This window comes from Zalophus californianus, chromosome 6 (genome assembly GCF_009762305.2).
Source record: "Zalophus californianus isolate mZalCal1 chromosome 6, mZalCal1.pri.v2, whole genome shotgun sequence".
Classification (NCBI taxonomy): Eukaryota; Metazoa; Chordata; class Mammalia; order Carnivora; family Otariidae; genus Zalophus; species Zalophus californianus.
Window position 1 is genome coordinate 45,506,964 of NC_045600.1, and position 122,583 is coordinate 45,629,546.

The 122,583-nt window shown below is 37.9% G+C and overlaps 1 protein-coding gene across 5 annotated transcripts; it reads left to right on the top strand.

Annotated features, from left to right (window-relative positions):
- Positions 1-9,303: 9,303 nt before the first annotated feature.
- Positions 9,304-104,515, top strand: DDHD1 (DDHD domain containing 1). Of its 5 annotated transcripts, XM_027570090.2 has the most exons (15): positions 9,304-10,322; positions 49,088-49,261; positions 49,892-49,912; positions 55,917-56,018; positions 57,900-58,028; positions 59,096-59,243; positions 69,314-69,420; positions 75,505-75,611; positions 83,316-83,578; positions 84,967-85,042; positions 90,437-90,586; positions 92,534-92,786; positions 93,799-93,990; positions 96,478-96,561; positions 101,869-104,515. In XM_027570090.2, the coding sequence occupies exons 1-15, from the start codon at positions 9,494-9,496 to the stop codon at positions 102,048-102,050; spliced, it is 2,817 nt and encodes a 938-aa protein (XP_027425891.1). In that variant the 5' UTR covers positions 9,304-9,493; the 3' UTR covers positions 102,051-104,515. The 5 variants fall into 5 exon arrangements, with proteins under 5 accessions (XP_027425891.1, XP_027425893.1, XP_027425892.1 ...); XM_027570092.2 differs by lacking the exon at positions 96,478-96,561 and having other exon boundaries at positions 9,305-10,322; XM_027570091.2 differs by lacking the exon at positions 49,892-49,912 and having other exon boundaries at positions 9,305-10,322.
- Positions 104,516-122,583: the final 18,068 nt, after the last annotated feature.

Genomic DNA, 122,583 nt, shown 5'->3' on the forward strand with positions numbered 1-122,583 from the left:
GCATCACCACGTCTTTGGTGAGCAATAAGGGACAGGCTTAACACAGTAAGTAAACAAGAAATCTGGGCAGGAAAAATGGGGTTTTGCTCAATGTTATCGCCAATTAAACAGAATTGTTATTTCTTTGAAAGAAGGAAACAATGTTTATGTTCATGTAGGCCATCTTCTAAGAAGGTTGCAATATTTTTTTCAATATGTATCAGAAAACTCTTTGTCCTTGGAGTAAAGCCAAACTTAAGGAAGCCTCATTACCACAGGATATCTTTGTAATTAAGGAGGACCATTAAAAATGAATGGCATAGTTATTTTTTAAGTTTTTATTTATTTATTTATTTATTAGAGAGAGAATGAGATAGAGAGCACGAGAGGGAAGAGGGTCAGAGGGAGAAGCAGACTCCCTGCTGAGCAGGGAGCCCGATGCGGGACTCGATCCTGGGACTCTAGGATCATGACATGAGCCGAAGGCAGTCGCTTAACCAGCTAAGCCACCCAGGTGCCCTGGCATAGTCATTTTAAGGAGGCTGAGAAATTGTTCATGTATCATGGACATTGAGAGGAAAAAAAACACAACAGCACTTTCTGAAAATGGAAATCCCCCAACTCCTGATGCTGATGCTTCCAAATTTTTGTGGAAAGACAAAATTTCTTTAAAAGGACACTTCTGTTCAGTTTGAAAAATGAGTTCTGGGCTGTTCTTATGTGTTATCAGTTTATACAGAGTCTCATTTATCAGGCAACTAGGTCTACTGAGAGACAGTATAATGGATGGAGGAAGTCAGTACATTATTCAGTCCTTTCTCGTGGGTTTTTCCAAAGCTAGATATCTAACGACATGCCTGTATAGACCATTTCTGAAACTGTTCCCTCATCTTTACAATAATGGTAGGCACCATGATCTTCTTTAATCCATCCTAAACCCAATTGACTAATTAATCTTCCCTTTTAAAAAAGAGAGGGGGCTGAGAGGATGTTATTCTCTTACCAGAAATCTATCCATGTCTTCCTATCATGTACAGAATAAATTCTAGCCTCGTGAACATGGCATTCAGGGTCCTCTGTGATCTGGCACAAATTTTGCTTGGCACAAAGTGGCATGCAATTATAGCTTTACTCTCTATTTTTGTTGTTGTTGTTAATATGCCAGATGGACCTTTAATCCTATTCTTTTAGCTATTTTTTAAATCTTCATTTCCTCATTTGGCAATTTTCTATTTATAACTTTTGGTGGAGGTATATTAGTTTTTCCAATACATAACTAGGAACTCTCTACTAATTAAGGTTTGTAATCTTATATCAGGAATGTTTTATGACATCTTTTTCAGAGTTGTTGATGATATTGACTTATGGGTAAATTTAGAAAGTCAAAACACTTATAGCTTAACTGGTAGGGCCAGAGTTTGTTTTCCAGGCAATTCATGTTTAGAATTTCTTTCTGGATACTTTCCTTCCCACCCTCTGCCCTTGCTGTTTTCTACTAGATTCATATAGAACTACCCGGAGTTTTCTGGTTCCAGATATTTCATACATTGACAATGACCGGTCTTAAGACTTCTGACCCCTTGTGCCTTTACCAATCTGATAAACTATTGAGAATTATTGTGTTAATTAAAAAAAAAAAAAAAAAGCTGTCTTTTTCCTTCTGGGTGGCAGAACTTCCTTTAAGCATCTCTTTTTCTGGGAGGCTTCTATGACTGTCTCCATCCTTGCTCTCACAGGTGGGTTGGGCAACCCTCTGAGTGCTGCAACAGCACCCTTCAAGGTCTTTCTCATGGCTCCTTTCAACTTTACATCTGCCTATTTGTCCATTTTCCCACTGGGCAATGAGTTCTGTCCCTAACACTGTGCTTGGCTCATACTTAATAGGAATGCAGTATATATGTGTTCATTTCAGTTGATCTGTTGTCAGTTTCCCCTAACAACTATTGCCCCTTGAGAGAGAGGTCATATCAATTGTCCTTTATCTTACAAGTAGGAAAATATTGCCTGACCATTATTTATAGGAGCTGAAAGATGCCACTGAAAATAAAATTCCATTTGCATCCTTTTCCTCCCTAAGAATTATAATAATGAATTCCATGTTTCACCTCTGACTCAGACTACTAAGTCTTCAAATCAAACAACTCCAAGAGAGTTTCTCTCAACTCCAAAAATAAACAAAATCTTATATAAAAAAAAAAAGCCTCCAAGAAAGTTTCACTTACCTTAAAATTCATTTGGTGCTAATGGGGCTCTCATAGTTTTCATGATCTTTGAAGGAGATCAGAAATGTGTAGATATCGAAGAATCTCGGAGGTCCCTGGACTCCTCGAAAGAAGATTTCTTTTATTTTTAATTTAGAAGTAATTTTTTTTAAGATTATTTATTTATTTATTTGACAGAGAGAGACACAGTGAGAGAGGGAACACAAGGAGGGGAAGTAGCAGAGGGAGAAACAGGCTTCCTGCAGAGCAGGGAGCCCAATGCAGGGCTCCATCCCAGGACCCCGGGATCATGACCTGAACCAAAAGCAGACACTTTACGACTGAGCCACCCAGGCGCCCCTCAAAAGAAGACTTCAAAGTGCATGGAAGAGTACTTGAATTTTCGTTTTTAGCCCCGCAGGCTGTGCCACTGTTAGTAAGAAGGCCAGCTGTGTTAAAGAGGAGAGGGGCAGCGCTGCAACTAGGACTTTGTGTTACCTAAAATTCAGGTCTATGTCCTCTCCTAGGAGCTGCACCAAGGTAGAGAAGCCAGAAAAGGTTTGAGATCAGCTCCAGAGAAGAGGATACAAGTAATTACAGGTCATCTAAGGACTCAGAAGTCCAGTTCCCTTTTCCCGACCTTGTTCTGAGAGGAACAAGTTTAAGTAACTGAGGAATCACAGGGATAACTGAAATGTAAATAAATAAGGTGCTTTAGATGCTGAATACCACTAATTCTACTTCATAAAATGTAGAGATAAAAAGAAAGCCAGAGGGGAAAAGGAGGAAACAAAAAAAAAAAATGAAACCTTTGGAAATACCAGAAGGTGTTCTGTTACACAATGTGTTTGCACCAGCGGTGCAGGTGATGGCTGTGGGAGGCTCCACAAGGACTTCCATACACATTATCCTCTATTTTCTTAAAGTGAGGCAAGTATCGTCATTATTCCCACACAATGATGATGAATTTGAGCTAAAAGCTCACATAGCTCGTCTTTGACACGACTGAGAGCTGAACCTAGGTCTGTCTGCAACCTATGTGGGATTTCTATGACCCCTGTAGAAAGTGATTTTATTCAAATCGGGGAGTCAGCAAGATTGGTGTGGTCATACAAGGAGAAGGCTACTTGGAATAGAGGAACCACTAAGACAGTGGGAGTGGTCAGCACCATATTATTCTCCATTTGATTTTACTTTTTAAATAATTATACAAGTAACATATAAATGTATGTTCATCATATAAAGTTCAAATAATATAGAACTTAAGGTCTAACTTCATTTCCTCACCACATTCCAGGACTAGCTATGTGGGTAATTTGTTGCTTATTCTTTCAGATTTTTACTGATGATTTACATACATATAGGGGAATATATATATATGGATACATATGCACATATGTATATTGTACATGTATAGTGTGGGTTTCTGGGGTTTTTAAAGATGTATTTATTTCTTTGAGCGAGAGAGAGCATGAGCAAGAGTGAGCGTGGGGGTCTGGGACAGAGGGGCAGGGAGAGAGAGAATCCCCAGCCAACTCCCCACTGAGTAAGAAGCCCCGTGGGCCTCGATCCCATGACCCCTGAGATCATGACTTGAGCTGATATCAAGAGTCCGACAGACAGTCAACCAGCTGAGCCACCCGGGCACCACTGGATTTGTGTTTTTAATGTAAAAATATCAAACCACAGGGTGCCTGTGTGGCTCAGTCGGTTAAGCATCTGCCTTCTGCTCAAGCTATGATCCCAGGGTCCTGGGATTGAGCCCTGGTCAGGCTCCCTGCTCAGTGGGGAGCCTGCTTCTCCTTCTCCCTGCCCCCCACTTGTGCTCTCTCTCACTATCTCTCTCTCTCAAATAAATAAATAAAATCATTAAAAGAAAGTTCTCCAGGGCGCCTGGGTGGCTCAGTTGGTTGGGCAACTGCCTTCGGCTCAGGTCATGATCCTGGAGTCCCAGGATCGAGTCCCGCATCGGGCTCCCTGCTCAGCGGGGAGTCTGCTTCTCCCTCTGACCCTCTCCCCTCTCATGCTCTCTCTCTATCTCATTCTCTCTCTCAAATAAATAAATAAAATCTTTAAAAAAAAAAAAGAAAGTTCTCCAGTAAAAATTAATCTAGCCATTGTCTACATATTTCACAAAGTTGTTTAAACACTTGTGCCTGCATATTCACACTGACTGTTTATAGTGGATTGAATAGTGTGCCTCCAAAATTCTTGTTCATCTGGAACCTCAAGATGTAGCCTTTCTTGGAAATACAGTCTTTGCAGATGTAATTCGCTAAGATGAGGTCATACTGGGGGCTCCTGGGTGGCTCAGTCAGTTAGGTGTCTGACTCTTAATCTCAGCTCAGGTCTCATCTCACAGTTGTGAGTTTAGGCCCCGCGTTGGGCTCCATGCTGGGTGTGAAGCCTACTTAAAAAAAAAAAAAAAAAAAAAAAAAAAGGTCATACTGGATTAGAGTGAGCCCTAAATCCAATGACTGGTATCCTTATAAGAAAAGGAGAGGTCAGACATACAGACACTCAAGGAAGAAGGCCACGTGATGACAGAGGCAGAGATTGGCATAATGCAGCTACAGACCAGGAAACACTGCAGACTGCCAGCAACCATCAGAAGCTGGAAGAGAGGTATGGAACAGTTCCTTCCTCAGAGCCTTCAGAAGGAACCAACTTCAACAACACCTTGATTTTGGACTTCCAGCATTCAAAACTGTGAAAGAATGAAATTCTTTTGTTTTAAGCCATGCAATTTGTGGAAATGTAGTTACGGCAGTTCTAGGAAACTATAATACACTGTCCCTCTCTGTCTTCATTAAAATTATCTCCAAGGCACTTCTCAAGAGCATCTCAAGAGATATATAGTTTCTAACCTGAAAGTATGGTAAGATGAGTGATCAAGGTTTATAATTTCTAACTTGAGAAGTATAATAATATGAATAATCAGATGAAGGAATGTGAGCTTTCATTGATGATTAAGAATTAGTTTGAAGTTCTAAACTGAAGAAATAAAGAAAGAATGAGTTATAATGCAAGGCGGTTGTTACTCATTCATATTTAAAATACAGGTTATTTAATCTTAAAGAAGATTAAATTTCTGAAGACCTTTGCTTTCCCACCATCCCATTTTAATTTGTTATGATATTACCCTAATGGCTATCTAGTATGGTTCCAAAGGCAATGGGAAAGCTGTGAAAGGGGTTTGTGGGCTTGTGAGTCTATAATCATATACTGATTGACATTTGAAATGCTGACTTATGATGTAAGGATAAACACACTGTCTTAAGCGGCAGTTACAAAAACAATGAATTGATTCTGCCACTCAGTCCTTTAAAAACTCAGCAAATTATTCAGAGTTGCACTAGTGGAAATCCCTACTGAAACATAGCTTCTTTTTCTTTTCTTTCTCACTTCTTATATGAAAATCAGAATAAACTACACATATACAATATGCTACATCTAAGTCTTAGCAAAACTTAAGATGATCAATTACTTATTGTTGAAGGCAACTGATATGAATTATATACTATATATGTACTATGTATGAATTATATACTATATAGTTTGTGAATAAATAAATAGGTACTTTTGGTTTACCTCTGGTGTGAGAAAGGAAAAAATCCTGGAGCATAAGTCATCAAATGCATCTACAGTGGATGCAAATGTGGATCTCACAATAGTCTATGGTTATAGTCTAACTCACTTTTCTATAATGAAAGGACAGGGATATAGCCAAAAGACAGGGATAAGTCAAATCTTCTCTTTCAGATATAAACAAGCGAATGAGGATTTTGTGGCTGCCTCCATGAAGAATGCATCAGTATTGTATTGATCTGCAATCTGTTTCATTTGAATATATACCTTCAATGCCATTGACCTTTATTTCCAAAAGGAATATAAAAAAAATTGTATGGGGTTTTGATAGGTACAACTTTGAGGGCAGACCTCTTACAAATCTTTAAGTAAATGCATTTGATAATTCTACATTTTAAGTGTGACTTCAATTAACATAAAAACAAAAACAAACCATCAGCAAAATAGCAGTAGACAATAAATATTTGTTGAATGAATAAATAGAAGGATGAATGACTTGATTCATTATGTATTCCTATGTTATTTCTGCTCATGTAGCTACATTTTTATTGTAATTTGGCTTCCTCTATTGATCTGTCTTTAGGGAAAGAATGACTCCTGCGGTCATTCTGGCATCACAATTATATTCCTCAGAGGAACTAAAAAATTGGCATTCTGGGTTTATTTAAAGATACCTTTAGACTGTGAATGCTTCACTGTAGGGCCTAGCTAGTGCCTAGAACTTAGCAAACATCTAATATATGTTCAGTGAAAGTTCTCTGCTTTAGTCTGGGTTATCATTCCTTTTAATCTGTTCACCCAAAAAAAGACACTCTCTGCCATGGTCCGAATGTTTGTGTACCCCCCAGAAGTCATATGTTGAAATCCTAATCCCCAAGGTGATGGGCTTAGGAGGTGGACCCTTATAAAAGAAGCCTCACAGAGCTCCCTAGCCCCTTCTGACATGTGAAGACCCAACGAAAAGATGACCATCTATGAGCCAGCAAGATCTCACCAAACACCAAATCTTCCAGCACCATGATCTGGAACTTCCCAGCCTCTAGAACTGTGAGAAATAAATGTTTGTTGTTTATAAGCTATCCAGCTTATGGTATTTTGTTATAGTAGCATGAACAGCTAAGACATTCTCATTTTAAGAAACTAGATAGTGATCCTAAAAATAAAACGTACAATAAAAATTTAAATCTAGTGGGTGGTTTATCAAACAGGAGATAGAGCAAACAGGGGTATGGTTATACGACCACCCTCTTTCTCCATTCTAAATTTCTATCAATATACAGTGGACAAAGCCATGTCAGGTGTGGGTGTGGGTTATTGGTTCAGAATAAATTACATGGCATAAGGCCTAATGGCCCAATATTTTTATACAGGTGAAAATGGATTAAAATGAACAATAGGGAAACCTTAAAACGAGAAGAAAAGGGAAAGGTGGCATAAAATTCACCATGTAACTCTTGAGAGATGGGGAGGGAAAGATGGTCATTGTTGTTAGATAGCCCGTCATGTCTAATGGGGAAGGGAGGATAGCAGGACGTGCAGATGATGTGCTTCAGTCTTTAATAGTACAAACCACCTGGCTTTGCCTTTTTTTTCTTTCCCACACCGACCAGAACTTCCTCAGGCTTGGTTCCACAGCCCACTGGTTATTGCAGCAGCCTGGATCCACAAATGCCAGAAGTCTGAATCAATCAGACTTTGGCTTATGGGAAGGAGGCTTGGTCTTGTGTAATGATTAAAATACAACATAATGCTTTATATATAACCATGAATGTTCAGATATTGTGGTGTCAATTGCATACAATCGTATCAGAAGCTATACAGGTAGACTATGTTCCATCAAGAAATAGAGATATTTTAAATGTTATGATATCCCTTATTTTGAATCCCCTTTATGGTACTTACTCTACTATAAGGCATCTGTGTACTTGTCTGTATCCCCCACTAGAGCGTAAGGTCCTTAAAGAAGGAACTGAGTCTCTCCCATTCCCCTTTGTATTGACATCCAGAACAAAAGTGCCTGGCACATATATTAAAGCACTGTAGAATAAATGCTTTCATGGGTAGTAAATAGAACAAAGCTCATAACCAAACTTCATATTCTGCATGTTGTCATAGAAAGACTGGAGAAGAAACTGAAAAGCAAGTATTCAGAAAACAGTATAAATGGAGATGAGGGCTCTGATCTTAGATGCTTTGAGTCAGGGCTGCCGTATCCAGTTGGGCATGTTGTTCACCACATAAAATTATCATCTGGGCAATGGCACAAATTGGAGCAAAAATCCAGCCCATGCTCTGCTTTCTAAGCCATGAACTTCAGCACTATTCCATATCTTGTTTGCACACAGGAAGCAATGCCCTTTCTTTCAAATTCATACGGCACTGCACAAGCTAGAGACAGCCATGCTTTAAATTATGACTTAATCTCTAACAGGTTAGGTCACAGGGCAAGAAAAACTGCCCCACCGATCTGATTCTCCACAAAAGGAGTAAAAGAAACAGTGTAGACTGTCTGGTCATGAATTGAGAACACTGAGTTTGGAGATTGTTTTTCTCTGGATTCTCAACATAGGATAGGGTGTTGCACTTCTAAAATTAAACTTTTTTTGTAATATAAAAGAACTACATAGTGGAGGCTCAGCATTCAACCTGATCCCAGAAAGTGAGCTACAGAATCAGAGAGGCATAAAGAACAGGAAGAAACCGTGAAGATCATAGAATTCCACTGCTGGAAGACACTTTAGAGATCATCTGGTCCAATAATCACCTCATTTTACAGATGAGGAAACCAAAAAGATCAAGATGAAGTGACTTGCCTGTGGTTAGTAAAACGAAGTCTAGTATCTGGCATTTTCTGGCTTTCAATATAATAACCAAATCACAACTGGCTGCACTCGCCATCAATTATAATCAACATTGATTGTGCACCCGCTGTGTAGGAGAGGTTGAGACATACGGACTCGGTCTCCAAAGGCCTTACAGTGAGGTTGCGAAAGCTGGAAGTAAGTATTTAAAATTACACAATAGGAGGTGGCCTATGAAGGAAGGTTTAGACTCAGGCTTCTTAGAGGGGTTGGTGATGTCAACATTAGGATCACTGGCATGCGGTGGAATGCCTTTGTGTGGGCCGACAGTTCTGGAGGGACGAGAGCTAGGTGACTGAGAAGTTCCCAGATGAGGATCTAAGGTCACAAAAGCAATGTCAGGAGAACCCAACTTCCTGGGGTCCTCTCCTGTAGCTTAAGCCCTCGGGCTCATGACCCAGAATAAAGACTCTCCTCATCTGGGCTCTGACTCCTAGAAAGGCGGGGGCCGAGCCAGGTGTGCAGGGAGAGGAGAGTGGAGGCGGAAGACAATTGAGGGATCTGAGGAGTTGCGGACGCGGTAAGCTGACCCACCACCAGAGGCCAGAGAAAAGACCCAAGCCGTTCGCACGAGGCCCGAGCAGATAAGAAGCTTCCGGGGCGGCGCGCGCGGCCGGCGGGGCGGGGCCGGGGCCAAGCACCGCCCACGTCGGGCTGCGTGACAATGGGGCGGGCGGTGGAACGCGGCTGCGGCTACCGCGGGCCTCGGGGGGGCGGAGCTACCGCCGCTGCCTCCGCAGCCCCGGTTGGGATTTGAAAGATTAAAAACTACCGGTGGAGAGGGCGACTGCGTTGAATGTGCGGCGGAAGCGCTGGGGGCCAGGGCTCGGCGCAGGGCCGGGCAGCCGGCGGCGTCTCCACACCATGAATTACCCGGGCCGCGGGTCCCCGCGGAGCCCTGAACATAACGGCCGGGGCGGCGGCGGCGCAGCCTGGGAGCTGGGCTCGGATGCGGAGCCGGCCTTCGGCGGCGGCGTCTGCTGCTTCGACCACCTGCCCAGCGGGGACCTGGGCGACGGCGAGGTGCCCCTGGCCCTGCTGCGCGGGGAGCCCGGGCTGCACTTGGCGCCGGGCGCGGAGGACCACAACCACCACCTGGCGCTGGACTCCTGCCTCAGTGACGAGAACTATGACTTCAGCTCCGCGGAGTCGGGCTCCTCGCTGCGTTACTACAGCGAGGGCGACAGTGTCGGCGGCGGCAGCTCCTCATCGCTGCACCCGCCGCCGCAGCCGCCGCTGGTCCCGTCGAGCGCGGGGGGCAGCGGGGCGGCGGGAGGAGGGCTTGGGGAGAGGAAGCGCACCCGGTCTGGCGGAACGGCCGCCAGGCACCGCTACGAGGTGGTGACGGAGCTGGGCCCCGAGGAGGTTCGCTGGTTCTATAAGGAGGACAAGAAGACTTGGAAGCCCTTCATCGGCTATGACTCGCTCCGCATTGAGCTCGCCTTCCGAACGCTGCTGCAGGCCACGGGTGGCCGGCCCCGGGCCGAGAACCCGGACGGCGACCGTGTGTGCGGCCGGGCCTCCAGCTCTGGGGAGGACGAGGACGAGGACCGCGTCTGCGGCTTCTGCCCGCGCGCTGCGGGGCACGAGCCCGAGATGGAGGAGCTGGTGAACATCGAGCGGGTGTGTGTGCGGGGCGGCCTCTACGAGGTGGATGTGACCCAAGGAGAGTGCTACCCGGTGTACTGGAACCGTGAGTAGCCGGCCTGGGGGAGGGAGCGGGACGGGCTGCTTCTAGGGCGGACGAGACCCCGGGTGGGTTTGGGACTTGACCGCTGCGGAGAGCGAGGCGCTTGAGGCCTGGCGTTTGGTGGGAGCAGGGTGGAGATTAGACCCGCAGAGCCGGCAGGTGAAGGGTAAACGAGCGGATGGCAAAATCCAAGCCCCCTGGGGTTCAGGAGATTTCTGCCACGGTAGCGCTTCCTGGGTGAGCTGGGTGCTGCTGCCATCCCCTGGAGGTGATCCAGGAACGGATGCGCAGCCCAAAGGTTTAATTTCGCGATCCTGCCTAAGCTTTGTCCACCTGGGGATCTGATTCGGTCTCATTTACCTTGAACTGCCTATGATTTAAAGAGCAGTCTGTCCTCTGAAGTGGGAATGTTTGAGATGATGTGCACGAGAATCAACAGTTCAGTTATGGACTCAGGAAAAAAAAAACATTAATTCCCGGCGGGAAAGGAAAGGAGATAGGTTGTTTCCACCGGGTGCGTTCGGGAGAAGTGGAAAGCACTGCGTGAAGCATTGCTGGCAAATGGGTCCGCTGACTCTCTGTGGAATATTCGTTTTTGTCTCTTACGTTCTTGTTTACATAGTCTCAGTTTGCTTTTTTTAATTTTATTATGTTGCTTCTTAACGTTGAAAAATTACTGAGGCCTATGCCTTGGGTTTCCTCATCTATAAAATAGAGATAATTGTATCTATCTTGTGGAGTTGTGGAGATTAAATGGAATGTACCTAACTGGCTTGAAACTGTGCTTGGCACAAGTGTGATTTATAAGTGTTAACAGTAGGTTCTTATTCAGTTAGACAGCAACACAATTTTTGTAATTTCGGTTAAAAGCAAATGTTACATGTGTCATATATAATAGATATTCTACTGTGACAGAAACTATTGGCGACCAGTAATTTGTAATATATAGTTTTAGTTTTTATGGACCTAGTGCTCTAACTCAGATATCTGTCTTCACTGGTGTCACTAGCCTTAGGTCTTCCATACATTTTACAGTATTCTGTCTTATACTAACATATATCGATGACTTAGCTTCCTTTCTATATGTCTAGCAATCTATGGGCAGAGCCCACCTTTATCTTCATACTCTCATTGGGCCTAGTGCAGTAGATATTTAATAGGTATTGAACTGCACGAGTGATTCTGATAATGTTAAAACATGTGAAGCATAAGTCACTAAGATAGCAATTATAGTGTGTGTCAAATCAAATAAAATAAGCATAGCAGAAAATTTAATTTCTTTTTTTTTTAAGATTTTATTTATTTGGCAGAGACAGAGATAGCGAGAGCAGGAACACAAGCAGGGGGAGTGGGAGAGGGAGAAGCAGGCTTCCTGCTGAGCAGGGAGCCTGACGCGGGGCTCGATCCTAGGGCCCTGGGATCATCACCTGAGCCGAAGGCAGACGCTTAACGACTGAGCCACCCAGGCGCCCAGAAAATTTAATTTCTTACTACACTTATGGATGACATTGAAGGCATTCGTTAACATTTTCACAAGACCAGATTCATATGGGATTTGGCACATCACTCCTTTTGATTACAAGCTCACTAAGGATAGAGTATGCTTGTATTCACTTATTCATTTATTCATTCATTCAGCTTTTTCATTTTTGCCAAGTATTTGTATGTGCACAATATAGTAGTTTCATGAAGGCATTAGGAAAGGTGGAAAAGACTATCCTTACCCTTCAGGATTTTCCCATTTAGTCTTCAAATGTCCTAGACATCACTCTAGATTTTTTTTTCCTTTGAATATAGAAAAACAAGGACTTGGTGGAGCAGGAAAGTTGGATAAAATGCAGGGCATCCTTGGAGAGGAGTCTGGAGACCAAAGGATGAATCCAGCCTTAAATCGACTAAAATATATTCACCTAGAATATTGTGTATTCTTTTGGTTTATGGTAAAATTGTGTTTTTGTTAAAGATTTTATTTGAGAGAGCATGAGAGAGAGATCTTGAGCAGGGTAGGGGGTAGGGTAGAGGGAGAAGCAGACTCCCTGCTGAGCAGGGGAGTCTGTATGAGGATCCCAAGACCCTGGGATCATGACCTGAGCCAAAGGCAGATGTTTAACCCACTGAGCCACTCAGGAGCCCTATGGTAAAATTGTTAATGCTTGCGTAGTGCTTTACTGTTTATAAAGTGATTTTTCACATTATTTCATAGTGATATCGAATTAACGCTAACATTCTATTCATGAAGAAATAGGCTCAGTAAAATTAATGAACTTGTCCAAGGTTATTCAGCTAGAAAGTGGTGAAGCATTTTTTTAAAGATTTTATTTATTTATTTGAGAGAGAGAATGAGAGAGAGAGAGAGAGAGCATGAGAGGGGGGAGGGTCAGAGGGAGAAGCAGACTCCCCACTGAGCAGGGAGTCCGATGTGGGACTCGATCCCGGGGCTCCAGGATCATGACCTGAGCCGAAGGCAGTCGCTTAACCAACTGAGCCACCCAGGTGCCCGTGGTGAAGCATTTTAGAGTCTACTGGGGGAACAAGTGTGGTGTCCAAAGAGCATCTGACACACCACCCAAGGGTGAGAGTATCAAGAAAGCGTTCCAGATAATGTAGGACTGAATCCTAAAGGATGAATTTAATCAAGCAAAAAAAAAGGGGGGGGGAGATGCAGGGAAAGGCGTTCCAGCCAGATGGGGTAATGTATACAAAGACACAGAAGCATGAAAATGCACGGCATTTTGAGGAAATTAAGGCTGCACCTGCAGGGGCCAAGACACACCGGATAGGCTTGGGATTTGACCACCACAGAGACAGAGGTGTTTGGTCAAGGACAGGAGGGGATTGTGAAGGGTACCTGCTATGAATGGTGCATTTGGAGGGTAGTTAGGAAAGGAAGAAGGGTAGATACGCAGTGCTAAGGACTTTGGACTATATCCTGTGAGTATTAAGAAACCAAACAATTGAAGGTCCTCTGTTACTTAGGTTATTAGTGACAACACAAAATTGAATTGCAGAGTTGCGGTATATCATTAGAATGGTAGTGTCCTAAATCAAGAGAGAAACCGTCTACAGAAGTTAACCTGAAAGGAAATATGGACTTAGTCTTCTCAAATCTTCTTTTCAAAAGCAGATAGCCAATTATAACTTATAAATTTTTGTTAACTCGCATAACAGCAACACCTATTTTCACTCCATTTTAGAATACTCTCAGGCCTTCATATGAACTACAATGAAAACAAAATGGTACTTGTTGTCCCTGATTGAGCACGTCTCACAAAATCCCATGTCAACTTGCTCTAATTGGTTCTTCAGGTCTGTCTGTATTATATAAGTTTTCATACCTTCTCATGGGGGTTCAATCCCAGTATGATCTCTTCAGCTTTTGCAGCTTTTGACTTCCTTCTTATTTTACTTTACTTTTTAAATTTCTCTGGAAGCTTTCTGAAAAATGAAATGAAAGTTAAAAAAAAAAAAAAAATTCAAAAAGTTCCTAGAGAGTGGTGGTATAGGATTCCAGTGGTGGTTTAGGCTTTTGTGACCTATTTGAACCCACTGCATCTGGGTGTCATGGACAATAAGTTAGCTATGCCTAGTCTAGAAGAAAGGTATAATTTATATTTGCTCTTCCTTTTGAACTTTTTTTTTTTTTTTGACAGAGAGAGGGAGAGCACAGGCAGGGGGAGTGGCAGGCGGAGAGGGGGAAGCAGGCACACTGAGGAGCAGTGAGCGACCTGAGCCCAAGGCAGTCACTTAACCAACTGAACCACCCAGGCGCCCCTTCCTTTTGAACTCTTACTAGCAGACAAAATTTGAACTAATTTGGGGTATATGAATCAGAAGGGGAATAGAATTTGTCTTCTATAGATAGGAAGCCCATTTTATTACATGTGAAAAAAGAATTATCATTTTATTGTCTGTTTAGATATTTTTCTTACTGCATGTAGACATTTTAGGTAAAAATTGGTTCTTGCTGAGTAATGACTCAGTGAATTCCCTTGCTCCCCCTCTTATTCCTAAGCTACTTGTAGCCATCTCATAGGCTTGTTTTGAGAATTGTTGTATATAACATGCCTAGTGGCACAAAATACTAGGCATTAACTATATCTATGTGGATCTCAGAAAACAATAATCCTTACTTGTAGAAACTCACGTGAAGGTTCATAAGGCTGACCAGTGCAAAACTGTCAAGTACAGGGTTTGTTGTTACTGGCCTGTACCTCACCATAGGTGAAAGAATGTTTGTAAAGAATATTAGCAGGAAAGCGGCCCTATTTAGTAACAGTAACAGTAATAGTAACAGTGGTAGAAAGGCATAGGGAACATAGAGATACTTGATGAATAGTCTCAGAACAGTTCTTTCGGCAGTGATGTGTGCATTGCACACTAGGGAGTATGTAATGTCCATTTATTGACTAAAGTTATTTGACCAAATATTTGTATGAATGTGTAGTTTCTTCCCCCTCCCCCCTTTCTCATATGCTTGCATTATTATCATTCTAAACCGTTTTCAGACACCTTAGAAATTAACCACTCTTCATGATATGTTGAAGAAAAACTAATATTCCCACCAAAATGAGGTAGAAAAATAAGGGCTTTTCCTGCAAGGACTCAAATCAAATGGTGTCTGTTAACTTGGCATACCTGTAACCATCTCTTCGGTCTTTTTCATTTAAGGGTTAATAACCTTTAATAATTAATAATCCTTTATGAGGCACCGGGCATCGTGGGAAAGTAATGGAGTCCAAGCTGGGAGAAGTCCCTCTTTCTTGATCAGTTTCTGCCTCCAGTAAAGCAGAACTATAGGGAATGGAGACCAGGGATTGACATGCCTGACTCTGAAAAAGTGTTAGAGTCTTTTCTATCTCTTTTTAACTGCATTGTCTCCCACTGGCCTGGACTGGAAAGCAGTCTTGGGCTGCATCGGAGCCCTGGCTGCTCGGGTTTGCAGAATCCTGGCAGAAGTCTTCTGAGAACCCTGTTCTAGATCAAGCCTGCTTTAGACTGCATTTTTCAGCAATCTACTGAAAGAGCACAAAGATGTCAATGACACTGAGTGATACGTATGGAGGGCAGGACTTGGCACAATCTCATCAAGGCATTCAGGACTTTTCTTCCCCTTTACATTGGACCATTACTTTAAAACTGATTTCATATCAGTTATTGATCCACCTTGTTTGTATGTGGCTCAAATGTCATAGTGCATGTTGTACAAGTGCTCTATATAAATGTTCAGACTAATTGGTATGTCTTTCTTTACTCCATCTGTCACCCCCTTTTTTTTTCTTCTTTTACTATTTTTTCATAAGAGAGAGCTTTTGTACTGTTCCTTCTTCCAAATCTTATTTCCTGAGTCTTTTTATCTCCACATCACCCTCTGAAGTTTCTGCTTTGTCAAGATCTGACGTCTGGAACCCTAGAGGTGATCCTTTTCCGATCCGGGGTGGGGAAGGAAAGCTGGATGTTCTGGTCATGGAATCCTCTGAGATTATAGACACTGAGTGAGGACAGTAGGGGGATGGAAAGGAGAGAAGGAAATGGGGAATATACTCACACGAAACCTAAAATGATTATTGGCGGAAGAGGTGAGGAGGTAGACAGTTCTAGAATCCCTGATTGTCGGGCAATCTAAGTCCTTTATATTTTCACGAGCGTGATAAAATTTAAACTGCACGTGTTATCAAGAAAAACTTCAACACCGATAAAGGGTATAGACACCAGTTTCTTCTTTTTTGCCACAATACACTTCTAAAAGCTCAGTTAAAAAGTAGAACAAGGGGGCGCCTGGGTGGCTCAGTTGGTTAAGCAACTGCCTTCGGCTCCCCCATCAGGCTCCCTGCTCGGCAGGGAGTCCGCTTCTCCCTCTGACCCTCCCCCCTCTCATGTGCTCTCTGTCTCTCTCTCTCTCTCTCTCTCTCTCATTCTCATTCTCTCTGTCTCAAATAAATAAATAAAGTCTTTAAAAAAAAAAGTAGAACAAGGAAAAACATCATTTTTTAGAGCCAGTAGATATAACTTAAAATTCTACTCTTTTGAGTCTGCTTTGGTAAAGGGAAATTATGCCCACAAAAAGATTTGAATCACTGACAAATGAGTTGGGTTAATGGGATGAAAAGCATGATAAAGATACTTTTTGATACCCCCGGAGTAGGGGACAGGTAAAATTTAAGATGGTGAGAAGAGTACGGGACAAGTAACATTCAAGATGGTAAAAACTGCTACCCATGGTTTACTGTCAGGATTGCCTGTGCCAGAGAACTAAAGCAAAACGGTGCAAGTGTTGATATGATCCTGTAAAAGTAATTCTGTTTTAGGTACTGCTTTCTAACTTTGCCAGATTGCCGTTACAAGAATAAGTTATATACTCATTAGTATTTGTTGTAATGTGTTATTACGTTAAGCTGTGTCTAGATAATCTTTATAATCATTGCTCTTGTATGTTTAAATAAAATCTGTTGGATGCCTTTTGGGGCCAGGCCAGCCTTTGGAAATTACATTGTTATTGGTACTTCTGTACCCCAAGACCTCAGGTAGCTAGAAATCTTAAGAGAAATGTAAATTCTGTCTGAATGGGTATCTTTTCCAAATTAGTTGAGAGTTAAGCTTTTATTTGGTAAAGGGTAATTTTAACTATGTGAATGGAAATCTCTCTAACGTTACTATTTCTCCTTTTGGACACTTCTCAGTGAACCGTCGTTGTGAAAATTGACGCAGGATAGTCCTTGAGACACATGATATGGGACAAAGAGCTGGATTAACTGTGCCAAAAGATAAATCTTCTAGATCATATGCCATAGAATGTGCTGCTCAGTAACTTGAGCTGATGCACAGGGCGCCTAATTAGAATTACTTCTGAGCCTTCCTGTAGATAGAGTTAAGCGTAGTTCCACCTTTACTTTACTATTTATTACAGATGATCAACTTTCAGTTAGCATTTTATTGGCTGAATTCATTTTTTCTTCTCATTCTATAGAACTGCTTCTAGGTGGGCCCAGGGTATCGCCTGTCCACCTGATTCACCCACCTAGACCTTCAGTAAAGCTTGCATTTTAACATCTGATATGTTTTAACATTAAGTACCCCCAGGTTTGTTTATGCTTTAGAAAACAAAGTCTTTGCTGTGAATCAAAAGACAGTCATTGGAGAGAGAGAGTCTACTTGAAAGAAATGGTTGAGGACCGCTCAAACTGAGGAGAGCACAGTATGACTGTTGAAGCACTTCTAACGGCACTCACTCTACCATGCTGGCTGTCCACTGCCAAAATGAAGCCTTTCCGTATGGTTAGCGCTAGATGAGGCCGGTATGCATGTCTGTAAGGTTCATGAACAGATGCTTGCCTTTGCTTGGCATTTTCATTGTATAGCTAACCAGTCTTACTCTTACTTAAGATTAGCCCCACTACCCATAGTTCTCCTCTTTTGTCTTTCACTAGAAATCACTTATATTTTAGAATATCTTTTTGGATATAGCTTATTTTTATTTTTAACCTATTTACTATTTAGCCTGTTATTTTGTGTAAGCCACATTATATAGAACACTTTTTTTGGTGGGCAAGAAAGGTGTTACTGTAGTTCACATATAACGAATGTTCCTAATCCTGGAATACTGGTCTGAATCGTTTGGAATTCTGATTGCCTGACAAGATTCTGTCTCTCATGGGCAGATCTATAACCCATCAAAGTATGTGGGAGATCACACATAAAGGGTAGACCTGGCTTACTTCATGTGTTTTCAGATCAACTCTTACCCCACCTCAGGTCATCGGTTTTTCTCTCTTCCACTCCCAGTTCAGTTCTTACTGGTTTTTCTAGAGAGGCAGCCCTGTGTCGTGTTTATGAATGTAAATGATCACTGGTGGCCACTGTGTGGGCGAGAATCCCAGCTCTGCCATATACTGTCTGTGCAACTTAAATTCTCTGTGCCTCGTTTCTTCTATAAAATGTGCTTAATAGCACCTACCTCTTAGGATTGAAGTAAATGTGTCCTAATACTCAGAGATCTCGAAACCTCTCACGATGTTCTAAATGTAAGTTCTAAATAACAGCTGTTAATTACTTCTCCATTCTCCTGCCTCTTCTGTCCTTCCAAATTTACAACAACCCACTTGACATTCTTGGCTTTCAACTCTCCCATTTCAGTTTGCAGTCTCTTCCTGACCTAGCCTTTTCTTTGGCAATCGACTCTCGATTAGGCACAGTCCTAGAACCTCTTGTGAACTGTTGCCTGCCCCTGTGAGAAACTGTCACTGATTTTTGCCCCAGAAAGAGCTGTACTATCTTGAGTTTTCCTGGTTTGTGCACCAGAGGTGTGTCCCATTCTCTTGGAGATCTACTGCCTGTGGGAAAGGAGGAATTCTTTCTCCGTGAACGTATTCTGAGTTCTTGAGCATCTACTTTTTTTGGTATGCAGATCCTGTCACCAGCTGTGGGAGGTCCTGACTTCATCCCCAAAGCTCATTTAGAACATCTCTACCAGCTACCAGGACTTTTGATACAATAGAGAATTCTCAGCTTTCGAAAGGCTGCTCAGTTTTCAGTTGAGGCAGAGCCAGCAGTGTTCTTGGTCCTTTGCCATGTTGGCAAGAAAGAAATGGCCCATAATTCCTTTTACAGTGGAGACCTCAACGTGAAAACTTGGAAGGGATCGATTCCTCTTAGTTGACCTGCGGTTGAACCAGTAGCGGTGGGAGTGGCAGCTAGGTTCTGGCACCTAGTGCAAAATCTAGCTTCAAATCAGAAGCTACCTTTTAGTCCAGGGATTTGAAGCAGCCATCCCTTACCAGCATCGGCAGGAAAAGCTGAGTGGGCTCAGAAAACAGATCTTTGTTGTCAAATTCCCTTAGTTTGAATCCTTGATTTATCATGGCCGTATGACTTTAGGCAAGTTATAATCTCTTGATGGTCCAGTTTCAACTTTGTAAAGTGGGGATAATAATTCCTGCTTCACAAGGTTATTGTAAAGATTCTGTTAAAATACACACAGAGTACTTAGCATGGTTCAATAAGTGTTAGCCATTATATTTAAGCCAGGCTGGTATATTGACTGTTCAACTAGAAGCCTAGCTTCTGGAAATTAAAAAGTGTGTGGTTGACCTGTTTTATTTGTGAGAAAGAAGACTGTGAATCTACGGCTCGACCAAAATTACTTCACCCCGTATTTGATGACCAAATACACACATAACATAGATACACACATAGTCCCTCATTCTTCCTTTCCGCTTCTCCGTCACCCTTTTCTGTATATACATCTATGTGTTCAACGTAAAGCTGCTTAATCTTACCCCCACCAATCCCTCCAGGAGTTCTGGGAATCACAATGAAGTATCACATTGCAGGCGCCTTAATTCCCCTTGTAGACTCTGGCACTGAGCAAAGTGAAGACCTTTCCGTATGGTGAGGACAGTGAAATACATTTGAGCCTTTGAATTGCCTCTATTGGGTTCTGTCGCCTAAGGAATGGCATCCTATCTTAGACCAGTAGTTTGCAGATTTCATTGAGCTGGGAAGATTGTTAAAACTGTCGATTTTTAGGTAATCCTTGGAGATTAGATGCAACAGAGCTGGGCCTGGGGCCTGAGAATCTTCCTCCTTAATAGGTAGCTCAAGTAATTCTGATAGGGGGGCAATATAGACCTCAACATTGATAACTGTGTTAATTAAGTAACCCCTCCAGTCTAAATGGCTCACAAATGCCTCATCCTAGATTGTCTTCATTTTCAATCAGAGATTACCAATTCAGCCAGTCCGAGGCTGTATTTCATGCAGTTTGAGAGGAAGCAGCCTTCCACCCACAAATTGGTTTATCTTTATTTCATCTTTGTTTTTCTTTTACCTGTTTCTGCTCTGCGCTTCCAATTTAAAATTTCTGTATTTATAGCGATTTTCTGTAAACTCATTCTGTCAGTTATTGAGGAGCGTGACACACCCAAGTATAATTGTGGATTTGTTTATTTTTCTGGTTCTGTTGGTTTTGGTTTCATGGATTTTGAAGCTCTATTATTAGGTGCATACACATTTAGGATTATTATATCCTTGCGATGAAATAAAGCCTTCGTCATTTTTAAAAGGCCCCCTTTATCTCTGGTTTATTTCTTATATTGATGTCTACTTTGATAGTAGTTTAGACACTCCCAACCTTCTTTTGATTTACTATTTGCATAATATGTGTTATTTTACTTTTAAACCCCTATGTGTCTTTCCTGTCTGAAACATTGCTCGGTAAATTCCATTCTGAGAAGCGCTGACTTTTATTTGGTGTTTTAGGCCATTTATATATTTAATATGATTAATGCTAAATTTGAGTTTCAGTTGACCATCTTGCTAGTTGTTTTGTGTTTGTCTCATTCTTTTTTTTTTTTTAAGATTTATTTGTTTATTTGAGAGAGAGAGGGGTGGGGGGAGGGGCAGAGGGAGAGAAACTTCAAGCAGGCCCCCCCTCCCTGCCCCCGCACTTAGCTGGGAGCCCGATTTGGGTCTCAATCCCAGGAGTCATGAGATCATGACCTGAGCCAAAACCAAGAGCCAGACACCTAACCGACTTGGCCGCCCAGGCGCCCTGGTCCTATTTATTCTCTGTGGCTTTTTTCCTTCTCTTGCCTTCCTTTGGATTGAGTTTTTGTTACGATTCTCTTTTATTTCCAGTACTAGCTTTTAGAGATACCTTTTTCATATTTATCCTGGTTGGTGTTCTCTGAGCTTTCTGGATTACAGTTACACATGATTTAGATGGTTCGTTATCGTCTCCCAGCTCTTGGATGTTCTATTCTGTTTTTTAATTCTTCCACCACTTTTGTGTGTATGTGCTTCAGTTTGGGTAATTTCTGTTGACTTCTAAGTTCGCCGATTCTTTCCTCAGCTGTGTTGAGTCCGCTGATGAATCCATTAAAAGTCTTCTTTATCTCTCTTCCTGTGTTTTTAATTTCTAGCATTTTTTGTTCGTTCTTGTAGTTTCCAGCTCTGTGCTGAAATTAGCCTTCTGATTATACATGTTGCCCACCTTTTCTACTCCAGCCTTTAGCGTATTAATCATAGTTATTTTAAATTCTCCAATAATTCCAACGTCTGGGACATCTCGGATCTAATTCTGTTGTTTTGTCTATTCCTGGTATATTTTCTTTCTTTTTCATATGTCTCAACTTTTTATTGAAAGCTGGATGTCTTCTGCAGGACAGTAGAGAATTAGTCTAGAAATAGACACACCTTATCTTTTGCTCAGCCTTTAGTATGGGAGGTTGATCAGTCAGCCTATCTGGGAGTTGAGCTGGGTTTGGATTTTGTCACTATAGTTGTTATCATCAGTGCCCCACAGGCTTCAAAGTCGCCTGGCATTACTTTGTATTTAGGGTGGGGACTGGTTTGCCAGAGGGTTTTTCTCTATGCTGTTACCCTCCCTCAGCAGTTGATTAAATGCTTGCTCTATTGGTGATGGTGGTCAGAGAGTGGAGAGAGTACATTCTCTGTTGTTGTGATTCAGCCTCATTCTTAGGTACAGTGTCTCTGAGTCTTGAGAGTGGGTCCTTTTCAGTGAGTCTGCCTCTACCCCAGCTATAGGATACCTCATTGTCTAGGGGCGCCTGGGTGGCTCAGTCGGTTAAGCGTCTGCCTTTGGCTCAGGTCACGATTCTGGGGTCCTGGGATCGAGCCCCGTGTTGGGCTCCCTGCTCAGCGGGGAGCCTGCTTCCCCCTCTCCTCCCTGCTCGTGTTTTCTCTCGCTATCTCTGTCTCTCTCTCAAATAAGGAAATAAAATCTTACCAAAAAAAAAAAAAAGGAACCCTCATTGTGTAGACCCAAGACAGTGTCTTGCCCCTACACCAAGGGTAGGTTTTCTTTTTCTAGTGCCTTTTCCCAGCTGCTGTGAGTCTTCATCTATGCCCTAAAAGCAACAGTGTTTTTTGCCCTTCTAATAATAGCTTAAGGCTTTTGTTCCATGGGCGAAGTAGGAAGGATCCAGGCAAGGCGTCACACTTTTCTCATAGCTGCTGCTGTTCCCTCCCCCCAGGCCTGCACCATGCACCTTTTTCAGGTTTCTCATCCTCATGCCAATCTTTCTTAGAACTCCTGGTAAAATCTTTGAAGAAAAATGTACGAGGGGGTGCAGTTACTCTGTGTCTGAAGCCCCAGGGATTCTATACTCTCACTAGCCTACCTTACCTTTTTTAACAATTTGTTTAAAAATTTAACTGAAATCTTTTTAGTCACTTTTATGACATCTGGTATCTCCCCCCCCCCCCCCCCCAGTAAGCAAGTGCTCCTATCTAGTTCCTCCCTGTCTTAGATATCGTAGCAGTTAGTTGCTGTGTGACTTCAGGTCTCTGAAGGATTTGAGGAAAATTACAATTTTGGAAATTAAATTGTCTTTTGTTTGTTTTAAGGGTAAGGAAAATAAATGCTCTTTTAGCTTTTTACATTCTAAGCAAAGGCTGAAATTCAGTTATACTTCATTGTTTTTATTTTTGTAGTGGTTCCTCTAGGATTTTCAGTGTGCAGCTTTCACAGCCAAACTCTAGAAATTACGTTGTCACTTCATGTAGACTGAAAGAACCTTATCAGTGTATGTTCATTTAGCCCTCATTACGTTTTGCTACTGGTATACATTTTGCTTGTACATATGTTATAAACCCCCAAATATTTTTGCTTTAAGAGTTCAATTTTTAAGAAATATTTTTCAATGAGAGACAAAAGGGGCACCTGGGTGGCTCTGTCGTTGAGTGTCTGCCTTTGGCTCAGGTCATGATCCCAGGATCTTGGGATCAAGCCCTGCATCGGGATCCCTGCTCGGGGCGGGGCGGGGGGGGGGGTGGGAAGCCTGCTTCTCCCTCTCCCACTCCCCCTGCTTGTGTTCTCTCTCTTGGTGTGTCTCTCTCTGTCAAATACATAAATAAAATCTTTTAAAATAAATAAATAAGAAACAAAAGTCTTTTATTACCACATATTTATCATTTCTGTTCTTCATTCCTCTATGGAAATTCTGCTTGAAGACCTTCCTTTACTGTTTCTCATAGTGTAGATCTGCTGATGATAAATTCTCTTGGGCTTTTGTCTTTAAAAGTAGTTCTCCCTCATTTTTATTTTTTTTATTTTTTATTTATTTTTAAAGATTTTACTTATTTATTTGAGAGAGAATGAGAGACAGAGAACGTGAGAGGGAAGAGGGTGAGAGGGAGAAGCAGACCCCCCGCTGAGCTGGGAGCCCAAGGATCGTGACCTGAGCCAAAGGCAGTCCCTTAACCAACTGAGCCACCCAGGCGCCCTCTCCCTCATTTTTTAAAAGATATTTTTGCTGGGTATAGCAAAATCCTAGCTTGACATTCTTTTCCCTTCAGAACTTACACATGTCACTCCATTGTCTTTTCATTTGTGTAACTTCTGATGGGAAACTGCTGTTACTTGTTCTTCTAGATGTCATGTTTTTTTTCTGGCAGCTTTTCCACCCCCAGTTTGATTATGATCTTGGTATGATCTTGGTGTGGCTTTCTTCATATTTCTTCTGCATAGGACTTGTTGAGATTCTAGGAACTGTGGGCTTATGGTTTTCATCAAATTTGGAAAATATTTGGCTATTAGTTCTCTGAATTTTTTTTTCTGTTTACCCTACCCCTTTTCTGGGAATCCTGCTACTTGGATGTTAGCCTGCTTGATATTGTCCTGCAGCTTTGCATTTTCTTTTCACCATTTTTTTTACTCTCTATTTCATTATGGATGGTTTCTATCGTTATGTTTTTGAATATGTATTTTGCTTTGATATAAAATTCAAGTTCACTGATCTTTTCATCTGCAGTGTCTAACTCAGCAGGTCACATTTCCTTTTTATGTTTTATTACTTTATTACTTTCATTCTACAGATATTCATGTAGTGTCTATTAAGTTACAGAAGAGAGGGATCATCTCTACCTCAGGTTTACAAAAAGCTTTCCAGAGAAATACTTGACTTGGATCTTGAAGGGTGTTATTGGCAGAGGGAATGGCATGGGCTAGAGGCCTGGAATCTTTTTCTTTTTTTTTTTTTAAGATTGATTGATTTATTTTAGAGAGCGTACGTGTTTTTGGACTCGAGAGAAGGGGGTGGGGCAGAGAGGGAGGGAGGAGAGAAAGAATCTTCAAACAGACTCCCTAATGAGGTGGGGACACGGGGCTCAGGCAGGGCTCCATCCCAGGACTCTGAGATCATGACCTGAGCTAAAATCAAGAGCCGACTGAGCCACCCAGGAGCCCCGAGTCCTAGAGTCTTGAAGGACAACTCTTGTGTTCAGAGGACTCAAGAGTTTCTCTTTTGTAGGAGCGCTGGGAATAAGGTAGAAAAGGGTAGAAGAAAGAAACTGGATATAGATAGGCAAGGACTAGATCAGGCCTTTTCATGCTGGAAATTTAAAATTATCCTGTGAGAATGAAACACTGGAAGGTATAAAATGCGGAAATTGCTTGACCAGAATTGCATTTTAAATTATGAGTTTGGCAGCAGTATGGAAGATAAATGGAAATCTGGAAATATGATGTCGTACTCAGGGAGACTAGTAAAGCAGTGTTACGAGGGAAAAACAGGGTCTAGGGCAACACTCTTTGAATGGTTATTGGCAGGTTGGAGGAAGATGTTAAGGAAGTAGAAGGTACACTATCAATGCAATATGAGGAAGAGGGAGGGTAGTCCAGCTTCTCCCTAATGTTTGTAACTTCGGCGGATTATGGAGGAAGAACAGGCTCCCCCCGCCCACCCCAAGTTCACCTTGGGGTCGCAGAAGGAAGCTAAAGAGTAGTTTATTTTGAGTGCATTTAAGGTGCCTATAGCACACTCAGAAGGAAGCATCCCTGGGCAACTGGATATATAGGTCTAGAGTTCAGAAGAAAACGGTGTTGCAATTAAAGATGTAAAGATCCTCATAATTTAAGCCAAGGTCTCTAAAATGGGTATGCCGACAGTCCATTGGGGATATTATAATGAACATGTTTGACTTTATATTTACTTTCTTTTCATCGCTTCAGATTTTCTATTTTTGAATGTTTTCTAATGTATGTAATACATGTAGAACAGTAATACCTATGCATAATTTAGAAATAAGTATGTATGAAAACGTGCTCCAAATATTTCCGGCAATTACTAATTTAAGCTGGTTGCAAACGAGTGGTCACTTCCGAGCATTTTGCTTTACAATAATAACCTGGAGAACTTTTATTTATTTATTTTTTAAAGATTTTATTTATTTATTTGACAGAGAGAGACACAGCGAGAGAGGGAACACAAGCAGGGGGAGTGGGAGAGGGAGAAGCAGGCTTCCCTCTGAGCAGGGAGCCCGATGCGGGGCTCGATCCCAGGAGCCTGGGATCATGACCTGAGCGGAAGGCAGATGCTTAACCGACTGAGCCACCCAGGTGCCCCTAACCTGGAGAAGTTTTAGAAAATACATATTTCTGGACCCTATCTCTAGAAGACTATGATTTTAAGTGTGTAGCAAGGAATGTGAAAAATCCATTTTTCAGTTTAATTCCTCAAGGGAGTCTGATAATGGGACAAGTTTGAGAGAACCAAGGATAAAATTGTAGGAAACCTGTATAATATAGAACAAGATGAGAAGATAAGTTTGAAAGACGCTTCGCTGAATGTAAAAGTTCCAACTTTGTTAATTTCTGTTATTTTGATTTTAATAATCTGATGGAGTGGCTATAGTCAATATTGAATTGATTATCTCCATGAAGCTAAAATTAAGATTACAAATTCCAAAAGTCTGTTTTTTGTTATATGCTTTATTTTTGGTACAGGTGTTCCTCCCATATCCACGCAGGTTATATCAAATATTTTTTAACTAGTCAAGGAACTAGAGAACTTTTTCCTAAGCATGTGAAATTCTGCATTGCCTGGAACCACTTGAATATTAAACTTGGAGAGTTAAGAACAAAAGGGCCAAGGATGAAAAGCTTTTGCTAACAACATCGAAAATATGCCTTCTGTGAATTACAATGTGAGAGAAGGATGAAAATGGAATGAGAAAGCCTGAGAGGATCATGTAATAAAAATTTTTGAGGACTGTTAGGGGCTGCATTTTGTCCTCCCCACAGACTCATATGGCACAGGCCTTCCACCACTAGCTCAGGATGTGACCGTGTGTGGCGATAGGGCCTTGGAAGAGATGATTAAGTTAAAACGAGGCCATTAGAGAAGGCACGGATCCAGTGTGACTGGTGTCATAAGAACCATAAGGATATTTGGACACAAAACGAGACGTGAGGGATGCTTGGGCTCCAGGAAAAGACCATGTGAGGCTGTAGTGAGAAGGTGGCCATCTACAAGCCAAGGAGAGGCCTCAGAGGGAAGCCAAACCTGCCAACAGTCGGTTTAGACTTCTAGCCTCCAGAACTGCGAGAAAAATAAGTTTAATCTTAGACTTCTAGCCTCCAGAGCTGTGAGAAAAATGTTTCTCTCGTTCAAAGCACCCAGAATGTGGTATTTTGTTATGGCAGCCCTAGCAAACTACTACAAGGACAGTAAATGGCTTATTAAACTTGACACTTACACTAATGAAGAAGTAAGAAATAAGCACAGGTTCTAAAACCCATATGGCCTTGTTCCCTGAATCAAAAGAAGCAAACAGTATTTAGGGTATAATTATATTGTGCAGAGTTTCTCACCTCTAAGAAATCAGTTTCGACTTTGGTGAGTGGTACACATTATTCACAGAAACTGTGGCCTAAACATAATTTAGTATTCCTAGTTTAATTTTATTTATTTATTTATTTTTATTTGACAGACAGAGACACAGCGAGAGAGGGAACAGAAGCAGGGTGAGTGGGAGAGGGAGAAGCAGGCTTCCTGCGGAGCAGAGAGCCTGAAGCGGGACTCAATCCCAGGACCCTGGGATCATGACCTGAGCTGAAGGCAGACGCTTAACGACTGAGCCACCCAGGCGCCCCGAATTCCAGGTGTACTTGTTACTTCAAAACGTGAGCCCAGGTATATTTTGAGGTATAGGTATTTCCTTCATAAGATAGAATTTTGTCTTTTGGCTAACTATGGACCCAGTTTTGGAAATTTGACATTGTGGCCAAGCTGAATGATGATTACGTTAATGAGTGTGTCATTATTTTTGTCCTACATTTTTCCTCCAGATTATAGTTTCTTGTGCAGTGAATAAACAAGTATTCAGGTATTCAAGCGGAAGGTAATATTTTGATATCTAGATCCTAATTTACCACTTTTCATTCCATTTACCAATAAAACTTTCTTTTCAGGGGTGCCTGGGTGGGTGAGTGGGTTAAGCGTCTGCCTTCGGCTCAGGTCATTTTCTCAGGGTCCTGGGATCGAGCCCCACGTAGGGCTCCCTGCTCAGCGGGGAGCCTTCTTCTCCCTCTCCCACTCCCCCTGCTTGTGTTCCCTCTCTCGCTGTGTCTGTCTCTCAAATAAATAAATCTTTAAAAAAAAAACCAAACCAAACCAAACTTGCTTTTCATTAATAATGTTATTTTATCACCCACCTTCTAAGAACTGGCAGTTTATAGGTAATTATTGATTTTATTATGAAATGTCTCAAGTATATACAAAGAGCTAGATAACAGAACCAACAGAGTACTCGCCATCACTTAGCTTGACAAATTAAACACGACCCCTCCCAGGCCCGTTTCTTCAATCCAGAAGTAACCATCCTCCTTACTTTGTTATTCATTCCCATACATATTTTAGATTATTATTTCCATAGGCCTTTTTTTTTTTTCTTTTTTGGCTTGCCTTGACTTCATAGAAATGCCATTTCTGTGTGTTTTTTTCTGCAGTTTGCCTTCTGGTTCAGGTTAGGCATTTGAGATTTATCCATGCTGACCCATGTAACTCCCAGCTCTTTGTTTTTACCTTGTGTAGTAGTAGTACGTTGTATGACTATACCACAGTTTGTTTTCCTCTTTGGACACTTAAGTTGTTTGTAATTTTTTGCTATTATAGGCATTGCTGTAATAAACATTTTTATCTGCATCTCTATGCAGATGTGCCAGAATTTCTGTAGAGTATCTACCTAGGAAGGGCAGTGTTTCAGTTGCCATCTCGTTCTCTGTTTACTGGTAAAATCTGAGTGTATTTCATGCTGTATATTTATTGACTATTTGGGGATTTTTTTTTTCCTGGTAAAAGCTTGCTATATCAGTTAGAGTCCAGTCAGGAGACAGAAACCAAACAGTAATTTCACCAGAGAAAGTGTAACAGGATGGATTATTAGAGGAATGAAGTAAGAGGGCCAAGAGAACCCTATGGAGAATACAGACTTAGCAGATGCACATAGCAGCCACCACCCTTATGACTGAGCTAGAGCACCCGAAGAAGAAGCCATTTCCTCTGAGGCCTGAGATTCTGCCCTTACTGGAGAGTGGCAGTGGTCACTGAGGTGCCATCCCAGTGGGACTGCTGGCAGTCTGCCCTCGGGACAGCTGGGCGAGGCCTTCCACAGGGAGGTGCCTAGCCTCAGAACTCACTGCAAGCTGCTGTTGGGGGTTTGGGGCACGTAGCCGGTGATGTTCCAGTCTGAAGCTCCCTGGGGATGGGGGTCCTGCCCATGGGAAGGTGCTACTGCTGTCAGCACACGGGTGCTGCTGAAAAGTAAAATGCGCGCTCTGCAGGAACCCGATGCAGTGAGCCCACTGGAACTAGGGAGAGAAACCCCTTCCTCTTCCATCACAAAGGATGATTTGGAAGAAATAGCTCATCAGTATGTTAGGCACGGAATGGTTTCCATAGGCCTTTGTGGGACTGATCCTAGAACCTTATCTACCATTTACAGCATTAATTCTGTGAGAAGTATATTCAGAGTTCCCAAATCGTAAGTTTACAATAAACCTTAAGAACGCGTGGCAAAGTAGTTTTCTTAATCTTCCACTCTTTCTCTTCCATCCTCCTTCTTTCTCTCCTCCTTCCCTTGTGTCTTTTATTTTCCTTACATCTGATCCTTGCTGATTTCTTCTTTCCCTGAATACCAATGCTCCACTATTCTTATTTTCCCTTATTCTGTGACTTTCTTCCTCTTTAAGTCCTGTGTGGTCAGATTGGCTGTGTAAGTTTTTAGAGCAGTGAATTATAGGCATGCCTTGAACCCTAAGTGCATAAAGCTGCAGGGGCTTAGCTAAGCTGGAGGAAAAGGGTCGAGACTTCCTCGCTCTACATATCCTGTATTGCAGGGTGTAAGACGGGTTGAAATAGTTCTTGAAAACAGTCCTTTAGAAATGTTATAGTGGTTCCCTCTGCCTCCTGGTGTAAGTGTGGCTTTTTACATATACCTATCATTATTGCCAAGTTTCCCCCATCCACCCATAAGAGATCCATTCAGGCTTTTGCTTAAATGAAGAAAGTGTTCATAGTGGAAAACGGACCTTGCAATTGTTTTCTAGTCAACAAGAACCTACATTTTTCTTTCTTTTTAATTTTTATTAAGGTGTAATTGACATATGACATTCTATTACTTTCAGGTATATAACACAGTGATTTAATATTTGTATATATTATAAAGGGGTCACCACAATAAGTCTAATTAACATCCATTACCATACATAGTTAGAAAAAAATTATTTTTTCTTGTGATGAGGACTTTTAAGATCTACTCTCTTAGTAACTTTCAAATACAGGTGGGTTCAGTTCCAGACCACCACAATAAAGCAAATATCACACTAAAGAAAGTCAAATGAATTTTCGGTTTCCCAGTGCATATAAAAGTCGTCTTTATACCATACTCTAGTGTATCAAGTGTGCAATAGCACTCTGTCTAAAAAACAACAACGTACAGACCTTAATTTTAAAATATTTTATTGCTGAAAAATGCTCACCATCACCTGAGCTTTAGTGAATCGTCATCTTTTTGCTAGTGGGGGTGGTGGTGGTCTTGCCTGAATACTGATGGCTGCTGACTGCTCAGGGTGGTGGTTGCTCAAGCTTGGGCTGTCTATGGCAGTTTCTTAAACAACAATGAAGTTTGCCGTATCTGCTTTACTATTCCTTTCACAAACAATTTCTCGGCAGCATGCACCGCTAGCTGATAGCATTTTAACCACAGTAGAACCTCTTTCACGATTGGAGCCCATCCACTCAAACCCTGTCGCTGCTTTATTAAGTAAGCTTATGTCCTATTCTAAATCCTCTGTTGTCATTTCCACGATCTTCACAGCTTCTTCACCGGTAGATTCCATCTCACGAAACCACTTTCTTTGCTCCCCATTGTTCAGGGTTTGTCCCGAGATTGCAGTTCAGTCCCATCTTCAGGTTCCATTTCTAATTCTAGTTCCCTCACTGTTTCCACCACATCTGCCGTTACTTCCTCCACTGAATTCTCGAACCCCTCAAAGTCATCCATGAGGGTTGGAATGCGTGACTTCCAAACTCCTGTTCATGTTGATATTTTGGCTTTTTCCCACAAATCATGATGTTTCTAATGGCACCTAGAATGGTGACTTCTTTCAAGAAGATTTCTATTGCCTTTGCCTGGATCCATCGGAAGAATTACTAACCGTGGCAGCTGTAGCCCTATGCAATGACCTTCTTAAATAATAAGATTTGGAAATTGGGGGTGCCTGGGTGGCTCAGGCGGTTAAGCGTCTGCCTTCGGCTCAGGTCATGATCCCAGGGTCCTGGGATCAAGCCCCACGTCAGGGAGCCCGCTTCTCCCTCTGACTCTGCCTGCCGCTCCCCCTGCTCGTGCTTGTATGCTCGTTCTCTCTGTCAAATAAATAAATAAAATATTTTTAAAAAAATAAGATTTGAGAATTGAAATTATTCTTTGATCCATGGACTGCAGAGTGGATATTGTGTTAGCAGCCATGAAAACAACATTCATTAATCTCGGTGTCCATCTCCATCAGAACTCTTGGGTGACCCGGTGCCTTTTCAGTGAGCAGTAATATTTTAAAAGGAATCTTTTTTTTTTTTCCCCTGAGCAGTAGGTCTCAAAATTGGGCTTAAAATATCCAGTAAACCATGTTGTAAAACAGATGGGCTGTCATCCAGGCTTTGTTGTTCCATTTACAGAGCACAGGCAGAGTAGAGTTAGCATTATTCTTAAGGGCCCTAGGAATCTCAGAACGGTAAATGAGTATTAACTTCAACTTCGAGTCACCAGCTGCATTAGCCCCCTAGCAAGACAGTCAGCCTGTCCTTTCAAGCTTTGAAGCCAGGCGTTGACTTCTCTCTACTTTGAAACATCCAAGGTGGGTCTTCCAATAGAAGACAGTTTCATCTACATTGCAAATCTGTTGTTTAGTGTAGCCGCTTTCATTTATTATCTGAGTTACATCTTCTGGATAACTCTCTGTAGCTTCTACGTCAGCTCTTGCTGCTTGACTTTGTAATTTCATGTTACAGAGATGGCTTCTTTCCTTCCTTAAACCTCATGAACCCAACCTCTGCTGTGCTTCAGACTTCTGCAGCTTCCTCACCTCTCTCAGCCTTCTTAGAATAGCAAAGTTGGGGCCTTGCTCTGGATTAGGCTTTGGCTTCAGTGACTGTTGCAGCTGGTTTGCTCTTCTATCTAGACCACTAAAATTTTGTTCATATCAGCAGTGAGGCTGCTTTGCTTTCTCAACATTCGTATATTCACTGGACTAGCACTTTTAATTTCCTTCTAGAACTTTTGTCTGCATTCACAACTTGGTTAACTGTGGCACGGGAGGCCTAGCTTTTGGCCTGGCTCAGCTTTCAACATGCCTTCCTCACAAAGTTTAATCATTTCTAGCTTTTGATTTAAAATGAGAGACATGCGGTTCTTCCTTTCATTTGAGCACTTAGAAGTCATTGTAGGGCTCTTAATTTCCCTGATTCCAATATTACCGTATGTCAGGGAATAGGGAGACCTGAGGAGAGCACGCGCGAGAGGTAGTCTGTGAAGCAGTCAGAACACCTATTTAAAAATTAAGTTTGCCATCTCGTATGGGTGTAGTTCATGGTGTCCTAAAACAATTACAATGGTAATATGAATGATCACTGGTCACAGATCACCATAACAAATTAAGAATAATGAGAAAGTTTGAAATAGTGCCAGAATCACCCAAGTGTGACACAGAGACACAAAGTGAACAGACACGGTTGGAAAGATAGCACCAATAGACTTGCTGGCATAGGGTTGCCCCAGACTTTCAATTTGTAAAAAACGTAGTATCTGTGAAGCACAATAAAACAAGGTATGAATACCATATTAACTACAGTCACCGTACTGTACGTTACATCCTCATGACTTATTTATTTTTTAACTAGTAGTTTGTACCTTTTGACCCCCTTCATCTGTTTCACCTCCTCCCCACCCCTGGCAGCCACCAGTCTGTTCTCTGTATCTGCGAGCTTATTTTGTTTTTGTTTTAATTCCACATATAAGTGAGATCATATGGTATGTTTTTCTCTGTCTGACTTCTTTCACTTAGCGTAATGCTCTCGAGGTCCATCCATTTTGACCCAAATGGTAAGATTTCATTCTTTTTTATGTTGAATAGTAGTCCACTGTGTGTGTGTGTGCGCACGTACACAGCACATCCTCTATACGCATTTATCCATCGATTGTCACTTAGGTTGTTTCCATATCTTCCATATCTTGGCTATTGTAAATAATGCCGCGATGAACATGATTCCAGTAAAGGCCTCTTTTTTGCCTTAGGGTTATAATTAGGATAATGACTTACTTATTTTCTGATAGGCAGGTAGTAATTATAAGTACTAGTCTTAATTATATTAAGTTTAAAATGGCTTTCAATGAGTGTTGTTATAAATGAAAAAGTAATACTTTGTTAATCTAGTTCCAACATACTCTTTACATGCATTATCCCTGTGAAAAGTTTTTCTCTGGTTCCTAGCTACATAGTCTGTTGTTTAACAGATGTATCCAGATCTCACCACTCTATAACTACAAAGTAAGGTGACATTTTAAATATATATCTATATAAATATATATATCTATATATATAAATATATATGTGTCTGTGCAAGGCCGTATCACTATGAGATTCTGCTATGTGTGATTTTAAAAAGCTAAAGTAACAGTGGCTTAAACACAACAAGGTATATTTCTTTCCACTTACGAGAAGTGTGGATGTCTTAGAGTTCAGGGCTGTGGGGCACTTCCACTGTAACCAGGGACAGAGGCTCTTTGTGTTATTCAGCTTTCTGTCTTATGTAAGTCTTTAGGCTCTTGTAACCAATTCCATGTGCGTGAGTGTGGTACTGTGTGGGACTGCGGTGGCCAAGCAATTCTCTAGGGATAGCAGCTGCAGTTGTTCTGCAGTTAAACTCAGTTCTGACAGTGTCTCCCCAGAGATAGCATCAGATCTCACAGGTTAAGGACTGAGTCCTCCAAGACTGTCCCCCTCACCCCCTACCCTCAGAAGCCAGTCACAAGCCCAGAGTGTTACCTGTACTTCTTACTGACCAGCTATTAATCAGAGGTTTCCACTGCTTGGGTTTGATTACTTTTGTTAGAGCAGCTCCCAAAACTGAGAGAAACATTCTAGTTACTGGATTACTGGTTTAGTACAAACTCTATAACTTAGGAACAACCAAATGGGAAAGATTCATAGGGCCAGTTATGTGGGAAGGGATGCAGAGTTTCCTATGCTCTCTTTTAGTGCTCCATTCTTACTACAGTTCCACGTGTTCACCAATCCGGAAGCTCTCCAGACTCTATCCTTTTGGGCTTTTAGGGAGACTTTTTTATGTAGGTATGGCTGATTAAATCATTGGCCATTGGTGATTGATTCAACCTTGAGCCCCTCTCCTCTCAAAGGAGGTGAGGGAGTGAGACTGAAAATTCCAACCCTCTAATCACATGGTTGGTTCCTCTGGTGACCAGCCCCCATCCTTTGAGCTGGGGCATTCCAGAGGTCGCTTCATTAACATAACAAACAATGCCTTTATCTGTCTCATCTCTTAAGAAATTCCAAGGGTTTTAGGAGCTCTGTGCCAGAAAGAGGACAGAGACCAAAGACGTTTTTCTTCTTATTGTTAAAAAAGCAAAATTCAACCGAGGAAATTTGAAGATATCGTTGGTTTTATTAAGCAGCTCATGAATCAGGCAGCATCCCAGGAGTTGACAAAATGGAAGGTTTTATTGGAAGGAGAGTTTGGGCAAGAAGTTATTAAGAAAAGAAAGAACTGTTTGAGGCATAGTCATCTTCCCTTAGGGGAGAGGGCAAGGGTCTTATTAGGTAAGTGGATTACCTCATCTTCCTTTGGGGGATGGAGAGGACCCAAGTGACAGATTATCTCAGTTTCCTGATGAGGAAATTTGTGACTGACAGGTTAAAACTACGTTTCTGGGGGGAAAAATTGGAACGTCAATTAAGTTAGGTATGAAGCCCCAGTTTGGTGACTTGGTCTGGTGTAAGTGACTCCATCTTCGGCCTATGGTTTTCATTTTAACGTTACAAATCACAACATTATAGTAAGTGACTTGATCCAAGAGATCTTCAGGAGCTCAAGACATAATAGGTGGCAGTAAAGAAAGAGGTAAAAATCAAAGAGCTGTACCACCAGTAATTTGCAGTATCCTGTTACTAAAGTTCAGCCACATGATGGAACCTAGCTGCACAAGGAGAGTAGAAAAAGTCTGTTAACTGCATATTGCTGCCCTGAATAAATTAGTATCCTGTTATAAGGAATAGGGGGAGAGTAGATACAGGGTGGGCATCTAGCAATTTCTTCCAAGATATGTGATCTTTGTTTTTCCTGAATGTATTAGGGTTCTCCAGAGTTGAAGAGATTATAAGGATTTGGCTCCCACAATTAGGGAGGGAGGCTGGCAAGTTGGCAGAGCCAGTGTCCCTGTTCAAAGGCCATCAAGAGGGAAGAGCTTGATGTTTCAGTTTAAAGGCCAGCAGGCGGAATTCCCTCTTATTTGAGGGAGGGTCGGCGTTTTGTTTATTCAGGCCTTCAAATGATTGGATGAGGCCCACCCACATTATGGAGGACAATCTGCTTTACTCAGTGTATTGGTATACATGTTAATCTCTTTCAGAAACACCCAGAATGTTTGACTAAATATCTGGGTACCCTGTGGCCCACTTAACTTGATATATATAAGATTAACCATCATTATAGTCATCATCAACTGAATATAAAACTAAAACATTTATATTGTAAAAACACCAAACAATTATAGACATTTATTATGTAGAAATCAAAATTTCCTTATATTCTTACCTCCCAGAGGTACCTGTTAATAACAGCTTAGTGTATTTTTCTCCACTTATTTGTAGTATATATACTAGGATACATACTAATGTATATATCTTACAAAACCAGGATTACATTACTTATATATATATACATATATATATATGCACACACATATATACATGTACTATGGTTTAATTTTTATATTTTTATTCTAGACCTTATTCCATGTCATTAAATGTAGACCTACTTCTTCTGAACATTATTTCACTATAGATGTATTATCCATTCATTCATATTTTGATTTATTTAATGAATATTTTTCATACCTACTATGTGCCAAGCAACATTTATCTGTCTGATCCTCTGTTGGTAGAAATTTAGGTCATTTTGTTTGTTTTTATTTTGTTTTCTATTATAACAATGTTGAGGTAAGGATCTTTATCTTCAGACATTTTTGCAAGAGTTTATTCTGTAAAGCATATTTCTAGAATTGCTCTGTAAGAAGATACCCATATTTTAGGTTTTAAAAGGTGCTGCTACCAAGAGTTTGTCAACCTCAGCACTGTTGACAGTTTGGGCAGATAGTTTATCGTTCCTGGGCAGGGTGGTGTGATGAGGTCAGGGGAGCTGTTCTGTGCATTGGAAGATGTTTAGCAACATCTTCGGTCTAGATACCAGCAACACTGTCCCACTCCCAAGTTGTGACAATCAAAAATGTCTTCATCCATTGCCAGATGTCAGGACATCTGGGTGGCTCAGTTGTTTAAGGACCTGCCTTGGGCTCAGGTCATGATCCCAGGGTCCTGGGATCTAGTCCTGCATGGGGCTCCTTGCTCAGCAGGGAGCCTGCTTCTCCCTCTGCCTGTCACTCCCCCTGCTTGTGCTCGCTCTCTCTCTCTCTGACAAATAAATAAATAAAATCTTTAAAAAACAAAACATTGCCAAATGTCTCCTAGTGGGGAGATTGTCCCAGGTTGACAACCAGTACACTAGCCCTTCTCTCTTTTCCTGCTCCCGTGCCATACAGACAGCTGGGCTTGGGATGTCAGATCCCAAGTTGAGTGAAGAGATGTCCATATGAGAGGCAGCCTAGCATGGGATATTGGAGGCCAACTGCCCTGAGGAAGGCAGTCACAAGGGATCATGGCTTAATGTGGGATATTAGAGCACAAGCTGGATTAGGAGGGTTTCCAGCCATGAGGGCAGCCTGGCATCGGGTGTTCTGAGCTTCAGGCAGGGTGAAAGTATGTGCATATTAGAGAGGCAGGAATAGTCCTGTCTAGTCCAAAACAGAGAGTTCTTCATTTATATGGCTAAAGGCCTATTTATGATGGTTTCCTTACATTAGAGCTTGCTCCCTATGGAGATCCATTACTGATTTGATGATTTAATATCTTTTAATATAATTAGAAATTTTTTGGCTGATATCTCTGTTCTATTTGGAATTAATTTAATAGTAGGAGAAGCTAGTCCAAGAACATAGCTCACAGCAATGTAAGGCTCACTTGCTATCACCTGACAAGTACTTGAACCATGCAAATAATCCCATCTTTGTGGCTGACACTCAGTAATATAATGCTGAGCCAAAGAAACTAAATAGAAGAGTACATACTACATGATTCTATTATATAAGCTACTAAAACGCAAAAATAATCTGTGGTGCTAGAGGTAACAATTATGTTTACCCTTGGTAAGGGTAGCACTGGAAAGGAGATGCATGAAGGGGCTTCTGAAATGTTGATGTTTTCTTTCTTTTTTTTTTTTAAAGTCTCATGCTTTTCTTTTTTTTTTTTAAAGATTTTATTTATTTATTTGACAGAGATAGAGAGAGAGCACAAGTAGGCAGAGTGGCAGGCAGAGGGAGAGGGAGAAGCAGGCTCTCCGCTGAGCAGGGAGCCAGACGTGGGCCTCGATCCCAGGACCCCAGGATCATGACCCGAGCCAAAGGCAGCCACCCAACGGACTGAGCCACCCAGGTGCCCCTGATGTTTTCTTTCTTGATCTGGGTGGTTAACTCGTAAAAGGCCATTGAGCTGTATGTGTAAGATTAGCACACCTTTCTATATGTGTGTCATTCTTCAACAGAATGTCCACCCCCCAGAAAATAACCTGTTCTTTTACTCTTGGAAAATAGTCAGACTCTTTCTTCTGAATCACATAATTATCAGAAAGTAGAATGTTAATGGCTGACAGAGCACAGCATACACCAACTAAATAGGTTGGCATGTACCACTCAAACTGAGGAAGGTCCAATAAAAGTGCTCAGTCTACCAAATTTGCCAGGTAATAGGATAAGCTGAATAAAATATGTCTTACTCAGCAACATTCAGAATACTTTTATTGAAATCCTACTTTATCATAGGTGTTCTTATTTTTAGGTTTTGGAGGCGCCTGAGGACACAGTACCTACATCCAAGGATCCCATGGAAGTGAGGAAGGCTAAGCAGTTAAAATACAGTAACATAAACACTGATAAATGTGTAGAGTTAATTCACTGAAATCACAGAGAAGGGGAGGTCACCAAAGGATTCCTGAAGGAGAGAAGGATGAAAGTTAGCTAAATGAAGAAAATGGGGAAGAACATCCAGGTAGAAGGAACAGCACGTGCAGGATACAGAGTGTAACTCAGCATCACACGTTCAAGGAACTGTCCTTGTTGACATGGATAGCGCAGGGACCATCAGCATTATCTTATGTATCATCAAGAGCCTACCCCAGAGCCTGATTCATGATAGACATTCAGATATTATTTAGGTGAATAAATACCTAACATAGCATCTGTTATGTGAAGAGGTTGTCAAAGAAAGATCATGAGCTTATAATTAATTCTAAGAAGCTCAGAGTTCATTTAGTAGGCAGTGAGGAGCCATTAAAGAATTTAAGTATTAGAATAACATGATTTGTGGTATTTTAGAAAGGTTCTCTGGGAACTCTGTAAAACAAGGATTGAATCTTTCTCTAGAAAGAGAGTAAGTTAGGGGAATTTGTGTATGTGTATACATGAATGTGTGTACTTACACATGCGTGTGAGTAGGCATTTGGTGAGAGCTGAAGCAATGGATACTACATTTAGATAGGAAGTTCCTAAAATAAAACAGAAATGATAAAGATTGTGAACTTAGAGTGTAGGCCCAGTGAATATGGGATGAATTTGAAGGTGATTTAGGAGATAAAATAAAGAGTGATTAATGTCAGGTTATAAGAAGCATTTGAGGAAGAGGCATCTTGGATGACCCCCCGAGTTCTGTCTTGGGTGACTGGTTGAATACTGCTAGCACACCATTTGCTATGATAGGGAATACAAGTCGAGTAACAGGTTTATGTTCCATTTTGTTTTCCAGGAATCTAGTGTGTTCCATGGCTACTTATGATTCTGGTAATTGTGATCTGTCTACTAGGAGATGTTTAGTTGGCAGTTGAATATTTGGACAAGACAGAGGCCTGAATCAGAAAGATATGGTATTTGATAGCATACTGGTAGAATTTAAAGCTTGGGTAAAACTCCCAAAACATTTGTCAGTAGAATACATGTTTAGATTTATTAGGCTAAAGAGAGAAAAAGAGAAGTGCAGATGTTTGCTATAAACTTGTTTTACTGTTTTTCACTCTGCTTTTTTACTTCTCTGGTTTTTGTGGGGAAGCATGGTTGGCTCTGGTTTGTAAGTCTCATGATAGACTCTCAATATAAAATCTCCCAAATTACTTGTTTTCAAATTACGAACACAACTAAACAGCCCTATATTTCTTGGGGAGAAGGCTAAAGAGGGATTTTTTCTTTTTTGAGAAAGTTGTGTTGTATAGTAGAAAGAGCTTAGCTGAACATTGGCATCAAAGTTTGGTAGGAATCCTGCTTCTCATATTATTTAGCTATGTGCCTTTGGGCAAGTATTTAGTTTCACAAAGACGTAGCTTATTTATTTGTAAAACTGCAGTAATTATAGTTATCTTTTAAGATTATTATAAAAATTAGATGAGCTTTTGGATCTGGAAGATAATGGCAACTGTCCAAATGTAAATCTCTCCACACATCCTCCCCAAAAGCTGTAAGACCAAACAGGACCACACATGTACACACACACACACACACGGCCCATATATAAATCATACCTTCAGCATTACTACAACATAAATAATACCATGAATTTTAAATTGCCTTTATTTAAAGAAACAACAAATTACAACAACTCCTGTTGCTGCTACAAACCCCTGAGTCTGGAAAGTGGGGCAAGGAGAGGCTCAAGAGACAGTGAAGACAGAGGAAAGGAGATCGGAGGTTTACAATGAAGCACAAGCAAAATGACCCTCAGAAAGAAAACATCCCGCACACAACTGGGAAAATACAGACACAGGCCTGAGACTTAGGAATTCATAGCACTAGCTACAGGGAAGGTGTGTGAAAGAGAGGGACCACTAGCAGCATCAGAGATAGAGAAAGGATGGTGCCCCTCAGAGCCATTGCAGGGAGAGGAAAGAAGAAAGTAAGGAGAAAATAAGTGTCTGGAGAAATCAAAGAGAAACAAGGCACATAAGTTCAATACCCACCCACCCACCACCACCCCTACCACCACAACATCATCCATTAAAACAGCTGCTTTTACTAATCTGCAGAAGCAGACAGCCTTCAACTAATAACTCTATCCATAAAGTGCTCAGAAATAGAAAAAAATTAGATGCTATACAAAGCTACTTTAAGAGGAATACACAAAATATGAACCAACATATTTCCACCGATAAAAATTCTTTCACAGAAAGGAAACACAAAACAGAGGGTAACTCTTATTTTTTTAATAACAGTTTAATGTACTGCGTTATATTAGTTTCTGGTACACAATATAATAATTCAACAATTCTGTACATTACCCAGTGCTCATCACACTAAATGTACTCTTTTTTTTTTTTTTTAAGATTTTATTTATTTGTCAGAGAGAGAGCACAAGCAGGGGAAGCGGCAGGCAGAGGGAGAAGCAGGCTCCCCGTGGAGCAAGGAGCCTGTTGCAGAACTTGATCCCAGGACCTCAGGATCATGACCTGAGCCGAAGGCAGTCACTTAACCAACTGAGCCACCCAGGCGTCCCGCACTAAGTGTACTTTTAATCCCCTTCATCTCTTTTACCCATTTCCCACGCACTGCCCCTCTGGTAACCATCAGTTTGTTCTCTGTATTTAAGAGTATTTTTTGGTTTGTCTCTTTTTTTCTTTGTTCCTTTGTTTCTTACATTCCACACATGAGTGAAATCATATGGTATTTGTTTTTCTCTGACGTATTTCACTAACGTTATATCCACCAGATCCATCCATGTTTTTGCAAATGTCAAGATTTCATTCTTTTTTTATGTCTAAGTAATAATATTTGTGTGTGTGTGTGTGTGTGTGTGTGTGTGTGTGTGTGTGTGAGATCTTCTTTATCCATTCCTCTATCAGTGGACGCTTGGATTGCTTCCATAACTTGACTATTGTAAAAAGTGCTGCAATAAACACAGATACGCATATATCTTTTCAAATTAGTGTTTTCCTATTCTTTGGGTAAATACACAGTAATGGGATTAATGGATCCTATGGTAATTATATTTTTTAATTTTTTACCATAGGATCCACTGTTTCCCACAGTGGCTGTACCAGTTTGCATTCCCACCAATAGTGTACAAGGATTCCTTTTTTCTCTGCATCCTCTTCAATGCTTGTTTCTTCCATTTTTGATTTTAGCCATTCTGACAGGTCTGAAGTAATATCTTATTGTGGTTTCAATTGCATTTCCCTGATGCATCTTTTCATGTGTCTGTTGGCCATCTCATCTGTATGTCTTCTTTGGAGAAATGTCTGTTCATGTCTTCTGCTCGTTTTTTAATTGGATTTTTTGGTTTTTTTGGTGTTGAGTTATATAAGTTCTTTATATATTTTGGATACTAACCCTTATTGGATAAATCATTTGCAAATATCTTCTCCCATTCAGTAGGTTGTCTTTTTGCTTTGTTGTTTCCTTTGCTGTGCAGAAGCTTTTTATTTTTATGTAGTCCCAGCAGTTTATTTTTGCTTTTTGTTTCCCTTGCCTTAGGAGACATACATAGAAAAATGTTGCTACCACCGATGTCAGAGAAATTACTACCTTTGCTCTCTGCTGAGATTTCTATGGTTTCAGGTCTTACATTTAGGTCTTTAGTCCATTCTGAGCTTATTGTTGTGTATGCTTTAAGAAAGTGGTCCAGTTTCATTCTTTTGCATGTAGCTGTCCAGTTTTCTCAACACCATTTGTTGAAAAGACTGTCTTTTTCCTGTCGCCTCTTTTGTTGTAGATTAATTGACAGTATGGTCATGGTTTTATTTTTGGACTTTCTCTTCTGTTCCATTGATCTATGTGTGTGTCAGTTTTTGTGCCAGTATCATACTGTTTTGATTACTACAGTTTTGTAGCATATCTTGAAATCTGGGCTTGTGATAACACCAGTTTTGTTCTTCTTTTCAAGATTACTTTGACTATTCAGGGTCTTTTGTGGTTCCATACAAATTTGAGGATTATTTGTTCTAGCCCTGTGAAAAATGCTGTTGGTATTTTGATAGGAATATCCTTAAATCTGTAGATAGCTTTAGGTAGTATGGATATTTTAACAGTATTTTTCCCCCCATTCCATGACCATGGAATCTCTTTCTGTTTCTTTGTGTCATATTTAATTTCTTTCATAGTTTTCAGAGTACAGGTCTTTCACCTCCTTGGTTAAGTTTATTCCTAGTTTTTTATTATTTTTGGAGCAATTGTAAAGAGATTGTTTTATGAATATCTCTTTCTCCTACTTCATTATTAGTGTATAGAAATGCAGTGGATTTCTGTAAATGGATTTTGTATCATGCAACCTTACTGAATTCATTTATCAGTTCTAATAGTTTTTTGGTGGAGTCTTCAGGGTTTTCTATATATAGTATCATGTCATCTGCAAATAGTGAATGTTTTACTTCTTTCTTACCAGTTTGGATGCCTTTTACTTCTTTTTCTTGTCCAATGTCTGTGGCTAGGACTTCTAGTACTATGTTGAATAAAAGTGGGGGAAGTGTACATTCTTGTCTTATTCCTGATCTTAGAGGAAAAGCTCTGTTTTCACCATTAAGTGTGATGTTAGCTGGGGGTTTTTCATATGTGGTCTTTGTTATGTTGAGGTATGTTCCCTCTAAACCTACTTTGTTGAGGGTTTTTATCATGAATGAATGAATGTTGCACTTTGTCAAATGATTTTTCTGAATCTATTGAAATGATCATATGCTTTTTATCTTTTCTCTTACTGATGTGTTGTATCATATTGACTGATTCGTGAATAATTGAACCATCCTTGCATCTCAGGATTGCATCTCAGGAGTAAATCGCACTTGCTCATAGTGAAAGGTTTTTTTAATATATTTTCGGATTCAGTTTATTAATATTTTGCTGAGGATTTTTTCATCTAAGTTCATCAGAGATACTGGCCTACAGTGCTCTTTTTTTGTAGTGTCTTTATGGGTTTTGGTATCAGGGTAATGCTGGCTTTGTAGGATAAATTTGGAAGCTTTCCTTCCTCATGTATTTTTTGGAATAGTTTGAGAGAAATATGTATTAACTCTTCTTTAAATGTTTGGTAAAATTCACCAGTTAAGCCATCTGGTCCTGGACTTTTGTTTGCTGGGAGTTTTTTGAGTACTGATTCAATTTTATTGTTGGTAATTGGTCTGTTCAAATTTTCTATTTCTTCTTGAACCTGTTTTGGGAGGTTATATGCTTCTAGAAATTAAGACATGTTTTCTACATTGCCCAATTTGTTGGCATATAATTTTTCATAACATTCTTTTATAATCTTTAGTATTTCAGTGGTGTTGGTTATTTCTCTTTCATTTCTGATTTTTTTCAGTCTTTTTATGATGAGTCTGGCTAAGAACTTAGCAATTTTTTTTTCTCTTTTCAGAGAACAAGCTTCTGGTTTCATTGATCTGTTGTATTGTTTTTTTAATTTCTATTTTGTTTATTTCTGCTTTAATCCTTTCATTTCCTTCCTTCTGTTTTTAGGTTTTATTTTCCCTTTTCTAGCTCCTCTAGATGAAAGGTTAGGTTGTTAATTTTTCTTGCTTCTTGAGGTAGTCCTATATATTGCTACAAACTGCCCTCTTAAAACAGCTTTTGCTGCATCTCAGAAGTTTTGGATTGTTGTGTCATTTGTCTCCACATATTTTTTTTTAATTTTCTCTTTGGTTTCTTGGTTGAGCTGTTCATTGTTTTAGTAGCATGTTATTTATCCTCCATATATTTGTGTTCTTTCCAGATCCTTTCTTGTGGTTTATTTCTAGTTTCAAGGCATTGTGGTCAGAAAAGATGCATGGTATGGCTTCAGTCTTTTTTAATTTGTTGAGACTTGTTTTGTGTTCTAACATGTGATCTCTTCTGGAGAATGTTCCTAGTTCACTGGAAAAGAATGTGTATTCTGCTGTTTTTTAATGGAATGTTCTGAATGTATCTTGTTAAATCCATCTGGTCCAATGTATCATCCAAAGCCACTGTTTCCTTGTTGCTTTTCTGTTTGGATGATCTATCCATTGATGTAAGTGGGGTGTTAACATCTCCTACTTCTACTGTATTACTATCAATTACTTCCATTATGTTTGTTATTAGCTACTTTAGCTAGCTAGGTGCTCCCATGTTGGGTGCATAAATACTTACAATTGTTACATCTTCTTTTTGGAATATTCCTTTTGTAATTATGTGATGTCCTTCTTAGACTCTTGTTACAGTCTTTGCTTTAAAGTCTATTTTGTGTGATTATAAGTATTGCTACCCAGCTTTCCTTTCACTTCTGTTTGCATGATAAATGCTTTTCCGTCAGGTCAGTTTCAATCTACATGTGTCTTTATATCTGAAATGAGTGTCTTGTAGGCAGCATATAGATGCGTCTTTCTTTTTTATCCATTCCATCATTCTGTATCTTTATCAGAGCATTTAGTCTATTTACTTTTGAAGTAATTGTTGATAGGTGTGTACGTATTGACATTTTGTTACTGGTTTTATGGTTATTTTTATAGTTTTTCTCTGTTCCTTCTCTTGCTCTCTTCTCACGGTTTGCTGGCTTTCTTTGGTGATATATTTGGATTCCTTTCTTTTCTATTTTGCATATCTATTACTGGTTTTTTATTTGTGGTTAGCATTAGGTTTATCTATAACATCTTATGCATATAGCAGTCTATATTAAGCTGATGGCCTCTTAAATTTGAACCCATTCTAAAAGCACTAAATATTTACTCCTCACCCACTCCCACATTTTAAGTATATGATGTCATACTTTACATCCTTTTATTTTGTGAATCTCTTGACTGATTTTTATAGATATACTTAATATTACTGCTTTTATGCTTCCTACTGTTCTTACTCCTGCTTATGGTCTTTCCTTTCCGAAGAGTCCCCTTTAACATTTCTTGTGAGCTTAGCTGGTTTAGTGATGATGAAGTCCTTTAATTCTTGTTTGTCTGGAACAGTCTGTCTCTCCTCTTCTGAATGATAGCCTTGCTGGATAGAATATGCTTGGTTGCAGGGTTTTTTCTTTCAGCACTTTGAATACATCATGCCACTCCCTTCTTGCCTGAAATTTTTTTTCTAAAAAAATCAGCTCATAGCCTTATGGAGTTTCCCTTGTGTTTAAGTGTTTTCTCTTACTGCTTTTAAAATTCTCTCTTTATCACAATACTTTTCCATTTTAATTACTCTGTGTCTTGGTGCGGACCTCCTTGGGTTGATTTTGTTGGGAGTTCTCTGTACTTCCTGGATCTGGGTTTGTTTCCCCAGATTCAGGAAGTTTTCCACTATTATTTCTTCAAATACATTCTCTGCCCCCTTTTCTTTATCTTATCCTTCTGGGATCCCTATAATTTGAATGATTGACACTTGATGGTGTTATTGAATGTCCTTAATCTATTCTCATTTTTTCTTTCTCCTGTTGAGTTTGATTGTTTTTCATTACTCTGTCCTCCAGGTTGCCAATCCATTGTTCTTTCCTTTAGTGTACTGTTTATTCCCTTTAGTGTATTTTTTATTTCAGTTATTGAGTTCATCTCTGACTGATTCTTTTTCAAATGTTTTCTCTTTGTTGATGTTCTCACTGAAGTCCTCCACTCTTTTCTGAAGTCCAGTGAATATCTTTATGACCATTACATTAAATTCTCTAGCAGGCATATTACTTATCTCCATTTCATTTAGCTCTCTTGTTCTATTTTGTCCTCTTCTTTATTTTGGATGTATTTCTGTCTCCTTGTTTTGTCTAATTCTCTGTTTCTATGTGTTAGGTAAATCGGCTACATCTCCTGCTCCTGACAGTAGTGGCCTTAAGATGAAGATTCCTATAGTGCCCTGCAGTGCAGTGTCCCCCCTGTTCACCAGAGCTTGGCACTCCAGGTGTCTCCTATGTGTGTTGCGTGTACCCTACTATTGTGGTGAGCCACATTGCCTTCAGTCCAGTCATCTGCAGTGACTCCACTTGCCTGTTGCAGGCCATGGTCCTTGTGTCATTAATGGGCCAGTCTGGGGCTGCCTTGGGCTTGAGTGGAGTCACACCAGGTGTTTGTCAAAGATACAATATCACTGAACTGCAGGGTACTTTCTCTTTGTTGTCCACTGAGAAGCTTTTGTTGGTAGGTGGGACCTGCAGTCAGACCACATGTCTGGCCTCTGCCTACTTACTGCTGGAGCTGCAGTCAGACTGGTATGTGTGATTGTCTTCCCCTCTCCCCAGGGCAGGAGTCACTTTGGAGCAGTGCTGGCCTCTGTTGGGGCTACTTGCACACTGCCACGCTTGTTGCACTGCTTTGGGTGGACTCCTGCTGAGGGCTTGTTGGAGGAGGCGGGTCCACAGGAAAGAGCTCTGTTAACAAGGTAGGTGGAGAGAGTTCCCAGTGGTTTTCCCAGGTGTCTGTGTATCTCGGCTAGGGGAAGGGGAGGGAAATGGCACCTTCCAGCTCTTTTGTTCTTGGAGAAGTCTCCGAAAAATCCCTGTCTCTCCAGCATACATTCTGAGATTCATAAATGAATCTTCCCCAGGTGTTTTTCAAACTGCTCTTTCTAATCTATATCTCAGTGGCGCTCTTTCTTATACTGTCTCTTTTCAGTCAGAGACTCTCTTTTTTTTAAAGATTTTATTTATTTCACAGAGAGAGACACAGCTAGAGAGGGAACACAAGCAGGGGGAGTGGGAGAGGGAGAAGCAGGTTTCCCGCTAAGCAGGGAGCCCGATGCAGGGCTCGATCCCAGGACCCTGGGATCATGACCTGAGCCGGAGGCAGATGCTTAACGACTGAACCACCCAGGCGCCTCAGGGACTCACTTTCTATCACTCTCTGGCTCTCTCAGAGCCAAGCTCACTGATTTTTTTTAAAGTTCCAGTTTTTAATCCCCACTGATTATAAGAACTCGAGATGTTAAGACCCTCTGGTTTTCGAAGCCATATGTTATGAGGATTCCTTTCCCAGTGCAGGTTCCCCATGCCTGGTGAGGTGTCTGCTCCCCTCTCTTTCTGTGCCTGCAGCATCACTTCCTCCTGCGGACAGTCTCCCAGTCAGTTTGGTTCCCAGCCACGTCTCCACCCTTCCTACCCTCTTTGATGTGACCTCATCTCTACATTTAGTTGTGGAGAGTCTTCAGGTTGTTCTCTGGGTTATTTACACTGATGTAGGTGTTATCTAGTTGCATCTGTGGGGTGAGGTGAGCTTAGGATCCTCCTACTCCACCATCGTACCCAGAAGTTTCAGGAAACTATTAAATACTCCAACCGAATAAAAAATTCTCTTGTGGATATACTAATAAGGGCATTGATGTAAGAGGCATTATAAAAGGAAGGAAAACAAACAAAATAATGGAAAAGATGCAGGAAGAAGTAAAAAGCTTGAGAAAGAAAGTGTGTGAAATGCAATATAGGCAAAGGAAGACCCAACATAACTACAATTAGAATCCCTGAGGGGGAGAAATCAGTGGAACAGAACTAACTACTAAACCATAATCCAAGGGAACTTTTCCGAAACAAGAGAAAAGCTGAAATCTATATATTAAAAGGGCCCACCTGGACAGAATGATCCAGAACAATGAACTCTGAGTCAGAAACTATTAGACTTTAAAGGCAATTTTTTTTCTGTCCTCTGGGGTAAGGAGTGAGCAAGAGATCACTTTACTTAAAAAAAAAAATGAGATTTACATCCGACTTCTCAAGAATAATATACCAAGGAAAGCTACTGTAGAGCAGCATTTTTAAAAGCTCAAGGAAACAAAATTCAGGCTTAAGATGTATTTGCATTTTATACACACACACACACACACACACACACACACTACTGTGTTTTAAGCCAACTTGAAATAATTTTTTCTGCATGCACTTAAATCACCAAATCTCTACATAATTAAGTTCATTTGTTTTGTTGGGTTTTTTTTTTTTTTAAGATTTATTTATTTGACAGAGAGAGACACACACCGAGAGAGGGAATACAAGCAGAGGGAGTGGGAGAGGGAGAAGCAGGCTTCCTGTTGGGCAGGGAGCTCAATGCAGGGATTTATCCCAGGACCCTGGGATCATGACCTGAGCCAAAGGCAGACACTTAAAAGAGACTGAGCCACCCAGGTGCCCCTAAGTTCATTTGTTTTATTTTGCTTTTTATTTTTAGGGTTTGTTATTTCCATTTTATTTTTGCTTTATTTTTTACAAATCTTAAAGTATTCAAAATAACATAACTGACAGTTGTGGTTTATTTTTCAAAATATAAATAGGGGCACCTCGGTGGCTTAGTTAAGTGTCCAACTCTTGATCTCAGCTCAGGTCTTGATCTTGGGGTCCTGAGTTCAAGCCCTGCATTGGGCTCCACACTGGACATGGAGGGAAAGGAAGAAAGGAAGGGGGAGGGATGGAAGGAAGGAAAGTATTAGGCTTATAGGAACAGTATTTAATCAAAGGAATGTTTATAGTTATTGAAATTTTTCTTTTTTTTTTTTAAAGATTTTATTTATTTGAGAGAGAGAATGAGATAGAGCATGAGAGGGGGGAGGGTCAGAGGGAGAAGCAGACTCCCCGCTGAGCAGGGAGCCCGATGTGGGACTCGATCCCGGGACTCCAGGATCATGACCTGAGTCGAAGGCAGTCGCCCAACCAACTGAGCCACCCAGGCGCCCTCAAAATTTTCTACTCAATTTTTTTCTAAAATGGGTAAGGAATTTACTATAATTAAATTTATCAGCTATTCCTGTATTCTAACTGGAAGTCTATACCCTTCAAGGCAACCCTAAAAAGTGTAACACACTACTACCACACACACTATTTCTGAACTACTTCTGGGAGGGTGTATCAGTATTTTCTAAGACATTGGAACTATCACCAGAGTCTTGCATGAACTTGTCTTAACCCCATCACCTACTAATTTGGGTTACTCAGGGCCTCAGTTATAAAGATAACTGCTCATCTACCTTTCTAATACCAAAGTAATTTTTGCCTACTATGCAATAAAAATAAAATGATATACTGTAAAAAATATGCACTGTGGCTTGAAATCTGAAATTTAAAACTTTAAATGATTCTGCTGGGTCATGGAAGTTTTTGCCACAGTTACAGTAATAAAATATTAAAATTATAGTTACTATGTCTCTTTCTGGAGGTTGGATCCTAAAATGTATAATTCTGCATTTTCTCTTTTCAGAGGCAGATAAAATACTAGTAATGCGTGGACAGTGGTTTATTGATGGTACTTGGCAGCCTCTAGAAGAAGAAGAAAGTAATTTAATTGAGCAAGAACATCTCAGCTGTTTTAGAGGTCAGCAGATGCAGGAAAATTTTGATATTGAAGTGTCAAAATCCATAGATGGAAAAGATGGTAAGACCAATTAATACATTTAATATGTTGTAAACCAAGTAAGTTCTTAACGAAGTTTAGAGTAGTTCTTAATTTTGCATAGTAGTTCATGAGTGTTAGAATTTATAAAATTTCTGATTTAAACATTTGATGATTATTTTAGAATTTAATACTGCTATGAATTCCTAAACTGTCTCAATTTTTATTTTACTTAATATATGTGTTCACTGGCATGACACTAACATGACTTACTATTATACAAATTGTTATGTGTTCTGTGAATTAGTCCTTTTCAGTAGTTTGTAATTACCAACAAAAATTGAATCTACAAAAATATGTCATTATATCAAACGGGAGTTTTGTTAATATTTTAATGTTGGTTCTTTTCCTGAAGTTTAAAAAAAGAAAAAAACCTTAATTTCCTTTGTATACGTATCTTTAGGTTGTCTCCATACTGATAACCACATCAACTTTTACTTTGAAACAGTCTTCTCTTTATATTCCCTTACTCAGCATTTGGATTTGTTTGCAATAGCTTAAAATATTTATGTAATAGCCAAGATTGCCATGTTTCATTATGTGTCTGATGTTGAGTAAAATTCAAAATGTGTGGTCAAGTTAAAAATACTTCTATTGTTCCATTTACTGCAGGCAGTGGGATCAGCTATTCTGGTGAGTATAATAATATAGGTAGATTAGAATTTGTAGGTTTCTCTAAATATTTTTTTCTAAAAAGTGTTTCTTCATCTATGCTTGGCCTTTATTTTGGAGGTTTCTTGGCAAGCCCTATTGAAACTAGTGAATTAAAGTATGAATTAAGTGATTTTTTTTTTCCCTTTCTCATAAAACATTTCTAAAGCAGAAAAACTCAGTATTGATCAGGTAATTCACAGAATGCAGCTTGGAAAAATTATGTGGTTATAAGTAATTGTTTACATGACATAATTAATGGCAAAACAATAAGCTTTAAATTGGCTTGGCTTATTTTTTTTCTTACTGTTAGTAACAAACATCCTAAGTCTTTTCTTTCACCTACCCTTTCTCTCTGAAGACACACACACACACACACACACACACACACACACACACACACACACACACACACACACACGTCACAAGCAAGGAAACTATATAGTTTTGTTTATACCAAATTAACATATCTTTTGTGTCTAGTTGGTTAAAATCTACACAACTGAGGAAAGTTGTGGCTCATCACCACTACCAAAATAAGATTGCTATCAGAGAAGGCTGAATTCTAGATTTCTTTCTATTAAGTCTCCTTCAATCCTCCCTCAGAAATGGCAGTTCACCTTAACAAACCCAGTTTAGCCACCCAAATTCCTTACTCTTAGTGTAGGGGGAAGAAAACCCAAGAGCTTGGAGGAGAAAAAGGATGAGTATAAAAAATAAAAATATAAGTAGATTATTCCCCTTTCTTATACTGTATTCAAAACATTCTTTTTCCTCTTGCTAATTCATCTTATAGAAGTTAGTCATCAGCTCTGTTTCATCTCTAGATCACATCTATTTGGAATCTTGTTTTTATTACAATAAAAATTAGAATTTTTGTGTCTTTTTTACTTCTACTGCCTACCAAAATGTTGAGTATAGCAGGATACTTCAGTTTTCTTCACAGTGCCCTAATTTTAATGAGCCAGTCATTTAAATAAGTCTGATAAAAAACATAGTATATTTGTGTGAGTAGATTTTTAGTATGTCTTTGTGTGTGTGTTGATTCTAGAGTATCATGTTAGGGTATTATAGTAATATTTTTTGCTAGCTTTAAAGATATACTTTGGTCATAAAATTTTTAAACTGTTACAACATTTTTGCATTGTAATCTTTCAAAATGATGCTTTTTAAAGGTTCATTAGAAGAAAAATTGGTTTTTTAAAATATACTGTGGCATGTAAGTAAAGCTTCAGCATATTTTATTAACAAAGATTTTAAGTTCAATTTAGTATATATACTGTCATCATAAATTTACAGCCATTTTAGTTGTTACTCAGTTTTATGTAAAACATACATTTCTATGTTAAGATGTGATATTTGACTTTGAAGATTATGGGAAATTTTGTAGTATATTTGAAAATTATCACTGGTCGTGAGTCAAGAACATCTGCTTGTCCAAAAAGCCACCATTGTTAGAAAAATCAAATTTACCACATCTACAAAGATAAAAACATATTATAATCTTTTATTTTGTTTCTTAGCTCTAAGCTTCTGAAATTTCATATTTCATTAATTAATTAATTAGGGTAAAAAATATCTTTTCCACCTAAATTTTCTCATGTACATATGAGAAAGCCTGACTCTTCATATTGTCAGGAGGTTTTAAATGTTTCCATGTGCAGATAGTACTGTGCTAGGCACTCTTGTGAAAGATACAGGGTTTTGACCCTCAAGAAGTTTTGGGGAAGACAAAGCCAAAGATGAGAGTAGTTACAAAGAGTAAGTATAAGATAACACAGTAAACAGTGAATACAGAATTAGATATTCTACAAACAGACTTGGAATACAGAGTTGGAGATCACAGTGCCGTGGAGTTTTTCAAATAAGGCTTTCTGGAAAAATCCCATTTAATAATTAAAAATATTTTAAAATACTCTATCTAGGACTCTTAAGTGTTCTGTGGAATTTTTTTTTCTCTGGAATTTCTAAGAAACTAAACAGAGTTCTTGCCTTGAAGGACATTAAAATAATTCCTTTTCTTTCTGACCTTATCTGTGTTTTGGTTAGGGTAGCTGATGCCACAAATAAATTGGCTTTTTTGATATTTTCTCCTAGTTAATTTTCCTACTAATCTCAAAGTAAGCATTGAAATAGATTGATGAAAGTTTAGCATAACTTTTTTAGCATACAAATAAAGATAATCCATAAAAGCATCATCACTGGGCGCCTGGGTGGCTCAGTCATTAGGCATCTGCCTTCGGCTCAGGTCATGATCCCAGGGTGCTGGGATCTTGCCCCACATTGGGCTCCCTGCTCAGTGGAGAGCCTGCATCTCCCTCTCCCACTCCCCCTGCTTGTGTTCCCTTTCTCGCTGTCTCTCTCTCTGTCAAGAAATAAATAAAAACATTTTAAATAAATAAATTTTGTTTTCTCTTAAGAGTTAAAATAAAAATTGATTCTCTTCCCACCCCACCTTCTAGCAGCCTAACAAATGGAAGTCTAGAGTTTCACTGGGGATGAATTCTACAAATAAAATCAGCCTTTCAAATAAGTAATTTTGAAAATACTTGAACATAGTGCCAGATTAGTGTTTGACTCACTTTATAATTTATCCAAGCAATAATCAGTTTTAAAAAGGTTAAACTAAATGAGTTAGTCCTGTACTTCACCCTGACCAAAAAAATGCATAACATCAATCCAATTATGAGAAAACATCAGATAAACTCAAATTAAGGGACATTCTACAAAATAACTGATCAGAGGTCTTCAGAAATGTTAAGGCATCTAATTAACTAAATAAGGGGAACCCTTTCACAATGTATATCAATTCACTATGAGGTACACATTAAATATCTTATACTTTTATCAATTATACCTCAATAAAGATGATCTTTTTCTTAAGTGTCAAGGTTATGAAAGAAAAGAAATCCAGTAGGGGCATTAAAATAAAATAGTAAAAAATGTTTAATTAACCCAAAAGAGGTTAGGAAAGGAGAAACAAGAAACGAAATACAGATGGAACAAAGAGAAAATAAATGGGAAATGAGAGACCTAAATTCACCCGTGTTAATAATTACAGTAAATATAAGTGAACTAATGCTTCAGTTAAAAGGCAGAGATTACAGATTAAGAACGTGAAAACTATATGCTATCTGTAAGAGTCACACTATCAATATAAAGTCACAGATAGGTTACTGTTCAAGCTATTTTGGGGTACTGTGACATCACAGGTGTTGGTGTATCTTGAAGGACTTAATACATTTAACAATTTGGCATGTAAAGTGTGTATTGCTATCACTGTTGCTGGATAAGAATATCCCAAATTGTGAATATAGAAACTGCAAAAGTCAAAAAGGCGAAAGGAGTTGGAGATTGCTAATCCTTTCTAACCAGCTTTCCTTTTGCTCCCTCTTTGGTGCCTAAGAGGATTCCCGTCTTCTAGCTTTTGGTTATTACTTTTTATAAATTTACCTACTTAATTTCTCTGAGATCCAAGACAGTTGCTGGCAGTTTTCTCATTACAGTTGGTATGTTTGAGATGTGCAAACCTGCTTTCCCTAAAGTTGAGATTATACAGGTTACCAGCTTTTAGATAGGGAAAAGTCATTGAGTTGTTCTGTTCTGGGGATCAGTGTGTCATCAGCAACGCCCTCTTTTGATACTCTGTTGCTTTCAGAATTATATAATGAAGAAAATCCCTTTAAGAGAAGGATCAGTAAGGAAATTTATTAGAAATGCTATAGTATTTTAAATCTTTTTCATTGCTATGTAAGGCTTTAGTATATAAAATAACATTTTAATTAAATGTTAGCCTTTAATAAGTTAACATTTTGAGTTTATGCATATTTTTGCTAACATAAGAATTCCTAACTAAAACTTCATTTTAGGGGAAAAAATTTAGTAATGCTTTCTAGCACTTGAATTTCATTTAATGGTGATCCCTGTTGGATTGATAGTAAATACATTTTGTCTCTACTGTGCTTATGGTAGTACCCCTAATTCTGTCCTTTGGGTTGAAAAAAATTAAGCTTTCTAACTATGCTATGGGAAATTGTGACAAATAGAGCAAATGACTTTCAAGTGAAAATAAGAATTTGATTTGAGAGGAAGGTAAAGAACCATGTCTATTTAATTTTGTGAAAATGTTTTAAATTGTTTCTCTGTTTTTAGTATATTAGGGTATTTGTCTTTTTTAATCCCTAAATTGTTACTGTTCCTTTAGAAAGAAAAGCCTTTCTTTTTTATATCTTGACTAGCTTTCTGAAAGTGTTTGCATAATTTTGAAATGTAGTCAAATGGTCCATATGTATTTCAAGTGGATTTTTAAATAATTGCTTATTTAAAATATAAAGACATTTTATATTGTATATAACCAGCAGTATTTAACATGGAAAATGTTGACTTCAAGGTTATCTGCTGATTTGCCAAATATCAAGTCTATATGTCTGGCTTTATGTTGGCTGTTTCATGCTTACCAAATGTCACAACATACATTTTTACTAATGACTTTTTTAATTATTATTTTAGTTTCCTTTTAGTAAATATGGATTTGGTTCATGTTAGTTTTACTAGTGGATATATAAAATCTAGGTTTTGTTTCTTTGAGTAGTAAAGTCTCAAATTTATGCCTATTTGATCTACTTTGATTTTAGCTTTTTCCTAATGAATTTTTTGTTTAAAAATGTGTCCTGGAAGTGGTACATCTACTACTCAATAACTGACCAGAAGTCACCTTTGAGAAGAAACTTTTTCAATGAAGAAAATGTTTCAGTTGTCATTTTCCACCCCTCTGTAACAAAGAAATGTTTTTATAATCTTAATGTTATAACCCAGCTTTTAATCCTAGTCTGTAGCCATCTAATTACATATAGTTGTAATTAAGTGGCTTGTAAGCATTTCTCAATTACCTTTATTGCACAAATCATTGAATATACTTCATCTGTGCATACAGCAGATTTTTAAAATGTATCTAGTACTGTACAAAAGGAATTAAATATATTCATATTTGAGCAGTATTTAACCTTTGAATGTCACATTATTGTAGAAGGGAGTGAGGATGAAAAAGCAAATGTTTTAGAACATAAATTTGAACTAAGTCATAAAGGTTCTGTGGTTCATTTCCTGAACTGTTAAGAAACTGATTTATTAAAAAAAATGATTTATAAGCTTCAATTTCAAGTGGATTTTTTTTTTAAAATGCTTATTTAAAATGTAAAGAAATTTACTGATCTGTAACTAGCAATGTTCAACAGGGAAAGTATTGACTTTAAGGTTATCTACTGATTTGCCAAATATCAAGTCTATGTCTGGCTTTATGTTGTCTGTCTCATGTTTATAAGATGTCACAGCATGCATTTTTACTAGTGGTTTTTTTTTCATTATTTATTACTAACTTCCATTATTTTATCACTAACCAGTTAAAGAGCTTCCAATTTGATTTATTTTGGCAAAAGTTTCATTTTAAAAGTCTTTTCGCAACTCTGAGTTGTTTTTGTTTCTGTGGGAAGCTTCCATGATATATTTCATTAATAGAAGACATTTAGTGGAATGTATACTGTGATATTTTCTCAGGAAAACTGTATTAAATGTTTAAAATGTTATTTATTGCCTTCTTAATTTGGACATCAGCTGTTGGCTAATTTGGTGAAAGTAAATAACCTTAGTATTGTGAAAATGGGGTTTATAAGTCCCTTATGCATACAAAAATACCATGACCTATTTTTTATTCTGTGTGCAAAGACATTAAATATTATGATCACATAGCTGTCTTTAACTGATAAATTTTAGGTATCATTTGCCTTTTTTTCTTTCAATAAAAGTAGAGCATATATTTGATAAACATTATTAAACTGATGTTTTGCTTTACTGATTTTTAATTAGAAATTAAAGCATTTAGAATAATGTTTGTCAAATACAACTCATTTTTTAAAGTTAATACAGCAAAAAGGCAAAATGGCAAACCATTTAAAATTTACTTTGAAGCTCAGTGTTTTTGCTTTCTTAGTTGTCTACCACCTCCCTCCCTTCTCCCTCCCTTCTCTGTTCAAATGGAGAGGATATAAGGAGAGTACAGATGCGGCAGGTCTTAAACGAAAGCGTTCTCAAGGTACAGTAATTGTAGTTTTATTTCCCCATGTAGTTATTTCTCCCTGGCTTACAGTATTCAGCATTTAAAGCATAGAAATTACTAGTTTTTTAGAAATGTGTCCATTGTGCTATTTTGCTTAGAGTTACTTAATTATAAGCGATACAAACATTTGTAAATAATGTGTGTGATCCAGTAATGGGATGTTCACCAATACTAAGATGTTTTGCTTTAAGGCAGTTTGTGGATGATTTGAAGAGGAACAAACTTTTGTTGGCTTAACACTATTCTCTTAATATCTTAGTCCTGTAGTTTCAATGTTTTAAGCATATGTTGCTCAAAACTTTTAACGAAGATGTAGTTTGGAAGCATTAGATAAAAAGGCATAAAATAGTGGTTTGGATCAGACATAGAAAAGTAAATAATTATTAAACTCTTGCAAAAGATTTTTAAAAGTTCTTTTATAAAAAAAGCTGAGTTTGTACATTGTTATTGTTTGTTTTTTGGATTGAACATTACTAATATTTGTTACATTAATTGCATCTTGGTCTGTGTTCAGTGTCAGTAATGTATCCTGACAGATAAGTGAAATATAAATTGGTTTTTCATAAATTTTTGAAATTACATTTGTAACATAACTAAGAATAATTTCTCTGAAAGGATTTACTTTTCTATGTGTTCTAGTAGGGAATAGTTTTTCATAAAAATGACTTACGATCTTAGTTCTTGACCAGGGCTATATAACCTTTCATATTTAACTTGAGGTTATTTTCAACTCATCTTCAAGTCAGAATAGACTGTGCTGGTAATCAGCTTTGTGGCAAGTCACTTAATCTCTTTGTACCTCTGGGTCTTTATATATAATGGGAGATAATATTTTGCTTAAAAAGGATTTTTTAAAAAATCAGACATAGCAGTTTTAAGGTGCATAGTTTTCTGAAGAGGGATATGTGGATTTTTCTCACCTCTATACCAGAGATATAGAAAGGAAAGTTTAAGGCCTTCAGAATATAAGAATTATCAAGTTATAAATGGATGAATATGTTAATGACAGTTCTCTTAATCCATTGCTTCCACAAACATTACTGAATTTGTGATACATGTCAGGCATTGTGCTAGGACACTGTGTTTGGTGCTAGTGGTACAAAATGATCAAGACATAGTACCTGCCTCAGAGAGTTTATGTATTTCTGGAGCATATAGGTTTGATTTTTTTTTTCTTTAGAGCTTATTTTCACCAGGCATACCTTAGTTACAGAAATGCGATAATCATACTGATTTGAACATCATAGTAGAAAAAATTTCTTTGATTTCTTATTAAAACATCTTTCAACTTTGGATTTCTGTTACGGTGAGCAATATCCAGTGATAATTGGTTTTTATATCTATTTCAAAACTACCATATATTCTCATAGATTAGGTTGTTCTCTTCCCAGTTTAAAGATAAAATTTTTTCCTTTTAGTCTTATTTTGTCTTGCACTGAGTGAAATTTTCACAGATCCAAAAATAAAATCCACAGAAGAAAGGAAACTTAAGTTTCTATGTCAAAGGTATTGAGGACTTTCATGAAGGTATATATTATCCCTTAGACCTAAGAAGTGGTCATTATCACGTGGGAAAGCAGTTCTTTAATAATAATCAGAACATATTAACTACGTGTTAGAGGTTAAATTTATGGTAGTTAACCCTGTTAATTCTGTGTTGTTCTAACAAGTTGACATTCCCTGTAGCATGGTTAATCATTTATAAAATAAAGTCCCTATCCATTACTTGCCTCATATCAATATGTTTCAGCAAAACAATTTTTTATTGAACTGAGTTCAAATATTGATTCAAAAATCTGTGTGTTATAATTCTTCACACAAATGAGCAACCACATTAATTTTTCCTTTTTGCAACAGCTATTCATAGTTTCAAGTTGAGTCGAAATCACGTGGACTGGCACAGTATGGATGAAGTATATCTTTATAGTGATGCAACAACATCTAAAATTGCAAGGACAGTAACCCAAAAACTGGGATTTTCTAAAGGTAATTGTTAAATATTACTATAGTTTGTGAAAATTTTGAGAATCTTTTTCTCTTACATTGAAAGTAGACTGTTCAAGTTCTATTTTTAGTATATTTTAAATATGTATTAAATTTAGTGACAGTTACTGCCCTATTAAATGAAACTTTTATTAAGGTGATTGAGTTCACATGTATTCATCAGTGGTAATCATATATTTAGAATGATCTGACGGGATTAATAAATATCTTTTATACTTCTAGAAACACAACAGCAGTCAAACCTCAGGCAGTCATGTGAAAATAAAACATGGCAATTGAAGGTGAAAACTAAAAATTTCTGTTGGATTTAGTGAAATGGAGGTCATTGGTGACTTGGATAGATTGAGGAGGCAGAAGCCAGATTGGCATGGGTTGAAGTCTATGTAGGTAGGTGAAGAAATGGAGGCAGTGAGAATAGACAACTCTTTCAAGAAGTGTGACTAAAGGGAAGAAAAGAGGAAATGGTACCTGAGGAAGATGTGAGAACATTACTAGTAAATTTCTCAGAAATTTTTGTTAAGTCTGATATTAATTTTTTTTTTTGCTATTCCATCTTTGTTGTGATTTCTTTGATAACATGTGCTTGAATATCTTCTCTGTGTTTACTAGTCATTTGTATTTGTTTTGTGAATTACATTGTACCTTTAGCCCATTTTGCTATTTGAATGGTTGTCTTCTCACCTTTTGTTTAGTAAGCTTTCTTTCATACCTCAGTAATTAACATATTTTGCAAAAACTTTCCCAATTTGTCTTTTAGCTTTGCTTCATGGAATGTTTTTGATCGAGAACTTTTTAAAATTTTTATGTGTTCTGTCCATCCTTCCCTCCTTCCTTTTCTTTTTTCCTCTTGTTTCTGGTTTTGGCATCATGTCCAGTCAAGCACTTTATATCTGAGCCAGTCAAGGTACATCTTCTTACAAGTTTCATCCCCACGCAGCCCAGTGAAATTTTTTCTTAAGATCTCTTTTACTTTATTATTTCTTTCAATATATTGTCAAAATGCTATTTCTGGAATAAGTAGTAAACTTCGAATCATAATTTTTCTACAGCATCAAGTAGTGGGACCAGACTTCATAGAGGTTATGTAGAAGAAGCCACATTAGAAGACAAGCCATCACAGACTACCCATATTGTATTTGTCGTGCATGGCATTGGGCAGAAAATGGACCAAGGAAGAATTATCAAAAATACAGCCATGTGAGTTCTTTGATGAATACATTCTCCATCTAGTCTAGAGTCCAAACTTTGGTCTGGGGTATAACAGAGTTTAATCATTCCACCACGTGTTTCTTCAATGTACTCTAATTAATCTCTTACTTTATAGATGGAATTTCTGGACCAAATTTTGAGAGTGATTATGTCCAGATGATGATGATGATGATGATGATATTTGAGTTTTTTCCCCCCACAGCATGGAGAAGATGAAGTATAAAAACGTAAAACTAGGTTAGGTTGAAAGCAAAGAAAAAGGCTTAATTTTCAGTTTGTATCTTACTGTCTGAACTGCAGACTGCATAAACTGTGAATAATTGCAAAGTTGCATAATCATGAAAAAACCTAAGAATCATTTAAATTGCCAGTCAGCAGTTTAACCTGGCCAGTTAATTACTACCAGGGGAAACCGAACTCTAAATTTTACACAGAGAACAGTGGGTGTTTTAAAAAACAACACACAAGGTATATTATTTACCTCATTAATTTATTTATATTCATCTTTATCCTAAAAAGTCCAACATGTTGGAGGGGTGGAGGATGTTTGTATTTGTGTGTGAGGACTGTGTTGAAGGGAAATGTTAGGGTTAAAGATTCCACCACAAATTTGGCTCTAAACTAGCAGCCAGTATAAAGAAAAACCTAATCAGGGATTCCTGTCTGGCTCAGTCTGTAGGGCATGCAGCTCTTGATCTCAGGGTCATGAGTTCAAGCTCCATGTTGCGTGTGGAGCCTACTTAAAATTAAAAAAAGAAAGAAAGAAAAATCTAATCATATTTGTGATGTGATGAAAACAAACAGTTGTTGGTTCAGAGCACACTTTATCTGGTTCTGAGGCTTCAAGTAAATGCATTTCTTGTGTCCTTTAGAACAAATACTGTGTGATATCAGGAACTTTGTCCTCATCAACATCTCTCTAATAGTGCAGTGCTGAGTTTTGAGTTTTGTTTCACTTTTTATTGTAATACCTCTTAATGCCAACTGATGGATTAAAGTAAAGGTACAGTTCAACTTTTAAAAACTTCGTCAGATACTAATGAGCCATCCTAACTTTTGTCAATCTTCATAGCTTGTATTACAAAAAATCTCTTCCCTCTGATTCTGACTTTATTTTCTGGTGAGTTGCCCATGACTTCTCGAATATTTATGTTTTTATTGTTAAAATGCTGATCTCTTGCTTGGATACCTAGGAACCTGAGACATAGGTTTAATGGCATGTTCTTTCTGGAGCTATTGATAAATGGGAAGGTATCACCTTGCTTATTTTGGGTGTAGGTTGGGGAAAACCTAACCCAAAAAGGCTTAAGCCTAAAAAAGGATTTAGTAATTCATAAAACTGGGAAGTCTAAATCTAAGATTTGCCAGTCATGAGAATCCAGAATTCAGTTTCTATCTACGCTACTTTCCTTCATTTTTGAGCTATTCTCAGACATCTGGTTCCAGATGTGATTTATATTATATTGTGTTCAACTTCAAGAAGAAAGAATAAGCCTTTTTTTCCAGAAGTCCCAGCTAGTCTAGACATTTCAGTGACCAGTGGTGTTGCATCCAACTGCCTGAATCTACACATGCGGCCATGCAGGGTCTGATCTGTTGAACTTGTCATCTTTCCACAGTCAGATGGAAGTTGGCTTCATCATAATCATTGGGAGAGGTAGAGCCACAGATAAAAATCAAGAGCTAGTATTGGAAGTAGGATGAATGAATCCAAAGTGGCTCAGAAAAACCAAGTATCTGCTGGGGCACCTGAGTGGTGCAGTCAGTTGAGTGTCCAACTCGTGGTTTCCACTCGGGTGGTAATTTCAGGGTCATGGGATCGAGCCCCATGTCAGGCTCCACTCTCAGCACTGAGTCTGCTTGGACTCTCTCTCTCTCTCTCTCTCTCTCTCCCTCTCCCTCTCCCTCTCATGTTCATGCTTTCTCTCTCTCAAATAAATAAATCTTTAAAAAAAATAAAAGTATCAGCTACAGAGAAGATTGCCGTCATTCCTTTAGAGACAGGTTAATTTGATGGAAAACCCCCCATATAAATTAGTAATTGATAGAAAATAAACATAAAAGAATTCTGCTTAATAATAAATGGGAAAATCCAGAGGATCTCTTAATCCTTTCCCTGCTTTCTACCATTCCTAAGTTAGTTGTCCAAGACGATAAAAACAGTAAAATTAACTTCATCTTTGTCACTGCCATTCTGAGTCTTGTTTGTATTTGTGAGACTACAGTTGAAATGAACAAAGTAGTATAAAGGGTTACAAGACTCCCCCCCCCCCCCGCCCACCCCCGGCAACCTTTTGTTCTCTGAGGGCCTCTTGAAATCATGTTTCAGAAACCTAGAATTAGAGGATTATCCCTCACCTCATTTTAGTGATTGATGTGGGTTGAGAAGAAAGTTGATAGACAACTTCTAGGAATATCAGAACTGGTTTACTAAAAAGGATGGATGTATTTGAATTGGATTGGATTTACTTTTTGTAGCAATTTATTACAAGGGAAATCTTCACTGAACTTATATACTAATACCATAAATAAGTGATGTTAAAGCTATAATTTTAGAAGAGTATAAAGAAACTTTCCATTAAACATGGTAGATTTAACACTTAAGCTTATCTTATTCCCTCCTGGAACCTCACTGAAAATGAAAGCAAAGGAATTTTTGAAAGAAAAAAGGCGTAAACCTGTAAGCACAGAAAAAAATGGAAGAAGGACAACAGCAAACAAGATTGTCAACAAAACTGATTTTTTAAATAGAAAGTCCATTCACATGGTTGACAAATCAAAGCATAAAAACCTGCAGAGTGAGAAATCTGACTCCTGTTCTTATCTCCATCATCCCCCATTGTCCACTGTCCTTATGTCTTAAAGCAGTGTTAATCATTTATTTTATATTGTTCTAAAGTTTCTTTAGGCAAATCCAGATTTTTTCACACAAAGGTGGCATATACACTTCTGGACCTTGCTTTCTTGTGTAAAGAGTGTACCTTGTTGATTGTTACGATTTTCTGTTTTTCTCCTTTCCTATATATGTCTTAATACCAAATTGTTTTATCAGTTGATTTTTTTTTTTAATTGAGGAGAATTGTAAAGACTTACTCTTTTAGAGCAATTTAGTGATTCTTAATTGGACAGTAATTCTCAGGCACTATTAATCCATTCCTTCCTTTTTCAAAATATCAACTAAATAAGCATTCATTGCCTAGCAGGGGAACATTGAAGTTTAATAAGCTTATATGACAGGACGGAGTTTTGTGCGTGGCCTTACAGATGCACAGTCATGGGTTGTAGCTTGAGCCGTAGCATAATGGTTTTCAAGCATTCCTGTTTTGTTGTCTCCTCTGCCCTCCATCGGTCTCAGTGTTTCTCATGTCGTCAAGACCTATATGTGTAGGAAATGTTTTACCATTTTTAGTAAGGCAAATCTGGGGACATACCCAGTCTCTCTGTCCCTCCCTCCCTCCCTCCCCCTCTCTTCTTCCTCTTCTTTCCTTCTCCTTACCCCCTTCCTTCCTCCATTCCTTACTGTCTTCTTTCATCTTTCCCTTTCTTTCCTTTTTTTGAGTCAGTCCTGTTAATTACAACCAAGTGATTTAGGAGATATACCTGCTTGCCTAATCAGTATCTACATATGTGACCATCTGAGAATTAGGATAGTGATCCTGTGGAGTAGAGGACTGTGTAAGTTTACTGTAGAAGAGGACAATATTTTAGGCTAATGTAGTGTTTTCCTGAGTTTATAATTCAGTCAGGGTTCCTCAGCCCCATCAGTTTTGACATATTTGATCAGATAATGCTAATTATTATATCATAATGAAATACGTAAGAACTATACAGTCATCAAACAAAAATGTGGGTAGAATAGTATTAGAAATCTTAAAATATGGTCTTTCTTATACGTTCTCATACTTGTTAAAACTAAACATTTGAAAAGATGGCAGAGAAACTTAAAAATGTATTTATAACCCTTATTGGAGTATCTGCTGTAAAAAATAAAACAAAAAAAGGAACTTTTAGACTCTGTGGGTAATGAAAGAGATCATGCCTTCAAGTCTGAAGTTTTGGCTATCATTTATTTTCAGGAATGATTATTGGAAGCAGATTTTCCTTTTGGCAACCTAGAATTAATTTAGGCATTTTTAAAGTCAACTTTGAGGATATACAATCAGTAAAATGTAATTATATTGTAAATATTGCCTTTTAAAATATACTAGAAGTGGAGATAGACTTTTTTAACAAATAGTATTGAGATAATTAGATAGCCATAGGAAAAAAGTAAAATTGGGTCCATTTCTCACACTCAGATAAATTTTTATTGAATCACATTTAAATATAAGAAATGAAGCTATACAAATACTATGGATTTAAAAGGTGGAACTGAGGGGAGTTTGAATTCTTCTACACTTTAAGAATAGAGAAAACTGTCCTAACTATGACTTGATCCAGAAACAATAAGGAAAAATATTGATAAATAATTTTCCCAAAAAAAGCTATGTTGACAAAAACATAAAATAAGACAAACTGAGAGAAACCATGTGCAGCTTTTATATCACAGACAAACAATCGCCTTAATATATAGGGAACTTCTAAAAATAAAGAAAAAATATCTGGCTACCTTTTAGAAAAATGGGCTAAAAAGGTGAACGTCTAATTCCCAGAAAAGGAAATGCTCAATCAAATGTAAATTAAAATTGCACTTAAGATGCCATATCTTGACTATGAGATTAGCAAAAAATCCAAAATTTGACAATATACTACTCCTTTAGCCAGACTATAGTTGATAGGCATTCTCATACTGCTAGTAAACTGCAGTGAAGAAGAGAGAATATGGGAATGTGTGTCAAAATTATATATGCATTTATTCTTTGACCCAGCAAACTTAACTTCGGAATCAAGGATAATACCAGCAAAAATATTTTTAAAAAGATATATGCACAAAGCTATTCTTTGCAGCATTACGTGTAATGGGAAATTAACCAAATGCACATCAGTAAGAGACTGGTTGATAAACTATGGCTATTTATATGATGGAAAACTATGTAGTTGTAAAACAATGAGGATGACCTCTATATATTATTGTGGCTCTTTGAAAAGATCGGCAAAACTGAGAAACCTGCAGCTAGACTGACCAAGAGAAAAAAGAGAAGATTCAAATTACTAAAATCAGGAATGAAGGAGGGGACATAATTACTGATCTTACAGAAATCAAAAGGATTATAAGGGAATACTGTGCATAATTCTGTGCCAACAAATTAGATAGCCTAGATGAAATGGACAAATTCCTAGAAAGATACACACTACCAAACTGACTTGATGATCAGTAAGAAGATATAGAAAATCTAAATTGACCATTAACAAAGCGTTTGAATTAATAATCAATAAACTTCCTTCCAAAAAAAAAAAAAGGCTCAGGACCAGATGGCTTCACTGGCAAATTCTGCAAAACAAAAACAAAAAAGAGGAGCACCAATTCTTTACAAACTCTCCAAAAAATGGAAGAGGAGAGAAAACTTCCCAACTCATCCTTTGAGGCCAGTATTGCTGTAATGCCAAAACCAGACAAAGATACCATAAGGGAAAAAAAACCTATAGACCAGAATCTTTTGTGAATACAAATCAATATTTCTTATGGACACAAAAATCCTCAACGAACTGAATCCAGCAGCATGTAAAGATTATACACTATGACCAAGTGGGATTTATCCCAGGAATGCAAGGTTGGTCTGACATATTTTTAAAAGAAATCAATTAAGGTTAATAGAACAAAGGAAAAAAAAAAAAACATACCATGTGGTTTTTGATGCAGAAGAGGCACTGACAAAATTTAACACCCTTTCATAATGAAAACACTCAGGAAACTAGAGAGAGAAGGGAATCTCCTCAATCTGATAAAAGGCATCTACAAGCCCATGACTAAAATTATACTTTAACAATGAAAGACTGAAAACTTTTCCTCAAGATCAAAAACAAAACAGGGATGTCCCCTCCCAATTCTGTTCAACATTGTACCATAGGTATCAGCCAGGGCAATTAGACAAGAAAAAGAAATAAGATAAAAGAGATCCAAATTATAAAGGAAGAAATAAAATGATCTCTGTTTACAGATACCTTGGTCTTATAGAGAGAAAATACTAGGGAATCTATACATACACACAAAAAAACTACTACAGCTAATAAATGAACTCAGCAGAGTTACAGGATACAAGATCAGTATGCAAAAATTAATTGTATTTATACACTAGCAATTAATAATCCAAAAATTAAATTAAGAAAGCATTTCCAGGCACGCCTGGCTGGTTCAGTCAGAAGAGTATATGACTCGATCCCAGGGTTGTGATTTCAAGACCCACGTTGGGGGTAGAGTTTACTTTTAAAAAAGAAAAGAAAAAGCATTTCCATTAATTACAGCATCAAAAAAAATAATCTACTTAGGAATAAGTTTAATAAGAGAAATGTAAGATTTGTACACTGAAAACTACAATACACCTTTGAAAGAAATTAAAGAAGACCAAATAAACAAAACAACAGTTGTGGATTAGAAGGTTTAATGTCGTTAAAATGGCAGTACTTCCCAAATTGATCTACAAACTCAGCAGATCCCTATTAAAGTCCTACCTGTCTTTTATGCAGAAATTGACAAGTTGATCCTAAAATCCATATGGAAATGCAAGGAACCCAGAACAGCCAAAACAATCTTGAAAAAGAACAAAGACAGAAGACTTACACTTCCCAATTTCGTAACTTGCTACAAAGCATGATCAATGGAATAGAATTAAGAGTTCAGTTGATTTTCAGCAAAAGTGCCAAAAGAATTCATTGAGGAAAGAATACTTTTAAGTAGGTTCCATACCCAGCGTGGAACCCAGTGCAGGGCTTGAACTCACATCCCTGAGATCAAGACCTGAGCTGAGATCAAGAGTTGGATGCTTAACTGACTGAGCTACCCAGGTGCCCCAAGTATAGCCCTTTAACAGTTGGTGCTGGGACACCTGGATATCTATCTGCAAAAGAATGAAATTAAACCCCTACCTCACACATACAAAAAATTAATTCAAAATTAAAGGCCAAAATATAAGAGCCAGAACTATAAAACTCTTAAAACATAGGAGTATATGTTTGTGACCTTGGATTAGGCAATGGTTTCTGAGATACAGCATCAAAAGTAGAAGCCACAGAGGGAAAAAGATAAATTGGACTTCAGCAAAAGTTAAAACTTGTTCTTCAAAGGACATCATCAAGAAAGTGAAGACAACCCACAGAATGATTTACAAATCATAATCTGAGAAGGATCTATAGTATCTAGCATGTATAAAGATAAAAAAAGAACTCAATTTTTAAAATAGGTAAAGGATTTGAAAAACATTTGTCCAGTTAAAATATACAAATGGCCCATAAGTACATGAAAAGATGTTCAATATCATTAGGCATTAGGGAGATGCAATTCATAACCACAAAGAGATGCCACTCCACACCCGCTAAGTTGACTCTCATCAAAAAGATGGAAAATAACAAGTGTTAGTGAGGATGTGGAAAAATTAGAACCCTCATGTTGCTGATGGGATTGTGAAATAGTACAACTGCTTTGGAAAAGTTTAGCACTTCTTCAAAATTTTAAACGTAGAGTTAGCATACCAGCCCATAATTCCACTCCTAGGTATATATCCTAGGAGAATTGATAACCTATCTACACAAAAACCTGTTAAAGAATAAAGAATGCCTGGGTGGCTCAGTCTTTAAGCGCCTGCCTTCAGCTCAGGTCAGGGTCCCAGGGTCCTGGGATCGAGCCACACGTTGGGCTCCCTGCTCAGTGGGAAGCCTGCTTCTCCCTCTGCCTGCAGCTCCCCCTGCTTATGCACACACACTCTCTCTCTCTGACAAATAAATAAATAAAATCTTAAAAAAACACAACACTTCAAATAAGTTTTAAGTGTATGAGTTAGTAAAGATGTCAAAAAATATACAAGCTAAGAACTCAGTATTTTGAAAATTGTTAATAAAAGGGAAGAATTAACCATTCATTCTGCCTTTTCTCAGTTCATAACTGTTTGGTTGTACTACAAAGCAGCCAAATATTTGATGCGAGGAAATTTCTCTTTCTAGAAGTATAAGCTTTATAAAGAAATAAGGCATGATGGAACCATAATAAATTAATCAATCTAAGTAATGATCGTCACAACTGCTAGTGTCACCAAAAAAGAGACCACCACATTTGTATGCACCCATGGAGTAGTAGTCTTGCCAAAACAATAAAACTTGAATCTGATCAAGCCCCTATATCTCACTAACAAATTACAGGAAATAGAGAACAAAGAACATGTTAAACAATACCATGGGGTTGCAGTCATTAAAAATCAGACTCTCGGGAACTCTACAGGACAAAAATAAATTACAAAGCAAAACCAAAAAAAAAAGTGAGGGGAACTGATAGATTTAAAAGACACAGGATGCCTGGGTGGCTCAGTTGGTTAAGGCTCAGGTCGTAATCTCAGGGTCCTGGGATCGAGCCCTGCATCGGGCTCCCTGCTCGGCCAGGAGCCTGCTTCTCCCTCTGCCCCTGCCACTCCTCCTGCTTCTTCTCTCTCTCTCTCTGACAAATAAATAAAATCTTTAAAAAATAATGACTTAGACATATCTACCAGCTACAGTGCACGGACTATACAGTCCCCCACCTTATCTGCAGTTTCACTCTTTGTGATGTCAGTTATCTGGTGTCATCTGCATCTGGAAGCAGGTGATCGTAGCCTAACACTACATCACAATGCCTGTGTCACTCCCCTCACTTCGTCTCACCGCACAGGCATTTTATCATTTCATGTCATCACAAGAAGAAGGAGGAGTACAATGCATTAAGATTTTGAGAGAGAGACCACATTCGTACAACTTTCATTACATTATATTATTATAATTATTCTATTTTATTATTATTATTAAGCTCTCACTGTGCCTAATTTATAAATTTAACTTTATCATAGGTGTGTATGTATAGGAAAAAACAGTATATGTAGGGTTCAGTACTGCTGCAGTTTCAAGTATCCACTAGGGGTCTTGGAATGTATCCCCACATATAAAGGGGAGGACTATTGTATTTGGAGCTCAATTCAGACAAGTGTAAAAATATATTTTATGTTAGAAAATAACATTTCTAATCTAACTGGGAAAATGGGACCACTGAACTACATCTTTGCTGAAATTAAAAAATTGTTAAAAGTTTTGGTATGATAATAGTACTGAATAGGTTATGTTTTCCTTATATTTTAGAAATAGCTACTAAACAATTTACAGATGAAATGATGTGATGTCTGGGATTTGCTTTAAAATATTATGGGGGGGCGCCTGGGTGGCTCAGATGGTTAAGCCTTCGGCTCAGGCCATGATCCCAGGGTCCTGGGATCGAGTCCCGCATTGGGCTCCCTGCTCATTGGGAGCCTGCTTCTCCCTCTGCTTCTCCCTCTGCTTTTCTCTCTCTCATGAATAAATAAATAAAATCTTTAAAAAAAAAATAAAATATTATGGGGAAGGGTGTTACTATAAAGTGTTAGTATGAAGGAATTTTGGGGGGATGATAGAACTAGTTTGTATCTTAATTGTGGTGGTGCTAACCACAAATCTCTACAACTGCCACCAAAAGGGAAAAGAAGTCAATTTTACTATATCTTAATTTTAAAAATAAAATTTAAAAATTCATATTATGGAGAGAATGAGTGGAGGAATAGATGAAATAAGGCAGGCCATGACTTGCTAATATTTGGAGCAGAGTGATGGCAGAAGGGGGGGATTTCATTGTCCTACTCTCTCTACTAAAAATTTATACATATAATTATTTAGAATATAATGTGAAAGCTTGTAATATTTGAAATCATAGATGAGAAATTTAGGGAAATAGCTTTGAAATTAAGGTTTCCTAGTATTGTGAACTATTGCATAGTGTAACAATGATTGAAACATTACAGGATGAAGTTAGAAGCAAGTGGAAGTGGTATGATTAAAGACATTTTATACCGTATAAGTACATATGAGAAGTTACTCTGATAATGTTGTTTTTTTTTAATTTTTTTTTTCTTTAGGATGAGAGAAGCTGCAAGAAAAATAGAAGAAAGACATTTTTCCAACCACGCAACACATGTTGAATTTCTCCCTGTTGAGTGGCGGTCAAAACTTACTCTTGATGGAGGTACAGTTTGTTTAAAAATTAAGTGATTTAGTCAGTGGAAACAAGGTGTTGCTTGTTGGGAACAAAGTGTCTTTCATTTAGTTGTCTTGAGGTATAGTCACTCTTCTAGATAATTTAAGAAAATCCACCGATTTTTATTTTTTTATCTCTTTTTATTAACATATAATGTATTATTTGTTTCAGGGGTACAGGTCTGTGATTGATTTTTTAAAAAATTATATTGACATACATTGATTTGGATCACCATATAGATTTCACAGATAGCCCAGTTTTTATGCATGCCTTCTGTGGATTAGGGGGTGGGGCAGGGGGAATGGGGAGCATGTGGAGGGAACAAAATATTGTCTTAAGTTTTTGAAAGAAAGTGATTTGTTGATAACTTTAAAAATATTTGTTGTCCACAATTCCATATGAGCTTACATTTTCTTTCTAATAATTTTCTTTTCCTATATTTGGAAGACAAAATCTCAGGTTTTTTTTCTTTTGTTCCTGCATTCCCTGGGCTGGTAAATTATTATCTAGCAGAGAGAAATTATACAATATATTTGTTTAAATAAAATCATTTTTGTTTGCTTCCTTAAAGAGTTATTAGCTAAAATATGCACAAATCTGTGACCTTTTAATATTTAAACCATTAGGATGGCATGTTTCAGCTGATGATTTGCATGATCTGGAAAATGAAAGAGTTCTAGACATGATATCACCTGCTGTTTGTGGAGCTTTACTGTGTGCCTGGCACTCCATAGTTCATTTTGCATGGAGTTTCTCATTTAATTTTCTCATATAGCTATGAAATATACCTACTTTGTTTTCTCTATTTTACTGATAAGGAAACTGAAACTCAGTGAAAGGTGAATTAATTTAACTAAGAATGGCAAGAATCTAGATCTGTATGATACCAGAACCCTTACTCATCACAGCACTAACCTGCCTCCCTGGATGATTTCCAAGGATTCTTCCAAGTCTGTGGTTCTATCTCATAGTCAGTTAGCAATGTCAGTTATAGCTTATAAACCAAAATGGTATCCAAAGTTGTAATGAATTAAAAAAAAAAAATGCTAGTGATCAGAGAAGACTTCTCAGCAGCAGGAGCTCATATGTAAGGTTCTAGTGTAATTAACGCTATATTTTGGGCTTTTCCCATTTACCCAGGTAAATTTCTGAGGCGGTTCAGGAATGTACACAGTATGGATGAGTTAACATTTAATAAAAATGAATCTGTAATTTTCCATTAGGTTTAAAACTGTGATAGACTCTCAAAGGCATTATGCTGAGTGAGAGAAACTAAAGGAAAAACACCACTGTTTCTATTCTCAACACTTCTGATACCAAAGGTATGGAGGTTTTTCCCCATTCCAACCATTTCTCCAATTCTGGGTATCCTGGAATTTAACTCAATTCTGCCACAAACTCCCCAGAGAGAGTGCAGTCAGATTCAGGACTCAGTCCCGCAAGACTGCCCCCTACTTCAGATACCATCGCACATTCCAGATTGTCACTTATACATCTGATTGACTGGCTATAAATTGGGGAAGGGGGATCCCGTGACCCCATCCTAAGGTTCAATAATTGACCAGATTCACAAAATGACTCACAAAACTCAGGGAAGCGTTTACTTAACATTAACTAGTTTAAAACACATTTACTGATTTAAAAGGGTGTTACAAAGGATACAGTAAGAAGCCAGACCCAGAGCTATGTAGGGCAAGGTATAGGGAAGGGGTGCAGTGATTTCATACCCTGTCCAACTGTTACCACCGTTCCAGTACCTCCATGTGTGTGCCACTCCGGGGGCTCCCCAGACCCTGTTGTTATTTAGAGTTTTTACGGAGGTTCCATTCTGTAGGGATAATTGATGAAATCATTGGCCATTGACCTCAGTCTCAAGCCCCTCTCCTTTACGGAGGTCAGGGATGGGGCAGAAAGTTCAACCCTCCAATCACATGGTTGGTTCCTGTGGCACTCAGTTCCATCCTTCAAGAGTCACCTTATTAGCATAAATTCAGGTATGGTTGAGAGAAACTTATATGAATAATAAAAGACATTTCTTTCACACTGTCACTCAGGAAATTATAAGGGTTTTAGGAACCCTGTGCCAAGAACCAGGGACAAAGACCAAACATGTGTTTCTTATTACAGTTGGTCCTTGAATAATGGGGGGGGCGGGGTTAGGGGCACTGACCAACCTCCCACGCAGTCAAAATTTGTGTATAACTTCTAACTTTTCAAAATCTTAATTACTGGTAGCCTACTGTTGACCAGAATCTTACTGATAACATAGTCAATTAACACATGTTTTATGTTGTGTGTTTATATACTGTATTCTTATAATAAAGTAAGCTAGAGAAAGTGTTATTTAGGAAATTATAAGGAAGAGAAAATGCATTTACAGTACTGTACTGTATTTACCAAAAAAAATCCATGTATGAGCGGACCGTCACAGTTCAAACCCTTGTTGTACAGAAGTCAGCTGTATATCACAGTATTACAGAAGCCAGTCTCAAAGGCTGCATAATATGTGCTTCCATTTATGTGACATATTGGGAGAGGCAAACTGTAGGGACAGAGAACTGATTAGTGGTTACAGTGTTTAAGGGAGGGTTTAAATTTAAAAGGGAATTTTTTAGGGTGATGGAACAGTTCTGTATCCTGATTATTGTGGTAGTTACACAAAAGCATATATGCATTAAAACTCAAATGTCAATTTTACTGTTTGTAAATTCAAAAACATTGATTAAGAGTATTTACCCTCATTTACCGTTACTGTCCTCATTGGTATTGAAGGACTAAAATCATTTCCTTCAAATCAGGAAGAAGCTAAGGATGTCTACCTCTATAACAGACACTCAATTTGAAATCTTAACCAGTATAATGAGATAAGGAAAAGAAATAATAGCTTTAAGGGAGGAAAAAGATATGTTTTCATTTGCAGGTCTTATGGTTGTCTACATAGAATATACAAAAGAATCTAAGGAAAAATTATTAGAATTAATAAGATAGTTTACAGTGTTGTGAAATAAAAGATCTGTATGCAAAAATAACTGCATTTCTATATGCCAGCACAACCTGTTCAAAATAGCATAAAAATACAAGGTTCCTAGAAATCTAATAAAATATGTATATTTATATTAAAATGAAAAAACAAAATATTAAATATAATTTTTAAATATATACAAAGATCATTTTTGTAGATTGGATGGTTCAGTATCCTAGAGATATTAATTCTCCCAAACTGATCTATAGATTCCACACAATTCCAGTCAAAATCCCAATAGAGTTTCATAAAACTTAACAAAATGATCCCAAAATTATTGTACAAAGATCAGAGGCCCAAAAATGGCCAAGAATCAGAACAAGAGGGTGGAGAGGGTGTCATGTCCGGGTAGATAACTGGACCATGTTTTAATTTTTTATTTAAGACAATTTAGATTGGCACAAGGACAGTCAAACAGATCAGTACACCAGACTAGAGACCCCTCAAACAGATCTGTGCTTAATTTGGAAACCTGGTGTATGACAGAGCTAGCATTACAGATCGCGGGTAAAAGGATGGCCTGTTCCATAAATGGTGCTTGGTAACCAGTTATCCTGTTGCGGGGGGGGGCGGTGGAGAGTGAGAATGATTCCTACCTCACATTCCAGAAGATCAAACACATAAGCCAGGACTTTAAAACATACTAGAAAAAAAATATGGCACAAAAACACAACTATAAAGTAACATTGGTAAATCTGATTAGATTGAAATTAAGAACTTCTTTTTCTCAATAGACAACATAAAAAATGAAAGACAAGCCATAAACGGAAAAGATGTTGCAACAGAACAACAGATATAACCACCAAAGCTTTAATATCCAGAATAAAGAACAGGAAACTTAAATGGAGCTAGATAGACAGCACATACATACACATATGTTTGTATATATATATAGGTGTGTGTGTGTGTGTGTTTTAATTCTGTATTTTCATATATAAAATGTACATCTCTAGTAATCAAGAAGATGCAAGTTAAAACCACAATGAAATATATTCTAGCCTTCAGGCAGAAATATAAGAAAGTGACAATACCAAATATTGGTGAGGATGTACAGCATTGACAATTCTCATTGACTATTGGTAGGAATGTGAATTGGTACAATCTATTTGGAAGATGGTTTGACATATTCATATAAAGTTGAGTATGCATGTGCCCTATGACACAGCAGTTTCACTCCTAGATGTATAAACCCTAAAGAAACTCCTATTCATATGCACCAGGAGACATGTACAACAGTGTTATTAGGAGCATAGTTTATATTAGCAAAAAACTAAAAACAACCCAAATGTCTTTCAAAGGAAAATGGGTACATTGTTAGATATGTGTGGAATACTATACAGCAGTGAAAATGAGTGGATTACAGCTATAAGGGTCAACATCAATGACTCTCAGAAGCACACTATTGGGGGTGAAATAATTCAGTTTACACAGTGTTGAGAAACAGACAAAATGAAATAAAATAGGCTCTGGCACATAGTAAATGCTATAGTATTGGCTAAAGTTATTAATATTAATGAACATGTAGCAAATCTATAAATCTATAAAGCAAGAGTGTAACACCAACTTCTTATTGATGGTTACTTAGGGAGAGCCATGTGATCATTTAGGGATATACTGTGGTTTCAGAGATAACTGGCAATATTCTTTTTTTTTTTAAGATTTATTTATTTATTTGTTTATTTGACAGAGACACAGTGAGAGAGGGAACACAAGCAGAGGGGGTGAAAGAGGGAGAAGCAGGCCTCCCGCCAAGCAGGGAGCCTGATGCGGAGCCCTATGCGGGGCTTGATCCCAGGACCCTGGGATCATGACCTGAGCCAAAGGCAGACACTTAACAACTGAGCCACCCAGGCGCCCCGATACTGGCAATATTCTTAAGCTAGGTGGCAGAAACATGTTTTCCCATATATAACTTATTCTTTCAGATGTACATATATATTAAATATCTTCTTTGTATGTATTTCCCAGTAAAAACTTTTTTTTGGAAACGCATTAAAATAGCATTGAAACCCTTTGTATCAGCATAGTAGTCACATCTTTCACTTTTACAATTTAAAAATGGGTTGTGCTACCCATATCCTTTACGTCTTTGAAAAGACTTACAGCTTTTGTGGTCCAGTCATTATTAGATTGTATTAAAGTAGGGAATAAATAAAACCAAACCAATTCACTGAAAAACTAGAAGATAGAAGAACTGTACTAGACTAAAAATATAAGCCTTCTCCTGCCTAACTTGTTCTTCCATATTATGATATTAATCCAGGTATAGGGCTTCTTTGTATTTCTGTGAGAAATGCAAAGTTTTCTGTATCTCTGATCATTAGGCATTTCAGAGAACAGGCTTCCCAAGATAGAATTTCCATGGGTTAGCTGTAACTCAGGAATGCTAAATTGTTTGCAGTGCAGTGTAAGTGACTTTCTTTTTTCAAAAGCAAATTGTATCAATTTATCTTGTTTACTGAAGAGGACCTTTGCTGATTTGCCTTTGTGCATATTTGTAATTTGGCGGCTTTTGCCCATAGGATCTTGGGTTCACTAAAGAGAGATGTATGTAAAGCATAGGGAAACTTTAATTTGTTGCTGGTTTGCCATCAGTGGCAGTGGGCATTCCACATGGGTATTGCCAGGCCCAAGGTACAGAGACCAAAGAAGAAGAGAAAGGAAATAGAAAAAGAAGTACAGGAAGAGTGAGCTCTTGTCCCTTAACACTTGTTCCAAGACCTGAGATGGCCTGGTTTTGCTCTGGGTACGCCTGAATGTCATGCAAAAGCCAGTACATGAGAAAAAATGGTAAATCTTTATAGCTTTGATAATGGCTTTCATCCTTAATGTTCCTTTTCTTCCCGTGTCCCCTTTAGTCTTTTACTGTTTTGGTTTTTTTTTTCAACATTTTGCAAGAAGGGAAAGTTCATTAGACCCAAAGCCACTCTTGAACTTTCAAACATGGGACTTGAAGACCTGTTGTTTCAAAGAATGTCATTTTTTTTGCAATTTATTTTTTCCCTAAAACAAAGATCTTCTGTAAGTTTAATTTTTTTTTAAATTTGTAGACACTGTCGATTCCATTACTCCTGACAAAGTACGAGGTTTAAGGGATATGCTGAACAGCAGTGCAATGGACATAATGTATTATACTAGCCCACTTTATAGAGATGAAGTAAGTATCATGATTATCTTGTTGCTGTTGGGTATTTTTTAGAGTGATAGCATATGTGTCCTGAATTTTAAATTTTTGTGCACTTATTTTTATAAGCAAATGAGAATTTGCAGGAATCCATTAACCTATAAATAGCCTGTGTTTAATGGTAAATTTGATTATCTTCAAACTACACTTGGGAAACCCTTAATAAAATGGATAATCTTGGAAGTCAGAGATTGGTTAGAAGACAACTCTTTGAAAAATACCAGTTTTTATAAATCTGATTAATTTTATCTACAATTATTGTCCTCACAAAAAAGTTTAGACACTTAAGAAATTTCCTTCAAGTTTTTTGATTGTAATAGACTTGCATTTATTGTGTCATTTCTGTAGTGAATTTGTATAGTTCTTAAATTGTAATGTTGCTGATGCATCACAAAAATAACCCTGGGGGAAATGGGTAAGGGTAAAAGTTTATTCAGAGGGATGAGAGACTCTCCACTGAATGCATTTTGTCACTTTATTGGTAAGAGAAAAAGAATTCTGTTTCATAGGAATAACCTTGTTAATTACCTAGCATGTGTTATCTAATCCTCTCATAAAAACCCAATGAGGTAGATATAATTAGTATCCTCATTCGAAAGATGAAGAAACTGGTACAAAGAGTAGTTACCAGTAGAGCTGCTCTGTGCTGCTCCAGCCAGTTCATTTCTTGATTCTGTTCATTCAGAGTCATCCCTGATTTCACTCAGGATATCCCTTGCATATCTACAGAAGTATATTAGGTTAATTGCCACAGAACTTCCTTCTCTTTGGGCTGCCATCCCCTCAGGATTTTTCACCATTCCTCTTTTTGTATCCCCTCATTGTCGTATCCCAGTATGGGATAAAGTCTGCCTTGATCTGCTTGATAACAGTAAAAGAAAGTACAATAAACAGTAAAAACAGTAAAAAGAAACTATACTGGACCTCATTCTAACCCAAAAAGGAAGGCCTGGTTCATGAAGTAGAATACTAATAATTTACATGTTCATATCCATTGTTGGATATGCCCTAAAGGTTAGGAAATTGTGAACTATAGTATTGCAAGTGAAACCAGTAAGGGGAAAAAAAAGGAAAGAGAATGGCTGAGAGCATATCACACACACACACACACACACACACACACACACACACACACACACTCATAAACCATAAGTATACCTTATACACACACAACAGGTATATGGTTGGTAGGCTTCCTAAGAAGGTATCCTGAATGCTTAAGTGTAAAATGTACTGAGACATGTCCCCCAAAACTAATATTAAGAGCTGTTTAAAAAAAGTTTTAAGTTGACGTTAATAACAGGAAAAACTAGAAAAAGTGTCAGATTCAAAGCTCTGACCATTGCCTAGTGATGACTGAGAAAGTGGTCACTTTCTATTTTACTCTCTTGTATCTCCAAAAATAGTTATCTTCGTAATGGAATTGAATAAAACAGATACCCAGTAGAAAGAGGGAACTGATAGCTAAGATAAATGAAATAGAGAACACCCAGAGTGGTTTTTTTTTTTTTAAAGATTTTATTCATTTATTTGAGAGAGAGAATGTGTGCTCCTGCAGGGGCTAGGATTCAGAGGGAGAGGGAAAAGCAGGCTCCCAGCTCCCCACCGAGCAGGGAGCCTAATGCACCATCCCAGGACCCTGAGATCATAACCTGGACTGAAGTCAGACACTTAGCCAACTGAACCACCCAGGTGCCCCAAGAACACCTAGCGTTTTAAATAAGTTTGTCTTTTAATCCAGTTGAATTTTGTGGAAAAGCACCAGAGAACTTGTGGCTGAGACTCATCATCAGTCTTGAACACTGTTTCCCAGTTTCCCAGACATCCTTACCTAGAACAATTACTTGGGGTACTCCTTAAAAATACAGGCAAAAAAAAAAAAAAAACGAAAAACAGTCTCATGGGGGTTACTGGAATTAAAGGTATAAATGTGAATTCATGATTTTGAAAATATGTGGATATGTATAGATATCTATATATTTAAGTGTGTATATATATATGTGTGTGTATATATATATACATGTATACATTTCCCACCTGTGTGCTTTGAAAGGGCCAAGAAGCGAGGATACCCCAATCTAATGAGCACACCTAGCACCCAGATCTTTGTCACCAGTACTATTATTACCTTCTAAGATGAACTAAGTTTCCTTAGGAAAATGGCTGATTCCAGGCCTGGAGTAGGGAAAGGAACAACTTGTCATGACAGAAAATAGGAAAATGCTCGAAAGAATGATGGGGCAGATCCCACTGGCCAAATCTGGAACAATTTGAGCACCAAATAATCAAGAAATTATTATTACTTATTATAAGGAATTGGTAGTAGTAATTTTAATATAGAATTATAATAAGGATAATATAATAAGGAGTTATAAAACCACTAAAAAATTCATGATCCGTGTTGATTACAAATAGATAAACAAATGGGGGAGAAAGCTTCTTTGCCCACGGTAAATGCAAAGGGCTTTCTGAAAAATGTGGAGGGAATGCTGGAGGAAAATCCTCATTTTGCCGCTGTCGTGGTAGGATCAGGTAAAAGAGGCTTGGGCAAGATAAGTCAATGGATGCTTAATTGAGGGCATTATTTTGATGAGGAACAAGATATTTGCATAGTCTTAAAAGTATATCTTCACTGCTTATTAGTTAAAAAAAAAAAGGAACAGGTATAGAGTGGAGAAATTAGGCAACACCTTTACTGGGTGTTATGAGGGACAATCAGAGGACACAGCATCATTTATGCAGTACTCCAATCATTAGGAAACATCAAACATAGAATGAGGACGTTCAAATAAAGTAAGACTGGGACTGTGTTCTTTTAAAATGTAAATATTGTGAAAGACAAAGAATGGCTGTGGAGAATGTTCCAGATTAAAGGAGGCTAAAGAGACAGAATAGCTCAATACAACATCATATCCTAGACCATAACTTGTACTGGATGGGGGGAAATGCTACAAAGAATGTTATTAAATCATCTGATAAAATGTGGATGGTAGATCAGATTAGGTGAAATATTATATCAAAGTAAATTTATGAAATTGATTACTACACTGAGTATGGAAGAGAATATTCCTAGTCTTAGGAAATATACACTGGAGTATTTAGGGGGTAAAGGACGATGATGTATGTAATATATCCTCAAATGGTTCACAAAAAAATGTACATGGGTGTGTGTACTACAGAAACAGGATAAAATGCTAACAATAGATAAACCTTTGGTAAAGGATATATGGATGATCTTTGTGGAGTTTTTCGTTTGTTGTTTTGTTTTGTTTTTGCAACATTTTATAAATTAGAAATTATTTCCAGGTAAAAGGTTAAGAAAAGGAATGAAAAAAATGGTTTCCAGGGTCTCCCCCTGGAGATTCTGATTCAGTGGGTCTGAGGTAGAGCCTGTGAATTTGTGTTTTTTTAACAGTTCACCAGGTGATACCATCAGGGAAATTTGGAAGACATTGCTTAAGGTACTGTGAAGAACAAAAGAAAACTTAGTGAGAAGCAAGCAAAAATCGTTCTTAATGTTAAAAAAGGAAAGCTGATTCTTCAAATCAAGCCCATTTAGCACAGGGTTGTTGTTAGCCTGTATTCTAGATTAAATTATTTTTAAACAGTATATGTTTCCTTAAGGAAGTAGTGATAACAGAAATCAGGAGTTCTTTAGAATTATATCTTGCCTGGTGAATGAACCTTGTTTGGTTTATTCAATAAGCATATGAAAGAGCCTTTTTTTCCCTTTCTTTCAGCCTTTGGAGTTAAAATAGATGCCATTCAAAACCTGCCACTTAACTAGCTCTGTGACCTTAGATCACATTTCTCACTGTCACAGCGTCCTCACTTATAAAATGGACACAAGATACCTACCTGATAAAGGTTGTCATGAGGATTAAAGATGTAATGTATATAAAGTTCCCAGTACAATTCCTCGTCCTTAGCTTCTCATGTTGTGATTAATTATCTATAGGTCTTTATGTATTTCAAGGGCTCCCATTTAAGAAAAAAAGGAATAGACTTACTCTGTTAACTCTAGAAAGTGAATAAAGATCAGTGATAGAAAATATGGAAAGGAACATGTTTGTTTACTAATGAAGAACTTTGTAAGTAACTAAAGCTACCTTAAAAAAAAAAAAAGGAACGTCTCAAGGGAAAAAAATTGTAAATAATGTGATGGATTTTAATTAAACTTGTGATCATTTCACAATTTATACATCTATCATATCGTTATGTTGTGCACCTTAAACTTATACAATGTTGTGTGTCAATTATATCACAATAAACTAGAAAAAAGTTTTTATATACTAGAAGTATCCACCTTAGAGTGGAGATACTCACTGGGGTAGATGCCGAGCGATTTAGCAGGATGCCACTGAAGGGACTCATTCACAGCAGCTTAAATTAGATCATCTCTTAGTTCCCCTTTCACTGGAGATTGTGAGATGCTCATGGGAGGGCCCTAATTAGTGATTGTGCCAATAATCATTAAAAAGCCATGGTTAAGGGAAAAGTTTTGTATATCAATTAGTGCTTCTCAGGTCATACTTTCCAAGGACCAATTAAAAAAAAGGAAACTAGGGGTGCCTGGGTGGCTCAGTCGTTAAGCGTCTGCCTTCGGCTCAGGTCATGATCCCAGAGTCCTGGGATCAAGCCCCACATCGGGCTCCCTGCTCTGCGGGAAGCCTGCTTCTCCCTCTCCCACTCCCCTTGCTTGTGTTCCCTCTCTCGCTGTGTCTCTCTCTGTCAAATAAATAAATAAAATCTTTAAAAAATTTTAAAAATAAAAATAAATAAAAAAAGGAAACTAATCCGGACTACAGAGACATCATCAAAGAGCCTTTGGCCCTGACTTTAACCCTGAATAAAGTAACATGAAAAATCCAGAGAGAACTATACATCTTGTACATCTGAACTCTCTTTTCAATGACTTTTAAAAATGAAAAATCTTAAAGAGAATGGTCACAGCCATCTCTTGTTATTATTACTTGGAAATCGTTCAAATGATGCATATAACTAAAACTCTCTAAATTACTTTTACTCATTAAAATTTCCTGAAGCAGAGAGAAGGACAAAGGACTAATTATATTCTTCAGCCATACTTTGTGGGTTTGGATTCTCTGTTGACACTGCTGGCTTTTTCCTTTTGGGTTAATTTTCTTCATAAATTTTAACTTTTAAGCAGCAGTTATGAGAACTAAAAACTCCTAAGCTTTTGAAGAGCCTTCAGTTGCCTACCGTGTGAGAGGCTAGCTGACTTGATTAGATAATATTGTAGAGCTAATAAAATTAATATCACAGGGCATATCATTAATCTTGGTTCATATATCTCAAATGAATATACTTGGTCACAAAGGGATCATAGCTGGGAGAATATAATTGGATCAGCGAGGAGAAGGAGAAAAAACCCTAGTTAGTGTGGACTTTGTGGACACAAAATAGAGGTGGAGTTTTCCTTTTGCTGCTGACTGGATGATTTATAAAAGCATTTCAAGGTAATGCACAACTGTTTAAAACTTGGCTTTCAAAATCATAATGTTTTGGAACACAAACATTCCTATATATGTAAGCTATGGGCAAAGATTAAAAATGCTACCATATCTAGATATGTTCTAATAAGGAAACATGAAGACCACTTCTGTTCAAGCATATGATTACTAAAATAGATGAAAGCATCAGCTCTCCAGAAATGTCCATTCTGTGTTTCATTCCATGGTGAAATATTTTAACATCAAATAGACTTTCTCTGTCTTGGCTATTTACCGTCGTTTTGTTATCCATATATGATTACTGAAGTATTGGGTGTAGTGAGAAATGCTTTAAAATTTTTTTGGTACGAAATAGATTACTCACTGGTAGAGATGCTGGTAGATCTTTTCCCTTTTTTTAATTTTTAAATTTTGATGGGGAGGGTGGTATTTTAAAACAAAAAGATTGGATACCTTTTGCCAGAGTACTTAAGTATGTGTCTTATAGTGTTTCTGGATTTCAGTGGTGTAAGTCTTAAAATCAAGGACTTCAAAAGTAAGAACTATTAATAAATGTTGCTTTTGAAGGAATTTATCTTGTCTATATGTTAGCTTTTTCTGGACCTCCTTTCATGTAAATTATAAATCAAGAAAAATGCAAATTTTAAGGGTTACTTGATATTCTTGTCAAAGTTAAGTCCAAAGCATTACACTATTGAGCAGAGCCCTGTAATTCATAGCACACTGTATACTCCTTAAACTGTATTGACTGGAATTATCTACAACCCACGTCTTAGAAGGTTTTTATATGCATTTGCCACTTAAGGCAGTAGTTCCTAAAATGTGGTATCCAGAACTGCTGAATCAGACACTCTGGTTTGGAGCCTAGCGATCTGTCTTTAACAAGCCCTCCATGTGATTCTGATGCACTTTGAAAGTTGAAGTTGGCTTTTCCCAAGAAAAAAATTAAAATGTCCAGTTAAAGTATAAGCTTTGTTTGCATTTCTCCCTAGAGAAAAGGCAGCTTATCACCCTTCCACATACTAGCAGCTCCTCCTATCCTTCTCTTCCTTCATTGGCTGAATATATCTCATCAGACCCAACACATGCTTTCAGTAGCTTTAAGCAGACCTCAGTATTGCATTGTAGAGTCCTGTGATGCCAACCGTCAGGAGAGAGCACCGTGCCTTCATTCATGTCCCTGCTAATCCTGCCAAGCATGAATGCTCAACTGATTTTCAGTTAATGTCAGCAGGTAGAAAATGTTCAGTAAAATCTAGTGGAGGCTAGTTGCCTCTTGAGATGGAATAACAAGACCAAAAATAGAAGTAACACGTAAGTAATATTTGTACATCAGAGCGACGGCTGGCATTCTAAGAAGTACTGAAATGAGGAAGTAAATTAATAGCAGGCAGGAAATTTATAATCACATAGTAGTAAGCAATGGTAGGGTGAGGAGAAGACTGCCTTAAAACTCAGTCAGGCCCCAGTATGGGTTGGGCAACAAACAAACATCTTTCTGACTTTATGGGCTGTTTCAGTTAATATTTGTTAAACCTAAATTTCAAAGGAAGCAATTTTACAAAGAAGAATGACTAAGGTACTTCGCACATTACTAACGTTAAGCCTTAAAAAGCCCTGCTTTGCAGCCACATGAAACAACATTTCACTCATATCTGTATTGCCAACTTAACGGGAATCTTGGAATATCAAGTAGATCCACGTTAGCTTTTTTTTCTATCAACCAATGGCCTTTCATTACATTACTCTTATCTAAATGCACAGTGTCATAACATATATGTTAGCACACCTGTTAGCATAAACCCAGATAGTCTTTCTCTAAAATTTACTATAGCTTAAAACTACAAGATTCAAAAGTTTAGAATAGCATAAGAATAAGTTGCAATGAAGAAGAAATTTGAAGGGGCTCTTTGGGAAACTTACTGGACTCTGCATGGAACTTTGTTAGCTGCTTTAAGGACCATGAAGAGATCTAGGTGCTAATATCTGCTTTCATTCTTTAGCGATGAGATGGATTACACATTATGTATATTTTTCTTCATTTTCTGCAAGGTTTTGAAGCACCTGAGTTAATTTTAATGACTTAGGTATATTTGGCCAGTAACATCTGTTTTTCTTTCTTAATGTATTTGAGTTTAGAAATAAAGTTTATAGCAAAGTCAGTGACTACTCTAACATGATAATGTTTTCTTATTTCAAACAGCTAGTTAAAGGCCTTCAGCAAGAGCTGAATCGATTATATTCCCTTTTCTGTTCTCGGAATCCAGACTTTGAAGAAAAAGGGGGTAAAGTCTCAATAGTGTCACATTCTTTGGGATGTGTAATCACTTATGACATAATGACTGGCTGGAATCCAGTTCGACTCTATGAACAGTTGCTGCAGAAGGAAGAAGAGTTGCCTGATGAACGATGGATGAGCTATGAAGAACGACATCTGCTGGATGAACTCTATATAACAAAGCGACGGTAAAATACCCTAGTCTCTTCAAAGCATTTTAAAAGTGTTTGTGGGATTACTGGACTTCTTAGGAGGACACTGTAAGATGTTCATGATAAAGAAAAATATATTATTCGGAGTGCAAAGATTATTAAATGCCTAATCAGCTAGAAACTATTTTGTTAATTTTCATGCTAATTGCATGTGTGTTCCAATAGCACAAAATAAGTTGTTTTGTCATCATCTTATTTTTCCTCCCATCTCTTCTTCACAATTTATTAAGAGTGAAACCTAAAACTTACTCCAGGCTGAGTCACCACACAGAATCCTTATCAAAAATGTTTACCAGGTTATAATCCTTCATAGTTTTTACGAATCTTAGAGATGGGACTTTGTCTTATTATTCCGAAAATAATTTTAAAACCCTTTTTTCCTTGGCACATAAATTTTTTCACAGATTTACAATTATTTGATCACTTGTGGCCTTCCTGATACTATCTTATAATTCTTTAACACGTTCCTATCTTCATCTATAGTTCATATTGCTCTATTCTTTGTCTTCTTAATGCAGCCCATCAGTTCTAGTGGAATAGTGAAAAGTCAGTGATTTTGATAGTTAGCATCATATAAAAACAAACAATTTAGTTGACTAAAACTTCTTTTCAGGAAGCCTTGGATTTGTTTTAGTCTTATAGAAGTTGCCTAAGGATTTCATTTAGAATATAATTAAGTACCATAGGCTAGATACATAAATTTTGTAGTGTCAAAATAATTATAGTTTTGAAAGAAAATATAAGCAAGCCTCAGAGCAGCATTTGACATATAAAATCCAGTAAAAAAAAAAATGAGGTTTAGAAAATGAACTGAACCTTTAAAAACAATTGTTATTTATTAAATGTAAGTAGATACAGAACATTAATGGAAAAAATTGAAATAACCCAAATGTTAATCAGCAGAGAAGGATTAATAAACTGTGGTTGATCTGATCTGTATGAAGGACAATTACACAGCTATTACAAAGATTGAAGTAAATCAGGAGGCAATGAAATGAAAAGACCTCCAAGATTCATTATTAAATGTAGAAAAAAAGAAAGACATAGAACATGTATATGGTATGAACGTTCGGTGTGATTCTTTTTTTTTTAAATGTATATATGCTTGTATTTGCCTCAACATTTTTCTGAAGGATCCTCCCAAAAAGCTATTAACAGCAGCTATTATGAAGAGTAGGGGTACTTTTACTAATCATTTTATAAACATTATTTATAGACAACAGCAGGTGCATTTGTTAAATACTGTCAATAGGGATTAATTTTAGGGATTGGATAATGGGTCATCGTTTTCTTTAGTGAACTAGTGAGCATCTAATATTTATGAAGTTATAAATATTAGTATATAATCTCATACTGCTTCCTAGGCTGAGAGAAATAGAAGAACGGCTACATGGATTGAAGGCATCATCCATGACACAAACACCTGCCTTAAAATTTAAGGTAAGGAAAGAGAGATGAGATTTTCATTATTTATCTCCATTTCTTTTCAAACATCATTTGAAGCATGACATTAGCACTCAAGTGAAATCTGAATTTCTCTTTCAAATGAATATATATTGAACACATGCTGTGTACTGGACATTGCTAGTTTTGGAGTTCTACAAGGAAAAGAATGGACAAGATGGTTCCCCCACCGTCAGGATCTGTAACACAGTGTTATTGGTACTATTAGCAGTGTATAGATGACATATACATGAGAGAGGGGTTTAAATTTTGCCTGGAAAGGTTTACAAAGGAATGACATTTGTACTTAATCTCAGTAAATTGGATTTTGCCAAGTGGAGGAAAGAGAAATGCTATTCTGTGTAAAAGAAACAGCATAACAAAGGTGTGGAGGAATATGACTTCATAATATAAGAAACATGAAATAATCTCAAATAGTGGGAAGAGAAAAGAGAGACAGATTTGGGAAATATTTAGCATTTAGAATTAACAAACCTTAGTAACCAGCTAGTTGTGGCTGATAAGAAAAGTAGAAGTATAATTAGTGATGATTTTAGGGATGGAAAGTTGGCATTTCATTCAATGAGAAGTATATGACAGAAACACAAGATGGGGTGTATGTGGTTAGTTCAGAGCAAAAAAAAAAAAATGCACAGGATTGGGCAACAGGCTGTAGGATAACGGGAAAAGCTAGAAATAAAGACCTTATATTTGATTGGACAGTGGGAAACTTTTCAGGGTTTTTGAGCATCAGAATGGAGCTGTTGAAAGCAGTGGTTTAGAAGAATAAAAAGTGACAGAGAGAGGTGGACATTGACCTGACTTTTGGAAAGGACACAGCCTGTAGCTGAATAACAGAGAACTTGTTTGCAGTGTTAAATGGAGCATGGCATAAGTTCCCTAATACTCATTTCCTTTTGAATGTATACCCTAGGATAGTGTACTGTATTATCTCTTCTTAAAATCTCTTTCTTTTATCACAGGAACTTAATATCCAGGTTAAGTAATGGAATGATGCAGAAATTTTTTTTTTAAAGCAGTAAGAACTTTCTCACTGAGCCTCTCTCTATGACTTGTGTTTTCTTTTTAAACTTAACACATTTAAAAGCCATATGGTAAAGTTATAACTTACATTTAAAAACCATATGAGCATGGTCTTTGGAGTCATCCCCACCTGGAATTTGAGTTCCATCTCTACCGCCATTATTACATATAATCAGTGTGTTAAATATGTAGAAATGATCTGATAGAAAAAGTGAACTCTTGTATTTCAAGTCCTGCGGTTTTCACTGGAGAGTTGAGTATGATCCACCAAGTATATTAGGCTCTCAGTATTCAATATCATACTACTAGAACTTATATACTATAATTGTGTATTCTTCTAAAACATAGTCATATGTAGTCTAATAGTAGGGATTTTTAATTGTTATTTAATGACTCATGGAGAAATATAGAAATCTGAAATTTAAAAAGGAATATCTGATGAATTGCCAAATATTTAGGACTCCAGAGATCTAAGAGGAACAGAATAGGTGGATTTACTTTGAGAATACAGGTGTTAGATCTATTACAGGTGACCACTGAATTTAAAAAAAAATAAACTATTGACAAATAACTGGTCTGGAGAGTGGGAAACTGTTTCTGATCATGAAGCTTTGCTGCTAACTGGTTATGTAATGTCAGCCAAATCATTTAAGATCTCGAATTCATCTGGGGGCATCTGGGTGGCTCAGTCATTAAGCATCTGCCTTTGGCTCAGGTCATGATCCCAGGGTTCTGGGGTCGAGCCCCACGTCGGGCTCTCCTCGGCGAGAAGCCTGCTTCTCCCTCTCCCACTCTCCCTGCTTTGTGTTCCCTCTCTCACTGTGTCTCTCTGTCAAATAAATAAAATCTTTAAAAAAAAATCTCGAATTCATTTGTTTACTCCTCTCTGGACAAGGAGGTTAGACTAAATGTCTGAAGCTCTTTTTCACCTTTAAAATTCTTTGATGGATGTAGATATCACTAAGGCAGTCATTACTTCTAGAATAATTACTAGTGTGTTTGTGAAACTGCATACCAATGATAAAGAAAAGTTATTCATTCCAGGGATGTAGCAATTTAACAAACATTTATGAAACGCCTGACCAGAGCATAAAGCATTTTGCTAGGGTGTATATGTATATACGTGTGTGTATCAAGCAGAAGGATTTACAAAAAAGGGGGGGGGATTTACATAGCTTCTCTTCTATCTCAACTATTTTTTGTATCGTTCTCTTTCCTTTATTATCTTAATTATCTTAATCCTTTCAAAATTGGTGTTTTCATCTGTTTCACTATTTCAAATGCTTTTTCCTATAATTTTAATTAACACAAGTTAATTTTCTTCAGACATGTTGAAGTTACCCAGTCCTTTAAAAACAAACAAAAACTTTCTCATACCTTCTTTAACATAAAGGTACCATTTTCAAAATATATATTCATTCATTTGGGAAAAAAAGAAGAATCACTTCAGATGCAGTGGGGGAAGAGATTAAAGGTACATAAAATTGGAGCCAGAGATGATATAGTTACAGTGCAGTCCAGATGAGGGGCCATAAGGAGAAGTGTTAGAGTCTGTTGGAATAACTTCTTTGATGTTGGGGAGGAGAGGGAAGGATGAATTGGGGATGTCTCACTCATCAGGATAATGGGACAGATGAGAGACGTAGGGTGACTTTAGGAGGAAGGAGTGTCACATTCTGTATATAATCCAGGGCCGCTGACCACACTAGTTTTCTAGAAGCCCTCTCCTGTGGCTTCCATGTATACTGCATTCTCCTGGTTCTCCTTTTCCTTTCACGCTCCCTTTTGTAGTCTGCCTCCTTCACCCTGCTCATCAAATGTAGACATTGCTCATAGTTCCAGCTAAAGCCCTCTCTTACTCTGTGCAATTCCTAAGTCATCTTACCCCTTCTCTGGCTTTACATGTCACTTCTGTGATGGTGACACATAGACTTGGGAGAGGACATATCCAACTCTACATCTCTTGCCCTAAAATCTCGGCCCATTAGGTATGTTACAGATACTTCAGACTTACTGTGAACAAAAGCAGGACTTACCTAGAGTTTCCTGTTGTAGTAAATGAACCACTATCTTCCCAGTCAGCCAGACCCAAAGCTTGTAACTTGCCTCTGACTCATTCCTCATCCCCATCTCCATTCAGTCATGTTGATTCCACTCTCCTCTCCCATTTCCATTTCTGAATGGAACATCTTTTTTTTTTTTTAAGATCTTATTCATTTGACAGAGAGAGACACAGCAAGAGAGGGAGAAGCAGGCTACCCGCCAAGCAGGGAGCCCGATGCAGGGCTCAATCCCAGGACCCTGGGATCATGACCTGAGCCAAAGGCAGACACTTAACCACTGAGCCACCCAGGTGCCCCTGAATGGAACATCTTGTCCAGCCCAGTTCAGATTATCTTTTGCTTAAACACTTTCGGTAGTTTCCTAACTTGTCTCTGAGTCACCGGAGCCTCAGTTTTCCAGTTCATCCACACACTACTACCAGGTTTACTAATCACCTAAAACATGGGTCAAATCCTTTTCTTCTTTACTACTTATAAAATCAGTTAAGTCCTACTTTTTTAGTCAAATAGTCAAGGTTCTGTACATTCTCATTCCAAGTTACATTTTCCTGACATGCAATTTTTCAACTATATCCGACTATTTCTATTTTCTAAATTGAGCCAGATTCTCTCCTGCGTCTGCCTTAGTTCATAGTGATTTTATCAATCTAAAATGTCCTCCTTTCTGGCCCAGTGACCCAGCCCCAAATGTGTAGAAATCGTTTTTACCTTTTATCGCCAATGTGAATGCTTCCTCCTGTGTAGTAGAAGACATGAACAGACATTTCTCCAAAGAAGACATACAGATGGCCCACAGACACATGAAGGGGTGCTCAACATCACTCCCCATCAGGGAAATGCAAATCAAAACCTCAGTGAGATACCACCTCACACCGGTCAGAAAGGCTAAAATCAACAACACAAGAAACAGCAAGTGTGGGTGAGGACATGGAGAAAAAGGAACCCTTGTGGACTGTTGGTAGGAATGCAGACTGGTGCAGCCACTGTGGAAGACAGTATGGAGGTTCCTCAAAACATTAAAAATGGAATACCATACAATCCAGTAATTCCACTACTGGGTACTAACCCAAAGAGTAAGGAAACACTAATTTGAAAAGATAGATGTACCCCTATGTTTACTGCAGCATTATTTATAATAACCAAATTACAGAAGAAACATAAATGTCCATCAATAGATGAGTGGATGAAGAAGATGTGGTGTGTATATATATATATATGCGCCATGGAATATTAGTCATAAGAAAGAATGAAATCTTGCCTTTTACAACAACATGGATGGATCTAGTGGGTATAATGCTGTGTGAAATAAGTCAGAGAAAGACAAATACCTTTATGATTTCACTCATTTTGTGGAATTTAAGGAACACATTGACAAAAAGACAAACAAATAGACTCTTAAATACAGAGAACTAAGTGGTAGTTGCCAAGGAGAGGTGTGGGGGGGTGGTGATGGGTGAACTAGATATAGGGGATTAAGAGTACACTTACTGTGATGAGTTCTGAGTAATATATAGAGTTGTTGAATCACTATATTGTACACCTGAAACTAATAAACACTGTTAATTATACTGGAATTAAAGAAACTTCACACAATGTGGGGAAAAAAATGCTTCTTCCTGTGTAAACACCCTCAGAGTTGGAATTATTCTTTTCTTTACTCTTTTTATTTTTTTTAGATTTATTTATTCATTTATTTATTTGAGAGAGAGAGCACAAGCAGGGGGAGCGGCAGGCAGAGGGAGAAGCAGGCTCCCCATAGAGCAAGGAGCCCGATGCAGGGCTCGAACCCAGGACCCTGGGATCATGACCTGAGCCGAAGGCAGATGCTTAACTGAGTCACCAAGGCGCACCTTTTCTTTACTCTCTTATAGCAGTTTTTCCCTCTATTCATTTATTTTATTCTGCCTCCCCCACAGGATTGTAAACTCTTTGAGTGCAGAAGTTCTTCCTTATTGATCTTTATAGACTTTACAGCACCTAGAATATTACTTAACACAAAATAGTAGCTTAATGAAACTAAGGAGGTCTTCCTCATTCTTCTCATTCTTCGTTTTCTTAGATTTAAGGAAAAAGACGTTGCTTCTGAAAATAGATTTTTAGAATAATTAATGGTTGGCATATAATTAACAAGTAATGCGGATACCATCCAAAACATCCAAAGCTCATGAAAAAAAGACTTTGAAGATAATTTTATTCTCATTTTTACCATGTATTATATTGTGCCCAAATTCTGCTGAAAAACACTTCACCGGTTTTAAAATTTAGGATAACTTTATCATTTTAGGTTGAGAATTTCTTCTGCATGGGATCCCCACTAGCAGTTTTCTTGGCATTGCGTGGCATCCGCCCAGGAAACACTGGAAGTCAAGACCATATTTTGCCCAGAGAAATCTGTAACCGGTTACTAAATATCTTTCATCCAACAGATCCAGTGGTGAGTTCCAGTTATAGATGTTTTTCCCTCAATACTAAATCGTTCCTAAAGACTCTGTAAGAAATATTGCAAGGTACACCTGAACTAATGAGAAATGAGTTCATTTATCTGAGTATATTTTCATAGATTCCTACTTTTAAGACATTTGTGTTTTGGTTAACTTATAGGGCTCAGAAAATACCTTAGAGATGATCTGTTTATGTTATAGTGTAATAGCATAATGAAAAATATTATCTCTGGACAATTAATACCTGGAACGGTATTATATACTTCTTAATTAATTAATACCTTCTTAACTGTTAAACCATTACCAGTTGTGATACCAATAAGCCAGGAACCATAAATTTTAAAATCCCACTTTAAACTCTTCTTTCTTGAAAGCATGCTACAATATTGAAATGTGTCTTGTAGTTCCCCTTAGAAATGAAAATATTTTAATATTATGTGTTAAACATGAAAGAATGGATGAATTTATTTTAGCCTGGTGGGATTATAAAATTTGAGGTTTTTATATTCTCTCATGTTTGTACTGTTAATAATTTTTTAATGTAAATACTCCAGTGATCTTGCATCCAGGTAGACCATTTAATACCAAGTAAGATTTTTAGATGAGAAAAATGCTCCCTTAAATCCTTTTTGGGGACAAGGTTAGGTATAACTAAATTTAAAACAAACCATTTTAAATAGCATTCATTCTCAGAAAAATAGCTTTGTCTTTTAAAAGATCTTTAGCTAGTACCAAGTAAATATAACATTGATTAAATACAAGAATTTTAGAAAATTTCCTATATGTTAAAGAATCAAAAACGCTATATTTAAGAAATAAATTTCACTGAGTTGGAAACTAGTATTAGATTCAAATACAGACTGCACAATCTTGGCCAAGTCTCTTCTGAGACAGTTTGTTTTCTGTATGTTGCAGATGATAATATTTTACCTCATAAGGTTGTTGGTATTAAGTGAAATATATGTGAAAACACCCAGTTAGACATTAAGTATTTCATTAATAAACATTCATTTTACTCATTGCCTTATAACATGAAAGTGAACTTGAGTTTGTAGGGGAACTCTTTTCATTGTATACCCTATCCTGGGTATAATCTTAACTTTGTTATATTATAAAGGGGGGCTCCAAAGTCATTGTATTATTTTAAGTTATTTTTATTATTCATTTTATAGTTTTCCTGTGACTTTTTTAAGTGAGGTTTTTTTTTTTAATAAAGTTTATGTCAGAACTGTGCTAGGCAGTATTTACAAACGTTATCTGTTCCTCAACATCCTTGTGAGGTAGGAAGCATTAATCTCCTTCCTAGAGCTCGGGAAACAGTGTCTCTGAGACCTTGCAACTTAGTAGGTGTCATGCATTTATAAGCAACAGAGGCCGGAATATGAACTTAGGGAATTCTAATTCTAATTGGCCAAATCCATTCATTACCTTTTCTGCTATATCTTCCCTTCTTCACGTTAGACAAATGGTCTTGTATCAGCATGTAATTTGTGCTGTTACTATGTTAATCTATTTGAAAATAGAGTTTACTAAGAGCTTCTAAAATATTACAGATTGACCTTATTTATCATGTTCTAGTTTACTGTTTACCGCTTCAGCTTTGTTGTTGAGACTAACATAAATCTAATTGTTAGATGATATCAGAATACAATAAAAATGAATGTTTCTCTGAAAAACAAATTAACGGGCACTGTTAGCTTAGACCAACGCTAATTGGTTTTTTAATAATCTCATCATTAAGGATATTTACTTAGACCAATTACATATTATTGACAGTAAACAAATAGGAATGCATGTTAGAAATACCTGTTTTTTTAAAATTCCCTAAGGTCTGCTGAATAGAATAAGAGTAAACAGGCAATAGAATAAGAATAAACAGTTCAGTAAAATCCAAGCATTGTGCCTTAATGTTGTGTTTCTTTGAATTTTTTTTAATCAAGGCTTATAGATTAGAACCATTAATACTGAAACACTACAGCAACATTTCACCTGTCCAGATCCACTGGTATAATACTTCCAATCCTCTACCTTATGAGTACATGAAGCCAAGCTTTCTCCACCCAGCAAAAGAACCTACCTCAATTTCAGAGAATGAAGGCATTTCAACAATACCAAGCCCTGTGACCTCACCAGTCTTGTCCCGCCGACACTATGGGGAATCTATAACAAATATAGGCAAAGCAAGTATTTTAGGTAATTTCTCTTAAGTATTTCTTATCAGTAAATATGAGCACTTTTTTAGATAGGCATTAAATTTGGGGTACTTGAAAATACTTTATGTATTACAAAACATCCAACACTTAATCCCTGTGTTTAGAATTAACTACCCTCTCACTGTTCATATTGAGAGCCAAAAGCCCTAAAGGTTCTCTAATTAGATCAGATCTTATAGTTTTAGACTATGAGATAGCTGGATATTCAGGGGAAGGTCTGGGAATCAAGACCCTCAATTTAATCTTGGCCTTGCCACCTACTGTGAGATCTTGGGTAAGTCACATCATTTTTAATGGTCTGCTTCCTCATCTGTAAAATGAAGGAATACTTGAATTCTAAGGGTGCCCCTGCCAGTGAGTTCCCTGATTTGTGTCTTAACAGTCTTTCAAACTGTGTCCATCCTGGGGGCAACAAGATTATTTAATTTCTCTTTAAATGATTGCCAACACCAGCCACAGTGTTTAGTGTAGCCCTGGAGCTCAATTATGTGCCACTTCAATTAGTCCATTGCTCTTGGTTATGGGTTGTCTTAATATAAAATGCCACAAGATGGCACTATAAATAGGCTTTTCATTGATATTTCACTTTGTTCTACAGATTGTTTATGATAGCTTTTTATAATATTCACCTAATTTTAGTAGTAAAGCATATCGATAATAAATACATACCCATGTCAATGGCATGGTTCTGTTATTAAAGTTTTTAATCTTACCAAACACTTGAATAAACAATGATCACTTGAATAAAATAGAATCTTTATTCTATTTTTTTGTAAGCTATATTCCTACAGTTTGTACAACTCTCATTCTATTCAACACCATTTTTACTTAGAAACCTACAATATAAATTGCAGTTTTCCTATGTTCCCACCCTGGAAAAATATGACTAGGGCTTGGTTCCTCTGCCAGTTGGCTGTAACTGTGGATAGTGCTCTGTAGCTTGGTATGTGGTGTAATTCAACAGACTGACTGCCCTGTTTTGTGAAATACAGGGGCCGCTAGCATTGGAAAGGGCCTTGGAGGAATGTTGTTTTCAAGATTTGGACGTTCATCTACGTCACAGTCGTCTGAGGCATCAAAAGACTCAATAGAAGACGAGAAGAAGCCAGTTACCTCACTTCCCACGACCACTGTTGCAACACAGACCCTTCCACACAGCAGTTCTGGCTTTCTGGATTCTGCATGTTAGTTCATACTCTTCTTTCCTTACATTTATACCCTATCTCTTACAACTTGAGGCAGAGAGGATTAAGATACTGATAGGAGCAGTCAACTCTAAATCTAAAGCATAAGTTAGCTTTTAAAGAAAAAATGCTTTCCTTTGATTATATTTTTAAGTGTAATTCCCAGGTAAATGCAGTATTACTCTCTGCATTGGTGACTTAATAGTTAAGAACTATTAATAATCAGGGCCTGGTGGCAAGGTGTCTTAAACATCAAGTATAAAACAAATCTCTTTGGGGTGAGCACCCCCTGATTTTTATGAAGTAGAGTTTTTATAATATGGCCTTAAAAATTCATTTAACTGCTTCAAACCTATGCTGTGTATATTCTTGATACTTTTTAAAAGCTACTATGCCAAAACCATCCTCCTGCTAATTCCACAGTTCCCTTCATCCAACCAAATTATAAGACTTTCAAGCTTATATTATTGTATTGGATCTGCTGTATGGCTTTCAATCCTATCCCAGCTACCTAGCAAAAGTAGATATTCAAGAAGTGAGTGAATGAATGGATGGTTATGCTGGACTTAGCATTACCATGGAGCTTTATTTATTTTTTCCAGTAGATTTCTAAGGTTTAAGATCTTGAATAGTTGTGAAACTCTTACACATTTATTACATATATCTAATTCCAAGGGTCTAAATTTGAACCTTATTTTTAAGTGTCCATTAAAATAAGACTAGTAAGTCCTGTTTTTCCATTGATTTACATAAGGAAATGTGGATTCTCAAACTAGCTCCTTTTTGTAACTATAGCAAGCAGAAAGCTTTCCTTCCTTTGTCAATAAATGTTTAAGCAGATTTTATTTCAGATACTTGTAGCCTTATTTTCTTGCTGTGTCTGCTGCTCTGAATTTTAAAATGACCAACATCCCTTGCCATCCATAAAACGTACTTAAAAAGGAAACTCAGGTGTGGCAGTCCTAGAGGCTGGATCTTTCTCCACAGTCAACCCCACTCCAAGGAATTATCCTGGACATTCCTGACTTGGACATTCCTATTTGGACCAGTAACATTTTTTTAACTTAATCCTATTTATGTCAGACTCTGAGTACTGAAAATTTTATAATTGTAAGCCTTTTGAACACTGCCTAGAAAATTCATTTTAGACTTTGATATTTGTACATAATTCATTTTTTAGTTTCTTACATAAGTTCCTATACTATTGCTGACTTGAGCTTTTACTTCTACTTAATATCAGAAATGTGACTGTAAAAATACAAAATTCTATTGTGACATGCCGAGGTCAAAACTCTAAGCTTCCGAGGAAAAATACTTTCAAAGAATTTTGTAAGATGGCAGGTAAAAAGTCACAATTCCTTGTAATGTTAATGCCCCCGAGAAAGGGTGATGAAGACATAAAGAAAGAATCTATAGGATCTGAGGGAAGAAAGCTGTTTTTTAGGTCTTTTTATGATTTAACATAGTAATTTCAAAATGGTAATAAAGAAACCTGTCTCTTTTTTCAGGACAGCAGTTTTAGAGGTGCTTAGCTATATTGCATCATTATAGTTTGATAGCTTAACAATATACTTTCTGTCATTCTTGCAATTCTTTGTTGGTCCTAATGGTAAATACCTTGTTGACTATAGACTCCACTAAATATGAGCTAATCATGACTCTTGGTTAACATATATTTATCTCTAGACATCGATGTAGCTATTAAAATTAAACTATAGAATTCCACATTTTAAACCAAATTCCCAAGATTTGCCTTACTAATTCTCAGACTTGCTTCAATAATACACTTTTCTATGTAATCCTGATTTAGACATTCCTTATGTCATACTTGCTGTGTCTTGCAAATCATAAAGCCTTTCTTCCTTAAATCTTCTTTCTGGAATTTGGTCATCATGACTAGGTGATTCTGGCTTCCTTCCTTCTTTCTGCTCACACTGATTGCCTCAGTTCTTCCTGATAACCTTTATTCTGAAGCTATGGATTCTCTTGCTTTTTGAAGATAAGATGGACACAGACTTTGAATTCATGAATCAATCTGGGTTTCTCTCTTTGAAGAGTGTGTGTGTGTCGTCCACTGAAACCACTTTATTGTCATTGAGTTGAAGCATCTTAGATAGCTATTCTTCATGTCTTTCAAAAAGTCCAGGCTTATATACAGTGGTTTTATGGTTCCATTTCTTGTACTCCTCTGTGTTTGTAACATACTATAAAAAAAAAAAAATCTGTTTCTTTTAGCATATTTTGCCTCTACAAATTTTGGAGATATCTGGTTGTTAACAGATTATGACATTGTATTTCAAAGTTGATTATGCTTATATTTTCCATGAAAGAGCTCTTCATAAAAACCAAAGTGTGTACTTCTTTATGTATGCTAGGTTTAATCAGCATATTTGGGAGTAGTATTCTAACTTTTGGCCACTACATCATTGAAGGCCCTTTGTAACCATCAGCCAACACTTTACAGCATCTTGTGTTTTTTTTTCACAGATTTCAGACTTCAGGAATCGTTCTTTAATCTCCCACAACTTCTTTTTCCGGAAAGTGTAATGCAGAATAAAGATAATACCCTCGGTATGGTATATGTCAGGAATAGCGCCAGAATACTATGAAAATGATCTACTTAAAGGTCTTCTGCTCACTGAAAAATTGCATCAATTCTTCTGTGAGATCAGCTTGAATGTCACCATTATAGACTATTTTATATATATTTTCTTCCTGTATTTTCTAATCTTTAGTAGTAGTGGTCCTGAAACTCAAGTATTGATTAGCCACTCACCATGCTAAAATGATACTCCTGTACGTTCCTACAAAGAAGGAACCTTATAGAGAGGGAAGAAAAGCATTAGTCTGATTTCCTTCTTTATTGTCCTAAAGGCTTCAGAGAGGTTCACTGTTCTTTTCATGTAAGACATTTAGATATAAAAAGGTTTCGTAGTATGAGGTATGCAATCATTCCCAGTTATTTCACATGTCAGTAACATTACTCCTTAGGGCTGTAGGTATGCACAAATATTCAGCCTTCTTTAAGAGGGGTAGTGTTGTTTTTAAAAATTAGTGGTTTGGGATGTAAGAGATATTTTCAGCCTTTTAATTTTCAGCAGATTCTAAATGTATCACTAAGGATTTATCTTAGTTTAAAATCACTGTATCATTAACTTTCATTCCTTTCTCCACAGCTCCTCTCTCTTTCCTTTTCCTTTTTCTTTGTTTTTTAATATTGGATTTGTCTTTAACAAAAAATAATGTTACAAGTTTTTCCTTGGATTTTTAACCGCATCTAATTTTACAACTTCTTTGTTTAGCTGCTAATGTCCCATACTTTTTTTTTCTATTTTCAAAGAAAAAAAAAAAAAAACTCTTACTTGGTTAAAAATTCCAGAACAATATTTTAATATAACAAACTGATTTGGGTTTTTTTTTGCTCCCTAGCAACAGTTTGTGTTGCTGTAACTTCATGAATTTTCCCCATAGGAATGATATATAAGTGCTCTCTTTGGCCCCACTCATGTAAATAGTCAAATCCATGAAGAAATTATTTGATTTGTGCATTTTGCATATTTAATTGGATGAAGGAAAATTAATCCACTCCTTTATCGTGCATTCAACTAGCCCTTATATCTACCATCTTAAAACCATCCCAACTATCTAGGCAACTAGACCACTAATCATAACTACACCAAACTAAATCAAATGGTAATATGTGTGTGGCTTCTATTTCTGTTCCCCTGCTTTTTTTCATTTTAACAATTACTTGTTAAAGGTTTACCATGAGTCAAGGTACCAAGCTAGTCACTAGAAAAGATACCAATATTAAACAGACTTCAGTACTGCCCACAAAAATGTAAATGCTGGTGTTGAAATTAAATATTTTCTAGAGAATATATATATATTCTAGTAGGGAGGTGAATAGCTACATGAATAATTATAGTATATGGTAGAATATGATGAGCCACATAACAAAGGTACAGGTAAAGGACTCTTGTCGGTTCTAGGGAATGAGAAAATGCTTTCAGGTAGGAAAATCATAAAAGGCTCCGTGGAAGTAGGATTTGGACATGCAAAGATAAAAAGATGTTTCAGGAGAAAAAACAGCATAAGCAAAGCACAGGGTATGTAGAGAACCAGAAGTTAGTTAAATGGAAGGGAATAGTTATAAATAGGATTGGAAAAGTTTCTTAAACCAGATTGTAGAGGGTCCAACAAATCTGGCCATCTCCTGGAGTTTTTTGTATTCAAGATTTACCCATAGAGCCTACATTTACCCATAAAGCCCATCTGTTCTCAAACATGAGGTATTTTGAGTATCTTTCAAGGATAGATTAGTATTGGGAAATTATTTTGGCAGATATGAAAACTGATTACAAAACTCATTTTAGAGTTTTTGTTTTTGTTTTTTTAAGATTTTATTTACTTGAGAGAGCGAGAGTGAATGAAGGCGGGGGTGTGACAGGGAGGAGGAGAAGCAGACTCCCCACCGAACGAGGAGCCCGATGCGGGGCCCCATCCCAGTACCCTGAGATCATGACCCTAGCCCAAGGCAGATGCCTAATGACTGAGCCACCCAGGCACCCCAGAGTTTTTGTTTTTTCAAAGAAAGGACAGTTGGAGAATATTCTTAAATATATTTGAAATTATAACAATTCACAAAATATAGATATTCCTTGAATGTCAGACACCTAACCACATGAAATGTATAGCTGAACTGAGGTAGCACAAAAATAGGAAGACATAATATACCAACAAGAACTCAGCATAATCTTTTTGATTATGAAAGAATCTTTTGCCAGCCATTTGAAAACACAGTTTCCTTTACTAGTATTTTTCTTGGTGTCTGCCTGTAGCCAAAAATAATGCAATTATAACCGTAATTATTACTTAAAATAAGATAACTTTTTCTTTTAAGATTTATTTATTTGTTAGAGCGAGAGGAGGGGGAGGGGAGAAGAAGACGGAGAATCCCAAACAGATTCCCCACTGAGCGCAGAGCCCAACTCAGGGCTCTATCTCATGACCCTGAAATCATGACCTGAGCCAAAACCAAGAGTTGGACACTTAACTGACTGAGTCACCCAGGTGCCCCCAAGATAACTGTTAAGATTAAGTTTTTGAAAATTTCTCTACAGGAAAGTTAAGATGTTTCCATTAAAACAGTAGAAACCTGTCCAATTAGTACACATTTTAATACTAAGATGCTCACTTTCTGTTCACACATATTTTGTTTAATACCATATCCACGTGGACAAGCCTTGTACAGAGAGTTCTCTGATGAAAGCACAGTACTGATGACACTTTACCTCCATACTTCATAAATTGCAGACATTCACTTTGGGGAAACAGGCCTGTATGCGAGACTCCCCAGAAAAGCAAAGAATCCCTGTTTTAAAGCAGTATAAGCAAACTGCTAATGATTGTTAAAATCTAACAGTCTTTTTCTCAGTTTTACTTCTCTTCAGTTGTTCAGGATCTCAGTCTTTGTGGATCGAGGAATTCTAGCCCTCAGGCACTCAGAAGAAAGGACAAAGTGATGATATTACGTTCTCCTTTCTCTTTGACCTAACTCGGTGAGAGAAACTAGGAAAAAACTACCAGCTGTGTTGTGCCACCCATTTTTGATATTTTAATCATGAGAAAGTAGGTCCAAGGCAGTTCCATATAGATTTGGGCCTACTTTGGCCAAGAGCACATCTCACAGCACATAAAGAATGGTACTGCCATCTAGACCCTTGCTCCCCTGCAAATTCTGTGATCTACATAAAAGGGAGAGAGAAAATGAGACCTGGGCCCACCTAATTGCATCTCTCCACCAGCAGAACCAACACATGTGAGGTCAGCTGCACTAGCAGCCAGACTGCCTGTTGTAAATCTTTTAAGGAAAATGAGAGACTAAAACTGATTCATCGGGTACAGGCTGGCTACCTTACATTAGTCCCATTTTGATGAGGACAGATTACAGATAAATAGCAAGGGATAGGAAGTCCCTGTAGATGAGAAGAATGACAAAGGCTATAATAGGATGATAAATTCAGCATTTGAGTGTCTAGTGTATGAAAGGCAGTGTTTCACGACAGTAACAGCATTTAAGAATAAATGTCAGGGACACAAAATCAAAGCCAAATAATACTTGCTATAACACAAAAAGTTTCCCTTTCTTTGACTCTAAAACAACAATTCGACTTAAGACTGTTAGACTAGGAAGACATTCTACAGTAGCATTTTAAAGTAGAAATTATAACTTGGTGGTCTTCGCCGATATGAATGTGTATTTTTCTCATCTCTTCTGTTTCTCCTCATATTTCTCCTCTTCTCTTTATAACTAACTCCAGTTTGACTTCTCTTCATCATGCTTGAGAATTCCAGTTTCCTCTTTTTTCATCTTCCTGTCTGTTGTGCCAGAATGTGCCTACAGATCAAACTCAAATGTCCCGTGGAATTCAAAAGACAAAAGATTCAGACATTACTACCCCACAGTTCCACATATGGATTTCAGCTATTTCTGATGTATTGTGGATTAGCTTATTGTAATTTAAATGAGAAAAATAGCAGTTTAAAAAAATTATAAAAGGCCTGTGTCAGTATATTTTACAAGTGTTTTATAACCTAATTGGTATTTATGCTGCTTAAGGTAATCTTACCTGAAAATGTATAGGTAGATCCATGGACTTTCCTTATCAGAAAAGCATAGTTGAGTAGAAAAGTAACAACTATATGCATTTTTAAATCACCAGTGGCTTTTGTCACAAAGTACCTATTTAAAATAAGCATTAGCTAAACATTTATATGAAAGCATTCTCTAAAGTGAATACGATTTTCTATGTGCAATTACCAAATTCAGTGGAAAGCAAAACCCAACTTTTGTTGCAGCCACCTTGATATTTGCCACCTTTTACTTTCCACATCTTCTGGCACTCTGAACAAAGATCTGAGTGTTTTTTTGTTTTTAAGAGAGTTCCTTCAAAATATTATATAGCTCAATGACTGTTTTAAAGGAGTTCCTAAAGATCGAAGTATTGTTTTTCTAAGTGTTTTATCTCTGAGGACTTATTAAATGAATCCTTGGTAATTCTATGATAGCCTCAATTTTTCTCTAACGGGTATTGCAAGGACTTTCTGTGGGCTTTAGAAAAAGACTTGATTGAATTCACTGATTTGTTTGAGGACAGCACTGTTATAAATGAAGTCCTTCCTCCCAAGGATCACCACTGTTCCTCCCAGTTTAACTGTCCATCCAGTGGATTCTTTATCGATCATATATTTTGTGAGCACTTGTATGTCCCAGGCACATGTGAGGCCCTGCTGATTGCGTGGGGACCAGGCTGTGTGACAGCAGCCACATGGGGAGTCTAGGGCTGCAAAAAGTCACCACCGAACGAGGTGATGGATAGGCCCTCCCCAGGGAAGGAGCCTTTGAGTGACCTGTGCACCCCCACAGACATTATTGCATATGAGCTTGGCGAACAATTTTGCGGGAAAGCTGTTTTCCTTATTTTAGATTAGGAACAAAAATTAAATGGGAAAGCTAAGATTTGAGCCTAATTTCTTTACTCCAAATATACTCTGTGATACCAAGTGAATTTTTTTGTTTTATTCCTTTATTATTCCATATTGACCTGAGCATACAAAAGAAAGGACTCCACCAAAGAGAATCCTGAGCTGTTGAGGCTGCTTTGGGTGTTGTGTTTTTTGGGGCTTTTTGTTTGTTGTTGTTGTTGTTGTTTTGTGGTTTTCCCCCCATAAGCTTAGAGTGGAAAGTCACTAAAGGAAAAAAAAGATAATTAGGAAAATCACTTCTATTAGCTAAGTTTTTGTTCTCAACTCTAGGTGAAGTCTATATAGAACATATTGTAATACTTACTCCTTTGTGTGACTTTTTCTTTTTAGTGGAATTGGATCACAGAATTGATTTTGAACTCAGAGAAGGACTTGTGGAAAGCCGCTACTGGTCAGCTGTTACGTCGCATACTGCCTATTGGTCTTCCTTGGATGTTGCCCTCTTTCTTTTAACCTTCATGTACAAACATGAGCACGACAATAATGCAAAACCCAATTTAGATCCAATCTGAACTCTTGAAGGACATTAATGGCCCAAAACTGATTTCTTTCTGTTAAAATATGTGTGTCAAGATATGGACATATCAGGTTTAAGTGTGTTTCAGTTTTGTTTAGGGCAAGAAACATTTAAATTTAAAAGCACTTTATTTAAAAAAACAAAAATATTTTTTCAGTCTGAAAGAAATTATTTACAGTTTTCATCATTTTAATTATGAGTCTGACAGAACCCCCTGCAGAAAATCAAGCACGACCTGGAATTGAGTTTGGGTTATAAATCACAATCTAATTTCTCCAAATATAAAGGCATATTAATGAGTTGAATCTAATGTATTAACCAAAATATGTTGTAAATCTAAAATGGCCAAGGTCCAGTGTAGTCTATGTAAAGATCACTGGTGATATCACTGTTGTAGATTCCTATGAAAGCTTCTATTTCCATAGTTCTTTGAAACAAGAGGATGACAGGTTTCAAGTGTTTCGAATTTAACTTGCTTAGAAAAATTAATGCTAAAAAAGAAACAATGAACTACTGTATTTATAATTTATTACCTCTAACGGCTTTATTTCAATATATGAAATATGACATTTTTAAAATGTTTCCTTTGAACAATTTAATAACCACCTTTGTTTTCTATAGCATTAAGACCCTTTTTTCCTCAAAACTCCATCTTTATACTCTTCAGATGAATATATAGACACTGTGGCATACTTTCAGTATTTTTTTCATTAAAAACTTGTGGTTTCACATAATTAACACTAGTTATTTTGAAAAAAATGAACTTTTTACTATGTCACATGTACCTCAGAGAAAGCTAAAGTTTTCTAAATTTGACACAAAGTACTCCATCGTGGCTACATTTCATTAACTTTATTGGACAATTAGTAAACAACTTTGGAGTAGTGAGTACTACGACTATTTTAAATATATAAACATCGGTGTGCCAAACAATTAACATATATAAAGGGATGGAGTGCCACTAACACATTTTACTTGTGAAGTGTTTAAGAAAACCTGGTTGAGACACAAGACACATAGATCAGGATTCTAAGGCACTGGGAGAGTTTTCCTCCACTGTGATTGTCTCCACAGTGCTTCTCATCTGAGGAGCCCAAAGTGCTTTAAGACTCAGTCATCTATGTGGTAGCTCCTTGAGGTAAGTAAATGAGTGTTTTTCTCATGTTACGTGTTAATACACTAAGGCACCAAAACATTTTAAAGTGCCTTGAATTAGATTACAGAACAAACAGAAGAGCTCAGATTGAGGCTAGACTATATTCTTTTATATGCTGTAGTGACTAGTAATTCACATGTGACCTCTTAGTTTGCAAACAATAATAATCACAGAAGTTGCAATGCGTAATTTGGAGAAGAGACTGTGAAGCCAATATTTTACCCTACCTTTCGAATATGTTCTGGGGTTCTCACATATAGAGGAGAGTTACTTAGAGGAGATCATCTCTACCCCAACCAACCCTCACTTCTGAGTGGCTTCTACTAGGTTCCACTTAAGGTGCTTTCTTCACTTACCTTACAAGGGTTTTCTTAGCTGCCCAGTTGGATCAGTTGCACATCTCACCTACTCCTTTCTTTACAAAGTAGTGCAATCCATAGGCTCACCTATAGGTTTTCCTACAGCACCATCAGTCTTCTTGTCTATTCTGGCCTTTCATTGAATTTGCACAACAGAAAGCACTTCTTCTTAGTGCTTAAAAAGATCCCAAGGCTCCATGACCAAATATGTGACTCCCCGAGAAATGCTTGCTATAAAAGGCTTTTGATGAAATCTTAGCAAAGCTGAAGCAGTCTCTTTCGAATTTAGAGATTCCTGTGAACTCAGGTCATTTTCATACCCTAGTTTATTTCATAAGTCTAATTTAGTTCTCAGGAAAATTAAACTCCTGTCTCATATGACTGTATCATTAAAGGTACTTGAGCATATGTTGCTGTAGATGGTGTGACACTCAAATGTTTAGGAGCTTTAAGGGATTCATTCTTAACCACTAGAATGCAAAGAGCCCTTTTTACCTGAGAAGAGTAGAGTCTATCAAACCTTTTAATTTGCTATTGAGTAAAAAAAAAAAAAAGATACAGCTATTGGCTATATTATCTGCTTCTCATTTTTCATGTTGAGGAAACAAACTTAACCATATGGAGTTTATTTGAATTCTTGAAAAGAGCAACACTCCCCCCTTGGCAAAATGAGATATTCTGGATTACTGAACAGGTATTTTGTTTTCATTATTTCATCAGTAGAGATGGTGATCTTGATTTGATAGTACTCTTCTTGTTTCCATGTCTCTGCATGTTATCATGGAATGTACTTGTATATACTCAAGTAATATACAGAGTATGTGTAATTCTGGCTTGATTTAGAAGCTAAGTCCGTTACTGAGTAACATTTTGCAACTTTATTCCAACAAGTACTAAATTGGCCAAAAAGTTCTGTTTTTGATACCATTAAAATTTTATTCTCTATTTTGTGTACATGCTATGATGATTCTTCTGAGTATTGGTCAGATCATTCAGTTTTAACCTAGTTAGGGTCCCAGGAATTATCAAAACTTAGAATAAGAATGTTTCAGATTAAATCTTCTTATTTTTACTTTGAAATTAGCTTTTGCTAAAGCCTTTTGTTAGTTCATAACTTTATTTTCAGCAGGAATTATGCTTATGTTAACAATCTATCGTTACTGTATTATAGAATATAATTACAAAATGCACTGGAACTACCCCTTTATACGTGAAGCAAACCGTAAGAATCTTATCTTTTACTTCTTCCTATTAAATAGCATCTGTCAGCTTTTGGAAATTCTCAACGCTGCACATGTTCTGTCGAAGCCTTCGGACAGTGACATGTGAACACTTGTCCTCACCTCTTCTCTCTGTTGTTTCCTCCTTGGGGGCTGAAGTGTCCTGGTCTACACGGCATTCACACACCATATGCCTGCTTTGCATTTCCCTGAAGAGTAGACAGGGAAAGGAAACCATCAGTCGTGTCCCAGTCAGTTCACCCTTCATTTCAGTAATGGCGCCTGAGCCCCTTAAAGTAGAGCAGACCAGACCTAGAGATTTCACTGTAAGGTCTGCAGTGAAGGAAAAACAATTAAATGGCTTTCTTGTTAATCAGGTTGGTTAATATTTCTGTCTTCTCAGCTACTACATTTGGATAATTGAGAAAGTTAATTTGTGTGTCTTAACTGTTTCTTTTAATACTTTTTATTTAATCTCTATACCCAACGTGGGGCTCGAACTCACAATCCCAAGAGCAAGAGTTACATGCTCTTCTGACTGAGCCACCCTGGCACCCTTGTCTTAAAAGTATTTTTCAACAATCTTGTTGGCATTGAAATGGGGCTAAAGAAGAAATGTGCGACGTTAAAGAACGGTCAAGACAGAGTGAAAAATAGTATCTAGTAATCCTGCACTAGAGAAAGAACTAGAATTGTACTAAACTCTCTGCATGTTGGCTAGTTGACTTCTGTGGATATTCTCACGTTGTCTCTTACATCCATATTCTGTCATCCCTGGGCCCCATGCCTCTGCCAGGAATTGAATGGTACTCTGGCTGACTTTGAAACGCATGCACTAAATATTTTTATAATTAGGTATGGTCCAATATGTATAGGTTTCCTGATGTTTTATAAGAATTTACTTATATGAAGAACCTTTTGCTGTACCTACAAAGAGCAGATTTGGCAGGAAGCACCCCCACTGGACTCAACTCTGTCACCTCTAGGATGGTCTAGGGAGCCCATACAACCCACCCACACTGTCTCCCTATATATTCTGCTTTTGCATTAGTCAAGGGGAGAGGATCTTGCAAGGAAATAGAGTATTGAGTTTAGAGCCGTGTACAGAATGGCAGGATATAGAATTTCAATTCCCAAGTTCTCATGTAGTAAATATGAGTACTGTGATGGGAACAGCCTGGGTTATATACACCCTGTTTTGGTCTTCAGTGGGTGTTTGTGATAATATTCAAAGAATCCTAAAATCTCAGGGTTTGTACAGATTTTAGAGGTCATCTGGTCCAACCCTGTTTTAGTTTCATGTGAGCATTTAAGTAGCATAAGGTCATGAAAAGTAAAGCCGGAGGCAGCATGTTAGGTTCAGCCCAAGAGGCTCGATGAAAGAGGAGGGAAGTGATGGTGCCCATAAGGAAAAATAACCACTAACCATAGTAGAATTCTAAAGCTGGGAGGGGCGGAGAGATCAGCAGTTTCCAAAGCATGTTTTGCAAATGTCAACAGATGCTTTTTCAGAAAATAAGTTTGGGAGATGCCAAATTTAAAAGAATCTTTTACAACAGGACTTTGGGAGCCTTTGATAGACTAAATGTAGTAAGAATCGATCTGGTACTGTGGGGGTTCAGGGAAGGGAAGTTTTTCCAAATTTAACCAGATTTTTTTTAATTGGAATATACTTAGAGAAATGATCACATTATTTAATTACTCCATTTTACAGAGATCTGCCCCTTCATGTGATTTCTTCATTTGACAAGTGGCCACTCCCACCCTGTAAGATCACATGGCCAGCCAATGACAGAGTCAGAATTAGAACCTAGTCCCCACCCCCATTCCCAGCAACGTCTTAGGCCACACCGCCTGTTTCTTCCCCTAGGAGATCGGCAACTCCTGAAGGCCAGAAACTCCCTCTCTTCATTTTTTGTGCCTCCTCCTGGCCCCACCCACAGCCCTCTTGTGTAACCTGATGCTTTACGGGCTGCAAGCTCTTGACAAATGGCTCCAGGCTTGAGTTCCCCAGTTGGTCTCCTTTGTTTCCAAGGCCCTTATGAAAGAGTGCCCTACCAGATCAGAACAGAGGGCCCTTCTTGTCTCAGATTCAACACTCAAGAAAAAGAAAAACAAAACAAAATAAATTAAAAGGTACACCAGGAACATATTAGTTTTCCATTCTGGAGACAAATGCCAATTTGGTAGGGAGGTTGCACAGTGTTAAATAATGTTTGATACTCCTTTCACTCCCTCGCTTAGTGTTTGTATGTTGGCCTTTTATCAATTGATGACAAGCAGGTTCCTTCTAAAACTTTTCCAACATAGGTTAACTAATGGAAGTTTTTTAATTTAAGTACTGGAGAACAGAAGAATTTTTGCTGCTGCTGCTGCTGTATGTGGTTGTGTGTGTGTGTGTGTGCGCGCGCGCGCACGTGCACATGCATGCTTCTTTTCCCCAAAAATAATCTCTTGGCAGATAGCATGAACTTTTCCTCTACCTTTGTGTTTGAATAAGGGTGGGAGTGTGCTTAGTATTGTCTGTCACCTTATGGTTTTTCATTTATTTGTAACAGGGTGCAACTTGCTTCCTCCACACCCTAGAGTTAGCAGGATACTTTGGGAAGTCACTCTTCAGGAAGATTACATCTGGTCCGCTGTTGGAGTAAGATGAAAAACAAATGTATTAACTCTTCACCTTTAATGCTTTCTCCTGGAAAACATCGAGTGTCTATGAGCATCATTCCTACCTTCCCTTGACTACACCTGCACACACCACCTTCTCTGCTTGATCTCTGAAAATCTTTGATTCCCTGTGAGCTCTGTCATAGAAAAATATAACCATTTTTGGTCCTGAGGCTGTCATAATAAATCCACACTCTGCAAGTAAGAGTCTGGGGAGCTTTTTGCTCTGTGCCATTGGGTATATTTCTCAGAAGCAGCGGCACCGTGACTCTCCTGAGACCCTTTCTTCAGCTTCTGTGATCTCTTCTGATGTTTGTCCACTCTCCTTGACAGTACGAAATGCTGTCAGTGGCTGCCGTAACAACTCTTAGAAAGTGGCCTTTTTCTTTTTTCTTTTTCCTTTCTTTCCTCTCATTTTCAATAGTCAAGGTTAATTTTCTCAAACTTCAGTTTTTACTGAAGCATTATTCCCGTTTTTATCTCTGCAGTGATCTGCTTGGATGGCAAAAAAACAACCCTCATTTTAGAACTGTTCAGTGTTGATTTTTCACAGTTGGAGCTAGTGCATGCACATTTAAATTCAAGGAAGTGAGGTGTAAATGTAGTTTGTTCCTGAATTATACAGTTTCTCTAGCTGAATGGATCCATTCATTATCTCATTCACCAGGAGCAAACAATTATGCCCTATAGTAACAACCTGAAAGAGTAAGCTGTTCTAAGCATTCTTTGGAACATAATCCTCTTGATCCTATACAGTTTATGGTAATCTTCCCCAAAAGTTTATGAAGAGTGAAAGATATTAAAATCTACATATTAATGAGCTATGGCCACAATACCACCTCCTACTAGGAGGGTTGGTGGCCACAGGGGCACACTGGCTCCTTCAAGAACACATATAGAAAAAAGATTGGCACGTTCAGATCTTGTACAGTATAATTCATTCACAGCTTATTGTCCCAGGGTTCAAAAGATGACCATAGTTCTCAAGCTTTCAGGCTAATCTGAATATGTGATAAGCAATAGAAAATTAACCCCGAGGGCACCTGGTGGCTCAGTTGGTTAAGCACTGCCTTCGGCTCAGGTCATGATCCCAGAGTCCTGGAACCGAGTCCCACATCAGGCTCCCCCTTCTCTGTGGGGAGCCTGCTTCTCCCTCTGCCTCTGCCTGCCACTCCCCCTACTTGTGCTCATTCTCTCTGTGTCAAATAAATAAATAAAATCTTTAAAAAAAAAAGAAAATTAACCCCGGTAACCCATGCGGATTAGCCACCAACTGGTAGTACATTTCCACTTCCCACCCCCCGCAGCCCCCACCTTTGGTGCCAGAGTGACTGAAAAATAAGGCTTTAGATGTTATTTTGTAAGAATCCAGGAATTTCAGTGCTGGACAAAAGCAATTCCCTAATGGGATATTGACCTTAGATTGGGAAACAAGTGACCAGGATGTCAGGACTGCATCTAGACTTGAGGCAAGATAGTACGTGGCCTGGAGAAAGAAAAAGCAAATGGGACTGGAAGAAGTCCATGGTCATGAGAGCCTGATACCTTAGACGTTCCAGAGGAGTTAGCCCAGAGGCTGTTTCTGGGAAAAGGGGAGTAGAGCGACCTAGGTCTGTTCACAACATTCATTCAACTAAGCCCTTTGACAACTCCCATTTATCAGTGGAGGCTCACCATGACCCAGCCCAACCTAACTCTCCAGCCTGATCTCCCACTGCCTAGCTTTGGCAATCAAATTTCTGTCACAGCAAACCGCATCCCATTTGCCTATGAGTGCATGCATTTTAGTTATTGTAGTGGTTACCTGTTGTTTTTGTCTGCCTAGCATCTTACTTCTCCTCTTTTGGGGTCCTCTCCTCTCCTATTTTCTTAGGAAGTACTGCCCTAGCCCTGCCCACTCTATATGTTTCTAATAGAGCTGCCAATCCTACAGAAGTCTTGCAACTTTTCCTATCTCTGGTTAAAATTATTTTTGCTTTGTATGAGTCCCTATTAACACAGCTCCATCATAGCACTATCTGTACCGTGGCCACACGATGGGCATATGTCCCACTCCATGAGCTACAGTGATTAGCCTGGAGATAGGCATGTGACCCAAACTAGACTGAGCAGAGACTTTCCATGGGATCTTATTAGCCTTCTATGTCTATTAAATACAATCCAGTGTGATACAAGCATGGAGCGATCTGTGGCCAAACTCCACCCCTTCCTCTGCAACATGGATTATGTCTATCTGCTATGGGAGGAAAGGAAGCCTACACACATAAGCAGGGTCAAGAGTTCTAGAAGAGCTGAAGCAAGTGGCACCCCCAGGTTTCCTAGTTACACTTCCCTTGTATTTGTGTAAGCTATTTTGAGATGGGTTTCTATCTCTTGAAACCGGAAGAATCCAAACTAATAACCACTTGACCAAAAATAACCTCCACATCCCTAATGGAAACTCTTGTCTTTGAGGAGAATGGCTTGTGAAGCTTTTCCTCAATCCTCTGGTTGAAATCAATTACTGCGCGTGAGCACCATGTCTTAGTCTTTTTAGACCGCTGTAGCAAAAATAGCATAACCCGGATGCCTTATAAACATCTCTCACCGTTCTGGAAGCTAAGAAGCCCAAGCTCATGACACCAGCAGATTCGATATCTAGTGAGGGCTTGTTCCTCACAACTGTCTTCTCGCTGTACCTTCACAAGGGCTCTCTGGGACTCTCTTTTATAAGGGCACTCATCCCAATCGTGAAGGCTATACCCCATGACCTAACCTCTTCCCAAAGGACCCACCTTTAAACTCTATCACACTGAGGATTAGGTCTCAGCATATGAATGTGGGGGAGAGACGTTCAGTCCATAGCAGCCCCCCATTAACAATGTATACCTCAATAGTTGCACTGGTTTCATTCTGCCTTGATTTGGAGTTTGATTACACATCTCTTTTCCTTGTTTGCAAGCTCTTAAAAGGTAGCATTGGACCCTCCATAGGGCACCACATCGTAGGTGCTTAAATGTTTTGAATTATGTCTAGACTGGTACTGTGTACCAAGATCTATTCTAAGAACTAGGAATAACAATGAATTTTAAAATACAAAAATTCATGCTTTCATGGATTTTACATTCTAGTAGGAAAATTATTTGACCAAAATTCATGGGAATTGCTGAACTGGGAAAAGCCTTGAGGAAAGGCAAACCCGACCTAGAACCAAGAGGCTCAGACAAAAGGGACCTTGCTTTTTCCACAACCAAAAAAAGCAAAATGAATAGCTCTTAGGGTGTGGCAGAAGTGTATGTCAGGATGAAGTTGAAAATAGAACTTGAGCATACTATTTTAAAAGATGGTTGTGTTAATCTGTGCCAAACAAAAATGGCCAGCTAGATATAATTACAGGCACTCCCCAACTTGTGCCCCATGGTAACTCAGTGACAGTTTCCTACAGAGACCAAGAACTATTTCCTTCTCACCATAAGCTCTTCCCTAAACTTAACAGTGTATGTTCACATCTCTCTTCCTTTGTACTTGCCATCCCCTCACCCTGGAATGTGTTCTATCTTTTTTTTTTCCCATTTATTGAACTGTTATTTTGAAGTCAGTCATCACTGAATTCATGATAGGGAGGAAAAAAATCCCCAGTGCTTTTCCAATTCCTTCCAGCTGCAGAGTGTTTCTCTCTCTACCAGAGATTAATTTAGGATTTACCCTCACAGCAACTGAAACATAGTGGAAGGGAAAACAAAGGAGAAGATGGAGTTCATGAGAAATGGTAGTTGGTCAATTAATCTGTTTTTGTGAGAGACTAGCACATTTTGTTTTAATATTTATAAAGAAGGAAGTATACTCCCAAGTTTCAACTAAGTATTAACTTTGGGACTATAACTTTTTGGGGAGCTAAAGTTTGTCCCTATGTTTAAATGCACCCCAAGGTCAGTCCTTAAACAAAACATTACCTCTGGTGGTCGCCTGAGCATGTGTACTAAAGATGCCTTCTGTGGGGAGGGGGTACCACTGCACAGAGAAGGGGAAGAACTGGTCTGGGAGGGAAGCATTCCCACAGGTAGGGACAGTGGAAAGTTCTCAGGCTATGGGGACAACTGGGGCACCTTGTTGGGGGGCTGTTGGAGCTGGTGCCTCAGAGTAATGCCAAATTGGAGAACACCTGTTTCTGACCCAATAAAGCCTGGGAATTTTTCTCATCTAGATCTGTGGTTGCAAAAATTTGCTAACTCTTTCAAAGTTTTCTCTGCTCATTTGCCCCCCTCAACTGTAAAACGAACAATTGAAGGATATGTCTATATCCAGGGGTGGGGAAGCTTACAGCATGCTGTTTATTAAATCTCCACTTGAGTGGCTTTTTTATATACAATCATTGTTAACGTCTACCTGGCACCATTCTAGATGCTTTAGATGTATCCCCTCATTTAATGTTCATGATACCTCTATGAGGTAAACGAACGCTGTTGTTAGGCCTTATTTTTCCACAAGGAGACCAAGACACAAAGATTTGGGTAACCAGACCCTGTCACATAGCCACAAGATGATGGAGCCTCATCATAAAGACGCTAAAACCTGTGCTCTGCTGCCTTGCCCAGCATGATGTGTGGGAGAGCATTCCAGATGGGCCTCAGAACCAGACTCTGCACAAATATCTATAGAAAGAGGCCTGGGAATCATGACTCAGTCAAAATTCTAGCTTACTCCCCTGCTTGTGGCCTTGATTGCTGGTAAAATTAACCACAGTGCTTGCAAGTGGGATAGAAAAGAACATTATTTCACAAGAAAAATAAACCAAGGTGATCGCATCCTACTTTGCCTTCTTCAGGGCTATAAGTAAGAAGGCTGATGTCTTGACAAGTGGGTTGCTCAGTGAGTATAGTCTTAACCTGTATTTCTTTCAATACATACAAAAGCTAAATATTCTTACCTAGGAATAAAACCATCCTGTGAATGGTCAATCCAGATACTCTAGGTTTAAGCAAGCTGAAAATACCTATATTGTAATTTTTCATAATCATCCTGGAACCACATTTTTTAATGATGTTAAGTCTTTTCCAGAATTCAGACCCTGAAATCTTTCAGACGGTTATACAGGATATATTGCAACAATCCTGCTCAACAAGATTTAGATTGAGCACTTTCTCAGAGGACCTAAGACCTCCATAATGAATCTGTTGTTTTGTTTTACCCTTGAATTGTTTCTTGTTCTCTTTCTGTAGTGAATAATGTTTATATATATATAGGCACTCAGGTTCTTAGCTGTACAGAGGTCCCTAAGAAGTCCATAAATCCTTAATGAAAAATTGTCAGAAGGAACTACAGGGGGCCACCTGAGTGGCTCATTTGGTTAAGCGTCTGCCTTTGGCTCAGGTCATGATCTCAGGGTCTTGGGATTGAGCCCTAGTCAGGCTCCCTGCTCAGTGGGGAGTCTGCTTCTCCCTCTCCTTCAGCCCTTCCCCTGCTCCTGCGCGCTTGAGCTCTCTCTCTCTCTCTCTCTCTCTCTCTCTCAAAGAGATAAAATTTTTTTGTTTTCTTTAAGATTTTATTTATTTGAGAGAAACCACGAGCCAGAGGGGGGAGCAGAGGGAGAAGCAGGCTCCCTGCTGAGCAAGGAGCCTGATTAGGGACTTGACCCCATGACCTCAGTGATCATGACCTGAGCCGAAGGCAGACACTTAACCGACTGAGCCACCCAGGCATCCCGAAATATTTTTTAAAAAAATAAAAAATAAATAAAAGGAACTAGAGGGGCACCTGGCTGGCTTGGTCAGAAGATCGTGTTACTCTTGATCTTGGGGTCATGAGTTCAAGCTATACACTATGATGGGTATAGAGATTACTTAAAAATCTTAAAAAAAAAAAAAAAGTCCCTTGAGTTTAAATCATGTTTTACATTTCTCTGAGAGGCTTGACAGACTCAGATTTCCACTCACCTGAGATTTGTTGAGTTCTATAACCACAGAGTTTAATAATACTTAAGGCAAATTTCAAGATTCAGGAGCACAGTCATGTTTGTAAAAGCATTCCATGTATGACTTGGTTGAGATAAATTCTATTAATCTAAGGAGAATCATGAAATTTGTATTGTCATTTTCCTAGACTTGTAAATGCTCTCCTAACTTCATATGCCATATGCCTAATTTACCATAACAATTTCCTTCAGTTGCCAATTTTGCCTCACCTCTTATTTCTCATGTCTAAATAATTCATATTTATAGCCTAAGGTGTTGCCATGATAATGGGAATAAAAGGCAAGTGATATATGACGTCATCACACCATCACCATTCTTTGTTCAAAGAGGTCTAATCTTGTGATTTTGGCAACACTCTTACTGCTTAACAAACCAATGAATCATCTAATTAAACAGCTATCCCATTAATAACTCATCTTTATACTTTCATTAGCTAGATTTTACAACCTGGTCTCTGCCTTGGTAATTAAATATTTCATCATCCATATACCTTTAAGTTCATTGCTTAAAACTTGCCCCATGTTTTTGCTGTTAGCCTTTGTCCTACTCTGGTATGTCACTAAACAGGCTGAGCATTCAGTAAACTATGCTATTCAGATTCTTGCATAACATTCTAGTTTAGAACACAGTAGTCTTTTTGTTTTAGAGGGCCAAGCTAAAGAATGTTCTCATTTAGGTGGTGGCAAATAATCTCAGATGTTATCTAGGTATGTATATCATACTACTATACATTTTTAAAATATTTTACATAAGTCAGCTCGTAATTATGGCATTGAGGAGAACAGTGCTGACTGAAACAAAATGATGAAAATGATAATTGTTTTGGAAATGTAATCCAAAAATACACTCAGATATATGTCAACACGTGCTTGTGTCCTAAGTAATTCAATAACTCAGGCAGGCTCTTTGTCAACTTTCCCCATGTTAACTGAGCCAGGGTGATGGTAGGAAGTGCTGCAGATAATCAACTGTTTATCAAGTCTTGGCTGACCTTTACTAAGTGGCCATTTGTCAAAGGTGGCATTAAAGATAGCTTTTAAATCCATTAGATATTTATTTAAGGACTTGAAGATCCTCCAGCTGGAACACCAGTGTGTCCAGGTATGTAACTCAATATTCACAAGAGAACATTCTCTCTCAAGATCTTTGCCTTCCATAATCAATTCACAAACTGCCCTTCCTCTTTGCACCCTTGCAACTGAGCACCAGTTCAATAAAGGACTTAATTACAACTGCAGTAGTCTAAAAATTATACTCCAAAAATCCTTGGGCAGACAAATGCCATTGATCCCAATGTCACATTCAGGAAGTCACTGATCCAAGTACCATATTCAGCAAATTCCCAGGCATGACCAAACTTGCTAGAAAACCAAAAAGGGGAAATCTGGGAAGTAGGCCAAGATCCTGGGTGTCATTGTACAGCATCCAAGCCAACTCTGGTTTCAAAATTCTTTTGAAATTGTTACTCCATGATAGGAATGCATTCTGTGCTTGGCCACAGATCATCACACAAGAAATACATTGCTGAATTGTTTTTGCACATTGCTGGTTTTTCACAATAGGAAAATTTAATCCTTGGTAGAAAATTTATTTTGTTTTTGAATTTGTGTAAAATCTGGTGGTAAGGCATTACCAAAAAGTAGATATAATACTGGATTAGGACTTTTTATCATATGTAATCTTGGGCTAATCCCTTATCTTCTATCTAACCTGCTATTTCCAAAGATGCTGTGAAGAATTAACAAGAAAATATTTAAGATGTTCTTATGAGCTTCAGGAAGACATGCCTCAAAAGATACTGGTAAGAAATGGCAAGCCTGCAATGATAAACCTTAAAAAGTAGTAGTATTCCTAAATAATTTATTGATGTAATGTAGTCTCAGTAAAAAATGCAACAGATTTTTTTTGAAGCAAAACGAACTTATTTCTCAAATTCATAGAGAAAAAAATAAAAACAGCCAGGAAATTTCTTGGGGGAAAGAAGAGCAATAAGGGTGATTAGACCTACAATAAAGTAAAACATACTCTAAATCTACTGTGATCAAAACTGTAGTAAGAGTGTATGAAGAGAGAAGAGAGACCAATGAGATAAACCAGAAAGCCCAGAAATGCATCAAATAGACAAATTTAGTATATGATAAAGAAGACATTTTGAATCATTCAGTGAGAAGGGTCTAAAAGTATGAGATACACTTTTCACCTATAAGATGGACAGCAAAAAAAAAAAAAAAGAAAAAAAAATAACCAAAAAAATTAACATTCTCTGATGGTCAGGTTACTAGCAAACAGGTATTTTCAAATATTTGCTAGTGGAAACAGGAATAGGCACAACCCCTTTAGAGAGCAATTTGGCAATAGCTATCAAAATTGAGAATGCTCATACCCTTTAACTCAGCAGTTTGCTTTTACTAATTTACCCTTCAAATATTCTCTTATATGCAAAATGACCCACGTATAAAGTAATTCATTGCAAAAGTATTGGTGAGAACTAAAAATTAGAAGCATTGTAGGTGTAGGATTAGTTAAATGATGATTCCTTCATAAAGTGGAATGATATGCAGCATAAAGATAAAGATAAGGCAATCCTGTTTGTGCAGATCTGGAACAATCCCCAAGCTATATGGTTCAGTGAAAACCAAAATGCAGAGCAATGTGTGTATAGAACATGGAATGTGGAATGTGTAGTGTATAGAACGTATACTTGGTGAGGGGGTGGATAGTATATCTTTCAGATAAGGAACTAGTCCTAGTGGTTTCCTCTGCAAAAGAGAGTAAGAGAGTAAGTGAGGGACAGAGTGGGAGAGACTCACTTTTAGGCTATATATAGTCTTTTGTGCCTTTTGACTTTTTAATTGTGTCCATAAGTAACCAACCCGGAAGTGTGGGGCTTTTTATTTGTTAAGAAACAACAAACAGTGTAACACTGATAGCAGAAATAAAATAATATGAAAAATAACTTCTGGGGCGCCTGGGTGGCTCAGTTGGTTAAGCGTCTGCCTTCGGCTCAGGTGTCCCAGCATCGAGTCCTGCTGAGCAGGGAGCCTGCTTCTCCCTCTGACCCTCCCCCCTCTCATGTGCTCTCTCTCATTCTCTCTCTCAAATAAATAAATAAAATCTTTAGAAAAAAAAAACTGATCAATTTACATACCACAGTCTAAATACCATAGAATATAAATGTTTCTTATTCTTTTCAGGGTATTGAGCAATGTAAATATGATTATTATCCCAGAGGTGGACATTGGAAGATTTAGAATGTAGGAAACAAGAAAGAAATGTCTTACCCAGACATTTAGAGTAATAAAGGGTCAGAACCTCTTAAAAGGACAGTTTAACTATCTGTCTCAGTGTTCTGAAAGAGCTTCAGTAACTAAGTGGTGGCTTTAAGTCAGCCTAATAACTTAATAACTTTAAAAATCATAATGCTTGCCCATGAATCCTGGCTTTTGAGTGGTCCAAACACTTTAGGAATAGTATTTAAATATGCTCAATGGGACTTAGATTGAGCACTTTCTCACAGGACCTAGGAACTCCATAAATGAGTTTATCATTTTGTACTGTTTTACCTTTGTTTGACCAAATTTCCTTAAGGAAGAACATAGAAGCTCAAGCTAATTCCCTTTGAATTTCAAAGGAGAAAGTAATCCAGCTGACATCTGGGTTATGCCTCCTCCCTCCACTCAAGACCTGCACAGTGAGATTGTGAAATAGGCCAGTACACTTACTACATCAAAAGCATTAGCAGGCACAAGGGGAGTACTTGGAATTCCCACTCATTTCTCTAAGAAGAGAGTTTCAGAGGTTTCACCTAACCCAATCTCCAACTCTTGGTCAGGAAATTAGACTTTTTAAGACCTCTCATTTCTCCTGAGATCTTTAAAATACTTGCTGCCTCCAAAGAACTCCCTAAATTCCTCCTAAGAATTTACTCATAAAAATGTTTCCATGGTTTTTTTTAGTACTCTCATGGACTCATTTGTTACCATTTATGTCTGTTGATCTATCGCAAATTTATTCTGAGATATAGAGGGAAGTTTTTTTTCTTTTTTTACATAGTCGCTCAGTTAACTGTCCAGACATTTTTTATTGAATAATCAATCCTTTCCCTATTCAATTAAAAAGCCACTTTCAGGGCGCCTGGGTGGCTCAGTTGGTTGAGCAACTGCCTTCGGCTCAGGTCATGATCCTGGAGTCCTGGGATCGAGTCCCACATCGGGCTCCCTGCTCATCAGGGAGTCTGCTTCTCCCTCTGACCCTCTTCCCTCTCGTGCTCTCTATCTCTCATTCTCTCTCTCAAATAAATAAATAAAATCTTTTTAAAAAAGCCACTTTTCATCATGCTAAAATTCTTCACAAGTCTATTTCTGGATTCTGGAATCTATTCCACTGACTTTGATGGTGAGGGAAAATTCTTCATCTACCCTCAAGGTCTTCCAGATGGACTAAGAATTAATTTACCTGAGACAGGTTAATAGAAGGAAAAACCAAATTTTTGTTATGTGCAAAAAGAGGCCCAATAATGAAATCGAAACCCAAAGAAATGACTAAGGCAGGCAGTTTTTATACATTTTAGACAAAGGGATGATAGATTTGTGAGGAATTTACAGGTTAAGGAAAACAGGCGTTTAAGAGCTTTAATTAGTAAGGAATTCTAAGCAGAATTTAGGCTGAGGAAGTAAATTAGTGAAAAAGTAGTGAGATTTACTTACAGCTTTCTCAACTTTAACATCCCTATTTCTGCTGATAAGGAAGTCTTTTTAATTCCTAGCACAGGGAAGCTATTTTTCTTTTTTTTTTTTATAGATTTTTATTTATTTATTTGAGAGAGAGCCCGAGAGGGGGGAGGGTCAGAGGGCGAAGCCGACTCCCCGCCAAGCAGGGAGCCCGACGCGGGACTCCATCCCGGGACTCCGGGACCATGACCCGCGCCGAAGGCAGTCGTTTAACCGACTGAGCCACCCAGGCGCCCCAGGGAAGCTATTTTTCATAAGGGAGGTTTGTTTTCTGCTTTCATGGGGACAGAGGAGGGTCTGAGTGCCCATGTCCTGGTTGTTTCCCAAATAGATTCAATTCAAAATGATCAGTATGCTTTTGTAGTACATCCGAGGGCAGTCTGCGCTGGGCCCTTACAACTCCGTTCACAAAGCACCTGTTTAGATGCAGTTTTGTGTTATACTGTCTTGTAGAGTTGGTTTTCTCCCATTAGTCTCCTTTTTTGTTTTTAAGTAAGTTTCTTAGCTCTAACTTTGAAGGGTTTTTTTGCTTTCCAATAAGAACTTTTAAGTCAGTTTTTCTACTTCTAAAAAATTTCTTTTGGTGTTTTCATTGATATTATGTTAAATTTCTACATTAATTGGGAAGATACAGAAATCCATTCAAGAATTTTAGAAACTTTTCTTTCTATGAATTGTGAACATTTAATTTTATCCCGAACTATTTTGTCTTTTTTGTGGCCATTATATATGGCATCTTTTACCCATTATGTTTTCTGGGTGGTTGTTATTTATATATATTGGGTTGACCCATATGAAATTGCTATTTCTGTAAGTCAAAAGAGGTTAAATAGTGGCAATCTCTTAATCTCAATAGCTTTCCTAATAGCAATGCTAATGATTCTTTTACGTTTGCTTTATTCATAATTACTGTAGTGAATACTCCTGTTGTTTGTCATACTTTTTCAGGTGATTTTCTTGGGCTTTTCAGCTGTAAAATCATATTGCCTATAAATAATGAATAATATTAACTCTATCTTTACAGTCTAATTGTTATACCTCTTACTTATTTCTCTCATCTAATTGTGTGGGCTCTTACCTCGAGGATGATGATGGTTGGGTGTAGTGGTGAGGGTAACATGCTAGTAGTTCTCTCTGCAGCATAGGCTTTCTGGTTATATTGTATGTGTGTGATATAAAGTGACTATTCCTACTTTATTAAACATGTTGATCAAGAATGGTTGAAGTTTTCAAGTGCTTTTTTAGCATTTATGGAGATAACCCTATGATTTTCCTCTTTTTAAACACTAACATGGTGAGTTATATAGACATATTTCTTAAGATGGAATCGTCTTTGCATTCCTTATAAATCTTACTTTACCAAGGTGTGCTATTCTTTTTTATGTTGAATCTGTTCGTTAATACACTCTTTGGAGCCTGTGCATTGATATTCATATGTGCTTTTGATCTGTAGTTTATTTTTTGTGTTACTTTTATTGAGTTTTGGTATCAGTTATAGCCTGGTTTCATCATGAGGATCTGGAGGTTTTTCTTCTTTTCTGCATACTCTAAAACAGTTGCTGTCATCTGTTACTTAAAAGCGAGTAGAATTTACTGGTAAAATCATCTGTAACTAGGGCATTATTTATTTGTTTACTCTTGGTAAGGAGGTTAACAACTCTCCCTATTTCTCTCAGTAATTGCTGTGTTTTGATTGTCTATCTCTTCTGGGGACAACATTGGCAATTAATATTTCACTAGAAATTCATCCATTTTGTGCATTTAGAATTTATTTGCATAGAGCTGAGTAAAATCAGCTTTTAGGAGTCTTTTAATTTCTCCCATGTCTGTGGTTATTAATCCATTTCCATTTCCTATTTTTAGTATGTGCATTTTCTCCATTAAAAAAATGGGTTAATTATTAATTTTGTTGGTTTTTGGATTTATTTACCAGTACTACCATTTCTGTTTTCTAATTCTTTATCTTTATGCATTCCTTCCTTTTGTATTGAGTGTAATAATGCCAATTCCTGCATAAGTAGCATTTTGGAAACTGTTTAAATAAATAAAAATTAATATGCCATTTCTATTGCTCCCCCTATATAAAGAATTATAAAAGAGAGAGGGGGAGAGAGAGAGAGATAATTAAATTTTAGAGAGGAGAAATGTAATGAAGTCCTTAACTCTCTTTTTCTTCTAGGTAAATATCATTATAAACTTAACTATCTTGTGATTTTTGATTTTGGAATTGTTGACAATTCATTTTTCCTAAGAAACAAACCCAATATGACAATATGACAAACCTAATATGAATTAAAAGGCTGCTGTTTTTATTGACTTTATTTAAAATGGCATTCCTCTGTTCCTTTATTTCTCAAATGATTGTGCAATGGGTCAAGCTATAATATAAAAATCAAGGAAAAATACATCCCCTGCTTCTCTCCCTGCCAAAAAGTTGCTTTATCTATTAATTTGTTTAGATACCAGCAAGTATTCCTTGTTTGTATGTGGTTTTGGTATTATGAACCAGGTAGTTTCATTCCTTTTAGTTCAGGAATAAGGGAGGCCTCCCCTTCTCCCCACCTCGCCACCCTCACAGTCTGTTCTGTTGGTACAGATTACTCTTCTAGCCTCAATCAGACTTTGCAGAGAGATGTATTGCAAGACAGAACAGAGGAAAGGAGGAATGGCTAAGCCCAGATCATTTGCCATAACTATAAAAACAGGGAACAAAAGTTAAGCTGGTTAATATGCGTGCTCCGTAGTCAGCAGGATACTCATAGCAGTATTACTTGTAGCAACCCTCAGGAGCCTGAATGAAGCTCTTGTTTGACTCTCTAAACCCTGCCAGTATTGAATCGCCTGATTGTATTCCCGGGGAGAAGACTTGGTCCTGGATGCTGTGCCAAGGAGAGTTGAAGGTGGGGAGGCCTTCATTTCCTCCTAACCTCTCTCAATTCTTGAAGCCAGGGGATCCTAGGAGTGGTAGAACCAGTTTGCATACAAGCTTGCAAATGAGTTTAATTACCTTCAGAGGTTTTAATTTCTCAAAAATGTAAAATATCCTCAATTATTTCAATTCTTATATTCCACATAAAAGTCAGAAGAAATGCGCAAGTAATATATGCATATATAAGATTTATTATTTGATACTTGACATAGTTAATTCAAATAATCAACATTATCCTCAGGGACACTCTGATGATGGAAGCAGCCTTAGATCTATTGGAAGCAGCCTTAGATCTATTATGAAGCTACCAGAAAGAACAGGGTTTGAGGCTTACTACTCATTTGAAGATATTAGAAACCAGAAGGTAGAGCAAGAATATTGTATTATACAATAGGATACTTTTGGAATATTTCAGTACATTTAGATCTTGTATTTCTTCTACAGTGGAAAAGGTGAGTCATCTGGAGTCTCTGAAACAATAGTTAGTTTAAGAACACTGTTGGAGTAAAAGATATCTGCACCCTATGGAAAGGGGCCCCCAAAAGAAAAGTGTCAGTCTGATTGGAGCCTGGAAATGGCCCCTCTAAGGCTTATTCTACTAGTGATAGAAGTGAGTGTCCAAACAACACTCACTTCTTATCCTTGCCCCATCTGAAAACTCTCAGCCCTCACTTTCTTTCGCCTGTTGTGATATACACACACAGCTCAGTTTGGTGTGGGGGACGTTGTTTTATTTTTTTTTTAAAGATTTTATTTATTTATTTGAGAGAGAGAGAATGAGAGATAGCACAAGAGGGAAGAGGGTCAGAGGGAGAAGCAGACTCCCCGCTGAGCAGGGAGCCCGATGCGGAACTCGATCCCGGGACTCCAGGATCATGACCTGAGCCGAAGGCAGTCGCTTAACCAACTGAGCCACCCAGGCGCCCCGTTGTTTTATTTTTAAGACCATTTTGCATCTGTCTTTGTATCATTACATTTTTATAAAATTATCTCAGCAGTAACATAATTTGAAAGAATCCTAGAATGTCCTCCCTATGCCTTTTCTAAGTTAAATTTCTCCAGCTCCTCACACAAAGACACATCAACTTCCTGGCCACTCTTCCACTGTACATATTTTAATCTGTCCCCATCAGCCTTAAAAGAAAACACTTTGAACAGGGAAATATACTCTAGTTGTAGTGAACAAGAGCAGAAGATTGAATAAGATGGCCTCTGACCATCTTTGTCCTGCCCATTGTAGCCCTCTGCCAGCCACACCATTTTACTGATACCCATTACATCACAGTTCACTATGTCTTTTTCACATGAATTGCCAAGTATCCAGGTCTTCTCGGCTGATTTTTGGATCCTGAACTCAGATATGTTGTACTTGACAAGGTTCTTGATTGTAAATAACAGAAAACAACTATGGTTCCTTATGCAGAAATGGAATGTAGTTTGAATCTCATGGCTCCTAGAATCAAAGAAAGGTAGAAATGAATCAGACAGGCCAAGAGAGGCAAGGCCCAGATGAATT

Bases quoted from the DNA above. Each gene is read 5' to 3' on its own strand.
- DDHD1 (XM_027570090.2), top strand. From the start codon at position 9,494: ATGAATTACCCGGGCCGCGGGTCCCCGCGGAGCCCTGAACATAACGGC. The intron at 69,421-75,504 runs GTACAGTTTGTT...TTAAATTTGTAG, and splicing joins AAAACTTACTCTTGATGGAG to ACACTGTCGATTCCATTACT. The intron at 93,991-96,477 runs GTTAGTTCATAC...TTTTTTTCACAG, and splicing joins TGGCTTTCTGGATTCTGCAT to ATTTCAGACTTCAGGAATCG.